The sequence below is a fragment of the Eschrichtius robustus genome, chromosome 5, assembly GCF_028021215.1.
Source record: "Eschrichtius robustus isolate mEscRob2 chromosome 5, mEscRob2.pri, whole genome shotgun sequence".
NCBI lineage: Eukaryota > Metazoa > Chordata > Mammalia > Artiodactyla > Eschrichtiidae > Eschrichtius > Eschrichtius robustus.
In genome coordinates, this window is record NC_090828.1 from 18503620 (window position 1) to 18627865 (window position 124246).

Below are 124246 nucleotides of genomic sequence, written 5' to 3' on the forward strand. Positions count from 1 at the left end.
GGCAACAGTGAAAGTTCCAACTCCCCACTAGGTCTCTTCTAAAACCACCCTGATGGGAGGGAGAAGGGGCCTCATCACTGCTACGTGGGGTGGAAATCCAGGCCCCCTACTTGGCCTCTATGACACCACCCCAGCAGGGTTGTTGAAGTGCCTTGTCACAGTCTCTCAAGGTTGGAAATCAGGGTTCCCCACTTATCCTTTCTTGGCATGGGTGGGAATGGGGCCACAGTTTTCTATGGTGTTTGGTGGTTACTGTACGAAAGTTTTCTGTCTTGCTGTGTTGTTCCTTTCCTGGTCCTTTGGCTAGAAAAAGCAGACTTTGGTGGAGTTTTTTTTTTTTTTTTTCAAACTCATTGACATTTCTGACTTGCCAGCTACTTCAGCTCCAAATTTTGGAAATATGAGGCATAAAAAAAAAAAAAAAAAAAACGAATCCCAAGGAACTCATCGATGTGTTCTTCCTCGGGTCCCAAGGTCCCTCCTGCTCTGCCACCTTCTTTACTTTCAGTTTTCTTGTGTTTCTTTTATATATAGTATCCAGGGGGGTTAGTTGTACTTTTCAGAAGGAGTAGGGGAGAGTATACCTACTGTCATTTATTTTTTAATAAAAGCTGTATTCAACAACCAGCTCACCAGTCCCTAAAATTTAACAACTGGCTCTTGTAAGCTGGCTCCAACATCAGACTGCTATGAGTTTCAGAGGGAGTCAGAGACCATCTGCCACCACAGAAGCTAAAAATGCCACATGCTCTCATTCCTAGCCTTCTCTGCAGCTTGGGCACAGACACATGATGTCAGCTTGGCCAAGGAGATGCATCCACCTGGGACCATGGATCAGGCACTAGTGATGCAGCAGGATAGTGGAGGATCCGTCTGGTGGCCATTCCAGGGGCAGCCATGACAGCAGTACCAGGGACGGCATCCACCACCAGGGACTCAAACTGCGGCACCTCATGCTCAATGGTGACAGCAGCGTTCTCTCCAGACTTTTTCTATGACATGTCTTTGTGGTTCTGGCCAATGTCACTTCTGAGTTGGATTCTCCTACTTTCCCAGTGGTTCTATGAGTGGCTTTCAACAGCTCTGTTTCTGCTTAAATTGGCCAGGTCTGACTTCTATCGGGTGCCAATAAGCATTCTGACTGATTGCACATTGCACTGGCTCTCAGCTGTAAACCCCTCTGGGAAACAAAAACCTCAGCCTCTACCACAAACATCTTTATTCTTACTTAGGGGAAATGATTTGGGGAGTAACTTACAGCTAATATAGCAGTGGAACTCAACCTAGAAGGGGCTGCTGAGAGGAGCTGCTAGGAGCCCAAAGCCACAACAACGCAGCTCACTATCTTAGCTGCCAAATGCCCCCGTCGGCTATTCTGACCGCCCACACAGTGACTTAATTATAGTCTCTCCTTGTGAGATGAGCAAGTGGCCATTGGGTGGAATGCACTAACTAGCCTGACCTTGGGAACAAGACAATCCAGATGACACTAAAATCTTATTCTCTCTTCTGCACTTCCCACTCACCCTCCCCCCTTCCACACTGCTGAAGACCTGATCACTGTTTTTTTATGTCCTTGAGGGTGGCTTTTGTGCATGAAAAAGACCACTTATAGCTTTACTCAGGTCTTGAAAATTAGAATTTGATTTACTAAATGTGTAGATTCAGAAATATATGGCTCTTCCTTAAGCTTTAAAACATCAGCTTATTATCCTATTTATAAGTCTAGCAAATATTAACAATCACTTTGAGAGGGCTTTTGATTAATGTTTAGTCCCATTTATACACTTAGCTAATTAAACCTCTTTAACATTTTAAGCAGCTTTTATAAATGTAATATATTCAATTCCTTTTTTAAGTACTTCACCTGACAAACTTTCCCGAGTACTAAAGTGACTCTTATAGATTTAATAAATTAAGCATACAAAAAACAGTCAAGTTTAAATTTCCAATTTATACGTAAACTTAGATTTCAACTTAAAATCACAAATCTCAATCAATTATTCAAGTGAAAGCACAAAAGAAGAATGTTAGTGGTCTATTATTCTAATAGCCAAATTCTCTTTAAAATTGTATGAACATTGGGGCTTCCCTGGTGGCACAGTGGTTAAGAATCCACCTGCCAATTCAGGGGACATGGGTTCGATCCCTGGTCTGGGAAGATCCACATGCCGTGGAGCAACTAATCCTGTGCGCCACAACTACTGAGCCTGCGTGCCACAACTACTGAAGCCTGCGCACCTAGAGCCCATGCTCCGCAACAAGAGAAGCCACTGCAATGAGAAGCCCGCGCACCGCAATGAAGAGTAGCCCCCGCTCGCCGCAACTAGAGAAAGCCCACACGCAGCAACAAAGACCCAATGCAGCCAAAAATAAATAAATAAAATAAATTTTTTAAAAAAATTGTACGAACATAAAGTATCATTGCTATTGACTGAATGTCTGTGTCCCCCACCAAAATTCATATGTTGAAATCCTAACCCCCAAAGTGATGATATTAGAAGGTGGGGCCTTTGTGAGGTGATTAGGTCATGAAGGTGGAGTCCCCATGAATGAAATTAGTGCCCTTATAGAAGACCCCAGAGATCTCCCTTGTCCCTTCTGCCATGTGAGGACACAGCAAGAAGACAGATGGCCAATTGCAACAACATGGATGGACCTGGAGGGTATTATGCTTAGTGAAATAAACAGAGAAAAACAAATATTGTACGTTTTCCCTTATATGTGGAACCTAAAAAATAAAACAAATGAATGAATATAACAAAACAGAAACAGACAAACAGAACAGAGGACAAACTAGTGGTTACCTCTCCCCAGGGGTAGGGGAGAGGCAAGATAGAGGAAAGGGATTAAGAGGTACAAACTACTAAGTATAAAATAAATAAGAGGGACTTCCCCGGTGGTCCAGTGGTTAAGATTCCATGCTACCACTGCAGGGGGCATGGGTTTGACCCCCGGTCAGGGAAATAAGATCCTGCATTTTGTATGCCACATGGCTCAGCCAAAAAAAAAAAGAGAGAGTGATATATTTTAAAAATAAATAAATAGAGACATCAGTATGTAATGCACAGCACAGGGAATATAGCCAATATTTTAGAGTAACTTTTAAGTGGAGTATAATCTACAAAAATATTGAATCATTATGTTGTACACCTGAAACTAATACGATATTGTAAATCAACTATACTTCAATTTAAAAAAAAAAGAAGACAACTGCTATCTATGAACCGGGAAGTGGGCCCTCACCAGACATCAAATCTTCAGCACCTTGATCTTGGACTTCCCAGCCTCTAGAAGTGTGAGAAATAATTTTCTGTTGTTTATAAGCTACCCAGTCTACAGTATTTTATTATAGCACCTTGAATGGGCTAAGATAATAATATATGCACAAATTCTTTGAACTTGAAAATATTAAAACTACAGCTTTGATTCCCTTAAACAGTTGTGTGCTGAATTTTTAATTTTCCCTAGGCTACGGAAATGTCTATGCATAAGGGAGATAATTTCCTTTTCTCTGAAGTTGTTAATCCATGAGATTTTGGGTAGGATGCTGACTGCATCCTCACTGGTGACTCTATGGACCAGTCAAGCCCTATTTGCAGTCTCTAATTTTCTGACTTAAAGATGGAGGTGGCCAAAGAGATCACTCCCTTAGATACAAGTGGTTGATTACTGGCTTTCAAACCAGAGCCCAGTGCATGACCCCCATCCAAGACCCATACCTGATTTTGTAATTATTTGACGCTTGAAGTATGTAGCTATGTTTTTTCCCATATAACTTTAAAGGATCCTGCATTCTTTTCATATGATTCTTATCTCTTGGGGCTGCACAATTCTTATGGATGTTAAACTTCTATCTAATTTAATTCTGGTTATCTCTCAGAGCTTTGTTTGATTATTCAGTCATAACTCCCAAGGTCATTCTCCAAGGTCATTGCTCAGCCCCACCTCTTCACCCTCCTTTACCCACTGTGGTCCCTGAGTTCCTAATTCCCCTGGGAATGGAAGAGCAGGCTCCCTCCAAGATCTATGCTCCCTTCTACCTGGCAAGGCTAAGTAAGAAACTTCTTAAGCCTAGTACCTTCTCCCAGAGATTGTCTGGAGTTACCATGACACTACAACCTCCTGCTTCCCACCCTCCCAAAGCAGGCACTACAATGACCAAGGTCTCTTGGAAGAACAAGGTCCACATCAGAGGCACTGGGGCAAACCCCTAACCTCCCAGAAGGATGAGAGGACATAACCAAGTCACCAACCAGTTCCTAGACTAAGGTTACAACCCAGGACTCCCAACTCCCAGCCCCGCACTGTGACCACTCAACCACAATGCCTTCAACAACAGCAAAGTCAGCAGAGCCAGGAAGGAGCTCACAGATCACCCCAGCCAACCAGCCCAAACATTAGAGTGTGCTGCGTACAGCCCTTTCAGTTGCTTGGTAAACAGCATAGAAATAGGCATGGCTCCTGCCCTCTCTAAAATAAATATACATACCATGTATTTGTGTTTTCACACTAGGGAGAAGCGACAATAAGAGATGACTGTCAGCTATAGTGGGAAGAGAGGGTAGGGTTGGGCCCCAATGAGCAGAGGCTGGAGGAGAGAAAACAAGGCATAGGGGTGGCCTCCAGGGGTCCCATCCTTGGGGAAAACTCTTACCAAAAAAGCCCTGTACACGATGGGTCCTCCAAAAGCCAGATTGATGATGTTCTGGTCCCTCCGTCATTAGCATTTTGAAGAACCACTGGTGGAGCAGGAACAGGACAGCTAAGATAGAACGCAAACCTTCCTGCCGGCTGGAACCCCAGGGCCATCTCCCAGGCTCCTGTCCATGTCCCATCTTGTCTCCTACGGCTCCTGGGGCTTCTGATGGCGCTTCCTCTTTCCCACCTGCCACTGTCTACTCATCAGCCTGGTATGCAGCCTTGCCAGCATCTCTCCCTCCAGCTGGCTGGGAAAGAAACCCACGATGCCTCTTTGGGTTTTGGGGGGATTTTTACTAACAGACACAGAGAAAGTGACAGCTGTAATTGAAACTAACAAACATGAAAACCGAAACATTCTCAGAATTCTTTAAAAGTTCTATTGCTGTCACCTTGGCTGTCACTGGATCCTCAGCGGGGCAGTGTCCTTGACCTCTTGGCCCTTCCTCCTCTGCCACCTGCTCAGCCATAGGCCCTGAGCACCCTGTGACCAGGAATTGTTTTGTTGTTGTTCAGGGTACAAAAAAGGCACAGGCTGGGTCTCTGCCCATCTTATGGCCGAGAAGGGAGATAGACAAGTACAAGTCACGGGGGTGCGGCAGGAGAGGTGCCTTGGCAGGCATGCCAAGACAGTCTCTAAAGAAAGTCTGGTCAAATATCGTATGATACTGCTTATATGTGGAATCTTAAAAAAGGCTACAAATCAACTTATCTACAAAACAGTAATAGAGTTACAGATGTAGAAAACAAACCTATGGTTACTGGGGGGTAAGGGAAGGGGAGGGATAAATTGGAAGATTGGGATTGACAAAAACACACTACTATATATAAAATAGATAACTAATAAGGACCTACTGTATAGCACAGGGAACTCTACTCAGTACTCTGTAATGACCTATATGGGAAAAGAATCTAAAAAAGAGTGGATATATGTATAACAGATTCATTTTGCTGTACACCTGAAACTAACACAACATTGTAAATCAACCATACTCCAATAAATTTTTTTTTTTAAAAGTCTTGTTTTGCATGCTCCTCAGCGCTCCCCTCCCCCTCCATCATTCCAGCAGCATCTGGCCCCTGCTGCATCTCCAGCTGTGCCCCACCTGCTCTCTGTCCCTCCCCTCCCATGGTCCAGGCAGCCTTGTCCCTGGAGCTCCCTGCTCCTCCTCTCGGCCCCCAGATCCAAATGGGACTCACCCACCACCCAGAGAACACCCCAACGGCTGTCTGCTTAGTCAGCACTTGATAAAGCGTTGTTCAAGAAAAACATTTCTAACAAAATTAAAAATAATCGAAGCAGAGGCTTCAAATATTAAATCTTCCTTCTAGGGGCTTCCCTGCTGGCGCAGTGGTTGAGAATCTGCCTGCCAATGCAGGGGACACGGGTTCGAGTCCTGGTCTGGGAAGGTCCCACATGCCGCGGAGCAACTAGGCCTGTGCGCCACAACTACTGAGCATGCGCGTCTGGAGCCTGTGCTCCGCCACGAAAGGCCGCGATAGCGAGAGGCCCGCGCACCGCGATGAAGAGTGGCCCCCGCTCGCCGCAACTAGAGAAAGCCCTCGCACAGAAACGAAGACCCAACACAGCCAAAAACATAAATAAATAAATAAATAAATAAATAAGTTTAAAAAAAAAATCTTCCTTCTAAAACATAAACCCTACAAATATTGAAGTTTGCTCTTGGCACAAGTGGTGAATCACACAACTGATCAAGTTCTCTCTCAGATAATTATATCTTTTATTTATCTAGAACCCAAACTCCTCACTCTGAGTTTCCTATCTGCCACATTGGATTCAATCCCCGGCTCGATGCTTGCCCGGAACCTGTTTGATTGTTATTTCCAGCAACGGCTTAAGCACCAGCTGTACGGGCAGCGTTTGGTGCAAGTGCCCTTGAGTTCTGTTTCGTCTTTCCACTTTCAGAATTCCCTTTGAGAGCTCTAAGTGTCAACAGGCACGATCATTATTTGAGTCACCTGATACAAGATGAGATGTCACACCGGCTGCCAAACGGGACATATTATTGCCAGGTTCTGTGCCCTAAGGGAGAGGGCAGGGGCAATCCAAGCAGATGGTCTGTGAGCTTCGACAGCCAGAAGTTTTCACGAGGTCATCAGACCACGAGTGAGCTGAATCTTCAGCACAGAACAAGGAAATGCCAGCTGCTCTCTTTGCTCAAAGCCGAAGAATGAATTAGCACTTCTCTGGGCCTGAAGTGGGCTTGAACTAGGATACCGAGGATACTGAAAGCTTGGGGCAGCTGCCCAGGATGCGGCCCTAACCCCGCACAGAGAGCCACAAGGAGAAGGCTAAGATGGCAACGGGCCCACTATCCTCCTTATTGGAAGGGTCCTGTGCCACCTGGGATGTGCCCGCTCGCCAAGCTGCTTCCACTGTAAAGCAGACGGTAGCAGCGCCTGTCACTCAAAAGTACCATGGCCTCTACCCTCCTTGAGTTCCCCAGAGCTGTGCCACCAGGGCCGGATGCGGCTCCTCTCCTTTGGCTCCCCTCCACACCTGGAAGAAGGCAGCCTCAGTCAAGCTGCAGCCCCCCAGGAAGATAAGGTTGAAGGGTCAGTGAAGAGAAAGTCAGAGAAAACACCAAGGCTTCAGGACAAACTCTGAATATCCCCAAATGTGATGATCTCTGAAATGATCTCTGAAAGGCCAGGCCACTTGTCTTCCGGTGGGTTTGCCACTGTCCCATCACCCCTGTCTTCCCCTGGCCCCCACTGTCATTCTGTCCTCTGCCATCCTTCAAGGGACCCATCCCTGGCAAAAGTTTGGGTTGCTCAGCCCCCTAAGTGCCCTCAGAGCCTCCACAGGCCCCCACCCTGGGTGAGAAATAATCCCCCCTAACCAGGCCCAGCCCAGCGCGTGTGTTGGTCAACTACAGCCTTGTACTTCACTAAACTGCAGTTGCCTTCCCTTGGGGGGTGGGACCGGGGGAGGGTGGTTTAAAGGCCGTGGTCTTTAAGACTCCAAGGTCTTAGGGCTTATTCATGTCCTTTCCCATTGGGGGAAGCGGAAGGGGCATGTTGATAGCCCGAGGTTATGTCTGGCTCTATCTTTCACTGAAATTTGTTCACCTATTGTTCTAACCGAGGCCTCGGGGGCCCAGTCATACTGGAGGCCGCCCTGATCCACTAGCCAGGACCAAGACTCATTCAGCTTCAAAAGCCCCCGCCCTCTTGTTTCTCATTTTCCAGCTGAGCAACACTCATACTTCTCAGCTATTCGCCAAGCAGAGATGACTGACACAACCTGTGTCCAATGAAGAGCTGAGTCTTCAGGGCTCAGGTCACTACTTTCAGGGGCTCTGGAAGAAGCAGGTTCTTTCCCGTGGGGTCTCAGCATCCCACAGACCCAACAGGGAAGTCCGCCCACACCAAGGCCCCGATGGCGGGACCAGGCAACCTGATTTAGGGCTCAGGAAAGGAACGGAGTCCTGCGTGCAAAGCTTCTCAGCCAAGCCTATCTACATGTGTGGCCCCTGCCATCTCTGCGTTTGGAATCTGCTCTGCGCACGTCTTTCTAGTTTTTTGTGTTTCACCTTCACTTTGCTCCTTGGCGAAGTTCCTCTGAGATTCCACCTGGCCTTGGCCAATCTAAGGGAAAAGGAATCTTGCCTTCATGTAGGCCAGGAGAATCAGTCAGAGGCCAGATGCAGTTGGAGGCTATCGCGGCGCTAGAGACGGAAGCAGCCGACTGGACTGAAATACTTAAATCTGAACGACAATCCAGGACAGCTGGAGGGGCACCTCTCTTCCTTATGAACAAAACAAATAGCCTCACAGCAATCTGTCCCTTCTTTCTTGACCAACTTCAGGGCTCTAGCTGTTGGCCTGAACACCTGGGAGGAAACTGGGGAAAGGTAAGGAAGAACTTGGGCCACCTCCAGAGTAAATGGGTAACGTAGGGTTGAGGCATCCTGGCTCTGGACGCTCAGAGCTGCCCAGGGCTTTGTCCATGGAACCTCTGCCCATGGAACCTCTCTGCCCCACCCCCTTGCCTCCCAATGAGGAACTAAATGTGCTTGAATGGCATCTTTGATTATAGCGGGTCCACCAGGTGGCAGTGTTACCCGGGCCCAGTCCAGACAGAGCCTGCAGTGAGAGAGCGGCCACCAGAGGGCAACACAGGGACAGCCGCTCAACCACGCAGCTGGTTGCCTAGCAACTGTGACGAAATGGGCTCCCAGTTTGCACCCTCTTCAAGGCCTCCCAGGTTATTTCTGGCGTAACAAAGACTGTTGAACACAAGGAGTGGCCTCAGGAATCCCAGAACTGCCTCTCCTTTAAGCCTGGAGACTCTAAAATGATCCAGGGACCCCAAAGCCAGCACCACCCTGGCGTCTAGGGGACTGGGCAGCTCCTGTCCCTGCTCTTTGGACTGCCAAGGATCAGGAAAAGAAAATAAACATTTTCCATTCCCCTCTGTAGGCCCACAGCCATTGGGACGCTCTGATTTCCCTAGTGACTAAAGCAGAGCAACCTCGTCCCTCTCACGTCCCCCAACCTCCCCCTTCTCAGCAGGGGCTGGATTAACAGCATGTGACCTTGAGCCAGACCTTGAGCCTCCAGCTCCTCAACTGTACTTCAGGGGGGGTGTCGAGGGGGTGCTGATAAGATCCAGCTCTGACCTTCTGTGGTCTTGATTCTCTCCCTTTCCCCCAAGAATTCTGTCCTTGCCTCAAAACTCTCCCTGATTTTGACGACCCTGAAAACAGAATTCTTCCAATTCCAGATGGATAAGTATGACCCGAGAAACAAGAGATGGAACCAAGAAAGTGAGGCAGACACAAGACAGGGAGTGTGGTTATAATGAGCTCAAAGCCTGTGCCAGTCTGGTCTGTGAAAGGGCCTGGGTGAGACGAGGTCAGCACCCAGGGCAGAGTCAGGGGGCCACTCTAGCCGTGGCATCAGTAGTGGTTCCAGGCACGTCTCTGGGTCATGAGGAGCCCGCTGTCCCTGGGGCTGGGCTCTGACTGGGGCCTGGTGTCAATCACTAAGGTGTCGGGGTCTCCAAGGGGGACCATGGTGGAGGGTCACACGGGCATGTGCAGCTCGTTGTACTCATCCTGGCCGTCCTCATCAAAGTTTGGCTCAGCATCTTCGGAGTCCAGCTGCAAAAGGGGGCAGAAGGTTGGGAGAGGCAGGGAAGCGGACTTACCGCCTCCCGTTCCCCAGCTCCTCCTTGGGCTGGCAGCCCTCACTGCCCCTAGACCTTGCCAAGCCTCACTGTCTACAGGGACTGTGGCCCCAGGTTGAAGCACTTCTCTCTGGCCAAAACCTTCAGGTCACCCCCCAGCGATACCTCCTAATAATAATAATGATGATAGCAGCTACCACACAGAAGTACTTTCCTGGGGCTCTGAGCTCCTGTGGTACTTTTGTACACCATGCGTGGGCAGAGGATTTTCAAAAAGATGTCCCTTCCTCTAGCTGACAAAAACAGGGCTCAGAATGGATTTCAGCGCCACCCCACGCCCGCTCATCGCTCAGCTGTGTGCTTTTGTTCAGGACACAACCTGCACAGTTGTCTACAGCAGCCCTGTGCCTCCTTCACACCAAACCACCGTTCTCATTGCTTTACCTGAATTTGTGTTTAATCCTCACCACGATCCTATAAGGGAGAATCTATTAGTAGCCACGTCACACGGATGAAAATGAGATTTCAGAACGTTAGGTAATTTGTCTGTGGTCACACAACAGCAGAGACTGGCACCCAGGGCCCGAGCCCCTAAGACTGCCCCAAGCGTCTTCCCTTACCGCCTGTAGCTCCCTGTCCTGGAAGAGCCGGGGCAGGACGCAACGCCTCAGAGGTACCGTCAGCAGCAGCAGGAAGGGAAAGGCGAGCGAGGCCGCCGTGGACTTGACCACCCAGAGCAGTGCGATGCAGCCCAGCTGGATGCACGTAAACAGGTGCATCCGCCAGGTCTTCACCTGGGGAACAGGCGTCAGGTCTCACCACATCTTTAGGAACTCGGGTCCCCAAGTCCCAACTTAGCCTTCAGAGTCCATCTCCAGCCCAGGGATCCCTCGGCACCCCCTCCAATCCCCATCGCCCCGTCGCCCCACCTCTGTGCCTCCTGGCCCTACCTTGGTCACATAGGGCTGTTCGGGATGGTGTTTTGCTGGCATGAGTATGAGCAACAGACGCTGGGACAGCTGGATGCCAGACAGCGATGTGACCCCCATGTACAGGAAAATCCCAAAGAGCACAGCCAGTGGGATCCGGCGCAGCACAGCCCCCATGACGATGGACAGGCCTGGAGGAGGTGACACACACCTACATGACCCCTCAGGCAGCCCCCATGAGGACGGATGGGCCTGGTGGGGAGGGGATGAGCCGGGCCTCATCACTGTGACCAAGAGAAGATGCAACAGGATAGAGAACCGAGAAAGGGCTCAAGCAAAAAGGCACATGCAGTGTCAAGAAGCAGGTCTGGGGGTCAGAGCAGGGGCTAGTCATGATGCGTTTGGAAACTCAGAAAGGATCTGGGTCAAGCCTGGGATGGAGAAAGGATTGAAGGTCCAAGAACGCAAGTCTGTGGGGTGGGGACCAGGGCCGTGCAAGGTGGGCGCTCTCACCCACGAGGCTGGCGATGAGCACTCCAGTGACCCGCTGCTCCCGCACCTCCTGGATCTGGGGCTTGTCGCCGGGAGCAATGGCAGTGCGCATAACGGTCAGCGCATTCACGTGGGTGACCGAGCGCACGGTGGCGGCCGTGAGCCAGGGCAAGCCGAACAAGCCACAGAGCCCACCCAGGGAGCCGATGAGAAGCAGGTCCAGGTGGAAGCCCGAGCCTTTGAGCAGCCTCCGCGCCTTCTGGCTGACAATGAGCCTGCGGGGAGAGGATGGGAAGTGGTGAGGGTTGGGGGGGGGGTTGGCCAGCGACGGGGCCAGGCACACACAGCAGGGACGGTGTAGAGGGGGAAGGACATGCAGAGCAGAACTCTCCCAGGACCTGCCAGCTTCCTCTTTCAAGTTCTCAAATTGAAGTTCTCATATTTAAGCAAATTTGAGCCAAATTCCCATACTGTGGATATTTAAAACACCACAAAAGCCAGATGCCAGCTCTCACCACGTCATTGTGGTTTAACCAAAATGAGATACATGTGAGCATCACTGGCGGAGAGGACATGCTGCCAGGGTTTTCTGAGGACTGTCAAGTGCCACCCTGCAAGTGGTGGTGGTAACAGACAGATACCATGCCAAAGCACCACGGGGAAACCATGCCCCAGGCCCACGGACACCCTCCGGCCGCCAATCCCACGGCTCCCCGCTCCTCCCCCCAGCCCTCTCACGCAGTGATCTGTGTCTCCATGAAGATCAGGATGAGGACCAGGAGGGCGGGCACGGCGGCTGCCACCATCATCCAGGGCGGGAAAGGACGGGCGCTACCCAGGGGCGGGATGAACCAAGTGCGCTTATCGGGGGAGGTCACTGAGAGCCCCGTGGGCACCGTCAGCTTCTGCATGACCAGAAGGAAGACCGGGTTCAGGGTCGCTAGCAACGCCACGTAGCAGCTGCTCCCACCCAGCTCTGTGTCCCCAGTACCAGGGCTCCGGGGAATGTGGGTGTGAACAGGTTTGGGGAAAACTAGTTTTGTATCCTCCAAAGTCACTGTTCCTCCAAGGGGTCTGGCAGCGAATGAGGAAATGATATACCTTCTCCCTGAGCCCTGGAGCTGCCAGGAGACCTGCTGCGGGGGCACCTGTCATTCTGCCCCCAGTCCCACACCTGCTTCTCCAGGAGTCCTGACTAAGGGTCACACACAGCCCCAGACCCCCTGGCCGGCCTCCTCAGCTGGACCACACAGCTGCTTCTGAAACCCCCAGCCTACCCACCCCTGTGCAGCCCCAGCACGTAGCCATTCCACTAGGAAAGCTGGGTTCCAGCCCTGACTGGCTGCTGGGGCAATGGGGACATGTTATGGCCTGCCTCTCAAGGCCCTGGGGTGAGAACCAGCTGCCAGAGGGGGTCGGGACTCACTCACCTGTGTGTAGGTGTCTGTAATGGAGTAATCCACCAGGACCATCACCAGAATGGAGATGGGGATGCCGAAGTCCCCGATGATACGGCGAGCCTTGAGAGGGGCCAATGAGGGGAAGAGAACAAAAGGTGGATGGAGGAGAGGGTCAGGAGACTAACATGGGGGTTTTTTACCCGGACCCTTCTTGGGCCTGAGCAGGAGCCAGAAGTCCCCTGACCTGTCCCTTTAAACCCCACAGGTGCCAGCCCAGCCCAGGAGGGCATTCCTCTCCTGATTACACTTCTCTGAGGCTTCAGACAGGGGCAGAGGCTGCACAGACTTGGTTGAGGTCTTCCATGACCGGGAGAAGGGGGCAGCCCCTCTCTGGAGCGAAGCCTGGCAGTGACAACAGGAACTGAGGGACACCCACAGGGGGTCCACAGGCCCCACTCCCGCCGGCCACGCACCTTGCCACCCAGGAAGCGGCTGTTTCTGAACTTGCGCAGGAAGAAGGCAATGAGGAAGGTCCCGAGCATGAGGATGAGGGACAGCAGAGCCGTGTTGGGTTGGTTCCTGGGGCCCGGCGGCCCCTCGGTGGGGGGCAGGGCAGTCCCATTCAGGTCCGGCTCAGCTGCCAGGGCTCCCTCAGGGGGGTAGAACGGCAGCAGCGGGTGCTCCGTGAACACCTGTGTGGGTTACAAGGTTGCCCTAGTGCTCACCTGGGCAGGTGCCTGATTTCATAGCATCAGTACACCTGTGAGGGAGAGGGCTGGCCCCTCCCACACCCGACCGGGCAACATAACACAGGACATCCAGCTCCATCTCACACACAGACGCCCTTCCTCTACATACAGTGACCCAAGGCCCCCAGACCCGTAGCCCTGACAACGTCCCCTTTCCGTCCCATACCTGTTCAGGTGAATCCTGGACTTCAAACCTCTGGGTATGACTCCCTGCCCTTCAGCTCAGACCTAGCCCTAGGGCGTCCTCAATCCCCATGCCCACACCCTACAGAGCCTTCCCCCTCGTCCCTCCACCCGCAGTGCTCCGCACCCTCACCCCAGGCTCTCCTTCCCAGGGTGCTGCCCAGCCCCCATCTACACCCACCCCCCCCAAGACCTCTCAGGGCCTCCACCTTGTAGAGCTTGTGGAAGGTCTCATAGATGAAAATGAGTGAGATGAGGAAGGCGAAGATCTCCTGGGTGAAAGGTGAGATGTAGCGGACCAGGAAGCTGCCTTCCGCGGCCACCAGGGCAAGGACAAAGACCACCAGCCAGAGGCCAACCCACACCCGGCCTGTGAGGTACTCCAGGCCCTGGGCTCGGCAGAACTAGAGGTCGGGAGAGAGAGGTGGTTACCCACAGCCATCTGACCTGGCCCTCAGGGCCCCACGGGACGGGCAGGAGGTGAACCCCGAGGGAGAGGAGGGGGAAAGACCGCAGGGGCCCATCACCTGGGCCAGGGGTGGAGTAGGTGACCCCTGGGGAGGGGCGGGGTGGCTGTCACCTTGAAGAAGGCTTCTTCGAAGACGAGCAGTGGCCCCGAGAAGCCGACCACGAGCAGCGGCTGGGCCCCCAGCAGAGAGAAGAGGACACCAAGCACAGCCGTGGACACGATCAGCTCAGACACACCCATCAGTCCTTCTGTCTTCTCCCCTGGGGCGGGCAAGGGTCAGTGGGACGGCCCTGGCCTGGCTCCTTCTACTTGGCCCCTCTTTCTTGTCTAGTTTCCCCTAACCTGGGGACCCAAGAAAAATGGAGCAGCCCCCCAGAGTGGTAGATAGGGACCCTCACCACTCTCAGCCCTCCTGCCGCTCACCACCAGCCCCCCAGGGTAATCACCGGATCCCCCACCCCTTGCACCCACCCCCTCTCACGTTATTGTCATCCCAGAAGTGACCACTGGGACGCCCTGACCCAGCAACCCTGCAGGTGACAGCGAGCCCCCTCACCTCTCCTCCCGCCCCCTCACCTAGCAGCCCCCCGAAGGTGATGGCGGGACTGAGGGCAGCGAAGTAGATGAAGAGCACGGCAGCCACGCACTGGGAGTGCAGGGCGTCCCGCAGGTCGCTGGGGTAGTGCGGGTACCGGCGCTTCACGTCCCGGACAAGCCCCCCGAACACCGAGCCAGTGCGCAGCAGGGGGTCGTCGTCAGGGGGCGCCTCGGAGCCCCCTAACTCCATCGCCAGCTCTGGGGGAACAAGGGGCTGCTGGAACCTCGTGCTTGGAGCAGGCCCTGGGCCCGCTCCTTCCCAGCCTGGGACGCAGTGCAGAGACCTGGGTCAGGGATTGGAAGCTGACGTGCAGGGCTCAACAGTCGGGATGGGGCTGGGGTCAGAGCCTTGGGAGCCGTCGGGGGGGGGGGGATGTGTTCAGGGGTCTCCGGGCCCCGAAGGGTCTGACCTTTCCCAGGGGCCACGTAGCCACCCTGGGTGGTCATCTCAACTTTGGTCTGCTCCCGCTCCCGCCGCTTCCTGAGCAGCTCGCGCTGGAAGGCAGCCACGGAGCGCAGCAGGTCTCGGCCCTCCACCTCGGACGGGGGGATCACGATGCTGCCATCCAGGAACTCGCTGATGGCGCTCAGGAGGTCCTGCCGGTCGTCCGCCTGATAGGCAGCATCGTGGAATAGCTGGAGGCAGGAAAGCCAGGGGCTGAGCCCACAGCCCAGGGAGGCCCTGAGAAGGGGGGACTTCGGGGAGGAGGTGCTGGGCCATCAGAGAGCCAGAGGCAAGGTGGACGTTCAGCCACATACACAGGTCCAGTCCACTTGTCAAAACTCTGACTCATGTGTCTGCTGGCCGGCAGGCAGCCACGGCCCTGAACACCTCCCAAACCCCCAGGAGTGCCCGCGCTCTTCCCCCGGGAGCCTCCAGGCTTTTCCACAATGCAACAACTGAAGGGATGACGCCTGGCATAGCGTTACCAATCCAATCTCCATCCTCACTGGAGAGTGCCCACATCCTGTTGGTTGGGAAGTATTTCGAACATCACCCCTGGCTAGAGGACCCTCCTGTCCAAGCCCAGCTTCCCTTTCGAGTCTCATGTCACATCCAAAGCTTCAGCATCTGGGCTTCTTCGTTCCTGCATCCATCTCCCTGTCCCCTCCCACAGCCCCAGCCCAAGGCTCCCTTTTCCCTCTCAGCTCACCCCTCCCTCCACCACTCCAGAGCGCTGCCTCCACCCCGAAGGGCCGCTAGCACCCCTGCACCCATGGATACCACTGGGGGCAGCGAGAGGGACAGAGAACAAGCAGGGCTCAGGGGAACAGGCCTAGAACGCCCAGCCTGGGGGCTGCCGGACCCACCTTGTCAGACATGAGGGTGGCAATGGAGCGCCCAAGCTCATGATAGTCAGTGCTGGTGTGGCCGGGCCCCAGCATCACGAAGAGAAAGCGAACCGGCACGGGGACCTCAAGCACAGACTCCAAGAGTACAGCTTCGTTCAGGCGCACAAAGGCTGCCGCTGGCTGCTCCAAGAAAGGCACGCAGCCTGGGGGGACAGTAAGGCACAGGGTGCTGGGCAAAGGGGAGCGGTCAAGGCAGGCCCTGGGGGGATATCTGGGGCCATCATGTACAGTTGAGCAGGTTGTGCACTGCAGAAAGAAACCCCAATCTAAAGAAGCCCTATTTGTTTATATGTCTGTACATTTATTACAATTTACCAGCAGATGGAAATCAAGGGTATTGAGGAAGGGGTGCTTTTTTCTAATTCTCACAACGGAGTTATACGGACTAGAAGCAATCCAAGATAGCAGAAAACTGGAAGGGAAGCAGGCAGAGGGCTAGGGAAGATGGGTTGAGAGGAAGACCAGGGGCAGGGTGGGGGCCTGGCTGGGGATGGACGAGGCAGCCTGCAGGCCAGAGGTCAAGACAAGCAGACCATGGTGGAGGCACCCACGCCCTGCAGCCCCTGCGCCCAGCGCCCAGCGCTCCTCACCCACGAGCACAACGGTAGCCTCAGCATCTTCAGGGATCTTCTCCAGCAGCTTCAGGCTTTTCCCCCGGTGACCATCTCCCCCAGGCATGTGGAGGGGCTTCTGAGGACGCAGAACTGGAATAGGGCTGGGACCCAGACCGGAGGCCATGGCAGGCCCTCCCATCCCTTGTTCCAGGCCTGGACTCTGCCCACCAACCTCTGGATCTGGGCCCTGCTTTTTCCCTCCCCAGCCAGGGTGGAGACTATTGGTGAAGTGCCCCACAGCAGGATCTGGACCCCTCCTCCAAGCCCCCTCCTACATCTCAGCCTTACCTTGTTTAAATGGCTCCCCTGGGTCTGCCCCGTCATCCCATTTAAAATTTCTGTCTCTCCAGGGCCGGGGTCCCTCCCGAATGTAGGTCCCCCACATCCCTAGTATGGTGCCCGGCATCCAACCTTCCTGACCCACTCAATGAAGCCATCCGTGGCCTCCACTGAAACTGGAAGCCCTCCCCATCCCCCAGCCCAGGTCAGAGCAAGGCGACTGACCTCCTTGGCCTCAGGGTCATGAGGCCAGAGTGGGGCTGGCTCCCCCAGGTCATCAGCCACAGTAGGCACTGCACCATCGGGGCCATGGCTGGGGGTTGGGTGATGATTCCCTAGGACCGAGTTCACGCTGGAACTGGACGCATTTCGGGGAAAGAAGCCACTGTCCTTGTCATCATTGGGATGGCTGGGGAGAGGGCAGAGGGGGCAAGACAGGTTAGAAAGACAGCCCCTTGGTGGACTGAGGTCATGAGGAAATGAGGAACGGAGGGTCAGGGCCTCCATCCTTTTTGCCTCAATGTAAGAAGGAACTTTCTAACGGTTGGTACTGTCCAAAGATAAAGAAGGAATGAGCTCCCCATCATTTGGGGGTATTCAAGCAGAGGCTCGAGAGCCACTCAGTAGAGTCTGTGCTCCTGGAAGGCAGCTGAACCTGAAGGCGCCCTCCCAGGCGCCCCACCCTGGCACCTGTGTTTCAGCAGCAGGGTGCGAAGGACACTGGCCCTGTCCTCTGGCCGGATCTGGTCAGACACAATCATGGTCTCCACCACGAGGTGTGCGATGCCTGGCAGAGTGGTCTGCTCCAGGTCCAGGAGGGCAGCTCCTGCGGGCACAGTCAGGGGAGGGAGCACGGTCCCGTGAGGTAGGAAAAAACCACCCCCCAGTGGCTTGCTCCCCAAGGGCAGGCAGACATGCTGGGTGAGCCAAGCACCTGATGTGCCCAGGTGCATACACAGCTCCATGTGGCCACAGCCCAGCCAGAGAGGGATGCAAAAAGAGAGCAAGGAGTGAGGGCACAGCCCCTCCTTGCCCAGAGAGGGGGTCATCTGTTGATTTACTGCATGTGGACAGATACCTACTGTGCCCCAGGTACAGTGCCAGGTACCTGGGCACAGCCCCACCCCTCAGAGCTTATGGCTGTGCAGGCAGCTGGACCCCATGTCCCCAAAGTGGCAGCCAGACCTCGCCTGGTCCCAGGGCTCCAGGGAGCAGTCCCTGGAGCTGGGCAGCCCGGTACAGGTCGAGCTCTGTGGTTTGTGAAGAGGGCCTGCAGCTCTAGGCCCAGGCCTGCAGGGCCCCTACCGTGGGCGATGGTCCTCCTGAGCTCCAGCAGGCTGTGGAAGGAGAGCGAGGCCACATGCGGCTTCCCCCAGCGCTCCGTCTCTTCCTCCACGTCCTCCTCAAACTTGATCCAGCGGGCCGTCTCCCGCCAGTGGGGCTCCTGGCTGCGGTCCAGCATCAGCTCATTCAGCTCCACAAACACCTGGGGTGGGCGCCAAGGGTGAAGGCCTGGGGACCGCCAGGTGGGACCGGCTGTCCTGGGGACATGGCAATGGGCCAGGCAGGGAGGGAGGGAGAAGGGGGGAGGAGAGGCGAGAAGAATCCAAAGGCTCACTTCCTCGGGGTCCGGTACCTCATGAGGCCTCCGGTCCAGCTGCTGCTTCTTCTTCTTCCTGCGCAGGATGGGGGCCAGGCCACTGGGGCTGCCCCTCCCGCCCTGCGTCCGAGACGGCTTCTTTACCAGGTGCCGGCGCACGCCAGGGTTGTCCTCCAGCCGGTGACCTGCGGAGAAGATGGGCTTGGCAGTCCCAGGGTTCCAGCTCAGGGCCTCGGGGTCATTGCCAGCCCCTCCAGCTCTGCCCAGACATTCTACTCGGGGGAGCGCCACAGTCACCCAGGGACCATGCCGACAAAACCATATCGTCCAGCTGGGCCATTTCATACATAAGGAGACTGAGGCCCAGAGAGGGGAAAGGACTAGTCCAAAGTCACACGGGGACACTGGCTAAGCCACAGTAAAAAGGCAGACCCCCAACTCAGTCCATAGCCCCGGTCATGGCCACGGCCTCTTACTCGGCAGTGCCAGGACCCACATTAAGTCGCCAGGCCCCGTGCCCTCAGCACCTTCCCTGTGCCCCTCGGCACCCATGTGTACTCCCCCATGGGCACACATCCAGACGGACTCAGGCAGAGCTTCTCTCCCTTCCTCCCCATCTGCCCCTTCCAGGCCCGCAGCTGGGGGAAGGCCAGCAGCCCCGTTACTCACAAGCCGGTCCCCCCACCATGGGGCTCAGCTGGCCCCTGATGGATTCCCACAGGTCATAGTCCTCAAGGTCCAGCACAAACATCTCTAAGTCCTCTGAGGCCAGCGAGTCTCGAGGGCTGGGGGCTGGAGCCCTCTGAGGGCTCTGACCCTCAGCGCCCCCGGGCCCAGGGCTCAGTGCCCCATTGGGCTCTGTGGCCTCCTCCAGCGGGCTCATCATTCCCCAGATGGCCAAGGCCTCAGCCCCTGCTCCCTCCTAGAGCCCCGGCTCTCCTGAGAGGTAGGAGCCTGGACAGCAGTGGTCCTGGTCCAACCAGAGCTTGAAAGTGGCCGGGCCTCCTGACCCAGACTCCCCAGGTCCCCAGGCCTGCTCCCTGCTGCTTCCAGCCCGCACCCTAGGTCTGTAAACACGCCCTCCCCCTGACACCCCCCATCCCACCACCGCCACCGCCGCTGCTGCTGCTGCTGCTGCCATCGGATTGTTCCTGTCCCTGTCCTCAGGCCCTGGCAACTTTCCATGACGTACTGCGCTCAGAGCCCTCCTCCCTCCCCCCCACCCCCACCCCCACCCCCCACCCCCGCACACACGCTATGGTTCCAAGGGGGAGGAGGGCGGGGTCGGTGATGCCCCTGGCTGGGCACAGAGCCCCATGGGTGAGGACAGGTGGCACAGAAACCAGGGCACTGATAAGACGGAAGGAATGTGCCGAGATCACAGCCAGGCCCGGCCGAGGGTGGTGTGATGGGAGTAGGAGGCTCCTGACACAGGGAGAGGCAGGGCCTGGCGGAGTGGCTGGGACTCAGGGCACTGGTTGGAAGCGGGTAAAAAGAGTTTGCCCGGAGAAGAGGAGCCTCAGGGGAGGGGGGTACAATGATGTCTCCAAACGTCATGTGGAAGAAGGGCTGCCTTATTCCGGGGGTGACTCAGAGGACACAACCAGCACGGAAGGGCAAAGGCATCGTGAGGGGAAATCTCAGCTCTGGCACCCGAGGCATGGCTTGGTGAGGTAGTGAGCTCCCCATCACCAGCCACATTCCAGCAGACAGGGATACCGCAGAGGAGCTCAGCCCTGGGTGGGGGAGAACACAGAGCCTCTCCAAGGTTCCTCATAGGCTGGGCACCCCCTGGAAGTGGGTGTCACTCACTCTTCATGTCGTCCAGGTCCGCGGAGCCCAGCATCTGGGCCTCCGCCTCATCAGTGGGCACCTGCTGCTCCGGGCCACCCGGGCTGCCCAGGGCACTGCCTGGGCGTAGCCGTTCCCGCAAGTCATAGCTGGCTGACGGGCTCCGTGGCCGGCTCTTCTCTCCGGCGACTCGGGAGACCCGGGCCCGGGGACTAGGGGAGCTGAGGAGGCAACATGGCAGCCTTGAAATTGGCAGGGAACCTCAGTGGAGATGGGTCAGGTTAGGGGGTTCCTCTGCCCTCCCCAGCTTGGGACAGGGCCTGGAGAGGCCCCCTGGGGACTAAACATAGGCTCCTCCTGGGCAGAGCAAAAAGCTTACCTCCACCTTCCTGCCCCCATCGCACTGGTCCCCAGTTCCTCTTTGTCCCCATCCTCCTCTTCACCCAGACACCCTCTCTCTCCTGGAGGACTCTCCCTGCCGGCCCTCTGGTTCTCTCCTCCTTGTCAATCATGCAGAAAAGGGGCACGCCCTCCCCGGCTCCTCCGCTCCGTCTCCTTTCCTCCTAGCTTCTTCACTGGGGTCAGGAGGGAGCCTGGGACCTGCTCTGGGCTGGGCTGGAGGCCAGTACCTGACCGAGTGCTGGGGGCTCTTGTCGGAGCGCGGGCCCACCGGGGGCAGGGGCTTGGTGAAGGCGGCCCTCCCCGAGAGGCCGGGACTGTCATCCTCGTCACTTCCAATGGAGAACTGTGGATAAACCCCGTGTGCCCTGGGTCCCTGCCCTGACTCAGCCCCAATCCCCCCACTCAGCCCCGCCTCCCCCCCACCCCGCTGGGCCTCCCCTCCTCTCCCTGAGCAGCCAGCCCTCCCTGGGGACAGACCTTACCTTTGCTTTCGGTGGGGACCCTGCGGGTGGAGGTTCTACAGGTTCTGCCTCAGACTCTCCTTCCTCTTCCTCCTCCTCTTCCTCCTCCTCATCCACTCCGGCTCCGTCCTCCTCCTGGATGGGAGGGGTCTCCTCAGAGGGGGGAGCAGAGGTTCTCTCTTTCTTCCTCTTCCTCCTGGTTTGCCGGGCAGAGGTGGGGGGCAGTCGCCGCAGCTTGTGGGGTGGAGGCAGGCGCACGGAGAGCGGGTGGTGGGTGTGATGGGATGTGTGCCGGTGAACTGGGGGTGCAGGAGAGCTGGTTGGGGCCCCCACAGCAGAAGGGGGCCCCTCACCACCCTAGGGACGCACACCTTATTCTAGCTCAAGGCCTCAAACAAGGGCACCCTAGTCCTTCCTCCAGAGTCAGGCTCCCCCCAACACCTGTATCCATAGCCTGTCATTGGGAAGGCCTGGTAGAGTCGGGGGATGGAGTGATGGAGAGGGGAGGTTGTGACAGGGAGGATGAGGGGATGAGAGGACAGGACACAGCAAGGAAGGGAAAGGTAGAGTCAGCAGAGCTAAGGAGGGGAGGAGAGGTGGCAGAGAGATGAGAGCAGGGCCAGAGGTATGACAGAGCCTTGAGGAAGATAAAGGTCACCAAGGGAGGCCTCAGGCCCATCTCCCTACATCTCCCCTGTGTCTGGGGCTCAGCTCCCCTAGCAGGCAGACAGGTGATGGGTAAGTGAGGCAGGATGACTTAACATGGCATGGTGGCCCAGCACAGCATCCAGCACAGCATCCAGCATAAGATGACACCGGGTGACCAAGCCAGTGGTGAGCACGGTGATGGTGGCAATGAAGGTGATGGCGGTGAGGGCGGCCACACTAGGGGTCCCCAGGCTACCCACACTCAAAGTCCCGCTCGCTGTAGCTGCGGCTGGGCTTCTCGGGGTCCCAGGCTGGGGGCTTGCTGATGAGGTCCCCAAACCTGCTCACAGCCAAGGTCTTGCCCAAGTCATCCTCCTCCTCCTCCATGTCTGGACTCAGAGGGGGCTCCTCCAAGGGCACCCGGACCTGCAAACCCAACAGCCTCTTCTAAGGAACCCTGACCCATGAACGCCACACACCCACCCCAACTCCAAGCCCTAGGTGGAGATGGGGGAGACCAGCAGACTCGTCTTCTACTCCCTGTGGCCCAGGCTAGGGTCAACCTCCCAGGCTTCCAGGGCTTGGGAGGAGAGGGGTCAACAGATCCGAGAAATACCAAAAGACCCCCTCTTTCTCCATATCTCCCGCCCAGCTCTATCCCTGGATCTGGGGGTCCCAGGGTCGAACAGAAGACCCCCCTCTCCTCCTTGAGGTCCCTCCCTCTCCTCTTCTCCCACCCCCGCGAGCGTCAGTCACCTGGGGTAGGGGGGAGGCGCCCCCGGGCGGCGGAATCACTCCATTGGCCATGTCCGGAGAGGCGGCTTGGGGGGTCTCTGACTCACTGAGGGACCCGTGACCCGGGTGAGAAGAAGGGGGCGCTGCGCGGACCTAATGGGGAGACCTGGGGGAGGAGGGCGGGATCAGGAGCTTCGCGCGGCCGCCCCCCCTCCCCCTCTCCCTCCTCCTCCCCGGAGCTGGATCCCCCGCCCGCCCGAGCGACCATCGAGGCCCCGCCGCGCCCGGGATGCCCCGGGGCCCGGCCCGCCGCTCCCCGCCCCGCCCTGCGGTACCTCGGCGCTCCGGAGCGTGCGGGGCTCGAGCCGACCGCCGCGCCCCATCTCCTTCCCGCGCTCGCTCCGGGGCCTGTCGCTGCGCAGGGCCGGACGGCCTGGGGGCGCCCGCGGAGGCAGCGAGCCTGGCGGGCTGGGCGGACGCAGGCGCCGGAGCCCGCAGCCCGCGGCTCCACCTCCTCCCGCTCGGCTCCGCAGCTCCGCAGCCGCCGCCGCCGCCGGGCCGCACAATGGGAGCGGGCGGGCGGTGACTCACCCCGCCCCGGCCGGCCCGGCCCCCACGCGCGGACCCCCGCAGGACCCCACCGGCCCCCCAACCCCTTCTCCGGCGCCCCACGCGTTGCCGAGGGCGGGTGCGCCGCCCTCCACTCCCACAATCCCCAGATGCACGCACTACCTTGCTTTTAGCCTCCCCTCCCCGCAAGAGCCGTGGAGGCGACCCCTCCGCAGACGCCAGCCCCTCCAACCTTGGGAACTGAGCTCGCAGGCGTACGGGAGCACCCACAACCTGTCCCTTCGGTCCCGGTATAGCCTCAGATGCCTGGCTTCTGCCACCCGGCACCGCCCAACATTTGACCTTGGCAGTTACCTCCCTGGGCCTCGGTTTCCCCAGCGTAGCCAGAGGGGCCTGGAATCGGGGTGTTCCGAAGTTCCATCCAGCTCTAAGATTCTGCGGCTCAGTTTCTACACCCTCTCTCTCCCTCCTCCACCCCCTGAGGTCACATCTCCTTTTCCAAGGGCAAAGGTCTTTGGAAGGAACGACTGGATCCCAATTTGACCCTCTGGGGGTCTCGCTGAAACTGAGCACCTAGCGCAATGCCATGTTCCTAACAACCCCTCATTAACAGCTGGTGGAGCCACGTCCCTGAATCCTGAGGAGAACTTAGGAGGATGTTGGGGGAGAACCCAGGGTGGAGCTGATGGTCAGGAGAGGGGCCAGGCCCAGGAGAGAGAAACCAACCCCTTCCCTGGGCGGGGGAGGGGGGCGGGGCGGGGGGGCAGGGGATGACAGGGTGCTGACATGATGGTCTCTGTGTGGGGAAGAGGTTTAACCCTGTGACCTTGGGCACGTAATTTACCCTCTCCCAGCCCTGTCCTCACCTGGGTCTCAGCTCAACCTGAGGGAAGATTCTCTACATTCAGAGCCGTCGGGGGAAGAGGGGAAGGCAGCTAGTATCCGCTGAGCCCTTGGCTTTGCACCAGCAGCCCAGTGCTGGACCCTCTCCATACTCATCTTGGCTTCACCACAACAAGATTCAGGGAGGCTTGTTACCCTGCCGTGGTCACAGCTGGGAAGCAGGTGCTGACAGGGCATCATCCGTGTATGTCCCAGCCACAGCCGTTTACCGCTCCAAGCCTCTTTCAGGGAAAGAGATGTGCTCGGCCTCCCCATCTCACAGGGTGTGCAGAGCGTGAACCAAAATGCCCACGTGAGAGCCAGCTGTGTGTAAGTAGAGTGTGTGAACTATGCCCCAAAACTCAGGATGTGAGACCCATCTGTTATGGGTTGAATTGCGTGTCCCCTTCCACCACCACCACCACACACACACACACACACACACACACCACCAATTCATAGGTTGAAATCCTAACCTCCAGTACCTCCGAAGGTGACCTTATTTGGAAATGAGGTCATACTGGGGTGGGGTGGGCTCCTTTCCCATATGAATGGTGTCCTTCTAAAAAGGGGAAATATGGACACAGACATACTTGGGGAGAACGCCATGTGAAGATTGGAGTTGTGCTGCCACAAGCCCAGGAACTACCAGAAGATGGGAGAGAGGCTTGGAACAGATCCTTCCCTTGGGCCTTCGGAGGGAACAGGGCCCTGCTGGCATCTTGATCTCAGACTTCCAGCCTCCAGAGCTGTGAGACAACAGATTTCTGTTGTTTAAGCTGCTCTGTTCGTGGAACTTTGTTACAGCAGCCCTAGCACACTAATACACGGCCCAATCCCTTATCGCTCTGAGCTAGGTAACTCGGTTCCAAGTCTCTACCTTGAGTGTTTTGGCAGGGCCTTCCCTTGCTCAGAGACACACAGGAGACTTGGAGTCCCCCGATTGGGAACCTTTCCCAGGGCTCTCTGACCTTCAGTCTACCTTTGACACCTTTGTCCTGCTCATGGCCCCCGTCCCTGTCTTCTAGCCTGTAAAGTCGGACAGCACCTGCTTTAATACCAAAACAGGCTGGGGAGGGTCTTGCCAGCCTGGGTCCTGGACACTGATGCCTTACCACACGACTCATCCCGCTGAGGCCCCACCCTCCCCGGGGAACAGCCTGAGCACGAGCCTCACCTTCCTGGGGCCCTCAGACTCCCACCCTCTTCCCAGCTGGGGACTCCCCCCACCCCATGCCCAGTCAGCAGCTTTGGTCTCTAGCCTTGCAAGCCCCTTCCTCTATCCCCTAACCCCTGGGGAGTGAGATGGAGTGAAATCTCCCCTCCAAGGATCTCCAGACACCCATGCTCATCTCTCCTTCCAGGGTGGAGAAAGAGATGCTGACGGCCCCAGTTGTTTCATACCAACTCATCCTATTAGACAGCAGTGTGTGCTTTCGTTATTCCCACTCAGATCTGCTGGCATCCGGGAGGCTTTTTCACTGTGCATCTGTAATTGTCAGTCCCCTGTGGAAAGTTCCCGATGAGGTCTTCATTCCTATGACAAAAGAGTGCTCCTTGCATGCACAAAGGATGGCCATTCTGTATGCATGTGTGTGTGTGTGTGTGTGTGGTGGAGGTATTGTTGCCCAATGATAGAAGATAGAAGCTCTGGTGAAGTGGCTGCTCATTATTCCCAGCTCTCTCTTCCTCCCCAAACTACCACCTAATATTCACTATTCCCTTTAATAAATTCCTTTCCAGCTTAGAGTAGCTGCTGTTTGCAGCTTGGCGGCCTGACTGATAGAATCAGAGAAACTGGGTCTGAGTCCAGGGCACGAGCTGTACAGGCACCAGGCATTAATGGTACCAATGTCAGGGAGCTGGGGGAGAGCAAGGGAGAGAATAATGTCCTATTAGCAGGCCCGGGTAACCCCTGCCTCTCTTATTACGACATCATTCCTCACCAACTCCATCCTTCAATCCTAAAGATAACAACCATGATCATCTTATTACCTTAAATTTCGGCACAAGCCACTTTATTTTATTTTATTTTTTTTTTCACAAGCCACTTTAATATTCATATTCTCATGAGCTCACAGCAACCCTCTAAGGTAGAGCATCTTAATCCCATTTGACAAGTGAGAAGAATGAGGCTCAGGAAGTTTAAGTGACGTGGCCAAGGTCCAAGGCTCATAGGCAGCATAACGGAGAATTGAACCCAAGGGCTTCTGGCTTCATGTCTCATGTTTATCCGCACACCCACAGCGCCCTGTGCCCACCACCAGCACGCTTTGGTGCCTTCCCACAAGTGTTAAACTTTCCGTGCCATGAGCACAAACTGAAATATACCACTCGCTTCCCGGATGAGTTTTTTAAGGAGACTTCATCTTTGCTACTAGAAGCCATATAGGGGAGTGATCAAGCAGCACAAGTTCATAGCCCAGCTCTGCCACTGATACTTGCATGACCTGGAGCAAGTTATTTACCCTCTATGGGCCTCAGATTCCCCATCTGCAAAATGGCAATAAGAACAGGGTTGTTGAGAGGATGACATGAGTTCATCTGTGTGAAACACTCAGACCAGTGCCTGGCACATAGTAAGCGCTCAATCAACGTTAAGCTAGTTTCAGTATTACTACAAATCAAAGAGACACAAAAGCCCTCAGGTAACTTGCAATTTGAAAAATGATGAAATGTACACACATGAAATAAGTAGAAGTTGGCTTATATCTCAAAGCGCAGTAAGTCTTCCAGCCAAACTGAAGATACCAACCACGCCAATTCAAAGAAGACAGAAAGATCTGAGATCTAACTCCACCAGGGTAGATTCGGACAGTCCTTGGCCAATGAACCAATCTTTGCAATTATAATCCTAACTTGGCAGGCTGAAGAGTTTCTGGAAGATGATAAGGTGTGGGTTCAGGTAGCCCCAGGTTGTCACTGAGACTGGCCTGGAATTCCCTCTTGCCAACAGTATCTCCTCCTTGTTTCCCAGAACAGAGCACCCAGTGCCGTATGCTGTTGACTGGCCTCGTGGTGAGTAAGACCTTATTTTATTTTTACTAGAGAAGTAACGCGGCTTTGATAAAAAGCCCAGACTCTGGAGTTAGAGATGCTGTATATAAATGCCAGTTCAATGCTTGGCACAGAATATGTGCTCAATAAATGTCATTCTTCTTATTTACTATTGTTGTTACTCTGCAGTGGTTTATCCTGTCATAATCCATGTGTCCATCAGTAAGCCTGGACTCAGCTTTGAAACAAACCCAATCCCAGGACGACACCGCCTGCCCTTGAAGTTTCTCTCGCCCTGCGGAGCCCACCTTTCAGCTCCAGAGGAACGGATTCATCTGTGCTAGGGTGACATTTTGACATATGAGTCTAGGTCCTTTCTTCTCCCCCAACCCCACCCAAGCAGTTAGCCTGCTTTGGATTTTGTCATTTTGGGTGAATGGGTGGGACAGAAAGCCAGCAAGCCTTTTTGCCTTTTGTTCATACAGAGCCAAAGTCTCAGAAAACCTAGGGAGGCTTGCAGAGGAAGAAAAAGAAAAGGTTAGCAAGACCCTCAGTGTCTTGGCCAGAAACTGAGGAGGGGAGGGAGGGGGTGGAGGAGCTACCCTTTGCCCTCCCCGATCAGCAAAGCAGAAGGAGGTTACCCCCCGTTCCCCGAGATGGGGGGAGGTAAGTCCTGCCAACCCCATGGAATGGGGGCTTGAAATAAAAGGTTGTTTTGAAAATGTTGTAATGTTTCTTGCACTCCCAAGTGTGTAAACTGAGACCCACACACTCACTCTACACTCTTCGCCAGGTGTTGGGTATACATCAGTGAAGAAAATCTGACCTGGTCCCTGCCCTGGGGCAGCTTACAGACAACAAACAAGCAAATACATAAATTATAATTATGAAATGTGGCAAGCGCCATGGGGGGAAGCACATTTACAGGGAACATTCAGGTAGCAGAGTTAAGAACGTGCTCTGTAAGGAGGAGACAATTAAACTAAGACCTGAAGGGTACGAAAGAATCAGCCATGCAAAGAGGGGTGAGTTGGGGAAGCAGGAGAAGCATCCCGGGCAGAAGGAAGAGCTCAGGAAAGGCCCCGTGGCAGGAAAGAATGGCATCTGCACAGGTATCTGGGCGCTGAGGATCTGGATGGTGGTAGGATGCGGTATCTCTGGAACCTGGTACCACAAGGGGGCGGATTTAAAAGGACTAGAGGGTAGGCACCCTGGAAGGTCTAAGAGGCAATAAGGTTTCAGGGAAAGAGAAGAAGGGCCGGAGTCGGAGATCCAGCATCCCCTTGGTGAGAATCAACTTTCTTAACCTGAGTCTCAGCTTCCTCCCCTGTACACTAGAGATCACACTTTTCCCTCAGGGTTGGACCAAGTGCAGTGATGTCAATGAAATGGTTAGTACAAAGTAGATGCTCCAAAGTGGCCGTTGTGATGATATTCTCCTTCCGTAATCTATCCTGTCCTCATGACCCAGCTCCAAGGTGATTTTTCCCACTCCCTCCATGGGCGGTAAGCTCCTTGAGAGCCAGAGCATGTCTGGTTCATCCTCATATCCCACCCCCTCCTCTCACAGAGAGCCTGGCACACTTTAGGAGCTCAGTAACGTCTGTGGCATTGAAGGCGAGTGCACAAGTAGTTACAGTAACTAATAAACTGAAGAATGTTTTTGTGGAGGGCATAGAAGTCACTGAGTCCAAGATGATCAAGTGACTGAGGATGGGCCAAGAAGAAAGCATGCCATGGTCTGCTCACGTCCCCAGCAGTGTCTGAGGTTCCCTCTGAAGCACCCTGGAGAAATAGCCACTCATAAACACACAGGCAGGAAGATGCAAGCTTTCCCTCTCTGCTTACAAAGGGCATTTCTAGGCAACATAGCAGGTTGTAATAACAAACAGGCAGGGCTTTTAAAAACAGCATTTATTTACTAGTTTATGATTCACATAGTGCTTCCATGTACATCACTGCACTCAACAATTTGGTGACCTGGATAAGATGTCGATTAGTCTCCTCTCCTCACTGTAGACGAAGGAGCCACAGAGCAGCCAGGGCAAGTTGCTTGCTTGTGGTTAAACAGTGAGATGCAAAACTAAACCATAATCCAGGATCTTTTGGGTCTAAATCCCCTGTGCCTTTTCCTATATGACCATCACACACACTGACTCTTGATTAGGTGGATGCAAAATGCTGCACGCACCCAGAGATGGGCAAAGCAGCCACACAGAACGGCGCATGAAATTTCAGCCGCAGCTAAGCAATCTGGGAGGGGTCTTCTTAGAAGCTACCGCAGCATCTTGGCAATGGAGGAGAAGGACGTCACCCCTCGCTCCTCATGAAATGATTCATCAGCAAAGATGGACACTCTCCCATTGAGAAAGAGGGATGGGTCTTCAAGCTGACCTGCTCCCCTCTTCCAAAGTCTTAGGAACCAAAGCTTACACTGCTCAGTTTGGCCACTGACCAAACCCCCCAGGGCTTCATATAAATTTTTAATATAATTTTTGAATCACAACACATTAAGAGTTTTTTAAAATACTTTTCAGCTAAAAAGTAACAAATAAATAAAACATAAAAGTCAATACCACCCCTCTCCCCCTTCTGTCTTGTTCTCATCTTCATCCTCTACCACAAATATCTGTTTATTCCCTCCAGAATTTATTTACACAAATAGAAGCAAACGTGAATGTATATTTTATCCCCTCCCACCTTATTTCTACATATGTTGTTATGTACAGTTTCAGGGAGCGAATCCTTTCCCTCAACCGCCTTGGGCCTCCACTGCCAGCAAGCCCAAGGCCAGACAGGCAATCGATAAGCACTCATTGGAGGGGAAAGGCCAGACTGAGTGGACAAATCCATCTCCGGTGTCAGTCCAGGGTGTGTAAGGCAAGTCCTGCAGACTGACGTCTGTGCACAAGTGTCAGTGGCAAAGCAGCCCCAGTTTCTCAGAATGTAGCAAGGTCTGAGGAGGAGGTGTGGCCCAGCATCTCCTCCAGGTGGGGTGCAGAGCTAAAGGTCAGACGCTCCCAGGAGTGGTCATGGTCTCGGCAGGCAACACCAGCACCTCTGTCCTCTGGCTCACCAAACAAAGAGCATCCGCAGGACAAAGGGCGCAGAGGACTTCTTTGAATTGTTACAGAAAACAAAGATGTGCCCAGAGATTTTAAGCACAAGGAAACGGAAGACACTCCTCTTTCAAGTTCCCCAGCCTCACACGTCTTTCCAGATCACCCTAAAATGACTGGAGATTATTCTGCCCCATCCGGGCCATGACCTGATGGGGCTTCTGGGAATGTGCTTGTCCATGGGCCCAGCTTCCATGAAAGGTAGCTCTGGGCCAGAGGCTGGAGAAGGCTTTCGTCAGGACCAGCACGGGCTCTTGTTTGCAGATGGTGCAAAATCACTGATGGGGAAGGGGGGTGTGCACACTGCCAAGAAAGTGGACTAATAATATTTTTGGGAAGTTTTAATTTGCTTCTATTAAAAATTCAGGCCAGCTCCACGCAAAACAGAAGTAGGTGAACTTATTTCCTGAAACTCTGCACCATCCTTTCTGGGCCCCTCCACCCCTGCAGAAGGAGGCTTGTCGCTGAGGGAACCTCCACCCCGGCCAGCTTTTCCCAACTGGCCAGTTCCAAGATTCACACCATTTCCTCCCCATTCTCTGGCCAGACCAGACCTGGGCCCTGCTGGGGATGGGAGAGAGAAACCATCTGGCTCCAAGAGACAGGAAAAACCCGTCTCTGCTGGGGCCTCAGCACCAGCCTTCCAGGTCTGGGTCATGTCTGTACACTCAGGGTTCTTTTCTTGAGCTTATTGTCTCTGTATCTTACAACCAGAGGAATAGGAGAAACACTTGAGAAGATCAGGTGCTTTGAACAATGCATGGAACATAGTAAGGGCTCACTAAGCCACAGCTGTTAGATTGTTACCTTCATCATTATTTAGGGGTGTTCCTCTATAAATCTTCAACGGAGCCTCAAATACTGGCCCCACCACATCCTCCCTGCAGTCCTGGCCCAGAGAATGTAGTTGTTTCAAGGGAGTAGTTTATGAGCCACTGGGGAACACCTTTGGCCCTGACATATGCTCTAATGGGCTCTGCGATAGAACCTGTGTCCTATTAATCTCTGTCTAGTGAAGGAATGAATAAATGCATCCATTCAGTGGATTTATGAATGAGTATGTAATGCACATGCTTCAGGAGAGGAACAATGCTGACCCACATGGAGGTCAGGAAAGGCACAGCTGCTCAGAGTGGCCCTAACCACCCTGATGCCTTCTCCTCCCCCGGGGGCCCAGCTGTTCTTTTCCCTCCCCGGAATCCAGGGACCTCGATATGGGACTTTCAGTCCTTCATGAGGAGGGCCTGAGGCTGAGTAACTGTCCTCCAGTGGCACTGATTCTTTCCCACACGGTTCCATCCTGCCGGGGCCCAGGGTTTGCAGAGGGCTGGCTGGGTCAAGGGTGGAACAGGACCCCTGGAGGATTTAAGTCTTCTCCCCGCCCCCCAGTCCCAGGAGCCGCCCCCCCGCCTTGGACTTTCCCAAAACAAAGCTTTCCAGTGAGGCCTAAGTTATCAGAACACATCCCCTCCCCGGGGAACCCTAAGTTGAAGGCCTCTAGTCAGGGGTAGGGAGTCACCCCCTAGACTGCCGTGAAAGAACCACTTCCCTTGCCCTCTAGGGCCACACCTTCCAAACCCTCAGCGTTGACCTTTCCAAAGGTAACAGATAGGAATTCCAGAAACATAGTGGTCCCCCAAATTCAGGTGTGCAAAACTAGAACTTTTTCCTCTGTAACTCAACTTTATCTTCGTGGTGAGTCCCCATTTCTAACCGACAGAAAAGTCAGCCTGGTAACATTCTGGTAAACTCAGCCCAATCAGTGATTTAAACTCAATCAGTTCAAGTCTAACTTGGTCACTTCCCCACATGGGGGCCAGGCCTATCCCGTTCTCCTGCAGTGACCCCTGCAGCACCCTCTCAGCTGACCTCCAGGCCCCACTGCAGGCCCGCAGGATCTTCTGGGCCGCCTCCCTTCTCCAGTCAAGAGAAATCTGAGCAAATGTCACCAGCCCTATTCTTTTTTTTTTTTTTTTTTTGATCTTGCTCGCTTTTTTTTTTTTCTTTTTATTGGAGTATAGCTGATTTACAATGTTGTGTTAGCTTCAGGTGTACAGCAAAGTGAATCAGTGATACATATATATATATCCACTCTTTTTTAGATCCTTTTCCCATATAGGCCATTACAGAGTATTGAGTAGAGTTCCCTGTGTTATACAGTAGGTCCTTATTAGTTATCTATTTTACATATTGTAGTGTGTATGTCAATCCCAATCGCCCAATTAATCCCCACCCCGCCCCTTTCCCCCCAGTAACCATAAGTTTGTTTTCTACACCTGTAACTCTATTTGTTTTGTAAATAAGTTCATTTATACCATTTTTTTAGATTCCACATAAAAGTGGTATATTTGTCTTCCTCTTACTTCACTCAGTATGACAATCTCTAGGTCCATCCATGTTGCTGCAAATGGCATTATTTCATTCTCTTTAATGGCTGAGTAATATTCCACTGTATATATGTACCACATCTTCTTTATCCATTTATCTGTTGAGGGACATTTAGGTTGCTTCCACGTCCTGGCTATTGTAAATAGTGCTGCAATGAACACTGGGGTGCCTGTATCTTTTCGAATCATGGTCTTCCCTGGATATATGCCCAGGAGAGGGATTACTGGATCATATGTTAGCTCTATTTTTAGTTTTTTAAGGAACCTCCATACTGTTCTCTATAGTGGCTGTACCAATTTACATTCCCACCAACAGTGTAGGAGGGTTCCCTTTTCTCCACACCCTCCCCAGCATTTGTTGTTTGTAGATTTTTTTGATGATGGCCATTCTGACCAGTGTGAGGTGATACCTCATTGTAGTTTAGATTTGCATTTCTCTAATAACTAGTGATGCTGAGCATCTTTTCATGTGCTTTTTGGCCAACATTGTATGTCTTCTTTGGAGAAATGTCTATTTAGATTTTCTGCCCATTTTTTGATTGGGTTGTTTGTTTTTTGATATTGAGCTGCATGAGCTGTTTGTATATTTTGGAGATTAATCCCTTGTTGGTTGCTTCGTTTGCAAGTATTTTCTCCCATTCTGAGAGTTGTCTTTTCATTTTGTTTATGGTTCCCTTTGCTGTGCAAAAGCTTTTAAGTTTAATTAGGTCCCATTTATTTATTTTTGTTTTTATTCACCAGCCTTATTCTGCCAGGTCCTTCCCAACTGCCATATCTCCATCTGCCCCGGTGGCCTGGGGAGCATCTGACAGGTCACTGTCCTTCCTAATTCCAAACAGGGAGCAAGGCACAGGGCCCTCCACCCTGAGAGCCCCCCAATGTCAGGGGAGTTGCACCGACACTGCCTCTAACGCTCTTCTCTAAAAACCCTTCCCTCTCCCGCTCCAGGCCTCTTATCTAGTTAAGGTCCCTTTCAAATCTCTTCTTACAGCTTAGCCCTTTCACTTAAAACTGCAAGATCCGGCACCTTGTCCTCTCCAGTCAGCTGGGAGGGGTGAAAACCACCCACGAATTAATACTTCTCCTAACATCTCACCACACTCTGGAGGAAAGAGAAACTTCAAATATGGTGCATCTGGGCCTCCCCGTCCTAGACAAGTGTACGTACGGTTATTCAGAGATCCCCAGCCCAGGATAAGGCGGGCAGTGATCCCTCTCTAAGCGGGGCTGGCACAGAGGCCCACGCTCTGCGGTGAAGGGGCAGGCAGTGCGCCCCGTGGTTTGCTGACAGCGCAGGTTTGAAGTCACACTAGCCTGGACTCATCAGGTCTCCTCTACTTACTGACGAGATCTTGGGCACATCATCAACCTCCTCTAGGCCTCAGTTTCCTCACCTGTAACAAGATGCCACCACCTCCCAGGACCCCTGCGTGGAGCAGACTGTCAAAACTGAACTCAGTGCCTGGCACGTACCTGCTCCCGAAATAAGGCCCACCCATTAGTTCTCAAAACCACACACACACTCAACCAGAGCCAGGCTTTGGGGCTCAAAGGGAGTCCCCACACTCCCTTCCCAAGCCCTTCTACCAGGACCTCTCTACACGAATGTGTGGGAGACACTACTCCCCTTGTGTTCATTCTTGGGTGCAGGAAACAGATCCCTACTCAGGCTGGGTCAAGTCAGAATAGGGGTGTATGTAGTAGTTAGGACCCTTTCAGCGGCTCGTATCTGGCTCGAATTAGCTTAAGCCAAACAGAAAAAAGGAGGGGGTCCCCATTGGCTCACACAACCTAAAATTCCAGGGCTATCTGCCTGCGGTCACACTGGACCCAAGGACTCCACGGACACCACCCAGACTTGGCCTTGCCTGCCCCAGCTCTCAGCTCTGCCTCCCTGTCTCGGCATGGTTCCATCTCCCCTCAGAGCCAGCAGCTGCAGGCTCATCCTCTCAGCAGCCCTCCTGGCGGAAACTTGCCTCTTTCTCGGTTGTTCCAGCCAAAGGCCAGGACTGGGCCTTGGTAGGCCAAACCGGGCCACATGGGAATTCCTGAACCGATCACCACAGCCACAGAGACACAGGTAAAGGAGTGGGGTCAACCCAACCAGGCCCCTGGGCTGAGTGAGGCAGTACTGGGAAGAAGGCAGGAACGGAAACCACCAGGTGCCTGCCCGGCTCCACGAACCCGCTCCCCAGTCACACTCGTATTCAGCTCCCGCTGCCAATGGCCTGAGAGTCTCGCTAGTTCCCAGCTGAAACTCAGGAGAGGGACAATGTAACTGTCCCAGCTGTTTGTTAGGCAGCGATTTCCACACCAGGCCTCAAGACAGGTGCTGCTGGCTGAGGACTGGTGCCCATGGGTAGGAGTCCTACTGGATCCCATCAGCGGGGGCAAAAAGCAGGGTTGGAAGATGGGGTCTCACAGTTCAAACAAGGCTGCTTGGCCTGTCCACTGGGGAAGAGCCATGGGCGGGGCAGTTTCTGTTAGCAGTAGTAGGGGAACAGCAGGCCTCACGAGTGACACATCCAACTGCACCCATGGCATCCGGAATGGAAACAACTTTATTGATACCTGAGAAAAAGTGCAGGAGAAACATTCCTTCTGACCACTCAGCCCGTTCCCTCGGGCCAGGTCATCTAGAGGCTGGACCAGTCCTCTCACCCTGCCCCTGAGTTGTGGGTCATTTGGGGCCTTGCTGACCAGTGCCCAAAGGCCAGAGAAGTCCGCAGCCAGAGTCTGGAGAGAGAACATCTGTAGCCGTGGCTCCTGAGGCCGGGGGCGGGGCCAGCATGGCAGCCTCACTGGTCAAGGTCTAGAGCCTCTTGGGTCACAGTTCGGAGTCCGATGGAAAACAACTCCTCCCAGGGCTCCCGGATCCAGGCCAGCAGGGCCGTCAGCTGCTCCGGACACACAACGTGGAGTGCCCAAAAGCTCTCCAGCCGGGACACCTGGCAGACAACCAGTAGTGAGGTGAGACTCACAAGGGCCACACCAGAGCAGGGGAGGCAGGGAAGGCCTCAGGGGGACCCACTGCCCCTCCCTGCTTCATGGCCTCTTCTCATCCCCAAGCCTGTGTCATTCCCCATAAGAGATCCTGACTCTGAGTTTTTTAAACAGAACCCAATCAGCCTTGACTGAAGGCCCCAAAAGGGCTTTTGCATTTACCACCTGGTTTCTTTAATCCTCCCTGTTTCCAGAATATCATCAGTCCTGGAGTCAATTCCAAGGAACTGCCGGGGTTCAGTTCCTGGCTCTGCCACTTGTGACCTGGGCATGCTGGTTAACATCCCCAAGCCTCAGTGTCCTCAACTGTAACTGGACTAATAATCATAGTACCTCTTCACGTGGAGGCTGTGAAGACCACACGGCTGGCACACGGGCCCCATCAGACACGAACTCCAAGGAGCCGGGTGCTTCATTAGGGCCTCCCAGCTAACACAAGGCTGGGCTTCAAGTCCAGGGTGTTTCCGCTGCCTACAACTGCCTCCCTCCCTACTGTCCAAACCCCGTGACAGCCTCCCGGTTCCCTGCACCCTGATCCTCTGTGTTCCCCCTACCCTGACTGCCCGTGGTAAGTCCCATACGGCCCGACACACGCGCTCCCACACCTCGTCGTAGAAGACCAGCCGCAGGTCGTCCGGGGCCCCGCGATACAGCAGCACGGAGCTCAGGCTGCTGAGCGGCTGCTGCTCCCTGACACGCACCGAAGGGCCTGGCCCGGGGGCTGGGGCCTTCTCAGAGGCTTCGCCCGATGCCGCTGCAAGAGGGGGCTCCGCCTGGGACCCTATAGGGTCCTCTTCTAACAGGTACAGGGTGGACAGAGTCAGCAACAGGGACACAGGGCAGGTAGAAGGCCCTGGAAGGAAAGAGGCAGGGTGAGGCCCGGAGGAGAAGGCCATGGAAGAGCCCAGATCCCCCGGGCAGCGTCCCAGCGCTGCTCAGAAGAGGAGTGACCACACTGAGGCAGCCACAATGCGGCCTGTGCCTCTGGGGGCCAAGGCTCCCCCTTTCCCAAACGCCAGGGGTCTCTAGCCTCCAAGACCTCTGAGGCCCAAGACAAAGGGAACCTGCCTGACCACCCCACCTCCCCGTGGGAAAGGACCGGCTCTCGTCTTCACCACAAGGATGAGGTGGAGCAGACCCAGACAATCTGGGCCCAAAAGCAAAGGTCTCTGAGCCACAGGCGCCCCAGGGCACCTCCTGGCCCCTCCCAGAGGGGCCGGGAACACCGAGGCCGTTATTTGGGTGGGAAGTCCACATCCCAGCACTGAGAATTGCTACAAGGCATGGAGAGGCGCTGGGGGGCTGGGGGGCCGGGGCGGTGGCCTCACCTTCAACCAGGAATGCCCGAAGATAGAAGAACCGGAGAGGCTCCAAGGAAGGGTCTGTCTCTAGCAACGGCCTGGGGAGAAGGCGGCAGGCCCAGGAAGGAGTGGTCAGCCAGGGGATGGGAAGTACCACGAGGGGGTAGAGTGGGGAGAAGGCCAGGCCCGGGTCAGGAGGCATGGGCGCTCAGGGCCCGACCAGGGGCTTGTGGAGAGAGGGCCCGTGCTCCACGAGCAGCCGTCTGGGCCTCAGCCTGGCCTCAGCCTCCTTATCGACTCACCAGAGCCGATGCTTCGGGGTCACCTCCTCCTCCGTGGCGCTGACGCTCCTCCTCCGGGTGGGGGGCAGAGACTGCAAGACATCTGGACAGAGCCAGCCAGGGACAGGGAGCCCTCAAAGACTCCACCTCTTGCATCCCAACCTCTCAACACCTTCCCATCCTCCGCACTGCGGAACTTCCAAGAGGGATGGGTCCCGTTACCCAGCTGTCTCCGCTGCAGGCACCAGAGCTGGCGCTGTGGCCCTCGGCCCCCTCCCCACCCTCCCTCCTCCCCCTTCCCTCTCTCACCCGTAAGCTCCTCCAGGAAGGCCCGGCAGTGCCTGGCATCTCGGGGCAGCAGGACACAGCCACCTGCCCCGGCCGCCCACTCCAGCCGCAGGCTCTGTCCTGCCAAGCCCAGCTCTATGCTACTCAGATCCTGCAGGGGAATGGCCAGGGTCGGCTGCAGCCAGCCAGCCGGAGGCCCGCTGTGGAGACAGTGAGGGCAGAGTGGCAGGAATGAGCGAGAGCAGAGTGAGAGCATGGGGCCCCGGACGGACCCCTCCCTGGCCGTGGCCCCGCTCACTCACCGGATCTCCCCTGTCACCTTCAACACATACAGCCTGTGGTCAGACACAACCGCGAGACACAGAAACTCCCCAGGGTGCCCTGCCAACACCAGTGGCACCTAAGGGGAAGAGGAAGTTGATGTCAAACAGAGAGAACCAGAGAGGCAGCTGCCAGGCTGAGGGCCGAGCTACCGGCGACACTGCGCGTCCATCCCAGCCTCTCCATCGGCCTTGCTCTCTATCCCACAGCCCCGCCTGCACTCAGACCCGCGGCAGGCTCTTAGCAGGTCTCCCTGCCTGTCATCTTGCCCCCTCCAATCCACCCTCTGACAGAACAACTATCCCCAAACACAAAACCTATTGCCACTCCCCTGCTTCCAAGGCCTGCAGTGGCTCCCGCAGGACTCAGGTTCAAGTCCAAACTCCGTGGCCGACACAAGACAATGCTCCTGAATGAGCCCTGCCTGCCTGTTCAGACTCCTCTCAGGACCCCCACCCCGTGGCTGTCCCGATCACGGCCAGTTCTCCCCACTAGCTACTCTCTCAGGCCTCCATGCATTTGCTGCTTCCTTTTCCTAGAACATTCTTTTCCTCCCTCCTCTGGAACTCATCCTTCAAGACTTGGTTTAGCCATCACCACAGGAAGGGGAGGCTTCCCTGGCCCACACAGGCTGGATCAGATGCCCCTCTACGGCCTGAGCCTGATTCCAGCGCTTGCACACCGCGTCATGACGGGCCGTTCCTCGCACCAGAAGAGAATATGGAGGGCAAGACCGACGTCCTCTAGATCCTTAGTGTCCTGAAGCTGCTCAGAGCTCCACAGAGAGGGTCTGATGGCGTGGGGGATATACAATAATGGCCGGAGACCCCATTTGCTAAGCGCCCGGGGCTGCACGAGGCAGCCTGCAGACGTCGGCTCTCACGTGTGCTCCACACCCGGTGAGGTAGGCAGTATCCTCCCCGTGGTAGAGGGGAGACAACGGAGACTCAAATACCAAGAAACGTGTCCACAGCCACACTGAGAGCAGCTGCCGGAGTTTAAACCAGAAGCCAGACCTGGGGGCTCCAGCGCAACCGCCTGGACACACTTTGCTGTGGTGGAAAGAGGCGGGCACCCTGGTCAGTTGGGGGCACAGGGTAGAGCCAGGCTGGCACAGACCTTGAGGCAGCACTGGAACTCCTCCTGAGCATCGGTGAACACCTCGACGTCCAGGAAGAGCCGGAGTCGGTGGTCCACAGAGCGGAGGCCACAGCGCTCAGGGGCTGGGGGCAAGCGGTGGGCCGTCAGCCTGCCCCGGCCACCCTGGCTCCAGCGCCCCTCCCCCAAACACCCCGTCTCTGTTCGCCTAGACTCACGGGGGCTGAGGCTCCAACTGTGGCGGTCACGGGAGGCCGGTGCCTGAGATGGGGCACTGCCGGCCCTGGTGCTGTAGGCACTGTGGCCAGGAGGGCTGTGGCCAGGGCTCGGGGACTGCGAGGGGGCTGGCGATTGCTCTCCCTGTCCCTGTTCTCCACTGGGGGTTCCAGGGGACAGGAGAACCACGTGATCACTACCACAGTTTGGACACACAGCAGGCGATTCTGGAGGGAGGATGGGCACAGTCCCGTGAATCACACACACAGCACCACACCCCTCCGCTGTACTCACAGCACTCCCTCCCCACTCCCCCATCTCCAGCTCCACACGATAGCTGCTCTGCATGCTCCCAGCCCACCTGATGCCCTCTGCAGGACCGGCTGCTGACCAATCGCTCCCCGCCCCAGTGAGGGATGAGCAAGCCCGGAGCCTCGGCCCACAGCCTCCTCAATACACCCTGCCTTCTCATCTCAGGCTGTCTCAGAGAGGGCCAAACTCAGCCAGGCCCTGCTCTGGGCCCCTCCCACAGCCTTGGGCTGGGCGTGTACTCGATGTCTGAAAGCCCCAAATCAACAGATAAGGGTCCGATTCCAGGCTCCGTTACTTGAAGGCTGTCATCTAAGCAACTCTGACAAGTCACCTAAGCGCTCTGTGCCTGGTGCCTCATCTGTGAGATGGGGATGATGAGGGTATCTACCCTAGAGGGTGGTCAGGATGAGGGAATGGAATCGGGTAAAGATTCCAGGACACAGATCAGCGATGAGAAAGGAAACATTCTTTGAGCAGCTACAACGCACTGAGGACGTGCTAGACCCTTTGAGGTTGTATCAAGACTCTCCTGAGCCCGTTTTGCAAGTGAGGAAAGCAAAGATCAAACGACTGACGCACCCTGCCCGAGACCACACGGCTGGGGGGTCATAGCGGCAGCTACCGTTTGTGGAGGTCCTTGGTTCTATGCCAGGCAACTGTGCCTGGTGCCGTTTTGTCACTTTTAAATCTAACGTCATGGGGCAAGTCCATTCTCTTCTCTGCTCAGATGAGGTGACTGAGGCTCAAATCAAAGGAGAATGGAGCACACAGGAACATTCATGACGAATGCCACCACTGAAAGGACCCCCAGGGCCACAGGACCCATGATGCACAGACAGGGTCGGGGCCAGCGTGGGGCTCTTTCCGTTGCACACACTGTGCTGCTGGGCCTTGGGGGGCTGCGGCTGCCAGGGCAAATTCAGGGTGGGGGATGGAGAGGGCTCAATTTTCTGAATAAAATTTAAACCCCTGCTCCAGCTGCTGCCAAGAAGGGAAAAGTGACTAATAAAAATCATACATTTCAACGCAGGTGTTACCAAGCATATTTCTTTCTTCTTCAGTGTCTTCAAAGACATGGCTTTTTGACTGGTCTGTAATGGAAAAACCTCTCGTCTTAAAGAACAGGATGTGAAGAGATGCCACGAGGCACTACTCGGTAACAAGTAGCTCACAAGGTCAGTCAGGGAAGGACAATCCAAGCCAACCCCCACAGCAGCCTACTCAGCAGCCAGAGAACCCAGCACTGCAGTGGGGGCTCAGTAGGTTTTATGTAGGTTTCTGACATATTAGTCAAAAAAAGGAGGGAAAGGCTCCAAGTTATGAAAAAATAATGGGTATGTTTAAGCAGTTACAGAGATTGTATTTCCTGACTTTAAGGGGGAAAAAAGGATGTAATTTCTTCTTTTCTTTCTTTTTTTTTTTTTTTTGTGAATGCGGCAGGCAGACGGTTTTAATTTTTCCTCCAGGCAGAAAAGTTGGTCCCCTCTCCTCTCTGCCCTAGGGCTCCCCCTCCCCACTCCCACCTCAAAACCATTTTCCCTGAAGCGGCAGGAGGCGCGTGGGTAGGGAGGTCAAGGGCAGGGCTGGTACCTGTCTTCCGGAACAGAGGCCGCCAGCCTTCCTCACCGTCCAGTCCTGACCTGGGCTCCTCTGGCTTGAACTCGTGGCCACAACGCAGACACTGGAGTCTGCCGCTGGGTGGGTCCCTCGCCTCCCCAAGCTGATGCTTCCCCAAGGTGGCTGCTGGGCTCAACACAGCCAGCAGCTCCTGAAACAGGGCGGGCCAAACAGCGCCGTGAGCAGGACCCCAGCCCTCGGGCTTCCAACCTCCTGCAGCCTCCTGGGCCCCACGCCAGGCCCCGTCACCTGGACAGCCGCCTGGGCATCTGGCTCCAGCACCACATAGCGACGCAACTGCCGGTCGGGGCAGATGTAGGAGAAGCGGAGAATGAGGACGGGGCCCCCAGGGCGTGGATCTGAGCCCTGCGCAGGCAGAGGGGGTCGGAGGGATGAGGGTTACACTGCGAGCGTGGAGGAAAACAAAGCTCTGGACTCCGTCAGGATGCTTTTGCTGACCGCCATGCTCCAGCCCAGAAGCTCTGCTCCTCAGCCCCGCCTCCCAAGCCGCCTGGGGCCCACCTTCCCCCCTCAGCGCCCCTCCGAGGCTCTAAGCTCAGAGAGAGAGTGTGGGAAACAGGCCGCCCAGTGCCTGGCACCCAACGCCATGTTGTCAGAGTCGGCTCCCGAAAAAAGCCCGGCGTCTCTTCCAGAACCCCAGCTCCCACCGCTCACCTCGGGCACCGGCTCGCTCTGGGTCTGGGTCTCAGCCTCTATCTCAGCTGCCTCCAGACTCTGGAGCTCAAGCCGTTCCAGGGTTCGAGCTGCTTGGAGCTCCACCTCAAACAGGTGGCCGGCAGTGACCCAGAGAAAGCATTCCCTGCCCCGCAGGCCCCCGGGCCCCTCCAGGGGACACACCAACATGGGGCGGCAGAGCTCCACTGAGGAGAGACCAAGAGAGGGACCCTGTGAGGAGAGACAGGCAGCCAAGACTCTGCCTCCCATGGGGTGGCCGTCCATCCCGAAGGGGTCAGCAGCCCGCACCTGGGGTCTCCTAGCCCCCAGACACGCCCACGGCCAGGCCGCCTCCGCGCGGCCAGCGAGCACTCACCCTCCAGCTCGCTTTGCTCCTCCTCCTCTTCCTCTTTTCCTCCCTCCTCCTCTCCCTCCTCCAGCTCCTCCTCCTCCTGCGGCTCCGGCTCCACCCTGACCGCCTCTGCCTCCTCCTGTGGAGACCCCTTCTCAGGGGGCGGAGGGCCGCGCACAGCCTCTGGGCTCGGGGCGTCCGGAGGCCGGGTGCCGAGGGCAGCGGCCCCGGAGGCCTCCAGGTGATTCCTGTACTGCAGCCAGTCACGGCCAAAGCGGTCCCGGAAGCTGTTCATGAGCTCCAGCTCCCGATGCTGCTGCACAAACCGCCCTGGGCAGGCGGGGGAGCGCAGCTTAGCGAGCCCGGACCGCCACAGTCCCCGGCGGCCCCAGCCTCTTCTGAGCGGGCTCCTCCGGGTGAGGAAAAAGGGGGTGCGACGGCCGGGGGAGAGCCAGGTCAGGGGGAGCCCGTCCCAGAGCGCCTCCTGTGGGACACTGCGGTCACGTGCGCCTCAGAAGCGCGCGGCACCTGCTGCTTTGGGAGACTGGACAGACCCAGCAGCACATTTAAGGTCCTGAGACGTCCTGAAGAAACTACTTAACTCTCGCTCAACACAGCTTTTCCCAGACTGACCGGGCCACGGAATCCTTTCATCGCCTGACCTCTGACATCCAACAGAAACGGTGTTCCTTGAAAAACCCTTTGGAAAGTGCTGCCCAGGAGCAGTCTCTTCTCCTTTCCCCAGACTAAAAGGAAAGCGGAAGGACGACGAGGCCCCTCACAATGCTCCACTCCACCAAAAATAAAAGTCCTCCCAGCCAGAAGACTGGAGCGCGCTGGACGGGGGCAGGGGGGCTGGCGGTGGGCTAACTCACCAGCCGGGGAGGGGTCCAGAGTCCGGGGCTCCGGGTCCGTATCACTGGGTTCCGAGATACTCGCCCGCCTCACACGGACTCGGCTCTGAGGTCGGGTAGAGGGACCACATTCTATGAAAGCCAGGGGCCTGCCACCCAACCTGCCCAAAATACCCACCCACAGGCAAGGATAAGCCCTTACTTACTCCCAGTGCATCGGCTAACCAGAGCCACCATTGAGGCACCCAACCCCGGGCACGAGGCAGCCTAGGACACCGTTTACCTTAACCTTACGAAGCGGGGGCTGGGCCACAACGCCCCCCGACGAGGGGCTGTCACTCAAGTCAGGGCCGCCGGAGGTTTCTGTGGTACTCCCCACCGGCCAGGGCAGAGGTGGGGCCATGGGGCCAAGGCCTGAGGATGGGGAGGTCTGGCGTGGGGCAACAGGAAGGAGAAAGAGGTCGGAGCCAGGGAGCGCCTCTGTCCCGCCCGAGCTCGCTGAGAGACGGGACACGCTTGCCAGCTGAGCAGGCAGCCCCCTCCCGCACAGCCCTCTATTTCCCTCAGCCAGTGCCCTCCCTTCACATCCTCCCAAATCGATCCCGCCATCATTCCCACCACACGAACCTGAAAATCAGTCAGTGACAAGGCCTTCCCATCAAGAAGGAACTGAGTGAAGATAAAAGGGGAGGGTAGTGTCGGTGGGGAGCACACGCCCTGCGGAGCCCCAAGCCAGGGCTGGGGGTCCTCCTAGCCCTGTAAGCACCAGCAGGGTCGGCGAGGGGTAACAGCATGATACGCAGGGGGTCCAAGGCCTTCGTCCCTAGCCTAGGGATGGGGGTGGAGAGGCAAGAGGGTGCAGGGGCTGGGGAGGCCTGGCAGGAAAGGGAAGGCAGAGCAGACGCGGGAAGACCACTCACCCCAGCAGCAGCGTCCCTGGCGCGGGGTGACAAGCACCGGGCGGTGGCCGCTCGGTGCTCAGGGTGGAACCACAAAGGGTTCCCCTCCAGGCAGAGCTGGGGACAGGAAGAGGAGGCTGAGGCAGGGCTTGGGTGCCCCCGTGTGAGGAGGGATGCTGAGCAACTCAGCACGGGGGGGAGGGAGGGAAGGAAGGAGGGGCGCAAAGCTAGCTCCTGGGTCCTCACCTTGCGGAGCTCAGCCAGCAGCCACAGCGGCGACAGCTCCCTGTGTCGTTCCAGCAGGTTGTAGGCCACATCCAGGTGCCGCAGGTTCCGCAGCTGCTCCAGGCCTGGGGCAGGGGTGAGAGGGGAGGAAGGGCATGCGGGTGAGCAAGGGTGGAGGGGGTGGGGGGCAGGGTGGGGGGGGCACAGCAGAAAGGCCAGCCTGGGCACCTCAGACCTGCCCGAAGGCCGCATGAGAGGCTCTGGGGGCACACGGGTCCCAGGCCGCCGAGTCTCACACTGCCGCCGTTCCCCTCCACGTCTGCCCCGCCCTCCCCTACAGCCTGGCCGCCCCATCTCCCCCACTCACCGTGCAGGCTCTGGAGCTCATTGCCTCGCAGTATCAGGGTCCCCAGAGCAGCCCCCGAGGGTCCCATTCTCGGCACCAGACGCAGATGGTTATAGGAGATGTCCAGATGGCAGAGCTCAGACAAGTCCTGGGAGGGGGTGGGGGTGAGGAAGATTCTCTCCTTGACCAGACTCTAGTCAGGCTCCTCTGAACCCTCTTCTCGACTAGGCCTCAACCTTGGCCTATAAAGACTGCAGACTGTCAGCACAAATGATTTCATCCCCCCCACCTCCCCCCACATTAAGGCTTGCACAAATCTACCAGTTTCTGATAGCTCCAGAACGACAACTCCAGCCCCCTTACACAGCTACCCAGAAAAACTCAAGGCTGCCAGAAGGATTTAGTTTGCTCCAGCCAACGCCTGAAGATAGGGCCCAGGTCTCCCAGCCTCCATGGGACTTCGAAAAGTGCCAGTTAGCAAACCAGGCAGGTTTCACACAGACCAATGCCCGTTTCCTGCTCTTCGTAAATTTCCCCTTCCCTGACTTCAGAGGAACCCGTCTAGAGTTTGGTCAAGGAGAGAATCTGCTCAAGCCCCCCATTGTCCCCCTTCCCACTAGCTCACTCTCCGTTGAAAACGCCCACCGATGCACAAATCAAACTTGAGTTCAGTTCACGCTGAATAGCTTATTACTGATTAAAATAGTTTTACTACTAATTAAATATCACAAATAGTTTATTACCATTTTAACTAGTATCCAGCTTTATCTCTGACAGGGAGACATGGGAGAAGTGTTCTTCATCCTCACCACGAAAGCTACCCTTTTCTGAGCTAGGCACTGGGCTACGTAACATCAGATACCATTCACAGTCATTTTAATACTATAAAAGTAGGTACTCCTAGGATGTGCACTTTACAGATAAAAAATTGAGAGACTAACTAATTTGTCCCAAATCACACAGGGATAGGAGTTGAGATTTGAACACTGCTTTGTCTTATGCTGGAATCTGTGCCTCCAAACAGTACCACCTCCCAGAATGCGGCTCTGAGGGGGTTAGGGGCCTGGGGGCGGGGGCAAGGGCAAGGTGGGAGCAAAAGGAGTCCAGGAGAGAGGGTCAGAGCAGAACAATCAGAGGCCCCAGTGGCACCCGCCCAGCCAGGCTGTTCCTACTCACCCTCAGGAAACCCTCACAGTCCTGGACCTGATTGTGGCTCAGGTTCAAGAAGCGCAGAGCTGACAAGAGACGCTGAGGGGGGACGGGAAAAGGAAGTGGAAAATGGGACGCCCCCAGGCAGCCAACCGGCCCTCCTCCCGAAGGACCCGTCCCTGCCGTTCCCCAGTTCCCCAAAGCCCCTTCCGAGGCTCACTCACCAGCGAGCTGTCTAAGGCAGTCAGACTGTTGTAGCTGAAGTCGGCAGAGAGCAGCGCCAGCCAGGGCAGGGCGGAGCAGAGGTCACCACCGCAGGCTGAAAGGAGCTCCTGCGCAGGCAGGCAGGTGCTGTTACCTCCACTCTCCCCTCCCTACCATGCCAAGACCACGCTCTATCAGCCGGCCGTTCATTCACTCTTTATACACTGAGCTCGGTCTGGAGATGAAGACTTAAAGAAAGCCCAGGGCCCTGTCCCCAAGGAGTTCACTGTGGGCAGAGCGGGGAGGCAGACACGAGGATATCGCATACAATATGCTAGGCATGACTGTAAACATATGGACGGGCACAGAGTGCTGCAGGAACACAGCAGAGGGAGCAAGGACACTGGGTCCAGAGGGAGGTGGGAGGCAGGAGGCAGGGAAGGCTGCAGAGAAGGCGGAACCCCAGAGCTTGGTCCTCCACGTCCCTCAGGACAAGGCATCCAGGTTCACCCCTCACCCTCCTCACCTCTAATGCCTGGAGGCTCCTGCTGCAAATCAGGGTCTCCAGCTGGGAATAGATGGCACGGAGGCCATGGAGGCAGTGCAGGGGGACACCTCGGAGCTGGGGCAAGGGAAGGGAGGGAGGGAGGAAGACTGAACTTCACAGAAGACAGAGGTCTCATCCCCACCTCCCAACAGGGAGGCAGGAAAAGATGACGAAGCCACCTATGGTTCAGGGCAGCATTAAGTGGAAGACAGTGGGTGGCACATCACTGCAGAGCAACGAGCACACTCAGGTCTGCCCCCCACACCCCACCAAAAGAGGCCACATCTCTTTCCCCGCCCCAAATGGCTGCTCAAGCTGGGTTTTGTGCACTGACATCCCCCAATACCCCATACCTCCAGCTGCCGAAGGGACTTGAATGGAAAGATTTTGATGGGCCCTGGGAGGCCAAGACCTGGGACATGGACCAGCTAAAGAAAAAAACCAAAAAAACACTCAGGTCACTGAGGTCCAGCACATGTCCCTTTCCTTGGCCTCTCTTCCCTAGCACTGCCAAGCACAGCTCTCACCTCATCTGAATCTGGGCCCTGCAGACTTCGTGCACTCATGCCGTACCCCCAGCCCCGCCTCCACTGCTCTTCTGGGCTTTTTGTATATCCTACCCCATTCCCACCCCAGAACCTTGAGTGAAAGCGTTTTCTGCAGCACATCAAAGAGGAACTGAAGCTGGAGGATGACGGGGGAGTCGGCGGGGTGGGAAGGCAGAGCCACAAAGCCTGTCTGGCCAGGGCCCCATGGCCCCAGGTGCAGCTCAAATACGTGGTTCAGCTGCTGCAGTGTGGCAGTGAGCAGGCTCAGGGTGCTACGGCCAGACAGGACCGCATCCCCTGCAGGGAGAGGGGCAGACAGGAGGAGCACATAAGAAAAGGCTCTTTCCTTTTATTCTAAAACTTGTGACCCCAGGATACACCCACTCCAACTCATACTGTTGATCCTCCACTACAGGATCAAATTTTTTACCTCTTCCTTGCTCAAAAGTCTTCAACAGCTCCCCTCTACCTTCAAAAACTCCTAACTTTTCAGCCTGATATAGCAGACTGCTTTGCTACAAGACTCCAACTTTTCTAAATTTTCCTTCACCTTCTGCCCAAAAGAGCCTGGCCTACTCACAGTGCTGGAAATACAGTCGACTTGGTTCCCAGCTTCCTCATTTTCTGACACACCCCCTTCCACTCTGCCCAGCTTGAGACGTACCTTCTCTCCAGGAAGCTTTCTCAACACACAACACTGCTGAACTTTTCCCCATAATCACTCATCTTATATTAAAGTTGATTGCTTTATCTGTATTTTTTTTTCTGATTGCAAAAGTAACATGCGCACTTACAGAAACTTTCAAACAACACTAAAATACATGTCATGGAAATAACCACTCTATAGCACTAAGGTATTGTTATTGCTCTCCATGTTAAAACTGCTTTCTCCAATGAGACTCTCATCCTTGAGGGCATCTTTGGTATTCATTACTGCAACTAAGAAAATACAACTACAAGGTAGGCAAAGAGGATTTTTTTTAAGTTTTTTGAAAAAATAAGGATTGACTAGAAGGATTTTGCAGAACTAGTACAGACAGGTCCCTCATACCTTTAAAATGTAATCCCTAATCGTTATATTTTATATGGAGTACAATATCAAAACCAGGAAATTGGCATTGGTACAATGTGTATATATAGATCTATGCTATTTTGCTACATGTAGATTCCTGTAACCACCACTACAATCAAGATGCAAATCTATTCCATCAATGCAACACTCTCCCTCCTGCTACCTCTTTAGTCACTTGTGTCCCTGCACATGCATGCGTGCACGCGCACACACACACACACCATCAGCCCTAACCCCTGGAACCAAGTCAGATTTCTGCTGAATAAATTATCAACTCCTACAACCTTGTATGAAGGATTTTCTATGTACTTAACACTGAGGATAGATACAGACAAGGTTCAAGGACTCTCCCCACCCTCAAAGAGCCTCCCAGTCTACAAGCGGAGATAAGACATGTGCACAGTTAGTACTACAAGCCAGAAAGTAAAAATGCTATAGAGATTCCACAGATACCATCAATAGGAGTGCAGAGTGATGGAAGGCAGCTAACGTTGAGTACTATGTGCCAGACATGTTACTTCATTTAAATGTCATCAGAATCTCCTAAAAAGCACTGTTAACACTCTCTTACAAATAAGGAAATTGGACTTCAAAGAAGAATCTCGATTGAGATCATACAGCTGGTAAGAAGTTGTCCATCTGATCTCAAAGCCAGTACTTGTTCTACCACAACTAATGCCATCCATTACTGAACAACGACTATGGCTCCACTGTGCCCAGGCTCCAAGGAAAGAAATTATAATAATTACTACCAATTTTGAGCACTTACTATATATGCAATCGTTGTCCTAAATGCTTTATGTGAATTAAAATTAATCCCCATAGCAAACTTTGAGATAAGTACAATCATTATGTCGTTTTCCTGGTGAGGAAAACTAAGGCTCAGAAAACTTAAACAATTTGGTCAAGTTTGAAAGAGTTGGGATTCCAACCCAGGTGGGTCTGACTTCAAATCTCGTGCTTTTAATTATGCTAAACTTAGTGCTTTGCCACAGAACGATGATTATGACCAGTCCTTGGTCTCGAGGGGCTTATGGCCAAGTAACCATCACTTCCCTCTGAGAGTATCAGAGAACGCATGAAGGAAGTGGCACTGGAGTTTGGCCTCGAGGGATGGCTAAGATCTAAACTGTCAAAAGACAAAGGACAACAGAGCGAACAAACCCCGGAGGAGTAAAGAAATGAATTCTTCGACACCCAAACTCTCGTGACCCTAAACAGCTGTAACCCCATGACTCTTACGGGGCGTTTCTCTGGGAGGTAGGAAGTACCCCATATCGCCCCAGCCCAACCGGAAGTCTACTCACCGGACTCACGCAGCAGCCCAGCGAGCTTCCACACCAGGGCGTCCCGCGGGGCGGTAGTCATGGCCACAGGACGCTGGGGGCGGAGCCTGAGCAAAAAGGAAGCGGAAGAGCTTCAGGTGGGTGGTAGTGCCAAATGGCCGAGACGTCCGCGCAAACCGAGGCCTCGCGGAGAGAAAAAAAACAAAAAGGAGAGCGAGTAAGAGCTCCTCCTTGGTGCCCTTTCAAGGAGCATAAGGTCTAGCCAGCCAGACTTACCTTCCTGTATAATCCTGCCACCAGCTCTGCTTCCCGGCGCCTATCAATAATGGATAGGAAGTCCCGCCCCGGAAGAAAGGCGCGCGGGAGGGACGGCCGTAAAGCAGGCCTCCGCTGCCGGAAACCACGCCCTAAGTCGTGCGAACGTGTCGGGTGGGGGGCGGTGCCCACTGGTTCTGTCGGGGGCGGGCCTTCTGCGGTGGCAGCTGGTTGAGCCCAGACCACTGCTGCAAGTTGGGCCTCCGTCGACCCCGCCCAGCTGTAGGCTCTGCACCTCCTGAGACGCCCGCTGGGCTCGGCGGTGCTCCTTCGAGCCAGTGAGGAAAATCTGACTCCTTGTTTGCAAACTGGGCGGGGAAGCAAAGTTTAGAGAAAAGGAATTTTCTGTTGGTAAGGAAAAGACTCGTCCAAAGTGAACGCTCCTTTTTCAATTAAAGGAGAGCGTGTCCGCCATGGAGGGACTTTTTTTGACATGTGTGAAAGAGCTGGAGCTGGCGGAGGTGCCATTTCTTGGGTTTCTTTGACAGTTTTTACTTAATCTCGCTCCAGACTCGCTTTTCTTTTTTGCTTCATCAATATCGGGCTCTCTCATTAGCGCTTGTTAGCCCTCCACGTGCACCTCGTCCTTTGTTTTTTTTGTTGTTGTTGTTGTTTTTACTTTGTTTTCTAACAGCTAAATTTAAAAGTTGTTATTGTTTCGGGTTTGAAAATGAGAAAACGGATTCACAAAGCTTAGGTTACTTGGGAAGGTCGTTCAATTAGTAACCGATATTGCTGAGACTGCCAAGTTCCCGTTGTAGCTTTCACCTGGCTCCTGGTCAAATAACAGACGTCGACTACAGAATTAGATTAAGAATAATGTCTCTTAACAGAATTTCTTGTTTTCAAGGAGGGTTTGTTTGGTTGGTTGGTTGGGTTTTTTTAATGTAGTGCCCTATTTTCTGATTTATTTTCAAAATGAATCGTAAGCCAGTTGAGAGTAGGAATAAGGAATAAGGTCATAGTCATCTTTATCCCAAGTTGCAAAATTTGAAGGATCTTCTTTTCTGAAGACAAATTATTTGAAATGGCAAGTTATGCCACTAAAGCACAGTTTGGCGACTATGGCATACTTCGTGTGGTCTGAGCCCAAAGCCTAAAAGACAGTGAAAGGGACTAAGAGGAAGCACGTCATGATCAGCGAAGCAGTATAGAAATATGAAGTAAAAGTAAGACCTCGATATATATATATATATATATTTTTTTTTTTTTATTGGAGTATAGTTGCTTTACAATATTGTGTTAGTTTACCCTGTACCGCAAAGTGAGTCAGCTATACCTGTACATATATCCCCTCTTTTTTGGATTTCCTTCTCATTTAGGTCACCACAGAGCATTGAGTAGAATTCCCTGTGCTCTACAGTAGGTTTCAATATATTTTTGTTGAATTATTAATCCCATAAGGGTGATGATTGTCAGTCCCTGTTTATCAATCGCCTGGAACCCGGGAGGTCGGATCTCCCATACTGTTACTGCTAATTCTATCCTTTTTAGACAAGAAGAGACAGATTCTTTTGATGTTTCTGACATTGTAGTGCTTTGAAATCAATTTCAGGGGTGCCTCTCCAGCCCACATCGTTTTTCACCATTCCTGTGGGTAGCCCCTATAGCCATATTTGTTCTGCATCCCCTTGAATGTAAAAGGGGGACAAAGAGCAGCAAAGAAAGCTGAACTACAGAGGGAGAGGAAACCATCTCCCAAGAGAAGCAACAAGAAGAGACCAAGCAGTTCTTTTTTCCAGCCCTGTGTGAGGCCCACTCCCCTTTCTGCCCTTGGCCTGCAGGGGAGGCCTTGGCCACCTTCCAAAGAATTCTCCCCACCCCACCCCTTTTTTTTCCCCTAAGTTAGTTTGAGTGTATTTCTGTAAAGTGCTACCATAAGGACCTGGACTAAAACAAAACCTTTGCAAAAACTTAAAGTCTGAAAGGGAAAAAAATTATCCGTTCACCATAACAGAAAAAGAGAGAACCTACAACATTTTGAGAAATATGCCATCTATATATGAGGAAAACCGGAGAACTTTAAGGACGTTAGAAATGACCTAAGTAATTGAAAGATAACATGTTCCTGATGAGAAGATTCAGTATTATAATGATGTCAATTTAATGCAGTTTCCATCACAATTTCAATGGGAAGATTTTGGAACTTGACAAGTTGATTCTTAAATTCCTCTGGAAGACCAAACATATGAGCACTGCCAAGAAACTTTGAGGGGAAAAAAGAATAAGAGGCACTTAGAGGGGACTTGCCCTACCAGATAACAAAATGTCCTATAAAGCCACAGTAACCAAAGCAGCACGATACTGACAAAGAGATAGACAAATATTGACAGAAACAACCAAGATTACATGGGGATTTTTTTTTTTACTATCCATGATAAAATTGATTTTAATGGTATAAAAAAAAAGTGAGTTGTTCAATAATTTTGGGACAACTAGCTGTCCATGTGAAAATAACTAAGTTCCTTCCCTTACACCACACACATTAAATTCCAGGAGGATTAAAGAGCTAAACATTATTTTAAAAATTAAATGTAAGGACTCTTTAAAGTTCGAATTTCAAATTCACCTCTTAAAGAATTATCTTTATTAAAAAGGCATGCAATGCCATTTCAAAAAAAAATTGTCCTTAGAAAGTAATATAATATACAGGGCTTGCTACTGCATAATTTCATATTACCATGAATGAAATTATGTTCCTCAAAGAAATGCCATGACATCATGCTCTTAATTTACAAACACTCTTCTGGGTTTTATTCCGCAGGAATAACACTCCACCTAAAATCAGAAATGTGCATCAGGTTTCAGCCCCATGTTATTGTGTGAGGAGGAAAGTGAGTTGTAAGCGGTAGCTTTCCTACCACCCCTAAGTTCCCTGGGGTAGCATCTGCAAAATGCTTGTTACCAAAGGGGTAAGGGAAGGTGTGCTGGTTATAACTTAGGCAGCAGGAATGGAGAGAGGGAAAGAGAGGGTATCTTCATACAAGAATGACAAAATCAGCTTCCAGAGAATACAAACTTCAGCATCCTGGTCCAAAGCTTGCTTGTTTCTGCTGCCTTGGAGCATGCAATCCCCTGGACGGTTGCCCATGGGGGAACAGAAGTTCATCTTTAGGACATGAGCCATTGTCTCCGATCTGGACCTCACCACTCTGGCACTACAGACTCCTGCAGCAGATCGGATAACCGAAACCTAAGGATTCCTCCATAATGAAAATTTCACACTTGAAATTGCATTGTGGGTAGGGAGGGTGAAATTGGATGATTTCTTTGTTTCCTCAACTAGGTATCTTCATGGATCGGGAAGGCAGCAGGGGAGGGGGACACAATGGAAGGGAATGAAGAGGTGCGTATATTACCTCCAAAAATAGATTTTGGTAAAAGAGTTTGCACTACTTTGTCTGTGTGCCTGGCCCCCTCATCCCCAGGACTGAGTGGTCAGAGGCAGTTCTTTCTATGTTAGTAACCACATACCATGTCTCTTGGCTCTGCTGCCAGACTGAGCCACAAAAGACTGGTCCAGGCATTGACCAAGTCACCAAAATCAAACATATGGGACAAATAAGCAGTACTGGAGGAGATCTGGCATGAGAACTCTGCTTTGGACCGTGACCAAGCATCCTGACTGGTTCCAGGAGAGACTGAATGTGAGGCACACAGAGGGAAATCTGGAGAGGCAGAAGCCAAGTTCAATGCGAAATCAGAGAAGCCAGAGCCTGAGAATGGCTGGCTGAAAAGCCACAAAATAACAATATTTCAGTGACCCAACAGCAGCTATGGTCACCCAGCCCAAGAGGAATTTGCAGTTCTGCACAAAATACATTGAGGGATTCCCTGAGTGGCTTTATAGAAAACCTGAGGTCACCTGAGAGTGCCTTTAATTCTTTTCATTATCTAGCCTGGAAACCCATGGAATCATCTGAGAAGGGGGTTAAGAAGGGCTATTATAAAGATCGGCCTTGTGCTTAATTCAGAACACAGAAAAGAAAAGATGAGATGAAAACTACATTCCCCATTCAAGCTGGTGGGAAAACAGCAAAAGCCTGACTGGAAATGTGAGTGGAGGCAGCTATGGAGAAGAGAAGAAAGCAGGCAGAATCTCGGAGAGGAAGAAAAAGTCACTGTTTCAGGCATAACCCAGGGAAGGCCTGTTGGTAAAGTCAGGTACTTATGTGCCAAGTGTCTTCCATCTCAATTCTGCCTACACGCAGGGCTGAAGAGATGAGAGAAATGGTCCACAGCAAGGGAAGAAGCTGCAAATGGAATAGCAATAAAACCTGCTAAGTGAAAACAAGAGACAAGTGAGATCAGAGGGATTAGAGTCTCCAGGACCAGGGGAAGGGGAAAGGCAGAGCCTGCTTTGGAATCTCAGAGCCTCTGTAGAACCTCAAATTCAGAGCAGTCTTTCATTCTTTCATTCGTTCAACCAATATTTACTGAGCACTGACTATGTGCAAGATCCGGTGCTGGGTTCCAGGTAAATACCGGCGACAACAGTATGGCTCTTGTTCTCAAGAGCTGGCAGTGTGGTGGAAGAGAGACTCCAGTAATCACATCTCAGCATTGTATTCGCTTCCTATTGCCGCTGTAACAAATTACACCAAACAGTTGCTTGAAACAACACATATTTATTATCTTATAGTTCTGAAGATCAGAAGTCCAAAATGGGCTAAGTCTCACTGGGCTAAAAATTAAGGTGTCAGCGGGGCTTTGTTAGTTTCAGGAGGCTCCAGGGTAGAATCTGTTTTCTTGCCTTTTCCAGCTTCAAGAGGCTGCCTGCTTCCCTGGCTCATGGCCCCTTCCATCTTCACAGCTGGCAGTGACTGATTGAGTCTTTCTCACATCACATCACCCTGACACTGACTCTGCCACCATCTTCCGCATTTAAGGACCCTTGTGATTACACTGGGCCCACCTGGATAATCCGAGGTAATCATCCTATTCTCAGGTCAGTTGATTAACAACTTTAATTCATCCACAATCTCACTTCTCCCTTGCCATATAACATAACATTTTTTTTTAATAAAGACTCTTTATTTTAATACAAGCCCAATACAATTATTTATTTATTTTTATTTTTGGCTGTGTTGGGTCTTCGTTTCTGTGCGAGGGCTTTCTCTAGTTGCGGCGAGCGGGGGCCACTCTTCATCGCGGTATGCGGGCCTCTCACTATCGCGGCCTCTCTTGTTGCAGAGCACAGGCTCCAGATGCGCAGGCTCAGTAGCTGTGGCTCACGGGCCAGTTGCTCCGCGGCATGTGGGATCTTCCCAGACCAGGGCTCGAACCCGGGTCCCATGCATTGGCAGGCAGACTCTCAACCACTGTGCCACCAGGGAAGCCCTAACATAATATTTTTAACTAAATAAATTTGACATATAACATTGTGTAAATTTAGAGTGTAGGTATAACATTTGCCCAGATTCTGGAGATTAGGACATAGACATCTTTGGGGGAAGGGGCCATTATGCTGTCTATCACAAACGTGATGCATGTTATGGTAGAGACAGTGCTATGGGAGATGGTTCCTGTCCAAAACTGCAAACTGAATACATGCTGCAGCCTCTACCTCCCATCCCAAATGGTTAGAAATAACAGAAAACATATAAAAATAAGTAAATAAATTCATAATCATCCTGGACAACAAGGAGAGCCCTTGGTGGGCCAGAAATCATGAGGAATCCCTGAAAGAAGGATGGCAGGTGCAAATTGGTCAGAGAAGAAAACCACAGCTCAAAATGTGCATAGCAGTAGACTGCCATAGGAGTTGAAAACAGCCCCAAGAGCACTCCGTGCCCAGAGAGGGCGGATCCTGAGAGGTCCCGGGCTCAGGAGCCATCAACAGCACACTGATTTTTCAGCATGCCACAGCATGTCAGCCATTCCACACACACTCCCCCTTCTTGTCTCCTGGGGCCAAGAAATTCCAGCAGGATTGTCTGTCTTCAGGTAGGAGCAGTGGATATAAGACCATTAGATGGAGAGAAAGGACAGTGTTCCTGGTGACTGGTGACACATAGGAGGTAAAGGGAGCAGCCATTTGCAGAAGATGAGCTGCCAAAACACCCTACCTCGCAACATATCCCCCAACAGCCAACAGTAACTGACAGGATTTTGACGTACACCATGACATTACTCATACCTCTTTTGCTAAGGAGGGTACAAACAATCAGACTGGAATCTGCGGTAAAGGGTGAGCTTCCAACCAATAATTACCAAACATTGGGAGAAAGTCAACATCTTAAAAGAGATATCAATGCATAGAGGAGCTTTCATGCAGTGAAATAGATCACAGAGCATGACCAAGACTTTAGAATAATTGTAGCATTCCTGGGTGGAAAAGGATATCACACTGATTTTTTTAAATCAACTGAAAAATTGAACATGATTCTGAAGCAACAAAATCCTCAAAAGAATGATCAGAATAAGCACAGCTAAAGGGTACATGTGTGACCCGGAGGACTGAGTAAATATGTTTTTCTATCACATAGCCCAACACCAAATATGCAAAGTATTTTATTTTTTTAAAAGCTAAGATACACAGAGGATCGATCTAACACTTTCAATATCAGCTAATAATAAAGTTCTGAAGAAGAAAATAGAAAGAATATGAGAGGAAGTTATACTCAAATAAAGAACGAAATATCCTAGAATTGAAGAAAAACATGAATCTTCAGTTTGAAAGGGCCCACCAAATGCCAGTTAGGATCCCTTTTTCAAACTAACATGAGATCTAGTGTGATGCAATTTCAGATGCCATGGTAAGGAGGAAATCTTGAAAACTTCCAATGAGGGGAAAAAAAAAAAAAAGATGAACTACAAAGGTATGAGAATCATATTAATGTTAAGTCTCATTGAAAAACAGGATACAAGAAGCAAAGGGAGAGAATTTTTCAAAATTCAGAGGAAAAATAACTTTGACTCTAGAATTACATACACAGCCCAACCATCATTCGAGTGCAAAAATAAAAGGACTTTTTCTGTAGTGGGGGACTCAGAAAGTTTATCACCTACAGACTTGCTCTGAAATAAATAATAAAAGAGGATAGATCAGTACCAAGAAAAAGGAGCCCAAGAAAAAGAAGTGAGAGGCAAAAAGCAATGGTGAGCAAAGACTTTAGTAAATTTGTTCAAACTAAAGAGTAGGACAAAATGGGGGGGAGGGGATGGAGAGAAACATTAAAAGGATAAGAAGCCAGGGAGCTGGTGGAAAATGGCCAAGGCAGCACCTAGCCCGCAGAGTCGGGAGAGGAGGTCTTCAGGGCTGTGGCCCCCAAAAGCACAGGATTTGCAGAATTTAATAGGAATATGAAGAGCTTGCAAAAAAAAAAAAACTGAAAACAACCAAAGCGATGATGTATCAAGAAATAAATTGGCCTTAGCAGAATTATATGAAGCGAAATGCAAATCTTCCTAATCTGATAGACCTAAAGTTACAGTCTTTAAAAGCCCACAAATGCCACCCCAAATGTTTTCCCACTACTGGGGAGATGTTCATTTGTTTAAGGTGCTGACCACCACATCGTTCCATAGTAAGGTTCTATTCAAGTGAACATGGGTACAGTGGATTACATATAATTCGACCTTCTACTGGGCAAATTGTGAATGAACTTTTCAAAGAGGCGAGGGAACATGGGACTGTCCCTCTGAATTAAGCCTCAAGAGCTTCGGGTGATGACAAATCTAAGTCATCTACAGGTGGAGGATAGAGATTGGGTCAATCCTTTTGTAAGCGATCTGAATGCATCAGTGGAGAAAATCAGCTTCACGGTATCAGATTCTGCTTAAACTGTGAAGCAACAGTTTCAGTTTAGATGATGGAGAACTGAGACCTTACAACGAACCCAACAGATGCTCAGTTTCTTGAGTCTGTTAAGGGAAGGGTGACTCTCTTTGCATGTATACCTGAAATTCAGCAACTAATATTAGAAATCCTTTAAAGTGGCATTACTGCTGGCAGAAGATTGCAAAAGAAATTCCTCTGGCGCTTCTGCAACTGGTTCGGAATGGCCAAGTGAATTTGGATACGGAGGATCATCAAGATCAAGAATACATACAACCTAGAATAAGGTTCAAGGCTTTTAGTAGAGAAAGCAAAAACTTGGAAGCCTTACACCTGAAATAGTCAATACACCTTCCTCCCCAGAAGAGAAGTCAATACTTAATGCAGTTGTTCCTGTTGACGATTCCATGCCAATGACAAAAATTCCGATCAGGTTAGCCAATGAGAGTCATTTGATACATTGCACACAGGATCCTGGATGTTCCGGACTTTATTGTACAGTCCCATCCTGAATCTGCAACTCTTGACTTTATTCTTGGACTTCATTTCCAGAGAGCTCACTGATGAAAGCCTGAAACAGATATTCTTAAGAATATCCAAGCAGTAGCAGATCGGAAAGATGATGTGCCGTATTAATAAGAAACAGACTTCCAGCATAAAAACAATCAAATTATTTCTATTACTTTACAGATACATTTTGGTTTTATTCTTATTCTGTTTTCCAGCCTTAGTATAGATACATTTGGACTAGGAATAGATCTTGAGATAAATATGTTTTAGTTTTATGTTGATAACGTTTAAACATCCAGGCAAACCGGTTTGTTACATGCTCAGTGTTAATGTAACCACATTTGTTTGCAGGAAAAAAAAAACGAACAAAACCCCTTTTTGATAAATCATTTGGTAGAATTTGCATTAAAGTTTCTCGATGCTGCCTTGACCAACAGCCATTAAGAAACTTTTTTGTCAAATAAGTTTTTTTGATATATACTGAAAAGTATTTGTATTCTTATTTTGAACTAGTTTGATCATTCAATAATTATTTCTCCTATTAAGATTTTATGCATTTTTGACTTATTGATTTAGCTATATCACTAGTATCAAAAAATACAGCTTGGCATTGTTACCTATAGAGCTATGACCATCATAAACTAGAAACAAAAAGACATTAAGTTCAGCAATCCTTGGGAATATGTGTTAAACAGCACTTTAAAATCAAATGATTACAATCCCTTTCAGAGCCTGTCTTGATCACATTCATTTTTTCATTCAACACATTTTTCTAGGGGACACACTATGTTAACACTATTCTAACTGCTCAACCCAGAATATATTCTACTCCAAGACAAAACTAGTGTAGAAATTCAGGAATGTATTTTTTGTGAAACATACTGGATCTAAAGAATGACCAGCATAAATATTCTAAATTGTACTGAAGCCAAGTATTTCCTGGATGAGGCAGACTACATCAGGAATGATAGAAAAGGGTTTTCTTCTTCCCAGACACCACCTCATCTTTGGTCACTGTTTCTGGTTAGTTTTCTGTTACTGCCGTAACAGATCACTACAAATTTAGTGGCTTAAAAGAACACAGATTAATGATTTTACGATTATGTAGAAGTCTGGTATGGGTCTCGCTGGGCTAAAATCAAGGTGACGGCAGGACTGCATTCCTTTCAAGAGGCTCTGAGGGAGAATCATTTCCTTGCCTTTCCAGCTTCTAGAGGCTGCTTGTATTCCTTGGCTTTTGGCCTTCTTCCATCTTCAAAGCTAGCAACATTGCATCTCTGATTTGTCCCTATCATCACAACTCTCTGACAGCAGCCAGGAAAGATTCTCTGTCTTTAAGGGCTCATGGGATTAGATTGGGCTCACTGGATAATCCACAATTATCTCCCCCCACCTTAAGGTCTGTAGTAACCTTAATCACATCTGCAAAGTCCCCTTTGCCATGTAAAGTAACAAATCACAGGCTCTTTCTGGAGACTGCAGGAGAGAATCTGTTCTTTGCTTCTTCCAACCTGTAGAGGCTGCTGGCATCCCTTAGCTCATGACTGGATCACTCCAAGTCTGCAAGGATAGGTGTAGGGTCTATTGTAAAGGGCTGTTATACCACACAAAGCAGGTTGAACTTTGGGTAGACAAGTTTTTCAGTCACCTAAGGGACAAAATCACCAAAGAAGTTATCCTCTCGGCACCAGGTGTGACATGCACTGGAGAGGTATGGAGTGACTGCTTAGAGACTGGTTAAGGAGGCTGCTGAATTGCTCAATCAGGAATCGCCCTTTAGAATGTAAATTGGTGCAGCCACTATGGAAAACACTATGGAGGTTCCTTGAAAAACTAAAAATAGAGCTACCATATGATCCAGCAATTCCACTCCTGGGCATATATCCAGAAAAGACAAAAACTCTAATTCAAAAAGATGCACGTACCCAGTGTTCATAGCAGCACTATTTACAGTAGCCAAGACATGGGAACAACCCAAATGCCCATCAACAGGTGATTGGTTTAAGATGTAGTGTGTGTATATATATATACACATATATATGTGTGTGTATATATATATGAATATTATATATATAATGGAATATTAGTCATAAAAAAGGATGAAATATTGCCATTTGCAGCAACATGGATGATCCTAGAGAATATCATACTAAGTGAAGTAAGTCAGAGAAAGGCAAATATTATATGATATCACTTACATGTGGAATCTAAAAAGTAATACAAATTAATCTATATACAAAGCAGAAACAGACTCATAGACATAGAAAACAAACTTATGGTTACCAAAGGGGAAAGGGAGTGGGGGAGAGGGATAAATTAGGAGTATGGGATTAACAGATACAAATTGCCATACATAAATTAGATAAGCTACAGGGATTTACTGTATAACACAGGGAACTATATTCAATACCTTGTAATAACCTATAATGGAAAATAATCTGAAAAAATATGTATATAACTGAATCACTTTGCTGTACACCTGAAACTAACACAATATTATAAATCAATTATACTTCAATTAAAAAAAAAGAATTTCCAAAAAAAAAAAAAAAAAGAATTTCCCCTTAAATGGCAAAATAGTGTCTATGTAGAAAGAGAGAAAGGGCTTGATTTGAGAGATAATTAAGAGGAGGAACCAGCAGTACTTTTCTTTCAGCATCTATCCCACCTTTGTGTGGTAACTGCACTCTACTTTGGGGAAGCAGGTGATAACTTCACCTTGTGCTTTAGGCTCTGGACTCCAGGGGTAGGACACATGATCTAAGTCATTAACTTATTCTGTTCCCTCAGCCACCTTTCCTGGAGGAGCACATGACCCTAATCAGGACAGTCAGGCCACCAAGACCCAATCTGGGACTTCTATAAGCAGACTCCCTCCTGCTAGACCAAGTGGTGTGATGATGAGAGCCTGGAACTGCCCAGGCTGCCTTGGACCTGGGATGGAGCTCACTCAGGGGATGTAGAGCCTATAGCTGGATCCTGGTACAGTAGTGTCTTTTGACCCCAGAATCAAGCCATACCTTAGCCAGCTATGCTTGTGGACTTGTCACAAGCCAGTGATTTTTTTAATTCTATTTTTTTTTTTGGTCTAAGCCAGTTTGAGTTGAATTTTCTGTTCAATATTTCTCTGAATGAAGATTATTCAAAATGTCTCTAATGATTACCATTGGGAACAGGGAAAATCTCTGAAGTCTACTGCTTTTAGTCTCATGGCCAGGAGTGAAGACAGATTTTCTTAGCCACTGTTGGCCCCTCTTAGGGAGGGGTGGACATTTCTTCCTGACTTGCTAAGTTAGTGGAATCAAAGGCCTTAGAGACCCTGGAAGGGTGGCCCAGACCAGTGACTCCCAGACTTTAGGATTTCACAGATTTCAGCAGCAAAATTACAAAGAAAAATCTTAGGATCCAAACTAGAATTGCCAAGTTTTAATTTTGTTAAGTAAAAACTTAAAAACAAACAAACAAACAAAACCCCTACCGTCTACCATCACTATACTATCATAAAAGAAATAACATATTGACACACATACACACACAGGAAGGATAATTTTAGAATACAGGGCAGCCCTTTAAAAAGAATACCTTTGGCTTTGTGAAAGTTACTATGTGGCACTCATTTCTCTCACTCTGTGTCAGATATGTGAAAACACTTCCCTAGCAACACCCATCTGCTAACTGGCCTAGTAGAGAACCCTGTGGCCCTAGGTAGAGTGTCCCCAGCCCTCAGATGACATCCACATCCCTGGCACAGGGCAAGCCTGGACATCACAGGGTCCTAGACGGCCCCAGCAGGAAGAGGGAGCATCCTAAGCCTAGTAGGAGGATTGAAGATCCCAGGGACAAGCCTCGCTCAGTGCAGGGGGGACCAAGCAAGGGAAGCCAGACAGGGAGAGAGCGGTGCTTAGACGGCCTTGAGGAAAATCTCCCATTCCCACCACTGGCCCAGCCCAACCAGCCCTCTCCCCAGTCCCCCGCCTGAGTAGGGAGCCCAGGGGCCCTGAGCATAGCAGTTGCAATGCTGGGTGTCGATGAAGGTGCTGGGAGAGACCCAGGCCTGTGAACAGGCAGGTTCCCAACTCCCTAGCAGCAGCAGCAACTGAGACCGGGCCTCATGCAGTCGGAGTGGGCTGCCCTGAGGGCTCTGGTGCTGTAAGGAACAATAGCTCAGCTCAAGCAGGGAGAAGGCATTAGCCTAAGGTGACAGGATGGGATTCTCCCCCCTCCACACCCCTTCCTGGGGCAGGAACTTACCGGCCCACTCCACACCCCATCGATCTGGGGTAGTAGGAGGGAGTCTTGTGTTAGCATAACTACACGTTGCAGTTGTGCAGTCAACATCAGAAAGTGCTCTAGAGTTTCAATCTGAGGGACCTGAACATCCCCAACCCTCTCCCTACACACACACACACACACACACACACACACACACACACACACACACACACACACACACACACACACTTAAAGGGAGACTGGATGGAACCTACTGGCTGACAGCCCGGACCTAGGGCAGGGCAGGAGGATACTAAGACCAAGGGGAGAAGGAGGAGAGTGAAAAAGAAAGCAGGAAGGCCAGGGAAGCGGGGCCCAGTCAAGGTGGGGCAGAATGGACTGATAGGAGATGCAACGTGAAAAGAAAAGAAAAGGACTCTGCGCACTCTGGGCTCTCAGTGTGGGCACAAGTTCACACAAGAGCAAATGGTTTCTCTGCCTTTCCACCATCTGACATTAAGGGCTGAGTTAAGGGATTATATAAAGATACACAGGGCACATCTTTAAATCACCTGACCTTGAGCTAGGCATCCATCAGCTAGGGCAGAGTGTGGCAAGGAGGAGGCAGTTAGGCCACTTGGGCATAGGCACTATGAGGTGTGCACAGCAGGCCACCCAACCGACACATCAGGTCCGGCTTGTATGAGGGTCAGTTCTGGCTCCAGAGTGGCTGTCCTGAGCTGGGAAGCACCTTTTTGTCATCCCCAGGCATTGTAGCTTCCTACCAGATACACATCCAATTACAGCCGGTGAACCCCACATCTCTGAGGTCAAGTGAGGCTGAGTGACCTGAGATCCCACAATCCCATGCTCCCGGGGCCCAGACCTCGCCCCGACACGCACAACGTGTCAGAGAAGCCTAAGAATACAACCGAGTCATATGCACTATGCTGTTTATTGTCACGTTACATTACCCGTGGGACAGGGACGGGATAGGGAGGGGAGCCTCCAGGCAGAGAGGTGGAAGGAGCGGGGAGGTGGGAACCCTGCCCTTCCTCCAGGCTGGTAATGGTGGGGACTCGGCCACCAGCAGGACTCCCTTAGATGCAAGCACAGTGCTGCGTGAGCAGGTTGGGCACCGTCTCATACTTAAAAGAGTAACCTCCATCCGAGGTGGTGCGGACACGTAGGGGCCTCATGGTCCCTGGGAGAGCAGCGCAGCAGGGCTGGGCCCCTGGCATCAAAGACAGGGGCTGGACAGGGGTAGGGGGTGCCCCGGGGACTGGCAGGGACAGGTCCGGCGGGGTGGACAGCCCACAGCCCCCATGACAATAGTGGAAGATGAAACTGGGAGGGTGCACGATCCACCGTTCCCAGCCCAGCTCCTGGAAGGAGATGTTGAGGGCCGTTCTGTGGCAGTCGGCATGCGCGGCGGGTTCCTCCGGAGGCCTCTGCAGCAGGCGCAGCGCGGCGGGAGACCAAGGCCAGGGCAGCGGGGGCGTGGAGCGGCGGGCTCTCTCCCCTCCGCTGGGTGGCCTGGCCCGAGTGTGGGCCACCAGGAAGGGGGTGGCCTCGGGCCGCGCTGAGCAGGAACAGAGAGGACAGTGCAGGAGGAGCACCAGGACGGGATGGGTCAGCAGAGGGAAGGCAGAGGCGGCCAGGTGCAGCACAGCCCAGCGAGGGGGTGCCTGGCCCAGTGACATGGGCACAGCTGTGGGACCCCCGGATGACAGTGCCAGCAGGCCTAGCAGGGGCCCAGAGCTATTGGCGGCTGCTGTCTCCTGCCTGTCCAGTCCCGTGTGGAACCACAGCTGGGCCGACGTCACCTGGCGGCTGCGTGTGTGCTGCGATGGCCGGAACACATACGTGAAGAGGCCCTCCTCGGCCTCCTGGGCCAGCTCTCCGGCAGCTGGCTCGTCCCTGAGGCTGGCACCTGTAGGAGGCAGAGGGAAGGCAGAGAGCAGCCCTGACTGGCAGAACCCGGGACTCTCCTCCTCAGCAGGAGGTCTGTGGCTGCCACTCATGAGCTTGCCAAGCGCTCTACTGAGTGCTTTGCCAGATGCGGGACTCTCCTCAGTCTCGGGGGAACTGACAGAGGCTCCCCGTTTGTTATTTCATCATTAAAGGACTACAAAAATACCAGACATTGCCAACTTCTCTCTGAAGTGGTTTTACCAATTAATATTCCCATCAGCGATGTGTAAGAGGCCCTGCACTTTCTCCCCTCACCAACGCCTAGAATTGATAGTTATATTTAAATTTTTGTTCATCTGATACTATGAAATCGTACCTTGAATGCTGTGTACACAAGCACTCGTTATATTACTCTTTATGTCTTTTTACATGTCAGAAATATTGCATGAGAAAGTCTTTAAAATAATTCCGCCTTAAAAAGGCAGGTTAACACCAAGAAGAAGGAGGAGAAGGAGGACGGGGGAGGAGAAAGGATGTAACTCAGAATAAGGATGGTGCTTTCTAAGAAAATGCAGTTGGCATCCTTACCCTGACAGGTATATAGATGGCACCAAACAATCATGAACCAGCATGAGTTGAAGAACTGGCAACTGGGGCTGTACTGTTATGTGGGTTATCTCAATATAAACCTCACAATTGATCCATTTTGCAGATAAGAAAACTGAGGGTTAGAAAGATGAACTGTCATTTAACTACTAAGCAGCCAGGCTGGGATTCTGCCTGATCCCAAAGCCACACTCACTGTGCTGCACGGGGCCCGAAGAGCAGGGAGGCAAGGGATCCTCTCTGAGAGCAAAGTGGGCCAGATTACAAGAAAGTTTAGCCAGAGGAGGGCTTTACTCATTGAGTCAGTGCAACATGCGGAGATGAGGAGAGAACTCAAGAGAAGGTAGACTAGTTTCCCAACTAATCTTTCTCCTGCATCCCTGATACCTTCTCAAGTCTCAGCTACTTGGGGCTGAAGAAACAGTGTTTGGAGCAGGGAACAAAAGCAAAGATAGAAGGAAAGATGGCAGGAAGGGGCCCATGCCCAGATATCTGTCCCTAGAGACCCCTGGCCTCCCAGACGACTATCTCCCAAATGCCTCCTGTGAACCATGCACACTAGATACACCATCTCACTTAATCCTGAGAGGTAGGCATTATTGCCCTTTTTACAGATGAGGAGACAGAGGCTCAGGAAGGTCCAGTAACTGGTCCATTACTGCAAGGCCAGCTGAGTCGCAGGTCTGGGATTCAAACGCAGACCTGCCTGGCTCCCAAGCCCCTGCAGTACCACACTGTTTATCAAAGTCAAGGTGCCAGCTCCCCACCCTCGTTACCTGTAACCGGGAAAAGGATGGCCTGGGAGACATCCTCTTCCTCGGGCTCAGAGGCCCTGCGTGTGAAGCCCCTCACAGCATGTCTTCGGGGCAGACGCCTGACTCCAGGATTCCCACCTTCCCCAGTCACCGCGGGGGCTCCCAAGGCATCCAGGAACAAGGCCCTCACCTTGGCCAGGACAAGTTCCCGGTCCAGCTCCGGCCCATGGCAGCCATGCCCACCCCGTGGGGCCAGCAGCAAGAGGAGCAGCTGAGGCCACATAGCTCACCTGGCCCTGCCAATGGTGAACCCACACCCTGCCCCGTGCCCCTTCTGCCAGGGTCTGCCCAGGGCCTCCCCACTCTGCCCTCCCCATCCCACCACCTGCCCTCTTCTACCCTTCTCACCCCAGTCTTCCCCAGCCCTTCCCACGCCCCGCAGTCCAGTTGCCCCTGCCCATGGCATTGAGACCTCCTATCTCTGACGTAGATGTCTGTGGCCCTGAGCCTTATCTCCCACTCCCGCCAGGAATGTGGGGGAGGGGCTGGCGAGGGCTTTCACCCCAAGTGACCTGACCCACACGTACAATCCCTCACCGACACATACACACACACACACACACAAACAGTGAGTCACAACCCAGCACCCAGCGCAGAGGTGACACCAGGTGGGACAGGAGCCTGGAAGCTGGGGTCTGCCAGCTCCTAAAAGCGTTCCTTGTCAGGGAGACAGAGCGCGCCAGCCCCTCAGAGCTTCTGGGGCCCCTTTCAACCACGCAGCTGCTGGGCCGGTCCCGGGGGGAAGGGCTGGGGTGGGGGCTGGAACTGGGGCTAGGGCCGGGGGCAGGTGGTCCCGCCTGCTCTAAACTTGGCCTGGAGGAGCCAGTCTGGGCTCTCGTCCTCCAGCTGTGTCATCAGAGAATATTTTGGGGATTGGCAGCTGCAGGCGCCTCTGCCACTCAGGCCCAAGCCTGGCGGGCGGCTGGGGACCTGGCGGCTGGAGGTGGGAGGGAGGAGGGGAAAGAGGCCCTGGCTGTGGGAGGGGGCTGGGAAGGCTGGCTCTCCGGAGCAGGAAGCCAGGCCGCAGGCAGGGAAGGCTGCGGGGCCCCTCGCTGGGGAGGCAAACAGGAAGGACTGCCCCCTGAGCCCTGGGCCCCGACCCGGGAATCGCCGCCGCCAGAGCCGCAGCTCCGGGCCGAGGGTAAGGAGGCGAACCGGGAGCGGGCGGCCAGGGGAAAGCCCCGCGGGTCCCGGCGCCCGGTCCCCAGACGCGCCCTGCCTCCCGGGCTCCCGCCGCCGCTCCCGGCCTTCCCCCGCGCCGCCGCGATGAAAGCGGGCTCGGGGGACCAGGGGAGCCCCCCGTGCTTCCTGCGCTTCCCGCGGCCCGTGCGGGTGGTAAGTGGCGCCGAGGCCGAGCTCAAGTGCGTGGTGCTGGGGGAGCCTCCGCCCATTGTCGTTTGGGAGAAGGGCGGGCAGCAGCTGGCGGCCTCGGAGCGCCTGAGCTTCCCGGCGGACGGCGCCGAGCACGGCCTGCTGCTGAGCGGCGCGCTGCCCACCGACGCGGGGGTCTACGTGTGCCGCGCCCGCAATGCGGCCGGGGAGGCCTACGCGGCGGCCGCCGTCACCGTGCTGGAGCCGCCGGCCCCCGAGCGCGAGCCCCAGCCTGCCGAACGCCCGCGGCCGCCGCCCGGGGCCGGGGAGGGCGCCCCGGTGTTCCTGACGGGGCCCCGGTCCCAGTGGGTGCTGCGGGGGGCGGAGGTGGTGCTGGAGTGCCAGGTGGGGGGCCTCCCCGCGCCAACGCTGTACTGGGAGAAGGACGGGATGGCGCTGGACGAAGTGTGGGACAGTAGCCACTTCTCCCTCGAACCTGGCCGCGCCGAGGGCCGCCCGGGCGCGAGCCTGGCGCTGCGCATCCTGGCGGCGCGGCTGCCCGACTCCGGCGTCTACGTGTGCCACGCCCGCAACGCGCACGGCCACGCGCGGGCCGGCGCGCTGCTGCAGGTGCAGCAGCCCCCCGAGAGCCCGCCCGAGGACCCGGACGAGGCCCCCAACCCCGTGGTGGAGCCACTCAAGTGCGCGCCCAAGACCTTCTGGGTGAACGAGGGCAAGCACGCCAAGTTCCGCTGCTACGTGATGGGCAAGCCCGAGCCCGAGATCGAATGGCTCTGGGAGGGCCACCCGCTGCTCCCTGACCGCCGCCGCCTCATGTACCGCGACCGCGACGGCGGCTTCGTGCTCAAGGTGCTCTACTGCCAGGCCAAGGATCGCGGGCTCTACGTGTGTGCCGCGCGCAACTCGGCGGGCCAGACGCTCAGTGCCGTGCAGCTGCATGTCAAAGGTACCGCGGCGCCCCCGGGCGGCCGGGGCCCTGGGGAGGGGCCTCCAGCGCCCTCCCAGACTCTCCTAACTCCAGACCCACTCAGTGCCCAGAAGACGGTGGGGGGTAAGGGAGGCTGAGTATTAAAATGCCATTTCCCGCCCACCTCCCATACCCAAGGGATTCGGATTTAGTAGGTCTGCAGGGTACCTACTCCAGGAACTTCTTAGCAAGCTCCCCAAATGATTCTGAGGCAGATGTTGGAAAACCACTCTTAGATAAAGGGCTTTAAGGAATGATTCATGTACAGACCCACAGGGACCTACAACTCCTGTAGTTCATTGTTTTTCAACCTCTTTGTTATTTCACCAACCTGTCCCCGGATGGAAATCCCATCTGGGGCCCCAATATATAAGACAGATAAAAGGATCATTCTGTGGGTGTAAACTTCTAAATCCAAATTTATAACATGTACTTATAAAGTCAATCAGTGAGAACAAGGGGTCTATTTAATTGAATATACACATTTTAACCATACATAACTGGGTCTAGTCTGTGAGCCCTATGGGGAAGGCCTAGCTGCAGGTGTCACATTGAGAAACTCCTGATTCGCACCAAAGGGAGAAAACTTGAGGGAGAGAAAAAATGCCCCGCAATTTTTGACCATTCTTTCATTAGACTGCTCTCAGGTTTGCAAGAAGAAGAAGGTGAAGGAGAGGAAATTTATATATCAAAGTTGAGTCCCCAACAGTATTTAATAAATGCTTACATTGCTCATAAATAGAAAATTCAGGGAGGGAAAACACCCCAAACTCACACTGGAAGTTAAAGCTCTCCATAATACGAGTTCATCACAACTCATGACATTATACCTTCACTAGTTATTACCCAACTTTTTCCCTCAGAGGAAAAAAAGTTGGCAAATCTCCTGAGCCCTGCCTGGCACGCAGTCAAGCATGTGGCACCTGTGCCACAGTGGTGGCCTCTTGGGCACAGTTTGATGTGTACAGACTGGCCGGGCAGGGCTGAGCTCTAACCCCCTGAGGAGAGAAAAGCCCAACATGATGGCAGAGCTTCCTTCCCAGAGCCGCATGACAAGACAGACGTGCTTCCCCAGCAGCCCAAGTGAACCCACTGGCTGTTTCCATCATCGTGCTTTCTTTCTGTAAAATGCAGTTTTGAAAGTGGTTCAAGTACTTTCAAAATGAAATTCAACTCAAACCTTTGCAGAATTGTGTGTGGTGCCTGTGAAGGGCCCCAGGGAACAATTTGAAAATCACTGATGTGGTCCAAGCCCTTGCATCCCTTTCTCCACTTTACGAGTAAAGAAACTGAGACCCAGGATCATGAAAACGGCCTTGGTCAAGGTGATGTGGCTAGCGAGTGTCAGGGTCAGATGAGAATATGGGTCGCCTGACTTCCCTTCTGGGGGTTTCTCTGATTCCACAATGCCTGCTGGCTCTGGGAGAAGAGCAAATGGCCGGAGCTAATGTGGGTTTAGGCAGTAGATGATGGGAGGAGAGTCTTCCTCCTGGTCGGGCCCTCTCCAGAGCCTTCTCTGGTCTCTCCCTTCTTCACAGAGCCTCGCCTCCGCTTCACGAGGCCCCTGCAGGACGTGGAGGGCCGGGAGCATGGGATTGTGGTGCTGGAGTGTAAAGTCCCCAACTCCCGCATTCCCACGGCCTGGTTCCGCGAGGACCAGCGGCTGCTGCCCTGCCGCAAGTACGAGCAGATCGAGGAGGGCACGGTCCGGCGCCTCATCATCCACAGGCTGAAGGCAGATGACGACGGAGTTTACCTGTGCGAGATGCGCGGCCGGGTGCGCACCGTGGCCAACGTGACGGTCAAAGGTCGGCTGGCCAGTGGGAGGAGGCCGAGACCGAGGCAGGCAGATGCCCAGACCCCAGGCTGACAGACTCCCATCCGTGTCTCAGGGCCCATCCTGAAGCGGCTGCCCCGGAAGCTCGATGTTTTTGAGGGAGAGAACGCGGTGCTGCTGGTGGAGACCCGCGAGGCTGGGGTGGAAGGGCGCTGGAGTCGAGATGGGGAGGACCTGCCAGCCACCTGCCAGAGCAGCTCCGGCCACATGCATGCCCTGGTCCTTCCAGGGGTCACCCGAGAAGATGCTGGCGAGGTCACCTTCAGCCTGGGCAACTCCCGTACCACCACTCTGCTCAGAGTCAAATGTGAGGGCCTGCAAACCCCTAGGCAGCCTCCTCAAGGGCTGGACAGGAGGGTCAGGGCTGGAGGGTGATCAGATGCCACAGTCTGGGTTGGCAAAGTGGACTTCAGGTCAGAGGGCTGTGGGAGGCTGGAGCAGGGCTCGGACGCAAACCCTGCCTTTGTCTCAGGCGTCAAGCACAATCCCCCGGGACCCCCAGTGTTGGCAGAAATGTTCAAGGGCCACAGGAACACGGTCCTGCTGACCTGGAAGCCTCCCGAGCCAGCTCCCGAGACCCCCTTCATCTACCGGCTGGAACGGCAGGAGGTAGGCTCAGAAGACTGGATCCAGTGCTTCAGCATTGAGAAAGCTGGGGCCGTGGAGGTGCCGGGAGACTGTGTGCCCTCCGAGGGCGACTACCGCTTCCGCGTCTGCACCGTCAGCGAACACGGCCGCAGCTCCCATGTCGTGTTCCATGGGTCTGCTCACCTCGGTGAGTCGGTCCTGCCAGCCCAGGCTGTCAACCGCTGTACCCCAAGTCACACCCTCCCCATCACCCTCCTCCCTTCCCTGGCCCTCAGTCCCTGTTATATGCCTTCTACCTGCCAGTCTCTGCCCTCTGCCACGCCCCTGGTTCTGATGGACGAACTCTGTCCCATCTCAGTGCCCACAGCACGCCTGGTGGCCGGTCTGGACGACGTGCAGGTGTATGACGGGGAAGATGCCGTCTTCTCCCTCGATCTCTCCACCATCATCCAGGGCAGCTGGTTCCTTAATGGGGAAGAGCTCAAGAGTAATGAGCCAGAGGGCCAGGTGGAGCCTGGGGCCCTGCGGTACCGGGTGGAGCAGAAGGGCCTGCAGCACAGACTCATCCTGCAAGCTGTCAAGCACCAGGACAGCGGGGCCCTGGTTGGCTTCAGCTGCCCAGGTGTGCAGGACTCGGCTGCCCTCACCATCCAAGGTTCGTGCAGGTGGGGACCAGGGTGGGCAGATAGGGTCAAGACACAGAAGTCCCATTAGCAAAAGGAGGCCGATGCTATTGCTGCTTCTCACATCTGGGCCAAGAGGGTAAGGAGCATCCACGGTGAGCTCAGATGGAGGGCTCAGTGATCCAGGAGTTCAGTTTCAACTCATGCACAATGTATAGGGGACCCCTAATTATCTTCACCAGCATCATATCCAAATTCTCTGGGGCACTTTGTGGTTTGCAGAATTCTGTCATGTTTCTCATCTCAGAGACACAGACCTTGGCTCCTAGTCCCTGACTGCTTCCTGCCCTATCGTGTAATGACTAACGCTATCGGAGCAACTTTCTGTGTGCCAGGCACAATCCTAAATCGCTTTATATATATTAATTAGCACAGTCCTCTCAATAGCCCTACAGGATGGGTTCTTTCATCATCCCATTTTACAAATGGGGAAACTGAGGCACAGAGAGGTTCAGTGACTTGCCCAAAGTCACAAAGCTAATGAGTGCTGGTGCTGGATTATGAACCCAGGCGGTCTGGCTTCAGAATCACACTCTGCCACCTGGGGAAAGAGGGAAGGAGAGGGAATGAGGCCTCCCCGAGGACGACAGATCTTGGTAGGGGTCTGATAGTTCAGGGAACATGCTGGCATTTGCCATTGCACCATTGCTGGAGTTTGTATGGCCAGTCAAGGAGTTCCTCAGTACCCAAGTGCAGGGCCTTGAGGTGGTTAGCTGCCAGCATCCCAGGAAGAGGACAAAGTGAGAAATAACCAGCAACCAGAGCAGCGTTTCTAAAATGCAACCCAGGTTCACCAACATCAGAGTCATCTGAAGGCTGGTTTATAATGCAGATTCCCGGGCCCCTGCACGCTTGGGGGGGCCTAAGAATCTGCATTTTCAGCAGGCTCCCTGGGAATTCTTATGCACACTAAAACCACTGCTCTTAAGAGTTGGTGTGTAAGCCTAAAACTTTTTTTTTTTTTTTTGGCCGCACCATGCGGCATGTGGGATTTTAGTTCCTCGACCAGGGACTGAACCCGTGCCCCCTGCATTGGGAGCATGGAGTCTTAACCATTGGACCACCAGGGAAGTCCCAGCCCAAAACTAATTTTTTAAACCAACAAATGCATCGATGGCAATCATCCGGCCTGATGTGCCCACCCCCCTACCCTGAGCACATACCCTGGAGTGGGGTGTTTATTGGGGTAGCAGAGCACAACTAGGGTGCCGCACGTGACCACACCTCTTCCCAAGCAGAGAGCCCGGTGCACATCCTGAGCCCCCAGGACAAGGTGTCGTTGACCTTCACGACCTCGGAGCGGGTGGTACTGACCTGTGAGCTCTCCCGGGTGGACTTCCCAGCGAGCTGGTACAAGGACGGGCAGAAGGTGGAGGAGAGCGAGTCGCTGGTGGTGAAGATGGATGGGCGCAAACACCGCCTGATCATGCCTGAGGCCCAGGTCCAGGACAGTGGCGAGTTTGAGTGCAGAACGGAAGGGGTCTCAGCCTTCTTCAGCGTCTCCGTCCAAGGTCAGGGACCGTGGCAGCCTGGGCTCCCCCCAGCTGAGGCTGACCCTGGGGGCTGTGCGAACCCTGCCCCCCTGGTCTGCCTGCTTGGGGGTCCCTTCCGAGGGGCCCTAGGGGGCAAGGGGACATGTTTGCAGATCACACTGCCCATGCACCACCCTCCAGCACACTTGGCCCCCATGTACCCTTGGCTGGCGGGAAAGTGGGAGGGCCTCAATTCAATTAAGGGAAGGGAGGTGGGAGCTAACATTTGTTAGGCACCTACTAGCCAGTTCCTATGCTGGATACTTCAAATGTACACTTGCATTCAGTGTTCACAACTACGTGAGGGGCAGTATATCTCCATTCACAGATGAAGCAGCTGAGGTTTAAAGAGGTTATGCAACTCGCTCACGATCACACAGCAGCAAATACCCTAGGTGGGTTCACACCCAGGACTGCTTATCCCACTGCCCCAGGCGGCCAGGGTCAAAAGGGAGTTTTAGGTGCAGTGGTCCAGAGGCTCTCAGAAGCCAGTACATGTCTGGCTGCTTCAGAACCACCCTGGAAGCCATAAGTGCATAGGCTCCCCCAGGCCTCCAGAGCCAGAATATCCAGGACAGAGCCTGGAGAGCCACTCTGGAAGAACAACTCAGGAACCACTGATCAGGAACCACAGATGGAGCTGCTCACTTTGAGTGGCCCCATTGCCAGAAGGTCCTCTGGCCCCTGCCTGAATGTACCCAGTGACGGGGAACTCACTACCTGTAGGGAGCGCTGCCCCACGGTATCACCACTAAATTGTTCCCACCTCTTCCCCGTCCTGCGATCAGCCCTCCGGGGGCTTCCTTGAAAAAGCAGCAGCAAGCATGGCCCTGATAGGACCTGCGACAGTGACCTCCTCTCAGCCTAGACGAAGCCCTCTGTGTCCCCAGCCAACCCCCTCTGATCCTCTGGGAACTCACAGAGCACTCCAGTGCCATGTGATCTGTCACACCGCACCCGCCACGCCCTCAGTAGTCCGTGTCATTGCCCCAGAGCACCCCACCCCAGCCAAGCAGCCAGTGTGCACTCATGTCTCCTGTTTTTGGGTGTCTGTGTGACCCCATCTCTACTCCCCCCAGACCCCCCCGTGCACATCTTGGATCCCCGGGAGCACGTGTTTGTGCACGCCATAACCTCCGAGTGCGTCATGCTGACCTGTGAGGTGGACAGGGAGGACGCCCCCGTGCACTGGTACAAGGACGGGCAGGAGGTGGAAGAGAGCGACTTCGTGGTGCTGGAGAACGAGGGGCCCCATCACCGCCTGGTGCTGCCCGCCGCCCAGCCTCCAGATGGGGGCGAGTTCCAGTGCGTTGCTGGGGACGAGCGCGCCTACTTCACCGTGACCATCACAGGTGGGGCTCCAGGCAGTCCACAGAAGGGGGACGGTGTGCCCTGCCCCTGCCTGGGCAGCTGCTACACTCCTGGGCCACTGTTCCCAGCCCCTGCTTCCCTTCCGCTAGCTTTCTCCCCAACCCATGCTCTGCACCCTGAGGTTCAGTCACCTGCGGAAAATGCATTGTCATAAACACACCAGTCACAGCTACATCAGTCAAAGGAAAGCCTCCCTTCTCTGTTCTGAAGATCCTCCAAGGGGAGCTTTAGGGTGGCAGTGCTACCACAGGGCAGGGTCTAGGGTGGGTGGGCCCAGGCACTAGAGGGGTCAGAAGGTCTGAGGCCTGCAGGAGACCCCAGCTCCATCTGGGCACCCAGCCCTCCTCTCCCCAGTCCTACCCTTCGTATTGTCCCTGTCCCAACCCAGAGAATGTAGGGAGTTTCTACAGCCGAGGCTGACGCCACAGTCCCCGCTGTGCCACCGTGCCCCAGCTCTGAGTGACTGTCCGAGCAGCTGTGAGCCATGGTCCGAGGGAAGACCCTCTTCTTCAACACACAGCCCACCTTCCAGGAGTAGGGAACAGGCGTGGATCAGGTGGGGCAGCCAGGCACCTCGGCCCCAGCCCCTGACGCCCGGCCACAGCTGTCCCTGTCCTCCAGATGTCTCCTCGTGGATCGTGTACCCCAGCGGCAAGGTGTACGTGGCAGCCGTGCGCCTGGAGCGCGTGGTGCTGACCTGCGAGCTATGCCGGCCCTGGGCCGAGGTGCGCTGGACCAAGGATGGCGAAGAGGTGGTGGAGAGCCCCGCGCTGCTCCTGCAGAAGGAGGACACCGTCCGCCGCCTGGTGCTGCCCGCCGTCCAGCTGGAGGACTCGGGCGAGTACTTGTGTGAAATCGATGATGAGTCTGCCTCTTTCACCGTCACTGTCACAGGTGTGGGCCCACCCCAGCTGCCCGCGGTCACCAGAGGACAGTCCTGAGCCCTTGGGGGAGCTGGCCACATAGCTCCTAGCTAGCATGTGGGGGAGGGGGGAGGGGGGGCTGCAGGTGCATGGACCAGGGGGCCCTGCCCGGAAGACCCCAGGGTCCGTGTTCGATAAGCAGGCTCTTCCCCGGCGCCCAAGGCCAGGAATAGCTATCCTTCACCGTCTCATTTACTGAGCACTTTCTATGTGTCAGGCACTGGGCCAGGTGCTGCAGGTCACTGGTGCGTATTGCAGACGTGGTCCTTGCTCCCAGCTGCCAGAGAGCTGGGGAGGCAGCCGTTAACCAGGGGTCGCAAACGGGCAGTCCCTAGGGCCCCATACAGCCCACAGATATGTTTTGTTTGGCCTGCAGAGTCTTACCAAAGTCAGGACAGTTCAAATAACAACCCGGAGCTATGTGTCCTCTTGAAAAAGCCGAAGACCCGGCGCCTCTGGTCCCGCTTCCCCCCTTGGCGACGAACAGCTGGCGCTGAGTAGCAGCTGCCCCTGTAACACGGGGCCCACATTCCTCTGTCCCACCCTGCCCGCTGTTCCTTTTTGCTCCCCCCCAGACCACTTCAGCCACTGACCTTACCTTACCTGGCCCCCGTGGGCATTTGAGTTTGCGACCCCTGTGTTTAACCAATAAACACGCAAATAAATGTACAGTGACACCTCGTGACAAGTGCTGTGAGGGATGAGGGCTCAAGAGAGCAGAGCTGGAGGTCAGGGAGGGCCTCGGGGAAAGTCGGTCGCCATGCCACCCGCAGGAGCCAGCCCCGGGGTGGGCTCCGGACACTGAGCAGCTCACAGACACACACGCGCACGTCCCTCCGGGAGTGCCCAGACTGGCAGGAGAGCCGGACATATTAGAGGGTCTCAGAGTGAGGGTTGCCGGGTGTCGTGATAGGGTGCAGTGGGTGTCCGAAGCTGGGGGCTGCTGACCTGGTTGGCAGGCAGGAAGTGCCTTCAAAATGGCCGTTTGGAGCAGCGGCTGAGTTAGCTAAGTGGGGGTCAGGGTTTGGGCTGAAGGTGGGGAGAGAATGTTCAAATCGGGAAAGCACAGGATGACTATGGAAGTGACGGTTCAGTGCCAGAAACTTTGGGACTGCAGCCCACAGCGCCAATCCCAGTGTGTGTGCGGGGAGGATGGGGAGTGTGGGACCTAGGCAGCTCTGGGTGGCACAGAAGAACCCACTGGCTGCACTGGAGCGACCATCCTGATGCTGGCATCATCTGGTTACCCTGCCCTGCCCTAGGAACAATGCTTCAGCCTAGGCTTGAGCTACTTAGGGCCCCCCGACTCCCTGCACCCCAAATAGTGCAGCCTGAAGCACACAAGTCACAAAGCCGAAGAGGCCTTTCTGCACATATTCTGTCCCGTAGTGAATCCCTTCAACCTCTCCCGCCCCAACCCCTGGCCAGACATAATGGCCGCAGACACACACATTCCAGCTCATAACTGGCCTCCCCGCAAAACACCAGATTCTTCATAAGAAGCTCACACAACACACCTTGTGTGGACCAGGAGAATCAAGTCTGATGCCAAGCTGAGGGCCCCAGCTGTGCAGGTACCCCAGCCCCATGGCTGCACCCCATTCTCACTCCACTGCCTCCATCACCTCCCCCACCACTCAGGCAGCTGCACTCTGCAATCTACTGGTGCTGCTGGGCCTCAGAGAACCAGCCTGCATCTTGTAGACTCTTAGAATAAGCCCAGTTAGGGAGGAGGCGGAGGCAAGGGCTGAGTGTGCACTGGTGGGCACATCTGCCCGTACACACCTCTGCAAAGACCTAGACCAGGAAGCTGGCAGTTCCCCAGGCCAGCCACAAGGGGGCCAAATGCTAAAGGAACACGAAAGTGTCCTGGAGACTTGATTCTGGGAGACCTCCAAGGTACGTGAAAGCATGGGCAGGCCCGGGCTCAGTGCACTGGTCACCACCAATATGGACATGGCTCCTTTCTGTGAAAGACTGACCACTCCAGAGCAGCTGCAGATGAACTCCTAGACACAGCATTTAATATCCCTGGGGAAATCTTAGGTGTTGACAACTCATGCACAGATGCAAAATTCATTACTGAGTTTCCAGCAAGCCTTGGCTTGGAGTCCTTACCACTGCTTGCAGAGTCTGACCCTCCATTTATCAGATGGTAGTTCTTCCTCCTGCCCTCGAGTAGGTATAGCCAGCTGTGACCATAAGGAAGTTGCTTAATCACACCATGCCTCAGTTTCCTCATCTGGGAAATGGGTATAAAATAATACCTACTCCTTAGGATTGCTAGGAGGGTGTAAAGTGCTTATGACTGTTCCTGGAACTCTAGCAAGCTGTATATAAGTACTTGCTATTACAAATCCACCATCCCTTATCCACAATTCTGAAATCAAAAAAAAAAAAAAAAAAAAAAACCTCAAAATCAAAAGGCTTTTTGTAAGTTTGGTATTAAAAGTCATTTCAGTAAAACCTGAACTTAACTCTGTGAAGCTATTTGTACTTTTTAATTAGCCTGCTTAGGGTGAATCTATCTATATGTTACACTGCAGAAATGTTAATGTGATTGATTATGGGGGGGACCACAGTGGGGGCTGAGGGCAGTAGGTGATATATGATAAACGCACCGTTTCTGGAACCGGAAGCATTGTGGATTCTGTAGCACTTCTGGCCCCAGGGATTTCAGAGAACAGATTTTGGACCTATTATTATCCTTATTATTCTTATGATTGTGGGTGACCGGGACTTCATGCTGCCAGATGGCTCCAGGGAGGCTGACGGTGAGTTTGTGACAGGCTGTGGTTGTCCCCACTCTGCAGAACCCCCGGTGCGCATCATATACCCCCGGGACGAGGTGACCTTGGTCGCCGTGAGCTTGGAGTGTGTGGTGCTGATGTGTGAGCTGTCGCGGGAGGACGCCCCCGTGCGCTGGTACAAGGATGGGCTGGAGGTGGAGGAGAGCGAGGCCCTGGTGCTGGAGAGTGATGGGCCCCGCCGCCGCCTGGTGCTACCTGCTGCCCAGCCCGAGGACGGGGGCGAGTTCGTGTGCGACGCTGGAGACGACTCAGCCTTCTTCACTGTCACCGTCACAGGTGGGCAGTCTGTGGGACACCCTGGGGAGGAAAAGAGGCAGGAGGCTGAGGGACAGACACCCAACCCTCCCAGTTCTTGCACCTTCAGGGTCCCTGACTGCTGCACATGGCTTTCCCCTTGTCCAGCCTTCCCCCTCCCCAAGCCTCCTCATTCTCAGCCATTAGAGAGCCCTGACTTGCCCAAATCATATCAGGACAATGACCAGAGACCTGGTGGAGAGAGCCCAGCAATCAGGAGCACTCATTCATTCACTTATTCAACAAATACTGATGTGCTCAGCACCGTTCTGGATGCTGAGGGATACAGTAGTGAACCGAGGAGAGAAAACCTGTCTTTATGGAGCTTGCCATCTCGTGAGAGTGTACAGACAGCAAATAAGGAAAATAGATGGTTTTTCAGGTGGTGATCGGAGGCAGAGCAGGCAAAGGGGATAGGAAGTGCGGGTGGGGTAGGGAGGGATGTGCATTGGGGTCAGATAGATGTGGCTGTGAGTGTGGGTCTACCTCTTTTTTTCCCATGTGACCTAGAGCAAGTCAGTTCTCGATAAAGAGGCTTCAGGTCCTCATCTATAAAGTGAAGCCAACAATAGGGAGTGTCAGGAGTAGCTGAGAAAAGAGCTGCAGTGTGCTTAGCACAACACCTGGCACGCAGTGAGTGTCCACGGATTGTAGGTGGCACCGTTCCCAAGAGCTGCACTGCAAAGGGCTGAGAATCTAGTGGTGAGGCAGGTAGAGGCCTGCTGGCCGAGCCCACTCTCCCCTCTCTCTGTCCACCCACCAGCCACTCCAGAGAGGATTGTGCATCCGGCGGCCCGCTCCCTGGACCTGCAGTTCGGGGCTCCAGGGCGCGTGGAGCTGCGCTGCGAGGTGGCCCCGGCTGGGTCCCAGGTGCGCTGGTACAAGGATGGGCTGGAGGTGGAAGCATCAGATGCCCTGCAGCTGGGTGCCAAGGGGCCCACTCGCACCCTGACCCTGCCCCACGCCCAGCCTGAGGACGCCGGGGAGTATGTGTGTGAGACCCGTGATGAAGCCGTCACCTTCAACGTCAGCCTGGCTGGTGGGTGCTCCCGGCCAGCCAAGGTGCGGGAGGTGGGGGCATCACCGAGCTGATACCTCTCCTCTCTGTCCAGAGCCCCCAGTCCAGTTCCTGGCCCCAGAGGCAGCCCCCAGCCCGCTCTGCGTGGCCCCCGGGGAGCCGCTGGTGCTGAGCTGTGAACTGTCTCGGGCTGGTGCCCTCGTCTTCTGGAACCACAACGGGAGGCCGGTGCAGGAGGGTGAGGGCCTGGAGCTCCGAGCCGAGGGCCCCCGCCGTGTCCTCTGCATCCGGGCTGCAGACCCGGTCCATGCAGGCCTCTACACCTGCCAGTCAGGGGCAGCCCCGGGGGCCCCCAGCCTCAGCTTCACCGTCCAAGTGGCTGGTGAGTATAGCCCGGGCAGGAAGCCTGAGAGTCGCACCCCGAAACCCATGAGTCTCCCCCTTCTCTAGCACACCTGGCCCACCCCCTGCCCCACCGCGCTCGGTCCCCTTCCCCGTCTTGCCTCCCACTGCCCTCCTCCCAGCCCACGGGCCACTCCCTCCCGGTGACCCCTGGCTCTGAGCCCACAGAGCCCCCAGTGCAGGTGGTGGACCCCGAGGCAGCCCAGACGAGGGTTCGCAGCACCCCAGGTGGGGACCTGGAGCTGGCGGTGCACCTCTCCCGGCCGGGGGGCCCTGTGCGCTGGTACAAGGACGGGGAGCGCCTGGCGAGCCAGGGGCGGGTGCAGCTGGAGCAGGACGGGGCGAGGCAGGTGCTGCGGGTGCAGGGGGCCCGGAGCAGGGACGCCGGGGAGTACCTGTGCGACACGCCCCAGGACAGCCGCATCTTCCTCGTCAGCGTGGAAGGTAACAGTGCACCCCTCACTGGCCCCCCAAGGGCCACACGCCCGAACCACTCTGGGCCCCCGCGCCCCGACCCCACCTCGCTGCCTCTGGCTCCAACCAATGCATGCGTGACTATTCCTGGGATGAGGGCTCAGGGCTCCCTTTTCCAGGAACCCTCAAATAATAGGAGGGGCACAGACCAGTGGTTAAAAGCAGGGCTCTGGAGTCAGCACTGCGCACACCAGGTTCCAATCTGGATTCTGCTTCCCAGTAGTTGTGTGACACTGGCAACTTGCTTAAACTCTCTGAGCCCCAGCTCCAAAGTGGAGGGATAGTGCTTGTCCTATAGGGCTGTTGTGACAGTTAAATGAGATAAATTGGGTCCATAGTAAATGACCTACTATTATTAGGGAGTCAGAGAGGGGGGTGCCAGGCCAGCATTGGGCGGAGGTGGCTAGGAGTAGCAGGGCGTTGACATCTTGTCCTTTGAAACACCTCATGGCTGACACACAGTAGGTCCTCAGGAGGGTTCTGTTCAATAACTGGAGGATGAGGGCCTGTTATTGGAGATGAGGGGATGAAGAGGGGATGAGGAGGAGGGAGGCGGAAAGACCCAGCCCACCTCACTGCCCGACCCCACCCCCCAGAACCACCGCCGGTGAGGCTGGGCTCGGAGCTGACACCACTCACTGTGCACGAGGGTGACGATGCCACGTTCCGGTGTGAAGTCTCCCCACCAGACGCCGACGTCACTTGGCTGCACAATGGGGCCATTGTCACCCCAGGGCCCCAGCTAGAGGTGGCCCAGAATGGGTCAAGCCGCATACTGACCGTGCGAGGCTGCCAGCTCGAGGACGCGGGGACCGTGACTGCCCAAGCAGGGGGCACGTCCACAAGTGCCCGGCTCCATGTTCGAGGTTTGGTCCTGATGGAGACACAATAGTCTTGTTCCTGAACCTATTCTCCCAGCCCCGGCCATAACAGGGGACAGATCCCTGAGAGGGAGCAAGGGGTCAGCCCACCAGGCTCCATGGCCCCCTCTCTCTTTCTCCCCAGAGACGGAGCTGCTGTTCCTGCGGCGGCTGCAAGACGTGCGGGCAGAGGAAGGCCAGGACGTGTGCCTCGAAGTAGAGACAGGCCGAGTGGGTGCGGCAGGGGCCGTGCGCTGGGTGCGAGGTGGGGCACCCCTACCACCCGACTCCCGCCTGTCCATGGCCCAGGATGGCCACGTCTACCGCCTCTTCATCCACGGCGTTGTACTGGCCGACCAGGGCACCTACGGCTGCGAGAGCCACCACGATCGCACCCTGGCCAGGCTCAGCGTGAAGCGTGAGTGCCCCGTCCTCTCCTAACACATCGCCCGCCCTGTGGCACAGTCTCTCCTGGCTGGCCCAGGGCCCCTCAGACCCCCACCAAAGTGCCCCTCGCCACAAGGCAAGTCAGCCCTGGCTGACCCCCAGGAGTGTGACCTGAAGCAGCCTGCCCAAAGCAAAACTCTTCTTTTTCTAATGTTTTCTATTTACCTTAGAAGTCCATGTGGATTTTGCATTCCATTTCGTATGTCCAAGTTGGCTTTGCTATAAACGTAAATATTATACTCCAGAAAGACTTGCCGTGTTTATCCTTCAGTCACCTGCCCCAGGATACATGGGCCCAGCTGAGAAGCAGGGATGGTTGGCAAATAGCACCCACACCCCCAAGATGGAGCCCTCTATTAACTGTGTGACCTCATGCAAATTACTTAACTTCTCTGAGCCAAGTTTTCTTTAAAAAGGGTCTTTGGGAACACTGATTGGGATAATATGAGAAATACCCACAGAGAGCTTGGTAAATGGTTGTTGGTGATGTGTATTCTCTTCTAATTTACTTCATTCATTTAATCACAATAAACCCGTGTCTCAATGCTATTAACCTTGTATAGCTGGGGAAACTGAGGCCCAGAGAGGTCAAGCAATTTGCCAAAGGTTACACAGCACACAAACTATGTGGCAGGGTCCAGTCCTGGTGTGTCTGACTTCAAATTCTGTGCTTCCTCCAGTGTCACAGCACCCCTCACCCAAACTCCTCACCCCGCTAACCACACATCACCCCCTTCATGTATCTCCTCTCCTAACCCTAGTAAGCCCCTCTCTCCACCCAAGTCTGAATGGCTCTGCTCCCTTCTTCCTGCACCCTCGTTCTGAACTTTGTTCTATAGGGCCTTACGAGGTTGGGTGTTAGGGGTGGTGCAGGTAGAGCCAAGGTGTGTGTGTGGCGGGGGAGGGGGGGGCGGGGAGGGGGGCCGAAAGCCCTGCCCAGATTTGGAGCCCTCGTCCTCCCTCTTCCCCCATCTCCTCCCACTAGCAAGGCAGCTAAGGGTGCTGCGGCCTCTGGAGGACGTGACCGTCATCGAGGGGGGCAGCGCCACCTTCCAGCTGGAGCTGTCCCAGGAGGATGTGACCGGGGAGTGGGCCCGGGGTGGAGTCCGGCTGCAGCCAGGGCCCACGTGCCAAATTCACGCAGAGGGCCACGCTCACTGCCTGGTACTCAGTGGCCTGGGCCTGGCCGACTCGGGCTGCATCTCCTTCACTGTGGATGCCCTGCGCTGTGCAGCCAGACTCACTGTGAGAGGTGCGGCCTCTGGAACCGCTGCCTGCCTGCTGACTGCTCTGGGTGTGATTCTACTGATCCCACTACCCATGTGGCCCCCACTGACCCTGTCCCAGTGTGGCCCTCACTGACCTCCCTGCCAGAGTTTGACTCCCCTGACCCTTTGGCCATGTATGGCCCCGGTGACTGCCCTGCCTGAGTGTGTCTCCACCAACCCCCCCGTCCCAATGGACCACTGACTGTGCTGCTGTGAGGTGCTTGTGCCGGTGTGGTGTCTGTCTGCCTAACCACGGCCCTGCTGGCCACTCTGAGTGTGAGCCCACTGACCACGCCTGCCTGCTGCAGCCCCCTCTGCCTGTCTGAGTGTGCCCCTCTCACCACCCAAGTCCCAACAATCCACTTACTATGCCAAAGGGTGGCTCCATTGGCAACTCTGCCTCAGTGTCCCCCATTTTTGCTTGCAGCCCTGGTGTGTTCCCCACTGACCACATCTGCTCTAGGGTCCCCCCCATTGCTCCTGTGAACCCATGGTGTCCCCCACTGGCCAGTGTCTCCTGTCCATTCCAGCCAGTGTGGCCCCCACTGACCACGCTTGCCTATGGGTAATTCCACTGGCATGTCTGCTCCAGTTTCCCCTATGCCCCTCTAGCCCCAGCATGTCCCCCACTGACCACCTTAAATGTGACCGACCCCCAGCGGGCCATTCCTACCCCGTTGACCCCTCTGATACCGCTGTGTTCCCCACTGACCAGCATCCCCTTTGGACCACTTTGTCCCAGCATGCCCCCCACTCTCTGGTGGCCTCTGTTGATCACCTTGTCTAAATGTGCCCACCAGTGACCCCTTGTACCCAATGTGTCTGCCTTCTCCCACTCCCAGAGGCCCCAGTGACCATTGTGCGGGGGCCACAGGACCTAGAAGTGACCGAGGGTGACACAGCTACTTTCGAGTGTGAACTTTCCCAGGCCTTGGCTGATGTCACCTGGGAGAAGGTCAGAGCCCAGCCCCAGCCCAGCCCACCTCGGCATCATAACAGCAATAACAACCCCCAACAGAAATAACTAATACTAAGCCATGCGCCTGGCACTGTGCTAAGATTTGCTTTACATTTAATCCTCTAAACCTTATAGCAGCCCTATGAGGCAGGTCTTATTATCTCCATGTTATCTATAAGGAGACTGATGCGCAGTGGGGTGAAGTATTGCCCAGGGGCAGACGTAGAGCCCATATTTGAATCCAGGTTTCCTGATTCCAGAATCCACACGCATGGCTGGTATGAGCAGTACATGACTCTATGCTTCCCGCGCCCGTGGCTCCCTTCTCAGCCCTAAGGTCCCCAAAGGGTGACAACTTCCCAATGAGACTGCTGGGGAGGTCCCGGAAGGCGCGGGACGGCCCTGCTCCACAGCATAAACGTGCCTCGAAACCGCTTGGCATAAGCAGAGGGCGCGGCCGCCTACGAGGAGGGCAGGGGCCGTCTGTGCCCAGACGACCTTTCACCACGACCCTTTGCAACTCCCGCCCCCAGGACGGGCAGCCGCTCACCCCCAGCCCTCGGCTCAGACTCCAGGCCCTAGGCACCCGCCGCCTTCTCCAGCTGCGACGCTGCGGTCCCTTGGACTCCGGGACCTACAGCTGCGTGGTGGGGATGGCCCGAGCCGGGCCCGTCCACCTGGTGGTGCGCGGTGGGTACCGAGCGCTGCCCGGGCGGGGCACAGCTGTGGGTGCGGCGGCTGCGGACCAGACTTGCCCCGGGGTCCTGCTCTGGGGCATCTAAGGAGGGGGCGGGGCGTGGGCGGGGCATGGTACCGCCCCCTCCGCTCCGCTCCGCCCACCTCACGGCCCCGGCTCCGCCCCAGAGCGCAAGGTGTCTGTCCTCTCGGAGCTTCGGTCGGTGAGCGCCCGCGAAGGCGACGGAGCCACGTTCGAGTGCACCGTGTCGGAGGTCGAGACCACCGGGAGCTGGGAGCTCGGAGGCCGCCCGCTGAGACCCGGAGGCCGCGTCCGCATCCGACAGGAAGGTCTGACCGACTTTCTACCCGCTCTGGCCCCTCGCTGCCCCGCCCTACCAGGATAAGTCCCACCTCCAGGTCAAATGGGCCCCGCCCCACGGCCCAAGGAGAAGTCTCTCGATCTCTCCCTGGCCCCCAGCTCTGAGCCCTCGGTCCTGGACCTCCCCTCTTACCCCTCGGCATCTCAATTCCGCCCCGCCCAGCGCACACTTATCGCGTCCGAACCGACCCGGGGACCTACTCTGGCCCCACCCTCATCCCCGAACCCTCCCCAGAGGCGGCTCCGGCCTCGCTAGCGCCCCCTTCACCCCCAGGGAAGAAACACATTCTGGTGCTGAGCGAGCTGCGCGCGGAGGACTCTGGTGAGGTCCGCTTCCAGGCGGGACCCGCCCAGTCCGTGGCTCAGCTAGAGGTGGAGGGTAAGCAACTGGGGCATGGACGACCTGGAGTGAATACTGTCTCTCCCTGGAACTGGCAAGCTGGTGGCTGGTCTGAGGAACCCTACCTTCCCCACCCCTTCCTCCCGGGGCTCTCCGGGGGCGGATCACAGAGAGCAGTGTATTTCCTGGGGAGCAGGAGACTTTGGGTTGAGGGTAGAGAGAAACGGGGTGGTGGCATAGAGGTCTAAGACCAGGAGTGGAGGCCACAGCGGGAGGGAACATGCGTCTCTCCTCCTGGGGCCCTGTGTGTCCCTATTAACCTAAGCCCTCGTCCTCCACCCCCAGCATTGCCTGTCCAGATATGCCGCCGCCCCCCTCGTGAGAAGACAGTTCTGGTCGGCCGCCGGGCGGTGCTGGAGGTGACTGTGTCCCGCTCGGGGGGCCAAGTGTGCTGGTTGCGGGAGGGGGTCGCGCTGTGCCCGGGAGACAAGTACGAGCTGCGCAGTCATGGCCACACCCACAGCCTGGTCATCCATGACGTGCGACCTGAGGACCAGGGCACCTACTGCTGCCAGGCCGGCCAGGACAGCGCCCACACACGCCTGATGGTAGAGGGTGAGTAAAGCCGACGGGGCAGAGGTCAGAAAGGCACGCCGGCTGGCCAAGGGTCTCCTAGGAGCTGGTGGGCTGAGACACACCTCCTGCAGGTTTTCCAAGACTTGGGACGGCGAGCTGGTTCTGAGATGTGTTGGAGGTGGGGAATGGGGAGGCGGGAGATCACAGCCAGGGCTGAGGAGAGGAGGGAGTCCTGTGTTCTCAACAGGAACCACTCGGTTCAGGGCAGCTGTTTCCACCCTTTCTACACCCCTTCCTGTCCGAGCTTCTCCTTACTCCCTCCTGCCTCTGGACCATGTTCGTCTCTCCTGAATGCCCCATTTGTACCCAAGTTCCTCTCCTTCCCACCTACCGGCCCCTGGTCTGTGCCCCCCGCCTGTCCCTCACCCTCTCCTGCTCTCTGCCCAGCTGGCTTCTGCCCATCTCAGCAAGCTGCACTCCGCCTGGGCAGAGGGCTTCTGCTAGTCCCATTTCTTTCCTCTTCCACTTAGGAGGTGCCCCCCTCTCCACCTGAACTCCTGTGTTCCCTTCAGGTGCCTACCTTCCCCACCTCTGACTGGCCACCCTCACTTTCCTGCCCCCACAGACAGCCCTGACAGAGGCCTAGAAAGGGTGGTTCAGAGGGTGAGGGCCCAGCTCTTCCTGTGTGGGTGCCCAGGCTCTGCCAGGGGAGAGGAGTGTGGTGCCCACTGTCTCCCCAGCCCCACTCGCAGTCATTCCTCCGCAGGTAGCTAGGAGGACCGAACCAGGCCAGGCGGGTGCCCTCGGACAGCTTGGAAGGCGCATGCCCTTACCCTGGGAAGGGGTGGGGAGGGAGGGGAACCAGAGGTGTTGGGAGACAATAAAAGTGGTACAGCTCCTTTCCTGGCTCTCTGTGTGACGTGGGAGGGCAGAACTTGCCTGGAGCCCTTGTGTAGTGAGTGACACAGGGGACCAAGGGCTGCAGTGCTTCCATCTTGGCCCATGAAAGTGCCAGCCACCAAAGACCACCACTCCTGGCAGAAGCCTCACAGTTTGGCACGTTTATAAAAGATGTCAAACAGGGTGGGGTGGGGGGGAGACAGAAGCATGAGGTGTCCAGGGTGGCATGACCGACACCAGACATGCACCGTGCATTTAAGCCCCTCCCCCAGCCCCCTTCCCTAACCCAGCCCAGAGCAGCACCCGCCCACCCCCATTCCCTGCCACTGCCCTCAGGCTGGTGGCTTACAGAGGACAGGGGACCAGGGTGAGGGCTGCTGCAGTCTGCCCCATGGACAAGGACAAGAAGTCTTAGGTGAGTCCGGCTGAGAGGTGGAGGCGATAGGGGAGGAAGGTAGACCTCCTCCGCTTAGACATGCAGGAGAGTAGCCCATGGGACCCCAGCAGTGGGAGAGGAAGCAGGGCCACCCTCGGAGAAGCCCTACCAATCAGAAATCTAAGGCAGGGGTCCCAGTGTCCTCTCCAAGCCCACCCCTCCACGCACGCACACACAGGCGACACACTCACAACCCTGAGCACACCCCAGCGGGGCTCACACTCGCGTCCCTCAGGAGCCCCTCGGGAGCTTGGGCGGAGGCTCTCCCCTCAGGCCAGGCCGAGCCTGAGATAGGTCCTTCCTTCTGGCGGCCAGGCCATCCCTCTCCAGGGTGGGGAGAGAGACAGCCAAAGGCCACAGGGCCAGGTGGGCTGAGTCATGGCCCAACGGGCCTCCCCAAGCTGGCAGAGCTGGTGACCGATGAGTGTAGGCAGGCAGGAGCAGAGAGACTGCTATACCCGCATGGGGGGCCCAGAGCAGGCCGTCAGCGGTCCCCGGGACCCGTACTCATAGTCTGCATCTGTGGGCGAGGCCATGAAGGAGCTCAGCGAGCTCCCTGTCTGCCGGTCCCGGAAGCTCTGGATGTAGCTCTGTGGGAGAGTAAACACAGGTGTGAGAGTGCCACTGCAGAGCCCTGCCCTGAAAGCCACCCAGGCAGACATCCTCAGCCTGCACTGTCACAAGCCTGAGACGCATCATGATCTGCTGTCAGCCTAGGACCTCACCACAGACCAGAGTCCACAGCACTGAGACGCTACCCCGCACTATACCTCATTAAAACTCGCTCTCAGGACACCTCTCCCCCACCCATCAGGCTCCCAGTACAGGGGTTACGATGGGTGGACAAGCGCTAGGCCTTCTAGACAGTGACCAGCCCCTGGGGAAGGCCCAGTCCTGCTTGGACAGAGTCTACAACACTCCCTTCTCCCCACTCGGGGTGCTCACCGGGGAGAGGATGTCTCCGTTGAAGCGTTTGATGGGCACTGGCCTGCGCCGATAAGCAGGGTCAGGGGGCCCAGGCCTTGGAGGAGCCCGGGGGCCTCTAGGGGGAGGCCTTGGGGGTCTCTTCTTGCGCCGCTTCTCCTTGCGCTCTTCCTGCTGCCGAATCCTCATCAGCTGCACACGACGGCGCTGCCGGCTGATGACCACTGTGAAGGGGTGGGCAGAGCAGGGTCTCAGAGGCCCACGTGCCTCATCTCGCCCAAGCCTCCCCATCCCTTCTAACCTGAGGGCTCCAGGCTCCCAGATTCCCCTCATCCGAAACCTCTCCTCCTTTACTTTCCTGGTGTCCCACCTCCCAGATGGGACTTCGCACAGTTCTTTTCTTCCAAAGGTCTTTATGGAAGCTTCCTAGACTCTAGGTGCCTGCTTCCCAGCTGCTACCCCTCTCCCAGTCTGGAGCCATAGGTGACTCACCTAGACCAGCCATCATCATCTCTCGACTGGACAACTAAGCTGCCTCCTCACTGGTTCCCCTTCTATGCCTGCCTTCCCTGATGCTTTCTACACTCAGCAGCCAGAATGAGCATCCCAAATGCTAAATTAGACTATATCCTCCCTCCTTTAAACCTCCAGTGGCATCTCACCACCCATCTAATGAAATCCAGAGTCCTCATCATGGCCCACGGTGCCCACACAATCGGCATCCCTCACCCACCACTCCCGCCCGACTTCCTCAACAGGCCAAGCTCATTCCCTTCGCCCTTGCTATTCCCTCTTCTCGAGCTCTTTGCATGGCTGGCCCCTTATCCTTCAGGTCTCTGCTTAAATGTCACTTCTTCCAAGTGACCTTCCTTGGCCACCCTGTCTGTATTTCACATCACTCTGCACGTCTCTTTCATATCACTCCACACAATGGGAATTATCTTGTTAATTTGCGTGTCTAGTGTCTGTCTCCCCCACCCTGAATGCAACCCCATCAGGGCAGGGGCCCTTTCTGTTTTGTCTCTGTTGCATCCCCAGTGCCTGGAATGGGCTGGCACAGAGCCGCTGCTCCATCTGTTGTTGTGGCAGGAATGGTGGCACTGAAGTGCCCATCCGGGCACTGAAGCTCCCAGACCCGGAGCCGGTCAGCTCTCTAACTCAGCTGAGGCCTTCCGCTGCTGGTGTGTACAGCTCCTTCCCCCATCCACCGTCGCTCAGACCCACCCCCCCTCAAGCACCCATTTCTCTCACGGCCACCCTGGCCTGTGCCTCCTCACCTTCCGTGTGGGAGTCCCGCTCGGCGGTCACCCGCCACTGCACCAGAACGCCCATCAGGCTGAGCAGGGGCCAAAGTGCCAGCAGGGCCCAGCTCCGCCAGCAGAGGGGGGGCACGGGGGCAGCCCGCAGACGCTCCACCGCGTAGCGCCCCAGCAGCAGCAGCTCAGCAAAGTAGTCGGCAGCCGTGGCGATGAGCGCGGCACCCGTCACGGCGGTGGCCAGGGTGGTGAGCGGGCGGGGCCAGCGCAGCGTGAGCAGGGCGCAGAGCAGGCCGCCCCCCAGCAGCAGCCCCAGGGGGCCCCAAACAGAGCCTGGCTGGTAGTAGGGCGCGGAGCCCAGTAGGGCGGCAGCGGCGAGCAGTAGGCCGAGCAGCAGCCCTACCAGGAAGAGGCCCACGCTGCGCACCAGCATGGCCACCAGCCCGCAGAGCAGCCCGATGCCCAGCGCGATGCCTGCGCTCGCCCCAGCACTCAGCTGCGTCTCCAGCACCCGCTCTCGGTAGCACAGCAGGAAGATGACCACCGAGCCAAACAGCAACCCCGTGAGGAAGAGTACTGCCTTGAAGCAGCGGTAACCTGGAAGGGAACAGCGGCTAGTGAGAGCCCAAAACGAGGTCACTGGGCTGGAGGTAGGAGGTCAGAGGGGTCAAGGACAAGGAATCCCAGGGGAACCAGAGGCAGGCCACTAAGATCAGAGAATTGGGGGTCATTGGGGTCCTGAGGGTGGCAGTGAAGGGACCACTGGGGTCAAGGACGATCAGAGAAACAGGTCATCGGGAGTCACTGGGAAAACAGAGCGGCAGTCATTGAGATGAGTGCTGGATTTCTGAGATAGCGATGGATCATTGGAGTCAAGGGCGACTCAGTAATAGGGTCACTGGGGTCTTTGGGATCATAGAGGTCAGAGAGAGAGGCCCCTGGGGTCACAAGTGGATCAGCAGTAGAGTCACTGGGCTCTTTCGAGAGGGATTGTTCAGGGTGATGAGGCATTTGGAAGTCAGAAAGAACTCAAGAGGTGAGGTCACACGGGTTCAGAAAGATGAGGTCTTTTCAGGTCAGGGGAACTGACGGATGTGGAATCATTGAGAGTATGAAATGGTTTCTGAGCGAGGGTAATACTGAAGCCAGAGAAATGGAATCATTGAAATCATGGTGGCGGCAAACAGATGATGGGGTCATAGGGATTCCCCTATGTTAGGAGTAATAGAGGGAGTCAGAGGGATGGAAGGTAATGAGATAGCTGGGGGGTAGTTAGGGGTCACTGGGGCTTACAAGGAGCATAGGGGGTCAGAGAGGATTATCGGGGGAAATAGTGGCTGTGGTGTTTCAGAAAAATGGAGGTTATAGGGCCATTAGGCCCATTAAGGGTACCTGGAAGTGTGAGGGACTTGTAGATCCTGAAAAGCTGAGAAGATGGAAGTCAGAGATGGGGGTCAAAGGGTCAGGGAGAGCCAAAGAGAAAGGTCATAAAGAGGAGAGTCCGTTCTAAGAATGGGGGGAAGCATTGGAGTCCAGGAGGTTCTGGGGTCAGAAAGAGGAGTAGGGCATGCACAAGGGCTCAAAGAGTCCAAGAGCCCGAGAGTGGGAGCCTCCAAGAAGGGTAGGGTGTCAGGGAAGCCCAGGAGAGGGAATGGCAGGCTGCACTGAGCAACTGTAGAGGGAGTGGGTAGGAATAGTGGAGGGGGCGAGGTCACAGAGACTCCTTGGAGACCCAGAATGTGTCCTGAACCCTTAGAGGGGCTCTTTCCCCTGCCCACTCTGCAGTTGTTTGGTCCAGAGTCTGGGGGTGGAAGTGGAGGGACCATCTGGCTCCCATCCCTGCCTACTATCCAGCCATTCAAGGGGGAGATGTAAAGGCTGCCGAGCACAAGTCCTGCCCCACTTCTGCTCAACCTGGAACTCAGACCTCCAAGCCTCCTTTTCACTTCACCCAGCCACCTATAATGCTCTGCCTGGAGGCGTTCCTTGGATGCCCAGCCCATAAAGCTCTCCTTTACCTGAAGTTCGGTACCTCTTGCTGTAGAGTCACTGGGCACTTACTCCACTAGACCATCTGGCACCTTGGTGCAAATTAGAAATAGTTTGCCTTCCTCTAGGCAAAGCAGCCTTGTGCCAAGGTCTAGAGTTTGGCAAGTAGAGCATGGGCTGGATTTCAGCCCCCACTTGCCTTTCCAACTGAACTCCCTTGTGCATCCTGGACAACTATCCACAGCAGCCCCAATTACTGGAGGCTGACTTGTACACACATCTCCATGTGTGTGACTCTAATATGTATCATTTAGCTTCCTGTAATATGTATCACAGATGTGAATGTTCCAGAAGTCTCTTCTTCATCAGACAATATGCCCTGTGGTAAGGGACCACGTTAACTCACCCTCCTAAATGTTTTCAATGCCTACCTAGCACAGTGACCTAAACACATCTTCACCACAATAGCTATTATTTATCGAGTACTTACTAATTCTCACAGCGCCCCCGCCCCCCGTGTGAGACAAATATCTTTGTTCCCACTGTTCAGATGAGAAAACTGAGGCTTAGAAAGGTTAATGTGCCCAAGGCATCATAATTAGTAAAGTGCAGAACCAGGTTCAAATTCAAGCATGCCTAATTCAAAACCCTGTGTTCTCTAGGATCTAGAGTCTAAATTATCTACAAACGTGTGGGATGAAAAAAAGAGAAACGAAAGCTAGTTCATGGTAGTGGTAAAGTTCTAAAGAAGGTTTGGGGTGCCTCAGGAAAATAACTTGAGGAAACAGTGGGGGGCCCGAGTGAGGAATGAGATGGGGTCTCACCGAAGAAGCAGTAGACGACTCCAAACAGACAGCACATGATGCAGACGAGGGCTGGCAGTGCCTGGTACCTGCGCTCCAGGGGCTGTTCGCAGGGTGCACCCCAGAAGGCATCATCTGGCTCGGGGGGCAGCAGCTGGAACCGAAGTGTCGCCGCAGTGCCCGGCATAGTGCTGGGAACAGTAGGGAGTCACCCTCCCACGTCAGCCTGACAGAGAGGAAGTTGGGGTCAAGGAGGAGTCCTGGGTCTCCACCAGGATGAGGGTGAGAATAGGAGTGGAGAACTAGGGAAGGACACAGTGGACAAAGGAGTGGTGCCCACATCACACAGCTCTGGAAGCATCCCTGAAGTAAGGGACAAAAGACAAAGGAGGGGAAAAGTGCCTGGCTAGAGGGAGCTGGGATGAAGAAGTTAAAAGGGGGACTGGGTTGGGGGGAGATGAGGGCAGTGTGCTGCCGGTGAGGAGGCAGCCAGGAGACCGGTCTGTGGGCGGCTATATCTGGGATTGTCCAAGATCTACCTGGGCTGGAGGCGACCTGAGCTTCTGAGCGAAGGAGGCTCTCCGGCCGGGGTTGCCGGGCGCCAGAGGCTCCAGCTGACTGGTGTCCGGTAAAAGTCCGCGGTGAGGGGAAGGGGGCTGTTGGGCCGGAGGGACCGGTCCCTGCGCGGCGGCGACGCCGCTCCGCCTCCAACACCAGCTGGCACTCCAGTCCCGCGACGTCCGGGCACTTAGGCTGGGCCTGGGGAAGGGAAAGGAGCAGGAGTAGGGGCTCGGGCTGCCCCAGAGCCGCGGCCCCATGCCCTGAGCCCGCCCGCGGCCTTTGGTGCTGATGGACAGCTCCGGCCTCTGCTCCTTACGTCACTCAGGGCGCACCATCCAGGCAGGGGCGGGCTGCTTCTGACGTCACACAGGACGCACCAACCACGCCGGAGGGAGGTAGGGGACTCCGCCCCCGACGTCTGCCTCTCCCGCACTGAGGAGGGGGCACTTCCGGGGGTCCTTCCCCTTTAACCTCCCCCTTCTCCTCCCTCTCCGGTAGCCGGAGCCCGAGACCCCACCCCGGGGGCGGGGCCCTCCCAGTGACACGTCGGACAGCGGCGGCCTCCGCTGAGGCTCCCGCGCCCAGCGCCGGGACCCTGCGCGGTACCGAGCGGCAGCTGGAGGGCGATCGGAACGCGGCGCAGGGGATTCGGCTCGGCGGGGAGGGAGGGGGGCCCGCCCGCTTGGCTCGGGCCCTCCGGATCCGCCCCCTCCCCGGTCCCGCCCCCTCGAAGCCTCCTCTTGCTGCTCTGGGGCTGCTCCAGGGCCGGGGGCCCGCGGTCCGGGCGCCATGCGGGCATCGCTGCTGTTGTCGGTGCTGCGGCCCGCAGGGCCCGTGGCCGTGGGCATCTCCTTGGGCTTCACTCTGAGCCTGCTCAGCGTCACCTGGGTGGAGGAGCCTTGTGGCCCAGGGCCGCCCCAACCCGGAGATTCTGAGCTGCCGCCGCGCGGCAACACCAACGCGGCGCGCCGGCCCAACTCGGTGCAGCCCGGAGCGGAGCGCGAGAGGCCCGGGGCCGGTGCAGGCGCCGGGGACAACTGGGAGCCGCGTGTCTTACCCTACCACCCCGCACAGCCTGGCCAGGCCGCCAAAAAGGCCGTCAGGTAGGGATCAGACTCGCCAGTCCCACCCCCTGGGAACCGGCTGGGACGGACGCGCAGTGGAGGCCGCCAGGGGCTGGGTCAGGCCCCGGAAGGAAGGGTCTGACCGGCCAGGAAGTCTTTGGGCCCCGATAATTTCCGACGGCCCTGCTTCCCATGGAGGTTTGGAGCCCATCTGAGGCCTCTCTGGGCCCCATCCAGGCCTGGGCAGAACTTGCCCGCCTCTGCCCTAAACCTGCTTGACCCCATGGACCCCCCAGAGGTCCTCATAGCTCCCTGGCTCGGTGTTAGGTTTAGAGAAATGACTAGTATATAGAGTGGGTGCATAGAGAGAGGGAAAGAGAAAAGAGAGAACTAGGATTACCTGTATCTCTTGTTCCTGGGTGGGCACCTGGGGGAGGGGGGGATGGAGGTTTGTGGGAAAAGGGTGATGTACCCATTCCATTAATGCCTCTCTGCCTATGAGTTGAAATAATTTCTCCGAAGTAACACCGAGTTCAAATTCCAGTTCTGCAACTTACCTTCTGTGTTACGGAAGGTAAGTTTCTGGAACCCCTGACCCCCCCCCCCAACACATTCACTACATCTCTATGCCGTTTATTCTGTTACATCATTTACGTGATGTATTTGTGGTATAATGGCATATTATTTAGAAATAAGTGTATACATGATGTGTGGAGCACCTATGTGCCAAGCATTTGGCTAAGTGCTTTAAAGAGATACAATCAGCCCCATTTTACAGATGAGGCTACCCAAGGCTCGGATGGGTTTAATAACTTGCTCAAGGACTCAACCACTAAGGAATGAAACAGGGAATCAGACCCCAAATATATCTCTCATATCTGCATGGATAATGCCATCTCCCAAAAGCACTATGGTAAGGCCAGTATTTCCCTTAAATACTCGTGATCCCTGGGGGAGAGTTGTTATTCTATCATAAATGAAACAGGCCCAAAGAGGACATGACCTGCCGGAGCCTGTGTATGCTGCCCTCTACCTGCCCTGTTGTCTTTTTAGTAACCTTGTGCCATCTTCTTCCCCCACCCCCAGGACCCGCTACATCAGCACAGAGCTGGGCATCAGGCAGAGGCTGCTCGTGGCGGTGCTGACCTCACAGGCCACGTTGCCCACACTGGGTGTGGCTGTGAACCGCACGCTGGGGCACCGGCTAGAGCGTGTGGTGTTCCTGACAGGCTCGCGGGGCCGCCGGGCACCACCGGGGATGGCCGTGGTGACGCTAGGCGAGGAGCGGCCCATCGGGCACCTGCACCTGGCACTGCGCCACCTGCTGGAGCAGCACGGCAACGACTTTGACTGGTTCTTCCTAGTGCCCGATGCCACCTACACCGAGGCGCACGGACTGGCTCGCCTAGCTGGCCACCTCAGCCTGGCAGCCGCTGCCCACCTCTATCTGGGCCGGCCCCAGGACTTCATCAGTGGAGAGCCCGCCCCAGGCCGCTACTGCCACGGTGGCTTTGGGGTGCTGCTGTCACGCACACTGCTGCAGCAGCTGCGCCCCCACCTGGAAGCCTGCCGCAACGACATCGTCAGTGCGCACCCGGATGAGTGGCTGGGCCGCTGCATCCTCGATGCCACAGGGGTGGGCTGCACTGGCGGCCACGAGGTAGGAAGATAAGCCACCCCACTGGTGCCTCCTGTCTGGGCGTGTGCACTTTCCCCTGAGAGGCAGAGGGGGTGGTTGGAGATATGGGCCTGGGTTTCCATGCAGTTCTGTCATCTTCTATCCCTGTGACCTTGGGTAAATTACTGAATCTCCTGAGCCTCGGTATCCTCATCCATACCAATGGAAATAATTTTTTCTCAGGGCTGTTATAAGGATTAGAAAAAATAAGGGAGCCTTGCACATACTAGGTGTTTGGTGTTGGCCATTATTATTTTATTTGAGCCCCTGGACAGCTCTGAGATAGGATGCATGCCCGTTTCACAGATGAGCTAGCAGAGGCTTGCTCAAGGTCACACAAGCTCACAACTGGTCAAGATAGACTGAAGCCCACAGAATTCTGACCCCAAGTCCACAGCAGGTCATAGGATGGAGGGATGAGACACAAACTATGGGGTGGGGGTGGGGGGCGACTCTCCCCTCATGTTTCCCACTTCCCTTCCTCTCCCCAGGGAGTCCACTATAGCTACCTGGAGCTGAGCCCTGGGGAGCCCGTGCAGGAGGGGGACCCTCGTTTCCGCAGTGCCCTGACAGCTCACCCTGTCCGTGACCCTGTGCACATGTACCAGCTGCACAAGGCTTTTGCCCGAGCTGAACTGGAACGCACATACCAGGAGATCCAGGAGTTACAGGTATGGTCTGGGCTGGAGGTGGGGGGGTGAGGGCATCCTGAGAGGTCTCAGAGATCCCAGGGAAATACAAAATTAGCACAAGAATCACAGAACAAACCTGCTTCCCAGTCCCTGTCTGCTTCTCCCTTTTCTCTGGAGCCTCTCCAGAGACCCCCATTTAAGTCTTAGGCTGCCTCCATCTGGGGAAAGAATAAGTGGGGGCCCTGGGTGGGCAGAGGTTGGCAAGGGACTGGGAACCTGTCCTGAGTGGCACCTTCTGCCTGCCCAGCCCCCCAGCTGTGTGCTGGCCCCTGTGGTCTATGCCTCGCTCATGGCCTGTTCCTCCAACCCAGTGGGAGATCCAGAACACCAGCCGTCTGGCAGCGGATGGGGAGCGGGCAGCCACCTGGCCCGTGGGCATTCCAGCGCCGTCCCGCCCGGCCTCCCGCTTTGAGGTGCTGCGCTGGGACTATTTCACAGAGCAGCATGCTTTCTCCTGCGCTGATGGCTCGCCCCGCTGCCCACTGCGTGGGGCTGACCAGGCTGATGTGGCCGATGTTCTGGGGGCAGCCCTGGAGGAGCTCAACCGCCGGTACCACCCGGCCCTGCGGCTCCAGAAGCAGCAGCTGGTTAATGGCTACCGACGCTTCGATCCTGCCCGGGGTATGGAGTACACGCTGGACTTGCAGCTGGAGGCATTGACCCCCCAGGGTGGCCGCCGGCCCCTCACCCGCCGAGTGCAGCTGCTACGGCCACTGAGTCGCGTGGAGATCTTGCCCGTGCCCTATGTCACCGAGGCCTCGCGTCTCACCGTGTTACTGCCACTGGCTGCAGCCGAGTGTGACCTGGCCCCTGGCTTCCTGGAGGCCTTCGCCGTGGCTGCACTGGAGCCTGGCGATTCTGCGGCCACCCTGACCCTGCTGCTACTGTATGAGCCACGACAGGCCCAGCGGGCGGCCCACGCCGATGTCTTTGCACCTGTCAAGGCCCGTGTGGCAGAGCTGGAGCGGCGTTTCCCCGGTGCCCGGGTGCCCTGGCTCAGCGTGCAGACAGCCACACCCTCACCGCTGCGCCTCATGGATCTGCTCTCCAAGAAGCACCCACTGGACACGCTGTTCCTGCTGGCCGGGCCAGACACGGTGCTCACCCCGGACTTCCTGAACCGCTGCCGCATGCATGCCATCTCTGGCTGGCAAGCCTTCTTTCCCATGCACTTCCAGGCCTTCCACCCGGCCGTCGCCCCACCCCAGGGCCCGGGACCCCCTGAATTAGGCCGAGACACAGGCCGCTTTGATCGCCAGGCGGCCAGCGAGGCCTGCTTCTACAACTCCGACTACGTGGCGGCCCGAGCGCGGCTGGCGGCGGCCTCGGAGCAGGAGGAGGAGCTGCTGGAGAGCCTGGATGTGTATGAGCTGTTCCTGCGCTTCTCCAGCCTGCACGTGCTGCGGGCGGTGGAGCCCGCGCTGCTGCAGCGCTATCGGGCCCAGACGTGTAGCGCGCGGCTTAGCGAGGACCTGTACCACCGCTGCCGCCAGAGTGCGCTCGAGAGCCTCGGCTCCCGCACCCAGCTGGCCATGCTGCTCTTCGAGCAGGAGCAGGGCAACAGCACCTGACCCCGCCCTGCGCCCCTGAACCCTGGCAAGGCGGTGCCCCGCCCCGCTCTTCCCCAGCCACCCGGAGCCACCTGCCAGCCTCGCAGGACAGGGCTGGCCGCAGCCTCAGACCCCAGGGCAGCCCGCTGGCCCCCTCTCTCTGGCTTGGGGGACCCTTGGGCTTAGAGCAAGCCTGGAAGAGGTACCCTTGGAGCCACCCCTTTCTGCCCCAAACCCGGTCTCCCTGCCCTCTTGACGCTGCTGATTCAGGCTGTGGCCTCCGAGTATTTATGCAGTGCAATCTGCCTGACGCCAGCCCCACCTCCTAGGGTCCCCTGGGGGGCTGGGCTGTAGATGAGTTGTTGGAGAAGGGGGGGGAGCTGAGAGAGGAGGGGCGGTGTCGCCCAACCTCTCTCCTCTGCAGTCCTGATGAAGCTCCCTGCCTTTAATAAACTGGCTGAGTGTGGACTAGTGGTTCTTTTTTTTTTTTTTTTAAAGTATTTATTTATTTGGCTGCGCCGGGTCTTAGTTGCAGCACATGGTATCTTCATTATGGCATGCGGAACTTTAGTCGCGGCGTGCGGCCTCTTTTAGTTGTGGCATGTGGGATCTAGTTCCCTGAACAGGCATCGAATCCGGGCCCCCTGCATTGGGAGCACAGAGTGTTAACCACTGGACCACCAGGAAGTCCCGGCTAGTGATTCCTGAGTTTTTGAAAGGCAGGCATGGGGACAGGGAGGGCTTTGAGGATGGAGGCTCCTTGTCCTGGCTGGGGCCTGTGTTTCCTTTTCCCAGGGACCGAGTCATGCATATGCCCAGCCCTGCCCCAGCTCCCAGCTTAGTCACATATACACACAGAGAATTCTTTATGCCTCTTTATTCCCAACTTTGTCAGCACTTTATAAAACCAGACTGGAGGCAGAGAGGCCTGAGGAGGCCCCCTTCCCCACCCCCAAGCTCAGCCAAGTTCTGAAAGATCTGCCTCTCCCTGCGGAGGGGACTCTGGGAGTGGGGTTGGGGCAGAGGGAACTGGGAGCTGGGCCAGGCCTGCTGGACCACACACTCCCCCTGCCAAAAGGGAAGCTGGGCCTGGAGAGGGGCAGGAAGCAGGACCAGCCCCACAGTCCTGAGTCCTGGGGGCCTGCCCTCTCCTGCTGACACTCTAGGGCTGGGACCCCGGCTGTCTCTAAATTACCGACCCTCATAGCCCCACCCACCTGCTACATCTGTATCCCCACCCCCACCCTGTCCTCCCTAAATATATACAAATGTACAGAGAGTTCCACCCCCTCTGGGGTGGGCCCCTTTTTCCACCTCCCTTTCTCCTCCCCTCCACTCTCCTCCACTGGGGCCCATGGCCTGGTCCCCAGCCCTCCCTGGGCACCAGCCTGGGGGTGGAGGGTGTGGACAAGAGGGACCCTTGTGCAAAGCAGCTGGCACTAGGGTGGGTGAGAGCAGGGACAGAGTCCCCACCCTCCCAGTGAGCACCGCCCTCTTCCCCTCAGCTTTGGGCTGCCCCCAAGCCTTCGGTCCTAAGAGCGGGAGACTACGGTGGGGATCTGGGCTGGAGTCCCAGACTTCTGGGTCCTTTTGGACGCCGCACCATCCTAGCAAGCGAAGTCTTCAAAGAGGCCTCCTGGGGGGTGGTGGTTTGGGAGCAGGCTGCCGGTACCTCTGCCTTCAGCGTGGCCCTGGCTTGGGCAGGGACTCTGCGAGGCGAAGAAGGAGTGGGACAGGGAGAGCTCAAGTGGTACCCCCAAGCCTCACACAGCCAGCCTTTCCCTGTCCCCTGGGGCAGAGGCCTCAGGGGAGCCCAGGAACCCCTTCCCGCAGGCTAGTTCAGAAGTTATGGGGGGATTCAGTCCTGGGAGAGGACGCTGGCTGCATACTCTACAGCGCTCACCCTCACCTGCTCCTTCAGTTCCTGAAGCCCCAAAGTGGAGATGCCCCCAGTGGCGGTCCGGAGGGGGGTCTTGGGACGACGCCACGCCCGCCTCAGTCGGTCCCAGGACACCTGGGGGTTCAGGGTGGGGGGATAGCAGTGGGCTCAGGAAACTCGCTAGAGGAGAAGGACGGGCCTCACCAGGCCCACCTCATAGGACTTGCTGGCCCAGCAAACCCCCACTAGGATGCCCCAGTCCTCCTCACCCATCCCCCTCTCCTGACTTCTCAGCGCGCTCAGGCCTTCCCACCAGTCAAGGGACCCTGGTAAATAACCCTGAGCTTGACCTCCCGCCAGTCCAGCTCCACCAGGAAGCCTGCGCTGCCCCTCTGCTTTCCCCCCAGCCCCTCCTCCTACCCGCCACTCCCCATCTGGGTGGCCCCCCACCAGGGCCCCACCCCTTGCCTCATAGATGTAGTCTAGGATCTCCAGCAGCGTGAGGACACTGGCTCCGATGAATAAGCCCATCTGTCCTCCGAGGTCTCCTGGGGAGCACGAGAGCAGTGTCAGAGGGGGCAGGCTGGTCCGGTCCACCCCCGTGGAATCGGGGCCGGGGCTCACCCAGCAGGGCTGACAGGCTGTAGGCTGCTCGCTGCTCCATGGCCTCGGATGTCAGGGCTTCAAAAAAGACATCTAGGACCAGGAAGTTCTCCCTGCAGAGACAGGAAGCAGGGTATCCCTAAGGGGCCGTCTTCTTGAGGAGACGGCTGGCGGGACATCCCCGGCCCAGCAGATCCAGATCCGAGGCCCCCCTGTGCCAAGAAGCTCCCAAAAGCTGTGAGGGGAGACAGGCCCAGATGCCTGTCAGCTTCATCTTTTGAGGGCTAGCAAAGGGCCTGGGAGAATAAAACAAAACTCCTGGGCCGGCAAGATTCCCCCCCTGCCTTCTCTAAAGCAGCAAATAATAGTCACTTTGCCTCATCCCCATACCTCTCTTGAACCTTCAGTGGCTCCCTATTGCTTGACGGTCTACTCCAGAATTCCTCTTCCAGACTTTCAAGACTGCCCATGATCAGCTGCACTGTACCTTCTTATCCAGACCGCTTTTTTATCTGCTTCTTTCCACATAGCCTCCCTGCTGCTCAGGCTGGTCTTGACATCAGCCCACAGATCTCTAACTGGGATGCCTCCCCTCTCTCCTCTTCTCACTGACCCAAACCCGGGGTGCTCAGAGGCCCAGCTCATGCCTCCCCTGCTTCCCCTATGCACATTCATCTCTCCTGGGGCCTAAGAATCAGTACCACACCTTCAAACATGGCCCCATCCACAAACTGGGGCATGAGTTTTGTGTTATAATCATCTCTGTCCCCATAGGAGCCAGCGCTGGGCTTGGCACTCAGAGGATGCTCAGCATTGGTAGATTGGCTGCAGGGTACCAGGCCCAAGGCTCAGTGGGACCCCTCCTGTGGGCCACCTGGCTCCTCCCCCATCCCTTCCAGTTCCTCTCCCTCTGCACAGCATTCACTGGACATGCATTTAACGGCTCCAGGTTGCTGGGGGAGAAAGACACGCAAACAGACATACAAAAGACATGTAAACACAAAACAGTGGGTAAATGCAACGACAGAGGTATGTACAGGGTGCTGTGGGAGTGCAGGTGAAAGGTGTTTGGACTAAGAAGGGCTCCCCTGGAGGTGGAGACACAGGATGTGACTTGGAGGATGGGTAAGGGTTAACCAGAAGAAAAGGATCGTGAAAGGCATTCCTGGCAGGAGACTCTTATTAACAAAGATGCGGCCCACTCCCAGCCTCCACCATGCACCAGGCCTGTTGAGGGTGGCCTCCACCACACACAGACACACACGAACGCACACACGCACACGCACACACACACACACACACACACATACATACCGTATGTAGGTCTCATTACGGTTGTATTTTCTTGCCAGGTACCGGGCTGAGCCCCTGTTGGGGATCCTGACCATGGAGATTTCTTTCCCGTAGCGGGTCAGGTTGCAGGGGGTAGGGCAGAAACACGGGCCTTCGGAGCCGCCACCCAGGGAATCTGCAACACAGAGGCGCCAGCTGTTGTGCGGGGTGGGATGGCCCAGAGGCCCACCAGCTGCAGGGAGGAAGCCTAGGGGCTGTCCCGAGGCAGGCACACCCACACTGAGGGCCTGGTCTGGCCAGCACTGGCACTGCCTGGAGGAGACTGGCTGGGAGTCCCTTCCTGGACCAGCTTCAGACCATCCAAGAAAGTGGGTGGAGGCAGAACCCCCAGCACACTCCTATAGGCTCATCCCTCTGCTGCCCAGCCCCCAGGGACAGAGAGGTCCTCATGGCTCAGAGGGAGGGCACGGGCCATCCACCAGAGCTAATCAACCACATGAGGCCTCAGACACATGAGGGGCTTGGAGGGGATGCTGGGATGAAAGGGATTTATGCATGTTTTCACATATGCCTGTGGATGAGTGGATGGACGAGTGGATACATGGATGGATGGATGGACGGACAGAAGAACAAATGGGCAGGGTCATTATGCTCAGTATGCTGGGTTTTCTCTGTTCGCCCCTTCAGATCCACTCTCCACTCTCCCCACCTTGCTCTGTCCCAGGATGCTGATCTCTGCCAAATGCATCACCTAGACTCCCTGTCCTGTGGCTTTGGGTTGGGTTTGGCCAATGGGAAACCCCGTCAGGATCACAGGGCAAGGAGGGGAGAGATGCCAGGGTATTCCTTCCCTGGCTTCCTCACTGCAGGGCTTAGGTTGGCAGAGGCTGCGTCTTTCCTCTTGTGGTCCCAGCTCCCGGCTCCTGTCCATCTCAGACAGCCACAGGTCCCCCTCTGGGTGCCAGTAGCAACCCCTCCCTTTGCCCCTTCAGGCGCGGGGGGAAGAAAGGCTCCTTAGTTCTGTGGAGTCTCACCACCCCTTGTGGTTCCCTTATCCCCACTTACATCTGTTCCTTCATTAAACACGCTTCAATCACCCCTTTGGCGGATGTAGTTGGTGTGTGGGACACAGAAGGTGTGATTCTACTGCCCCAGCACCTCAAACCCGCCCCCGTGGCCCCAGCATCTGGATTACCGCAGTGCTCTCCTGACCGGTCACCCTGTTCCTGGTCTTCCTCCCCGCTTGTCCATCCTCACATCTAATCAGAGTCCCCTTCCTAAAATCAGAAGACATTCTTGCCTTGCCTTAAGCCATTGTTGGCTTCCCAGAGCCTCCTCCACACTTTCCACGCCCTCCTTTGTTCTCTGACCTCCAGCCACACTGACCTTTCAGGGCTCCAGACACACACGCTCTCTCTGGCCACAGGTCTTTAGCACGAGCTGTTCGCACTGCCTAGAACACGTCCCCCCTTTTCACCTGGCTGACTCTTCCACACCCTTCCAGTCTCAGCTCATATGTCACTTCCTCTGGGAATCCTCCCTGCCTGCCCAGGTGAGGCTGCATGCCCTTGCTGGGGCCCTGTAGGATCGCTGAGGTTCCCCTACACAAAGACTAACACGCTGTGTTGTGATGCCCACCCACAGCCCCGCTGGGCAGTAAGCGCCACAAGAGCGGGGCTCTTGTTCCCACTTTTACCTCTGGCACCAGTGCAGGCTGTAAACATCTGTAGAGTGAATAAATGAATGAATGAATGAAGTGTGGATCAGGCGAGACCTATGGACAGATGGGGTTGCCTTACCCACACGGATAGCCAGCAATACACCTTTCCTCATACCAAGGGAGAAGTCATTTCACTTTCCCAGAGAGGCAAGCTCATTGGCTGAACCAAGATGAGAAGCCCCGCCCTTCACTCTCAGTTCCAGTTCTCTGCAACCCCCCACCCTGCTGCCTCCACCACAACTGCAAAGGTCCTCAGACCCCTGGAGGTATGGGATAAGGCTCAACCCCTGGGGAAAAAACCCCAGGAAGAGACTGGGAGGAGGGGAGCCAAGGCAGTGAGGAGCAGGGTGCACAGAGAGATGAAGAGGAGGAGGGGGACGGAGAGGCAGGGAGGGGAGAAGGCAGCACGGACCCAGTGTGTGGTCAGCACACTCGATGTAGATATTTGGCGGGCAGATGGTCTCATTGCCTGAAAGGAGAGAAGATTATTCCTGGAGTCTATAGTTCCATCCACTCTCCCCTCCCATATTCCCAAATGTGGGCACACACATGCATGCACACACATAAATGTGCGCACATGAATTTATACATGCCTGTGCATAGATGTACGCATGCATATATGCACGTAAATCCATGCGTGCTTGCACACACACACACATATGCACATGCATTTGCAAGCACATGTTCAAGCACATGCACACAACCTCAAGTACAAAAGTACAGATATGCACAAGTACATGTACGCATAAATACATGTTAACAGGCACACAAACATGCATGTGTGCATCCCATATGCATACGTGAAAGCATGCATAAAATCCCGAACACATACCATGTACACTCACGTGGGCAGAGACGTGCACAAACGTTGTCATACACATGCACCTGCCCCCCTGCACATGAGCAGTGTTCTGCCCTTGGAGGTTCTGGAGCCTGGCAGGGTGACACAGGGGGGTGGGGTGCCCACCTGGCATGTGCACCATCCGGCAGTGGCAGCGCTGAAGCACGGCCTCCTTTTCACAGCGCAGCCGGCAGGCAGACACACTGTAGGCCGAGTAGCCTTGAAGCTCAGGCTCCCTGAGCCCACTCTCCGCTCGGCAGTTGCCCCAGGGCTGGGGCAGATAGGTCAGCTGCAGAGGTAGGGCATGACGGGGTCATGCACAGACGTCCCACCTGGCCCTCCGGCGCCCACAGCCCCAGTAAAGTCCATGGGAGGACTGGTGGGGTGCGAGCTTCTGGGGGGCAGATCTGGTCAGCATCCCCTCTGAGCCCAAAGGCCCGGCCCCGTGCCTGATCCAGGACCCAGCTGGAGGTGCTCACCCGCTGTTCCTGGCAGGACACAAAGGTCTGGAAGCCTGGGGACACGCCGAAGCCCAGCTGGTGGATGTAGGGTGGCTCCTCCTGGCTGTGGATTTGCACTCGGATGCCTGCCTCAAACGATGTCTCGTCTGCACGGTAGAGATGGGGACCTTTGGAAACCCATCCCAGGCAGAGGACCCAGGCCGGAGCCCCTGTCCCTTTCCCGCCTGCGTACTTGTCTCTCTCCAGATGGGCAGGTACTCCTCCTGCTGGATGTCCAGCATGATCTCCAGGCCACTGCCCATGCCCCCCACCCGGCTGGGCAGTGAGCTCTGTGGATCCGCGTTGAAGGTATAACACTTCCCATAGCGAGTATAGACCTGGGGATAAGAGACAGGAGTGGGAGGGGCGGGGGTGTGGAGGGGGGGAGATGAAAGACAATGCCTTAGGCTTAGGGTTCCCTGTCCCCTGTGAGGGCCACCAGACCTGCCTGGTCACCCCTGTGCCATATCCCAGCAACCAACCGACAGCCCAGCCTCCCTTGAGCTCCATCTTTTCTACTGACATTCTCTCTTAGATGATTAAAAGGCACCTCCAGCTTAACATATCAGTAGCAGAACTCTGGGACTTCCCTGGTGGCACAGTGGTTAAGAATCCTCCTGCCAATGCAGCGGACACAGATTCGAGCCCTGGTCTGGGAAGATCCCACATGCTGTGGAGCGACTAAGCCCATGGACCACAGCTACTGAGCCTGTGCTCGAGAGCCCGCGAGCCACAACTACTGAGCCCGTGTGCCACAACTACTGAAGCCCGCGTGCCTAGAGACCATGCTCCGCAACAAGAGAAGCCACCGCAATAAGAAGCCCGCGCACCGCAGCGAACAGTAGCCCCCGCTCACCGCCATTAGAGAAAGCCCGCGTGCAGCAACGAAGACCCAAAGCAGTCAAAATAAATAAATAAATAAATTGATTTTAAAAAATTAGCAGAACTCTTGACGTCTTCCCAAATCCTGTCCCCGACCCATTCTCCTCTTATGAGTAAAGGGCCCCACTATCTACCTAGTTTCTCAAGTCAGAATCCCTGAAATCTCCCTCTCCCTGTAGGTTGGTTGCTGGGATATGGGACAGGGGTCACCAGGCATACAATCCAGCTGCTGTCCCAGGCAATACCTATTTAGAACCCATCTACTTTCCTTCCATCTCATGTCCCCCTTTCACCATCATCCCTCCCCGGCCATGGCGGCAGGCTCCTAACTGGTGTCCTTCATCCGTCTTTGCCTCTCCTTCCAAGCCATTCACTACACAGTAGCCAGAGTGCTCATTCTAAACTGAGGAGATGCAATCAAGTCATTTGCCAACTTGAAGTCCACCAATGGCTTCCCATTTCCCACAGAATAAAGCCAAATTCCTTCCCTTGCCTGAAGGTCTCCACGTGAGGTGACCTTTGCCTCTGTCTCCTGCCTTTCCACTCTCAGATCTCTGAGACAAATTCAAACTTACGGAGCGACTTCCCTCCCCAGGCCTTTGTTCACGCAGTTCCCTCACCTGGAATGCTCCCCTCCCCCCAGTTGGCATGGATAGCTGCTCATCTTTTAAGCCTGAGGTTGTGTCCCTTCTTCAGATGCACACTCGTATACCACACACACGTTCCCAGCGTCAGCCTCCCCTCATCGAACGCATTTGTTGGTTTGCTCAAAGTCCTCATCAAGACCTGAGATGATCTTGCTTATCTGTTTGCCCCCGTGTTCATTGCTCATCTTCCCGCCACTGGAGTTCATGCTGCACAGGGGCAATGAGTCCAGCACCTGGCCCAGTGCGGGGCACAAGGGATACTTTAATAAACGGTTCCGCCAGAGCGGAAGCTGCCAATTTCCCTTTGCCTCTGCGGAGAGTCCTACCGTGTGGACACCAGATGGCGCCGGAGCCCCGGAGATGGAAGCCGAGGCTCTGGCGGGGACATAGCTGCCGTTGGGAGTTGCAAGCAGCTGGGGTGGGGAGGAGGTTGAGGGAGAGGCAGATGGGAGTTCCCCCCTGCCAGGCTCACCCCACAGAGACCAGCCCCCGGGTCAAACCCATCACAGGCGGCACCTTCCCTGGGGGTAAGGAGGTCAGCGCACTCAATCACTCTCTCTCTCCCTGGCCCCTCTCCTTGGGAACATTTTCACTCTGGTGAAAGCTGGGAGAAAAGGCATGAGGCAGTGTAAGGGAAAAGATTCCTAAATGCCTAGCTCCAGAGGGAGGCTGTGGAAGGGAGAGGGCTGGGTGGAGGGCAGTAGGAGTGAGGAGTTCTAAGAACTGGGGACCTGGGGGTGCCCTCGTTGTGAGGCAGGGTTGTCTCCCATCCCCATCCCCATAGGTTAATCGCCCTGCTGATTCTCCCCTCTCAAGACAGTTCTTCTATCACCCAAACACCCTGCCTCAGATTCCCAAAACAAAAGCACGCAAATAACAAGAACTGTACAGTTTACAAAACATGGCAACATCTGCCACCCCGTTTCATCTCCTCAGCCACTCTGGTATCAGGTAGGTTTAATTAGCCTGATTAATACAGATGAGGAAACCAGAGCTCAGAGAGGTGATGTGACTTGCCCAAGGTCACACAGCTTAGGGGGAGAGGTGGAACTCATTGAGATGCAAGACTCAAGGTGTTCCCACAATCCATTACTGGCAACTCCCCCAACCCAAGCCTACACCACCCCAAGCCCCGGCTCCTGCTTCAGCCCCATCCAGCTGAAATGAGACTGGAGTCTCAATGCTCGACCCCTTTTCTTCCATCCCTCCTTCCCTTGCACTCTACTCCTCTACACCTTCCTTACTCTCTTCTCCATATCTGCTGCCTCTCAATTCAATTCCTCACCTGTCCCTACCCTCCTCCTTCTGCACCCTCGCCGGCTTCTGGGTTCCAGTCTTTGACTTTGTCTGTATCACCTCTGCCGCAACTCCCTGTTGTGTGTCCATCTGTGGGGCAGGAGTAGGCCATCACTGACAGTCCCAGAGCATCCGCTCTGCCCCAGGCACTGCACTAAATGCTTAATATGCTCTTTCCAATCGAATCTCACAATGACCCTACATCCTACAGATGAGGAAACTGAGGCTCCGAGAGGTTGGCTGATTTGCCAAGGTCTCCAGGATCAGTGCTTCTCAAACTTTAATGTGCACACAAAGCACCTGGGGATCTTGCTAAAATGCAGATTCTGATTCAGTGAACGTGTGTTGGGGAGCAGGACTGAGAGTCTGCATTTCTAACAAGCTGCTGGTCTGCAGACCTCACCGTGAGTAGAAAGGCCCTAGTCGAAGGGACAAGAGTCCAGCGAGACAGCCTGACTCTAGACCTGTGCTTTTACATGTCACTGGAGGGAGGAGAGCCCTGAAGGGGGCTGGAGGCAAGATCCCTGTGTCCTCAGTGGTGTGGGAAAGGCAGATGGGGGGAATACGTAAGTATTTGCCCCAAATCTCAAAGCACTCATCCCCTTCCTATTTTGGGCCAAGAAGATGCTGGAATCAGCTCTTGATGCTGCAGCCATTTTTCAGTGTGTGCTCCAGTTGGGAGGCTAAACAAGGCATGAGCTGCGTGGGGGATCCCAGTAGTGAGCTGCTCACTCGTGCCCCCCAGTGTGCAGCGGCTGACCCTGACCACTGGGCACTGTCATGGTCTCTCCTATGGGACCATGGACTCCCTGAGGCTGGGAGCCCCGTTTCATCATCTTGGTATCCCCAGAGCCCAGTGCAATTTGCAGAAGGAGGAGTGAGGTCGAGGGAAGGAATGCAAAGTGAACATTATCAAACATTCCCACTTTGTACCGGGTCCTGTACTTTTGATCTATTTTCTCCTTTGAGCCTCCAAGAAAACCACATGAGGTAAGCATTGTAGCCCCCGTTTCATGTTGAGGAAGCTCAGAGAGGGAAAATGACTTGGCTAAGGGCACACAGCAAGTAAATGACAGCAGAGATTCGAGCAGACCTGAGCCTGATGCCAAAGCAGAGTTAGTGCTTATAAAACACCTGGTAGGTGTTCAGTGAATGAATGAGTCTGGTAGCCTCCTGAACCTGGGTGGGGCTGGGGCAGCCCCCCTACTGGATACCTCCACCACATAGACACAGACACAGGCTACATGACACTGAGCCTCTCCCTGTGCAGGGCAGAGCCAACTGGGAAGGTTTTGGCTCCAGTGGCTTCAGATGGTGGTGGCTACCTGGTACGCCTGCCCTTGAGGCGACTGTGCAGAGTGGGGGTGACAAAGGGAGATGGGTGGAAGGACTCCGGGTCTGCTGATGGACAATGCTCTGCAGGGAGTGGACAGGCCAGACTGGCAGGGCCAGGACACCTGCACAGCCCGGGTCAGGCCCGACTGCGGGGCAGAGCAGAGCGTTGCCCTGGAGACGGTCCCTGGGCCAGGCAGGCAGCAGCGGGTGGAGCCGCCAGCTCCTAAGTGGCAGAACTCTGGTAGCAGCACAGCCCACAACCTCTTCCATGGAGACGGCACGGCGGCTCTGCCACAGGGTCCCACTGGCTGTCCACTGCTCTCTCCCGAATGGCCCTAGAGGAGGGTGTGTGGACAGGAGTTGAGGGTCCAGAGTCCAGCCACGGAAAGGGGCAGCTCCTGGGCCAGGATGTGCCCTGACGGGCCAAGGGGCTATTTCCAGATCCCGCCCCCACCCCCAAACCAGCCTCAGCCTCTGGGCCCTGTCCCCATCTCAGAGCCCACCTTCTTCTTCTGTCTGGCTCTCCCTCTTCTCGGCCCTCCCTTGCTCTCTGCCTTCACTCCTAGGTCCATCCCCCTGGCCCTGGGCTGAACCCCTCCGGACCTAGGTTGGACGGCTTCTAGACAGGCCTATGTCCGTGCTGCAGGCAGACCCTTGGACCAGCTTCCTTCCTGCCAGCCCTCTGCCTGTCCCTCTCGGACCACCTCCCCTTTAGTGTTGGCCTGGACCCTGCCCTGGGTCTGTCCATCTCCCTAGCCTCGGTCGCCTGATCTGTCTCTCTCTCAGGTCTTTCTCCATCCTCCTGGCCTGTCCGTCCTCAGCATCTGATCAATTATCTGTCTGGCCTGTGTCTCTGTCCCTTGCCCTCTGTCAGCCTGTCCATCACCCTGGCCTCGCCTTTCTCACATTGGCCTGGCTGCCTCCCCCCCATTGGCCTGGCTGCCTCCCCAGCCTCTCTGTTCTTTTGCCCGCTGCATCTCTATCCTGTTTCCTTTTCTGTCTATTCTCTAGTCTAGGTGTCCAGTCACTGACTCTCGTATTCCTCCTCTTGACTTTTCCCTGGGCCTAAAGCCACCTCCCCAAGCCAGGAACCCCTCCCCGGGCGCCCTTCCCTCCTTCTCCCTGCCCTCCCCTCCAGGTCTGCCCTAGACAATGATCAGGGTCGGAGAGATCCGTCCAGAGCTTGCTCCTCTGAGCAGTGGCTTCTCTCTCAGTCCCTTGAGCTCCATCTGTCCACAGCTCTCATTTCCTTGAAAAGCTCTCCCTGGCTGGCTGACTGGCTGGCTGGCTGGCTCGAATTCTTACCCACCCCTCCCCACCCCACCCCCTCATCCTCCCTGCAGTCACGGAGCCCACAGGGTTAACAGGCAATTAGCAGGGCCAGGGCTCAGAGCAGTGGGGGAGAGGGCTCCGGGCCTCCAGGAGATAAGAAGCAGCCAGGAACAGCCAAGGCTGGGCTAATCCCAGCACTAATCTGCAGCCTGGGCTTTATCTCCAGCGCCTTCTGGGCACCCTGCCTCTGCCAAGGCCTTGGCACCTCCCCCCAGCCCTCTTTTCCATGGCAGCTTTATCCCTCCAAATTCCATCAGCCCTCTCCTGATGTGGTCTAGCCCCATGCCTCTCACTTAGGCCCCTGGAACGAACTCCTCTTAATCCTGCAGTGCCCTGGGGTCCAGAGTGGGCCAATGGAAGCGGGTACATCTTCATCTGCCCTGGACTGTGGCTAGCATCCCAAGTCAGATGGCTCTCGGGCCCCAGCTTCACTCAGGGGTGGCCCAAGCATCCAGGTTCAAAGCCTTCTCCTCCTCTGTCCTCGCCAGGGAAGATAGAACCAACTCAGAATGCCTGGGGTGTCTGAGCTGGTCAGAACTGGGAGGTAACTCAGTCCAAACCCTCATTGTACAAAGGCCAAATCAGAAGCCTAGAGATGGCAAGGGACATATCCAAGGGCATACAGAACAAAGAGGGCACATTCAGAACTAGAACCCAGTCCCCCGCCCCCCACTGGGCCCCAGCATTCTCCACTAACCTCCATCACCCCCCTGGGGGTCAGTAGACCCTGATGCCAGCTCTGGCTCCACCAGTGACAGCTGTGTAACCTTGGTTAGTAAAGTGATTTTTTTGACTTCTTTGGTCCTCAGTTTCCTCATCCGTCAAGTGGGGATAGAAATTCCTGCTCGACTTATTTCACAGGTTGGTTATAAGTCTCAAAAGAAATGAAGTAGGTGAAAGGCATTTGCAAGGTAAAATTATACACATGAGCCCTCAGTATTAGTAATAAGAGTGTTGTGGAGACCAGTAAGGTCCAACCTGGGGCAGAGATCGACCATTGAATATGGTGCTGGAAAAGGATCCACCTAAACTTCATAACATGGAAAAACGGGTGCACATTTTGGAGCCTGACAGAATAGGGTTCAAATCCTGGCTCTGCCACCAGCCTTGGACAAACAACCTTGGGTGGCGATTTAACCTCTCTGAGCCTCAGTTTACTTATCAGTAAAAGGGGGAATGGTAATTCCTCCTCCTAAGGTTAGTAGTGAGGATCAGAGATAAGTCCATACTGATGCATGCAAGGTGCCCAAGAAAGCAGGGGAGTCCATTTAGGGAATCTTCTTGCCAAGATGGTGCAGCCATTTGATCTTGGCTCCCCACTGGGCCCATTCTCACATGGCATCATGCACCTTGGTAAAAGCTCTCTCAGCAATTGTGGGAGAGGATGGAATTCTGTCAGAGCAAACCCCCCAGGATTTGAGATCTGGCTCTCCTATCAGAGGAGGATACAAGCCTGCAGCCCTGCCCTTACTGTCTGTGGGATTCGGGTTCAGTCATTTAACCTCTCTGACCCTCCATTTTTCATCTGTAAAATAGGAATAATAATAGGCATCGTCGGAGGTGTTATGAGGAAAGAGATAATGTACACAAAAAATAGCCACAGTTAACATTTATTCAGTGCTTACTCTGTGGCAAGCAAAGTCCTAAGCCTTTTATATAAATTAACTCCTTAACTCTCACAAAAACCCTCTACTGGAGGTTTCTAAACATCTCCATTTTACAGACAAGACAATGGAAGTCCAGAGAGGGTAAGGAGCTGGCCAGAGTCACATGACGTGGCAGAGGAGGGGACCAGGTGATCTGGCACTGGACTCTGTGCTCACAGCCACTGTGTGCTGATACATACCTGGCACAGCCCCAGTGAATAGTAGGTGCTCAAGAAATGGTGGGTGGGGACTTCCCTGGTGGCGCAGTGGTTAGGAATCCGCCTGCCAGTGCAGGGGACACGGGTTCGAGCCCTAGTCCAGGAAGATCCCACATGCCGCTGAGCAACTAAGCCCGTGCACCACAACTACTGAGCCTGTGTGCCACAACTACTGAGCCCGCGCGCCTAGAGCCCATGCTCCACAAGAGAAGCCACTGCATTGAGAGGCCCGCACACCGCAACAAAGAGTAGCCCCCGCTCTCCGCAACTAGAGGAAGCCCGCGCGCAGCAACGAAGACCGGACGCAGCCAAAAATAAATAAATAAATGAATAAATTTATTAAAAAAAAAAAAAAGAAATGGTGGGTGTTCACATAACACTTACTTGTCCAACACTGTTCCTTGAGCCTGTACAATATGCCAGGTACTATGCTTGCTGCTGGGGACGATTCGGAGAACAAAATCACTGGTCTCTGCCCTGAGGGAGTTGGCTGTCTGGCCCCAGAGGCATTCATTCATTCCAAAAGTGTTTATTGAGCACCTAGGCTGGGAGCCAGGTGTACAGCAGTGGTGAACAAAGCACACAAAACCAACAATCCCAGGCATAGGCAAATCATTACTAGCTGGGATAGGTGGTATGATAGGGAGACCAATCCAAGTCCCTTGAGAGTGGAACAGGAATTCGACTTGGGTTGGAGAGTAAAGCTTCCCAGAGCAAGTGCACTCATCCACCCAGGAAAGGCATCTGATCACACCACAGTCAGACACAGGGAGAATAGCCCCCCACCCTACCCCACCCCCCGCCCCTAGTGCACCTGCCCTCCCCCACAGGGTCAACGCAGCATCCCCCCAGCCCACAGCCACCCAGGTGCTTTTCAAGGCGACTTCTTCTCCAAGGTAGAAGTGCTTGTGAGTCTAGGAGGAAATGGGCACGATGTTTGAGCAAATGTAAATGTGTGGGCAGTAGTGAAGTAGGAGAGAGTCAAGGCCGTATGACTCCAGGCTGAGGCCGAGCTGGAGCTGGGAGCCCGGAGCGCTTGGGGCCGTGGAAGAACACGGTGAACTCAGGGAGCGCCGCGTCTCCACTGGAGAGGAGAGAGCGGGGCCTCCAGGATGCAGGTAAACAGCCAAACCTGTTCCCAGGTAGCGACCGCATAAGCCTTAAACCCTAGAAAGGCAGTTTTGCAGACGGGAATATTTTTAATTTGTAACGAAGTCCTTCCCTGATGTTCCAGCCCTCGATGCAAAGTTATTCGTTAAGAGCTTGCTTACACAGTGGATCGCATCCGTGTCCTGGCGGGAGTTCAGGAACCGAGACCGAGGAGGTGGAGGAGGTGGCGGCGGTGGGTGGGTGCGCCATCGCCCCCACCCCGCGGGTGCACCCAAGCCTCCAGGCTGGGCCCAGCCGCACCCAGAAGGCTGCACCCACCGCCTCGTGCTCCTCGCTGCCCCCCTCCTCCCTCCCGCGGGGCAGGCATCCATCACGGCGCCCGAGCGCCCTCCCTCCCGTCTCCTCTGGGCTCCTCCGCTCTCCTCCCTGGGTTTGCCTCATTTGCATTCCCCCGGCTCCCGGCTCCTCGGCAAAGTGACCTCCGCACACAGCCGCGCCAAAGGCTTCCACCGCGGAGGGAGACACCGCCTCCCGCCGCTCTCCGCGGCCGGGGAGGAGCGAGGGGCGCGAGCCGGCACGGCGGGGCGGAGGCTCGGGCCCCAGCGGATGGATGCAGAGGGAAAGGCCCAGTGCCGAGGGGCGCAGAAGGACTCGGATGGGATTTGAACCCCCGGCCTCAGATCCTCAGCGGGGCGGGAGTGGGACGTAGAGGTCAGCACAGGCCGGCGAAGCTGCGGCCCCGAAATGGAACCCCTGCTTGGAACCCGGGGCTCCCCGACACCCCGTTTGCTCCCCCCGCACCCCTACTGGAGAGGAGCCAGCCCTACCGGGCAGTCGCCCAAGGGCCCCCAGCCCTTCCGGGGGCCTCCTCAGCCCCCCAGCCCCGCTCTCCTGGCCCGCCGAGCCGCCTCCCCTCCCCCCGTTTGGTATTTACACCTTTCACACATTTGTAAGCTATTATCCTGTCCACGCTTAGTCACCGCTGAGCCAAGCGCCATGGATTTAGCTCCTTTAATCTTTCCTCCTAAATCAATCCTCCATTTCCCCTTAATCATCCCGTGGCTCCTCTCTGAACTCTCTTGCTGCTGCCTATGCCTGTCTTTCTGGAACTGTTCCCCCTCTGACTCAAAATGGGTGTCCCAAGGGCATGGTGAACATTTGCGGGGGGGAGTTGGATTTTCAGCGCTGCCAGCCCCGGCCTCGGGGCCTGAGAGCCGGGGAAGAATTGCAGATACCCCCTCCCTCTTCTGGAAAACACCCAGCACTCTGAAGCCTCTTATCTCCACCCACGGGGTCTCTGTCCTCCTCCTGCCTTCCCACCCCCATTCATGTGGGATGGCTCCAAGACCCTAAGCCTCCACCAGGATTTACAAAAAAACAAAACCCCAAAACCCTCAGGCCTCCTGTCCACGGTTCTGGCTGTCACCACCCCGTCTGCCCAGCTGCTCCAAGGAGGTGGCATTGCCGGGAGAAGGACAGGGGAACACTGATAACACTCACAGCCTGAGGCTGCCCTCTCATCCCCTCCTCCAGGGAGGCTGTCCATCTCTCCCCAGCACCCTGAGTCTCCACCCCGCATTCACTCCCCCTCCTCCGCCCAGTGACCTCAGCCTGAGTAGTCCCGAAGCTCTGCACTCCTGCTGCTCCTTGGGGTGCTCCTGCCTCCCTGCCCCCTGGTCCTGGTCCTTTCTGTCCCTGGCCTGGGCTTGGCAGAGACAGCCCTGCCACCAGCCGCAAGAGGAAGCGGATTCCTCCCGAGAAGCAGAAGGGCTGGGGTGGGGGTCCAGGAAGGAGCACGGGTAGAAAGAGGGAGGACAGGAGGGAAACGCGGGGGCCATTTCTTCAAATGCTAATCAGCATCTTCCGGCAGTGCCACAAGAAGCTGAGCTGATAATGAGCCCAGCTCGGGGCTGATTCCTGATTAATGATGAGGCCACAGGGCTGCAGAGCGGGGGCCAGGCGGGGCACGTCCCTCCTGGCACTCCCCGTTGCCCTTGCAGCCCAGTCCTGGGTAACAGTAACAGTCCCTGCCGCTGGTTGCTGGGCTCAAATCCCCCTCCAGCAACTCCACCGGCCAGTGGGAGGCAGCCAGGCTGAGAGCGCCCCCTCCAGGAGGGCCTGAGGGGCAGCAGCCAGCAGTGGGGCAGGCGGTGGCGAGGGCATGCACGCTGGGTCCTGCAGTCGGAGTTGTAGACAGCCCTCTGAATATTTTTTTTACTCAGGAAATTTTTAATTAAAATAATCAAGACTCGGGGCTTCTCTGGACAAATTGGAAGGCCCCCTAACACCGGGCATCCCTGACCACAGGGCAACAGTTAGCTGGGGCTGAGAAACAGCTGCTCCCTTCAAGGGTAAGTGACCTTCACTTCTCCTCATACCCCACCCTTCCCTACTGTATGCCTTCTCTGACCTGATCTGCCTGGCTCCCGAAGGCAGGACCATCCCTGAACTAGATGTTGAACTAAATGTTCTCAAGGTTCACGCCTCAGGAGAAGGTGGGGCCGGAGGGCACGGAGGGCTGGGCTGGGAATGAGCGTCAGAGGTAAGCTCATCCGGTAGATGAGAGGCCTCAGTGGGAATCCTCTCCCTTCCTGAGTCACGGGGGCAAGGGGCAGCCCTCAGGCCCTCGGAGCCAGTGGCGAAGGCATGGAGTTGGGATGTTTGTGGAGTAGCCCCTCCCACAATCAAGGAGTGGGTGCAGAGACTGTCAGTACCGGCCTGACCACACCAGGGAAGGGGCGGGCTCAGGAGGAAGCTTGTATAGAAGGCAGGGGATGGCGGAGGAGCCTGGAATTGTGGGCTGGGGGAGCCAGAGAGTGATGGAGGGCTGGCACGCAGCTCCCTCTGCCTCAGAGCCGTCCTGACTGAGCTGGGGTGGGGCGGGGAGAGGAGGGAAGAGGGCAGGGAGGAGGACTGCCCAGCTGGAAGAGGCCTTGTCTAATTGTGCCTGATTAGTAGAGAGGAAGAGAACAGGGCGAGTGATTAATAGTCACGGCAGTCACCAGCGTGTGGGGAAGGAGGGTTGGGAGGCGGGGAGGGAAGGCTGAGAGCCCGAGAGGGGATAGAAACAGGGAAGCGCCCACAGGTTTCTGGTCATCTGCCCCTCCAGGGGCCGCCTGGATCCCGGAGGACCCCACAGAGAGGGGCTGGCCCTCCCCCTGCCTCCTCATGTATTCTCTACCTTCCCCATGCCTCAATTTTCCAGACAATAGAATGGAAAAGACCAAGGTCACGTCCTGCACCTGGGAAGAAAGGTATATCTGTTCACGTGGTGTTTCCAGACACCTCGATGTCCCCAGACACAGGCCCCATCCTCAGCTCAATCTGGGACCTCAGCCCGGAGAGTAGATGGCCGGACTTCTGATCACAGCCCACCACCATCACTTTATATCCTTTGATGCCAGTTGGAAAGCCTAGCCCTGCCCAACCTGGCAGCCTGAACCACGTCCCCAGGACCACCTAGAGCAGCAGTGTCTGATATGGCAGCCACTGGCCACGCTCGGCTGTTTGAATAGAACATTCATTCTCTCTGTCACACTAAGTACACTGCAGATGCTCACTGGCCGGTGTGGCTAGTGACGACCACGCTGGACAGCGCAGATGCAGGACATTTCCGTCATCACAGAGTGTTCTGCGGGACAGCACGGATCTCAAGTGTATGCACTACTACACATGCACACGCACGCCTGAATCCTGGGGAGGGTTGGGAAGCATGGGGATGCTATAATAGGGTTGGGGGCGGAGGCTTGAGGGTCAAGAGAGGAGGAAGGCTAGGTGATGGAGACTAGCGAAGATGCCAGCACATAGGTTGGAAAACAGCGGGTGGTGCTGAGAACAGTCAGGTTAAAGAGAGCCAGGAGCTGGGGTGGTGGCATTTCTAACAGCTGACACTCTGAGTGCACATGTGTGGCAGGTAGTGTGCTACGCCCTTTACAGCCATCTCTTTTAATCCTCACAACCACCCGAATTGTTTTAGGTTCTAATATTCTATATCACGAAGACAGAAACTGATGCTCACGGAAGCTAACTTCTCCAAGGCCACACAGCCAAGGTTTGAATCCAGACGGTCTGGCTCCAGAACCCACACACTTGACCGCTCCACCGTACAGTCCCCAGCTGAGAGGAGACACTGGAATTTAGAGCCGCATTTTACAGCTGAAGAAACGAAGCCTAGGAAGAGTGATTTCTGCCTTCTAGTAAGTGGGCAGGCTGAGAGCAGCCGCAGGGGGGGAAGTATAGATAGGTCTTGGCGCGCTGGGGTAGGGGAGCGGATGGTGGTAGGAATTGAGGAGGAAGAGAGAGAACATATAAGTGGTGGTGGAAGGAGGAGGTGGAGGTGGGAGTGGGTTGGTATGAGACTGGGTGAGGAGGGGGCGGGAGAGAGAAGAGATGGGGTGAGCTGGGTGGAGGGGCATATGGGTGGAGAGGTGGGAGCCTCACTCCTGTCGCCTCTCTCCCCTCCCCTCCTCTCCAAACCTCGCCCAGCCTGCTTCACCCGTTAAGCCTTCCCAGCCCTCTTCAGCCCAGAATGGCCTCTCTCTCTGAACCCAGGCTCTTACTATCCATGTACCTCGTTTGGCAATTAATCCCGGCACCTCCTGACACTGCTTGCATGGCTGGTTAACTCTTCCATTGGTTAAGCTTTTTAAGTGTCCCCATCCCAGCTCCACCACAAGACTGGAAGCTGCTTGAGGACAGGGACTGGGGACCAGGGCTCCCCTTCTTTGTTCTCCACCACAGCACCTGGCAGCGAGCCTGGCATGTAGTAGGTGCTCAGAACTCCGTGTTGATGGAGTGACTGATAGGGAACCAGTGAGGGGATATTAGGGAGCACGGCGGTGAGAGCGACTGCAGTGGTGACAGAAGCAAGAGCAGCAGCTGAGGGGACTGGGGGAGGGCACGTTACCCGGAGTAAAAATAGGCTGGAAAATGTGACATTTATTAACTTGGATTCCGGAAGAAAGGTCACAGCAGAGTGGGGAGTGGGAAGGAGGAAATGGGGAAAGCAACAGAAAACACATACCTTCCCCAAAGCGCGTCGTCGTCACTGACCATCTCAGCACACGTGCCCTGGCAGGTACCCACCACTGATTCCTGCACCCATCACCCCTCCGTAGATCCCAAATCCCCATCATGGGCTCCATATTCTCACCACGGAGTCTATTGTGGACCTCATGTCCTCATCAGAGACCCCTGATGTCTTTGTCTCCATACCCCTTCTCCAGTCTTGCCCACACCATACACCCCCATCTTCCCCGTTACCATGGATTATCCCATCCCAACCATAATCCCAGACCCTTGTAAACTGGCAGCAGACTCAGCCTTAGAATGCCAGGTCCAAGGGAGCGTTACACTCAGCAGATGGGGGTTGGGGTTTGGGCAGAAGGGTATGGGGACTAGGCTGAGTCGGGGGGACCGGAATTCCCCAGGGGACAGGTGGGTCCAAGGGGAATTCCTGGCCCCCAGTGCTTGCTTTGCTCCTCTGCCCCCCATTGTCCCGCTGCAGCCCCAGAGCAGAGACCCACAAACTTCTGTCCTTTTCTCTCCATCCTCAGGGTACGAAAGGGCCTGTGGGATATCCACCCTCACCTCTGCCTGGCCATCCCCAGATTAAGAGGGACTCGCCAGCTTTAATCAGGGGGCTCCCTGTTCCCATATCCTCCAGGCACCTCCTCCTTTCCTGGAGGCCAGGCAGCTACCCCCTGCCTCCCTCACCTTGCTTCCTTGCCCCTCCATCTCTTCCTCCCCTCCCATCCCCTCCCCTCCCCTCCCCTCCCCCCCGAGGCTTCATTACTCTTCCCCTTGCCCTTCCACCCCCCACCGGGGCCTGGGACACAAACTCCCACTCAGGGACACAAAGCCCCCATTGATTTCTGCCCCAACAGCACCTGCTGACACGGGCTCTGTCCCCACCCCCAAAACTCAGGGGTGACGATGTCTCACAGAGTAGCCCCACTGACCCGAAAGGCCACATTCACACACTGCTCCTTAGGGACAATCGCTTCGAGAGCGGTGATTTTTTCCTGGAAGAAGGGGCGTGCAGCTGGACAACAGGCCAGCGCCATCCCCGCTCCCCCACCCCCGCCCCAGTTCCTCTCCCAGCACGATCCTCCTTCTCATCCCTTCCTCCATTTCTACGCAACTCCCGCCATCCAATGGCAGGAGGACCCCGAGGCTGCAGGGGTGGTGGGGGCAGGAACACGGGTGGAGCACGTTTCCTGGTGCTACTGAGGCAGTGAGTGAATGAGAGCCTGGGTGTGGGCACCGGGCCATGAGAAGGAAAAGGGGCTGGCGCTGGAGGCTGGGCTGGATGGGCACCACGTCGATGCCATGGATTTGCACATGCGCTGGGCGGTGGTCCCAAGAATGAAAACACACCCCCCCACACACCACACGTACACAATGCCGGGGGTAAACTGTGGACTGGGGACAGCAACTCAAGCACCAGGAATAATAGACAGCCTGTGACTGTGGGTGAACGGAGCACCGACAGACAGACAGACAGCATACAAGACACACCCCACACACACGCCTCACACACCCGATTGTGGGAGGTGTGCATGGGAGGGTAGCCCAAGCCAACACTGCACTCCACTCCACTCCTCGTGAGAGTGTGTGTGTGTGTATTCGCACATATGGGAGAGACGGGGAGCAGGGGCTGAGGTAGATGGGGGTGTCACAAGGGGGGACGGCATCCACGGTGTGACCCTGTCCTCAGCAGCTTAGTAAGAGCTGGGACGTGGCATGGGGATGAGCAGCTCTCCGGGTGCGTGGGTGTGCAGGTGTGCACGTGAGTGTAGTGACAGGGACACTGAGTGTGTGTGAGAGAGTGTGCAGGAAACTATGTCCCCATGCAGTAGGGGTGTGTGTGTGTGTGTGTGTGTGTGTGTGTGTACCCTGGGCAGCACTGAGGGTGAGCCATGCACATAAGAGTGAATGAGTGATCTTTAGTGTAAGAGCCAGAGCCGGGCAAGGGAGCAGCAAGAACCAAGAAACAGAGGGAGGGCCTGGAAAGCGGGAGAAGCTTGAGGGGCAGCATGAAAGAGGGATGTGTGAGGGAGTCAGTGAAAGGGGGTGTGTGCGAGAGACACAGAGACAGATAAGAGACACTGGCGCCCAGTGTATGCGAAGATCGGCTCTATCCAGCCTGCCGGCCGGGCCAGCTCCCCCAGAGGCAGCCCTGAGTCCCTCCTTTGCTGGAGCCCCCAGAACACCCTCTCCCCATCGCCCCTGTTGGGTGGGGAGAAGAATCCAGTGGCCACAGAAGAAAAGGAGAGCAAGAGGAAAGCGGGGGTCACTTGGTCTCGCTGTGGCATGGTGCGTCCCTTCCCTGCAAGCCGACCAGCTTCTGGGCCCCCGGGTACACTCCAGGACCCCCGGCCCCCAGACCTAGGCACTGCAGCGGCGGCAGAGCCCGAAGAAGAGTGGCAGCAGCAGGAGGGTAAGCCCCCACGAGCGTCCACCGCTCCATGCTGGGGAGCCTGAGGGCAGCACCGGGCTTGGGGGCAACAGGAGGCCAGCCTCTGGCGGCGGCAGGAGGGGAAGCCCTGGTGAGGATGCCCTGCGCACCACTCCCTCCCCCACCGCCAGCCTCTGGCCACCCCAGGCTGGGCGGGCCGGCTGGCAGGACTCACCACGGAGAAGTTGCTGGTGGAGCAGTGGTGCCCGCTGAAGTTGCAGCTCTTGAGCATGTCGGCGAGCTGGTGGCCAGTGCGGTTGAGGATGTCTACCATGTCGGGCTCCGGGTAGCGCAGGCCAGCGGCACGGTGCCCGTCCCGGTCTTTGGGGGGCAGCCCGGTCAGATTGGCCAGGTGGAAGATGTCGGCGTCGCTGAGTGCCGAATGCCGGAAACGGTTGATGTTGCAGAGGGTGACGGCCGGGAAGCCCGCCACTGGGGCTGGGGCAGCCGGGTCCATTACCCCCAGGTGAGGCCAGGTCAGGTAGCCCCGGGCCAGGCCGGCCGCCTGGTACAGGAAGGCAGCCAGCGAGGTGAGTAGGGCCAGTGCCCACAGGGTTCTGCGCAGTCCATGGGGGCCTGGGCCACAGGCCCGGCCCAGCCCGTGCAGAGTGCTGGTGCTGGCAAAGGTGGCCAGGTCCCGGGGGGCTGCGGCCCCCCGCGCGGCCCCCAGGAGGCTCTGCTCATCCCCTGCCTCCTTCTCCTTGGGTTTCGCATCCTCCTCTGCAAATTTGATTTTGCACACAATCTCGATCGGCATCTGTGCCCAGCTGCTGGGACTGGCCGGAGCCTCCCTGCCCCTGTCCCTCTCTGGCCAGCAGCTCCTGGTGCCCTCCGGAGTGGCGGCGGGGGCAGCGGCTGCTCTTCTAAACTCAGGGCAAACGGGAAGAGGACGGGGACAGGGTGGGGGCCTGAGGTGGGGGAGTCACTCCCACTCCCGGCAGCTCCGCAGCCCTGGCGCTGCCGCCACCGCCTCTGCCGCCGCTTGTCTCTCTCCTCGATCGTCTCCTTGTGGCTTCCCTTATCAGCACCGGCACAGCTGTCAGCCCCTGCGTGTGTCCCTGCGAGCGAGCGAGCGAGCGAGCGAGGGAGCGAGCGCTGCTCCGCCACGCCGCGCAGCCCCAGCCGCTCCACTCAGCATGTGCTCCGGAGCCCACCCCGTGCTTAATAATTCAGGACATGTCAACAGCGTTTCACCGGCGGCACGGGCGGCAGGAGCCAGGCCAGGGGAGGGGGCAGCCCCCAGCCCGGGACAGGGATCGCCCGTCCCTGCTGCCTGAGACCTCGTCGGGATAGCCCCAAACTCTTGCTACGCCCTAGCCATTCGTGGGGTCCCCGCATGGCCCCACTCCCAGGCCACCCGGAGAGGAGGGTTGCACCCGGAGTCCTTCGCTCATTCTGCCACCTTTCTGGACCGCACCCCAGGAGGGGTCAGCCGACTCCATCCCCGACCTCCTGGCCTCCCTGACTCCTCACTGCAGCCACCCAGACACCGCCTGACCCCACTACCCCACTCACCGCGGCTTCCAGAAACTCCTTGGGAGAGCCACTTGTTTGAATGAGGGAGGGGAGGGGAGGGCAGAGCAGAGAAGGGCAGGTGAGACAGACAAGGGGACAATGGTGGCTCCACCAAGATTCTTGGCTTTCCTACAGCTTTGCTCCCGACTTAACACCCACCATACCCCCGCCCCCTCTGGGATGCTGGCCGCCCTCTCCCCGACTTCACCTCCACCCCCGAAACTCAGTCTCTCGTGTGTCTGGGACAGAGGGCACCCTGGCTGACTTGCACATCTGTGACCGCTTTGCTTCCCCAAATGTTTCCCAAATCCCTGGCCAGGCCGGGGGTCGCGGGGAGCGTGTTGGGTGGACAGGCCGGGGAGCAGAGGAGGTATGATGTGGGTGAGAGGGTGTGGAACGGAGGTCAGGAAGAGCCCAAATGGGGGTGCTGGAGGGAGCAGAGATGTGCTGCGCTTGAATGGGAAGGAATGCAGTCCTAAGGAGACGGATGCAGGGGGCGCCTGGCAGAGGGGCAGGGGAGCCCTGGGATGGCTGCCGCCTTGCGGGGAGGAAGCAGGCATGCGGGCTACTATCACAGGCAGGGATGGGGCCCCTGGTGGCCAGCGGAGAGGAGGTGATGCCTGGGTGACCCCAGGGTGGGGGTGGTCACCGTGAGCAGCTTGTGCTCTGGGGGGGGCCCGTGTGAGAGCGAGAGCCCTCATGGGAGAGGAAGTACTCGTCCCCTAGAGGAAAGGGGGGGGCTGATTAATCGGGGCGCTAATGAGCAGCAGGGAGAGGAAGCTCAGAGGGGCGGGGGAGGCGGCTCCATCGATCCGAGCCGCGGAACCGGCAGCTGAAAAAAAAAAGTGAGAAGGGAATCGATCTGAGGGAAACAGCAGCTGCTGGGGATTAGAGCCCGAGGTCCACCCGCTGCCCAGTGGCCACCCCTCCCCTGCGGCGGGCCGGCCCTGTCGGTCGCAGCCCCTGCCTGGCCTGGGAAAGGGGCCCAGGGATGGCTCCCCTGGGGAGCAGGGAACCACTCTGCTCACCCTTGGTTGCAAGGCCAGGTCAGGCCCCGTCCATCACAGGTCACCCCAGCACGGAGCCCACCCACACACAGCCGCCCACCAACCCTGGCCCTTTGGGGCACCCTGTTGGGGTTTGTCTCCAGCCTCTCACCAACGTAGCTTCCCCAGCGGCCCCTTGGCTGGGCTTCCCCACAAGCCGTCTCCCCCAAGCTGGGGAGCTGAGACCCCTGGGGTCAGGGGCTGCATCTGGCAGCATCCCAGAGGGGAAAGGGGCTGGCACGGAGAGCAGCTGCTGAGTTAGCACCCAGAGCCTCCAAGCGACGACAGACTGTCCCCATCTCTGCCCCCTGCCCAGGGGCAGCCCCCTCCCATGCTCACCCCTCCCTGCTAGACTACCAGACCCTTCCAGTACTTCCTCTCCCACCTCCTTATCCTCCCCAGCCTCTCTCTTCCCCTTTCTCCTGGTATTGATTTTTCTTTACTGGGTTGTTTTTTTTTTTAACGGTGATTTAATTGCTTTTTTAAGGTTACTTCAGTCTGGGGCTCTGCCAGGAAAGCGGGGAACTGCCCCCCAAGCTCTCCCCAGCACTGGTTGCCACCCAGGACTCAGTGTGTGTCACTAAATTGTCCTGCCATCCAATGAGATCACAGGGTCTTTCTCCCCAACATACTGGCCTCCATCATGAGCCCGAAGCACGCCCTCTTTTCTCCTGAGGGCATGTCGGGGAGCCTTCAGCCTCTAGAAGGAATGAAGTTGGGTGGTAAGCCGGTACTGGGGGGCGGGCAGGGGCAGGGTGGTGAGGGGAGTGCCAGGCTACCAGGAAGTGGAGCAGCAGTTAGCTGCATGCCCCCCCTCCACCCCCGCTGCCCTACAGCAAGCTGTCTTCAATTGTCCCCAACTCCTCATCCTCCAGTCTCCCAGGCCCCAGGGATATGGTTGTGCTCAGTGGGAGCCCCCCGCTATGTCCTTTCAGGCCATCCCTTGGCCTTTTCCCCCCACTCCTCCAGCCTCTTCTATCACCCACCCTGTCCCCTTACACCCTTTTCCCCTCTGGCCCCTGTCCTTTCTCCCCTCCCTTTCCCTGCTTCCCTGCCTGCCTCCCTCTCTGCCCGGCTGCAGTTGGGTGATAATCTCCCTCATTTAGCCTCCCGGCTGCTTCCCCGGCTCATTGCCCAGCTGGTCCCTGGGGCCCAGCCCAGCTTCTTCCCCACCCCCACGCCCAGCCCTGCGCCCAAGCTCCCCCATCCCGCTTCCCCCACCCACTCTCAGGGGACCAGCTGCCCCCTGCAGTGAGCATCAGGGCCAAGTGTGGCTAGCCAGGACCCAAGCTGGGTGTGAGCAAAGGGGGAGGGGCTGCCAAGGACTTTGGGGGTGGGAAAGTGGGTGCAGGTTCCGGAGGGGCCGGGGGGTGGCGGGGGGTGGGGAGTGTGGAGTGCAGGGTCAGGATGTGAAGCCTCAGCCAGGCATCCTCTGCCCACCAGTTGTCCCCATTCCCCAGATTTGTTCGCAGTCCAATTCTCCACCCACCCCCCAGGGGCTGAACTAGGCTTCCTTACAGAGAGAGAATGGTGGATGGACTGAGAGGCAGAGATTAGAGTGCCATCTGTACAGCCTGACAAGGCAGGGCATGGGAATGGGGGGCAGAGAGGTAGGGAGGGCAGGAGGGTTCTGACTCAGAACACCTGGTAGGGGGCACGGAGGTTTTCTTTGGGCAAAATGCTCCAAAAGGTAGACCTGGAGACCTCCCAGGATCCTGCTTGCGGGGCTCCAAGGAGGCTCCAAGGCCCATCCTGCACCCTGAGCTCTGGGGTTGCCTCTTCTCCCAGCAGGGACCCCCAAGCTGAGCTGCATTTGCCCCTTCCCCCCATTTGTGGGCCTTAGACTTCCAGCCTGGGTGGCCCCACTCCTAAATGACATGACCCCCAAACTCCTAGATAGCATTCTAGGGGGAGGCCCCAGTCTCCCCCTGCTCGCAGAGTACACCCCTTGCCACCCTGCCCAGCTCAGACACCTGTCCCAGGCCTGGCTCTGCTGCGGACCAAGGCATGAGCCAGTGTGGGACAGACGTGGGCGGGAAGGGACACGGATGGGGGAGGCGGAGGCCGGGACTGGG

The 124246-nt window shown here is 55.8% G+C and overlaps 8 protein-coding genes and 1 pseudogene across 13 annotated transcripts; 4 read left to right on the top strand and 5 right to left on the bottom strand.

Moving 5' to 3' along the window:
- Nucleotides 1-9752: 9752 nt before the first annotated feature.
- SLC4A3 (solute carrier family 4 member 3) lies at nucleotides 9753-22653 on the bottom strand. The gene is made up of 22 exons (XM_068543767.1): nucleotides 22580-22653; nucleotides 22084-22249; nucleotides 21197-21474; nucleotides 20942-21057; nucleotides 20334-20533; nucleotides 18558-18706; nucleotides 18227-18407; nucleotides 17612-17747; nucleotides 17147-17330; nucleotides 16619-16718; nucleotides 15987-16171; nucleotides 15086-15311; nucleotides 14655-14873; nucleotides 14190-14338; nucleotides 13819-14013; nucleotides 13151-13369; nucleotides 12708-12797; nucleotides 12016-12182; nucleotides 11299-11552; nucleotides 10807-10976; nucleotides 10477-10650; nucleotides 9753-9830 (listed from the first exon to the last, which is right to left on the bottom strand). Exons 1-22 carry the CDS (start codon nucleotides 22628-22630, stop codon nucleotides 9753-9755), a joined length of 3687 nt encoding a protein of 1228 aa, XP_068399868.1. The 5' UTR covers nucleotides 22631-22653.
- A 61-nt stretch (nucleotides 22654-22714) lies between these two features.
- LOC137764596 (basic proline-rich protein-like) lies at nucleotides 22715-23372 on the top strand. The gene is made up of 2 exons (XM_068543664.1): nucleotides 22715-23246; nucleotides 23302-23372. The coding sequence occupies exons 1-2, from the start codon at nucleotides 22715-22717 to the stop codon at nucleotides 23370-23372; spliced, it is 603 nt and encodes a 200-aa protein (XP_068399765.1).
- An 11699-nt stretch (nucleotides 23373-35071) lies between these two features.
- STK11IP (serine/threonine kinase 11 interacting protein) lies at nucleotides 35072-49445 on the bottom strand. Of its 2 annotated transcripts, XM_068544356.1 has the most exons (25): nucleotides 49384-49445; nucleotides 49129-49214; nucleotides 46841-47046; nucleotides 46555-46629; nucleotides 46181-46276; nucleotides 45675-45782; nucleotides 45478-45549; nucleotides 44323-44449; nucleotides 43977-44080; nucleotides 43752-43847; nucleotides 43459-43500; nucleotides 43115-43261; nucleotides 42853-42937; nucleotides 42002-42307; nucleotides 41626-41831; nucleotides 41200-41316; nucleotides 40924-41101; nucleotides 39024-39248; nucleotides 38827-38930; nucleotides 37689-37786; nucleotides 37408-37586; nucleotides 37120-37201; nucleotides 36845-36915; nucleotides 36122-36369; nucleotides 35072-35461 (listed from the first exon to the last, which is right to left on the bottom strand). In XM_068544356.1, exons 2-25 carry the CDS (start codon nucleotides 49187-49189, stop codon nucleotides 35312-35314), a joined length of 3183 nt encoding a protein of 1060 aa, XP_068400457.1. In that variant the 5' UTR covers nucleotides 49190-49214; nucleotides 49384-49445; the 3' UTR covers nucleotides 35072-35311. The 2 variants fall into 2 exon arrangements, with proteins under 2 accessions (XP_068400457.1, XP_068400458.1); XM_068544357.1 differs by lacking the exons at nucleotides 35072-35461; nucleotides 36122-36369; nucleotides 36845-36915 and having other exon boundaries at nucleotides 37125-37294.
- Nucleotides 49446-56632: 7187 nt separating this feature from the next.
- LOC137764597 (UBX domain-containing protein 2B-like) lies at nucleotides 56633-57359 on the top strand (annotated as a pseudogene).
- A 5550-nt stretch (nucleotides 57360-62909) lies between these two features.
- On the bottom strand, nucleotides 62910-65482 carry INHA (inhibin subunit alpha). Its single transcript, XM_068543768.1, has 2 exons — nucleotides 65221-65482; nucleotides 62910-63857 (listed from the first exon to the last, which is right to left on the bottom strand). Exons 1-2 carry the CDS (start codon nucleotides 65480-65482, stop codon nucleotides 63025-63027), a joined length of 1095 nt encoding a protein of 364 aa, XP_068399869.1. The 3' UTR covers nucleotides 62910-63024.
- A 742-nt stretch (nucleotides 65483-66224) lies between these two features.
- Nucleotides 66225-85915, top strand: OBSL1 (obscurin like cytoskeletal adaptor 1). 3 transcript variants are annotated; one of them, XM_068544359.1, is made up of 21 exons: nucleotides 66442-67537; nucleotides 69097-69366; nucleotides 69451-69702; nucleotides 69868-70170; nucleotides 70342-70638; nucleotides 71905-72177; nucleotides 73278-73550; nucleotides 74191-74463; nucleotides 77306-77578; nucleotides 78360-78635; nucleotides 78709-78996; nucleotides 79185-79460; nucleotides 80087-80356; nucleotides 80496-80768; nucleotides 81783-82049; nucleotides 82908-83020; nucleotides 83557-83713; nucleotides 83888-84049; nucleotides 84355-84459; nucleotides 84766-85035; nucleotides 85767-85915. In XM_068544359.1, the coding sequence occupies exons 1-21, from the start codon at nucleotides 66526-66528 to the stop codon at nucleotides 85913-85915; spliced, it is 5832 nt and encodes a 1943-aa protein (XP_068400460.1). In that variant the 5' UTR covers nucleotides 66442-66525. The 3 variants fall into 3 exon arrangements, with proteins under 3 accessions (XP_068400459.1, XP_068400460.1, XP_068400461.1); XM_068544360.1 differs by lacking the exon at nucleotides 85767-85915 and having other exon boundaries at nucleotides 84766-85043; XM_068544358.1 differs by lacking the exons at nucleotides 77306-77578; nucleotides 78360-78635; nucleotides 78709-78996; ... (8 more) ...; nucleotides 84766-85035; nucleotides 85767-85915 and adding an exon at nucleotides 74869-75172 and having other exon boundaries at nucleotides 66225-67537.
- Nucleotides 85916-86241: 326 nt separating this feature from the next.
- Nucleotides 86242-93023, bottom strand: TMEM198 (transmembrane protein 198). Of its 2 annotated transcripts, XM_068544363.1 has the most exons (6): nucleotides 92182-93023; nucleotides 91844-92063; nucleotides 91326-91530; nucleotides 88534-89109; nucleotides 87278-87480; nucleotides 86242-86922 (listed from the first exon to the last, which is right to left on the bottom strand). In XM_068544363.1, exons 3-6 carry the CDS (start codon nucleotides 91489-91491, stop codon nucleotides 86785-86787), a joined length of 1083 nt encoding a protein of 360 aa, XP_068400464.1. In that variant the 5' UTR covers nucleotides 91492-91530; nucleotides 91844-92063; nucleotides 92182-93023; the 3' UTR covers nucleotides 86242-86784. The 2 variants fall into 2 exon arrangements, with proteins under 2 accessions (XP_068400464.1, XP_068400463.1); XM_068544362.1 differs by having other exon boundaries at nucleotides 91844-93023.
- CHPF (chondroitin polymerizing factor) lies at nucleotides 92440-97317 on the top strand. Its single transcript, XM_068544361.1, has 4 exons — nucleotides 92440-92968; nucleotides 94016-94589; nucleotides 95099-95278; nucleotides 95611-97317. Exons 1-4 carry the CDS (start codon nucleotides 92655-92657, stop codon nucleotides 96868-96870), a joined length of 2328 nt encoding a protein of 775 aa, XP_068400462.1. The 5' UTR covers nucleotides 92440-92654; the 3' UTR covers nucleotides 96871-97317.
- A 1139-nt stretch (nucleotides 97318-98456) lies between these two features.
- Nucleotides 98457-120382, bottom strand: ASIC4 (acid sensing ion channel subunit family member 4). Of its 2 annotated transcripts, XM_068543769.1 has the most exons (10): nucleotides 119786-120382; nucleotides 103879-104023; nucleotides 103665-103792; nucleotides 103312-103474; nucleotides 102757-102813; nucleotides 100646-100799; nucleotides 99353-99444; nucleotides 99197-99276; nucleotides 98759-98863; nucleotides 98457-98558 (listed from the first exon to the last, which is right to left on the bottom strand). In XM_068543769.1, the coding sequence occupies exons 1-10, from the start codon at nucleotides 120365-120367 to the stop codon at nucleotides 98457-98459; spliced, it is 1608 nt and encodes a 535-aa protein (XP_068399870.1). In that variant the 5' UTR covers nucleotides 120368-120382. The 2 variants fall into 2 exon arrangements, with proteins under 2 accessions (XP_068399870.1, XP_068399871.1); XM_068543770.1 differs by lacking the exon at nucleotides 102757-102813.
- Nucleotides 120383-124246: the final 3864 nt, after the last annotated feature.

Coding starts and splice junctions, on each gene's coding strand:
- SLC4A3 (XM_068543767.1), bottom strand. CDS start 22,630: ATGGCCAATGGAGTGATTCCGCCGCCCGGGGGCGCCTCCCCCCTACCC. Junction 17,331..17,611: donor ACCCTGCTGCTGAAACACAG/GTGCCAGGGTGG, acceptor CCCTCTCCCCAG/CCATCCCAATGATGACAAGG. Junction 15,312..15,986: donor CCACCCTCATGTCTGACAAG/GTGGGTCCGGCA, acceptor TCCTGCCTCCAG/CTATTCCACGATGCTGCCTA.
- LOC137764596 (XM_068543664.1), top strand. CDS start 22,715: ATGGGGAGACCTGGGGGAGGAGGGCGGGATCAGGAGCTTCGCGCGGCC. Junction 23,247..23,301: donor CCACGCGTTGCCGAGGGCGG/GTGCGCCGCCCT, acceptor CCTTGCTTTTAG/CCTCCCCTCCCCGCAAGAGC.
- STK11IP (XM_068544356.1), bottom strand. CDS start 49,189: ATGACTACCGCCCCGCGGGACGCCCTGGTGTGGAAGCTCGCTGGGCTG. Junction 45,783..46,180: donor GGAGCCTCCAGGCATTAGAG/GTGAGGAGGGTG, acceptor CTGCCTGCGCAG/GAGCTCCTTTCAGCCTGCGG. Junction 41,317..41,625: donor AGAGCGAGCCGGTGCCCGAG/GTGAGCGGTGGG, acceptor CTGCCTGCGCAG/GGCTCAGATCCACGCCCTGG.
- INHA (XM_068543768.1), bottom strand. CDS start 65,482: ATGTGGCCTCAGCTGCTCCTCTTGCTGCTGGCCCCACGGGGTGGGCAT. Junction 63,858..65,220: donor CATCCTTTTCCCGGTTACAG/GTAACGAGGGTG, acceptor TGCCTCCTACAG/GTGCCAGCCTCAGGGACGAG.
- OBSL1 (XM_068544359.1), top strand. CDS start 66,526: ATGAAAGCGGGCTCGGGGGACCAGGGGAGCCCCCCGTGCTTCCTGCGC. Junction 73,551..74,190: donor CTTCACCGTGACCATCACAG/GTGGGGCTCCAG, acceptor CCTGTCCTCCAG/ATGTCTCCTCGTGGATCGTG. Junction 84,460..84,765: donor GGCTCAGCTAGAGGTGGAGG/GTAAGCAACTGG, acceptor CTCCACCCCCAG/CATTGCCTGTCCAGATATGC.
- TMEM198 (XM_068544363.1), bottom strand. CDS start 91,491: ATGCCGGGCACTGCGGCGACACTTCGGTTCCAGCTGCTGCCCCCCGAG. Junction 87,481..88,533: donor GCGGGACTCCCACACGGAAG/GTGAGGAGGCAC, acceptor ACCCCTTCACAG/TGGTCATCAGCCGGCAGCGC. Junction 86,923..87,277: donor ACGGAGACATCCTCTCCCCG/GTGAGCACCCCG, acceptor ACTCTCCCACAG/AGCTACATCCAGAGCTTCCG.
- CHPF (XM_068544361.1), top strand. CDS start 92,655: ATGCGGGCATCGCTGCTGTTGTCGGTGCTGCGGCCCGCAGGGCCCGTG. Junction 92,969..94,015: donor GCCGCCAAAAAGGCCGTCAG/GTAGGGATCAGA, acceptor CCCCACCCCCAG/GACCCGCTACATCAGCACAG. Junction 94,590..95,098: donor GCTGCACTGGCGGCCACGAG/GTAGGAAGATAA, acceptor TCCTCTCCCCAG/GGAGTCCACTATAGCTACCT.
- ASIC4 (XM_068543769.1), bottom strand. CDS start 120,367: ATGCCGATCGAGATTGTGTGCAAAATCAAATTTGCAGAGGAGGATGCG. Junction 99,277..99,352: donor CAGCCTGTCAGCCCTGCTGG/GTGAGCCCCGGC, acceptor CGTGCTCCCCAG/GAGACCTCGGAGGACAGATG. Junction 98,864..99,196: donor TCCTAGACTACATCTATGAG/GCAAGGGGTGGG, acceptor CTGAACCCCCAG/GTGTCCTGGGACCGACTGAG.